At 43.0% G+C, this 144,179-nt stretch overlaps 5 protein-coding genes across 6 annotated transcripts in view; 1 reads left to right on the forward strand and 4 right to left on the reverse strand.

Annotated features, from left to right (window-relative positions):
- Nucleotides 1-10,564: 10,564 nt before the first annotated feature.
- pald1a (phosphatase domain containing paladin 1a) lies at nt 10,565-103,111 on the reverse strand. The gene is given in 22 exon segments (XM_083787918.1): nt 10,565-14,974; nt 30,124-30,279; nt 67,534-67,674; nt 68,824-68,895; nt 69,558-69,698; nt 71,446-71,643; nt 72,072-72,251; nt 74,917-75,033; nt 76,035-76,169; nt 77,215-77,310; nt 78,179-78,283; nt 78,428-78,512; nt 78,514-78,522; nt 78,716-78,767; nt 78,770-78,875; nt 84,071-84,146; nt 87,594-87,754; nt 89,102-89,266; nt 91,473-91,652; nt 93,980-94,082; nt 96,189-96,395; nt 102,995-103,111. Coding segments are annotated over 22 exon segments (2,769 nt in total). The 5' UTR covers nt 103,099-103,111; the 3' UTR covers nt 10,565-14,794.
- A 17,491-nt stretch (nt 103,112-120,602) lies between these two features.
- ndr2 (nodal-related 2) lies at nt 120,603-124,307 on the forward strand (the record flags this gene model as incomplete). Its single annotated transcript, XM_083787472.1, has 3 exons — nt 120,603-120,903; nt 122,940-123,736; nt 124,155-124,307. 3 exons carry the CDS (start codon nt 120,603-120,605, stop codon nt 124,305-124,307), a joined length of 1,251 nt encoding a protein of 416 aa, XP_083643598.1.
- Nucleotides 124,308-127,927: 3,620 nt separating this feature from the next.
- Nucleotides 127,928-133,076, reverse strand: sar1aa (secretion associated, Ras related GTPase 1Aa). The gene is made up of 7 exons (XM_083786872.1): nt 132,998-133,076; nt 132,221-132,283; nt 131,590-131,709; nt 131,196-131,261; nt 131,004-131,107; nt 130,452-130,583; nt 127,928-129,910 (listed from the first exon to the last, which is right to left on the reverse strand). Exons 2-7 carry the CDS (start codon nt 132,276-132,278, stop codon nt 129,794-129,796), a joined length of 597 nt encoding a protein of 198 aa, XP_083642998.1. The 5' UTR covers nt 132,279-132,283; nt 132,998-133,076; the 3' UTR covers nt 127,928-129,793.
- Nucleotides 133,077-134,631: 1,555 nt separating this feature from the next.
- ppa1a (inorganic pyrophosphatase 1a) lies at nt 134,632-140,768 on the reverse strand (the record flags this gene model as incomplete). Its single annotated transcript, XM_083788292.1, has 11 exons — nt 134,632-134,660; nt 134,789-134,828; nt 135,194-135,263; nt 135,879-135,964; nt 136,276-136,403; nt 137,058-137,184; nt 138,449-138,535; nt 139,065-139,184; nt 139,516-139,569; nt 140,353-140,417; nt 140,708-140,768. The coding sequence occupies 11 exons, from the start codon at nt 140,766-140,768 to the stop codon at nt 134,632-134,634; spliced, it is 867 nt and encodes a 288-aa protein (XP_083644418.1).
- A 1,736-nt stretch (nt 140,769-142,504) lies between these two features.
- lrrc20 (leucine rich repeat containing 20) overlaps nt 142,505-144,179 on the reverse strand; it is a 4,856-nt gene continuing 3,181 nt past the window's right edge. The window contains exons 5-6 of one of the 2 annotated variants that reach the window (XR_014570566.1): nt 142,893-143,392; nt 142,505-142,592 (exon numbers count right to left, since the gene is read on the reverse strand). Coding sequence is in view for 1 of the 2 variants with exons in the window: in XM_083787243.1 (XP_083643369.1) it covers nt 143,256-143,392 (137 nt within the window). In the remaining variant the exon portion in view is untranslated. Of the gene's footprint in view, nt 143,393-144,179 lie in introns of both variants that reach the window. The other variant, XM_083787243.1, reaches the window with a different exon arrangement.

Here is a 144,179-nt window from a genome sequence, read left to right on the forward strand (position 1 = left end):
CATGGGATCGGGAGTCGAACCCAGGACTTGCTGCATGCATGCCAATTACCATAGGTGCCTGGATCGCTAGAAGGGCCAGGGCTGAGTGTTACATTGGCTCACATGCCAGTGCCGTCTACATCTTCCTAATCCTGTTGTGATTGGGAGACTGTAGACAGGGGTGCGGCTCCTCAGCTGCAGTCCTTTAGTAATCGGGTGGAGCCCTAATTAAGCTCTGCTCTGCACTTCAGTGTTTGTCAGATCCTCAAGTAACCTGCTGTATTTCTCTTGCTCCAGAACCTGTGCCTTGGACTTTGCCTCATCACTACCAGCCTACGCCTACGTAAAGTTTGCCTATACTTTGTTTGGACTTTTTGCCTGCTTTTGCTTTTTTGTTGTGCTCTGGGCTGGAAATAAATCTTTTGTTTTTTAACTTTGAACGTGCCTCTGTGTTTGAGTCTGCAATTGGGTTCACCTAGACTTTCATACTTAACACCGAGGTAGGCTACTTTATAGTTTATACATAAACTATGGGTCCCCTCCCAGTGGGACGTGCCTTGAGGACCTCCCTAGGGAGACGCTCAAGAGGCATCCTAACCAGATGCCCAAACCACCTATAAGCTGTCTCCTTTCCAAGCGAAGAAGCAGCGACTCTACTCAGAGTCTCTCTCGCGTGACTGAACTTCTCACCCTATCTAGCCATCTAAAGGAGTTAAGCTTTTGGGCTGCTTGGCTGTAGTACTGTAGATCAACTTGTCTGTCGGGCAGAAACGTCATATTTTATGTCCAAAAAACGGTTACTTCAGGATTCTAATTAAAAAATATCAAAAGTAGCAGAGCTACAAGCTTGTTGATCTTCTACTTTTATTTTGCTGCTTCTGTCTGACGTTGTAGTGTGATCAAGTAGGACATTCATTTACAAAAAGAACAAAACACAAAAGGTTAGAATATGGAGATAAAAGTCTCTGCCCGACAGCAACCAAATTAATAAATTAATGTCTAGGGCAATGGTTCTTTAAAGTGGGGTCCAGGGAACCTTGGTTTCCTTGAGGGGGGTTCCAAATGGACTCTTAAAGGTTTATAACTCTGAGAGAGTATAAAAGGACCCTTACAGGTCTATAACTCTGAGGGCTGTATTTTGCGTGACTTAAGTACCAGGTCTTATTACCTATACTTGAGTAAACTAAAGACCTGGAGGCGTGATCAATGCCATTTGGCTATTCTGAGTGGCCAAAGAGCATTGATCACGCCTCCAGGTCTTTAGTTTACTCAAGTTAGGTAATAAGACCTGGTACTTAAGACACGCAAAATACAGCCCTGAGAGCGTATAAATAACTTTGAGCAAAAAGGTATTTGGACCAGTGGTTCTTTAAAAGGTGGGGAACACACTCGCCCCATGCATTTTCGCTCACACTCAGCAGTTCTTGTATTCTTGTATTTGTTTTACTGAGGTGAAGTTAACCCTAAGTCTAAGGTTCGGCATATAGTTTTATTGATCTTAAGTTTAGGAATAACTTAAGGTTAGGTTTACCCATAGTTGAACTGAAGTTACGGTCAGGAATAAGATTAGATAAAGGCATAGATTTACTGAGGTTACTTTTACGAATACTGAGGTCGTCGGATATGACACGGGCGATGCATGTGTATTGGGGGTGCACCTTCTTCTATTCCTTAAAGGTCTTAGTTGGTTCTTAGTGGTTCCATTTGCATTCTCTTCGAGGTATGGGAGTCCTTGAAAATTAAAACATTTGAGAACCAGTCCAAGACTGAGATTATTATTGTCTCCACACACATTTCCTTCAAACAGTTTGTGTGTGTGTGTGTGTGTGTGTGTGTGTGTGTGTGTGTGTGTGTGTGTGTCTGGGCTGAGTGGGCTCAGACTATGAGGACCTCCCCCATTGCCTAGAGATGCTCTCAGTCTCTGAAGGATAATCATCTCCATGCTCCTTAGAACGGACGGTCAGCGGCGCTGCGTTAGAGCAGGTGTGGGTTTTTATGCATTCATCGCCCACGGGCATCACGCAGCAACGGGGAAGACTTGACTGCCATCCAAGGCCCTGCATTAATAAGCAATGGAAACTAACCACAGCATTAAGAGATGAAAACCATTAACTGCCTTGTAAGAAGTTTTTATGCACTTTTTTCCGTCCACGGCGTAAAAGACCCATGAGAGAGAGAGAGAGGGTTTTTCATTTTGTAGTATGTCCAAAAGGCCTGGGTGACATTCCACAATACAGCATAGTATTCAATTAGATGCCTTGTTTTTTCCCCCCTTCTAAAATGAATAGCCGCAGTCACAGGCTGTGGTTTAGGTCTGCACGCACGCACGCACGCACGCACGCACGCACGCACGCACGCACGCACGCACACACACACACACACACACACACACACACACACACACACACACACACACACACACACACACACACACACACACACACACACACACACACACACACACACACACACACACACACACACACACACACACACACACACACACACATTATTTTCTTCTGTTGCATGCTGCCTGCGAGCTCTCTCTCACTTGCCCTGCACAGTGTACACTTATTTAGAGGCATAAGTATGTACAGTACACACTGACTCTGCCCTGTGTTTATTGGTATTAGGCTGCATGTGCTCGCACATAATTATGCAGTGGTGGGAAAAGTACTCACATTTCTGACTTGAGTAAAAGTAGCCTATTATATCAATACTGCAATGTAGAAATACTCTGTTTAGAAGTAAAAGTCTGGAATTCTACATTTTTAGTTGAATTGTGAGTTTGTAGATCGGCTATTTTCAGCAAAGGCATTAGGTGTAGAGGGGGGGGGGGAGAGCACACCATGTGCAGCAGCACCTCAAATATAATCACAAACGGTAAAGAGAGAGCATGGTGTTGTGCTATGAAAATGTGCTCTCAAACCACGCACACACACACACACACGCAGGCACGCATGCGCGCGCGCACACACCCCGAAGGAAGTAATGGAAAAAAGATATCCTGCAGTACTTTGATCATATCATTACATTCCACTCTGCAGTATCTGTTGATATTTCTGTGCAGATAAAGTGCAGCACTTGAGGCCTCAAAGCGAGATGATTGCAATACAGCCTATATCACTTTACCAATTTCAACAACATGAGACTGCATGAGACTGCCAACGAAGAAAAGCCCTCAAGTGGATTTCCAACAAAGAGCAGAAAATATAGGTAGACACAGCAGTTAAGTCCCAGAATGTGTGAGAATGTCTAGTTGCAAAAAAAACTACTTTCTGGCCTTGACAGCCCATACAACCAAACAGAAAAGTCCTACTTGATTGTGTTAAACAACGTTAAACTCACCAACATTACAGCTGTACGGAAAGCTTGAATTATCCTCTTTCTATGTGTTTCATAAAACATGCACCATAGACATGTTATGAGTTACTTATTCTTGTCAAGAAATTCTGTGCAGGTGATTATTTTCAAGTGTCAGTATTTGGAAGCACTCGTTTTCAATATCACAACATCCTGCTGCCTCCTGCATTATGTGCAATTTAGAAACAAGTGGTACACCTGGACCGTTGAGTGATTTTCAACGAGCGCTTCCAAACTCCAATTCTAGATGAGGGGGCGTGTCTCAGTTGAGAACCACTGCTCTCTGCCATGCTCAAGGTTCAAGGTTCAAGGTTCAAGGTTGTCTTTATTTGTCTCCCTTGGGAGAAATTTGTCTTGGAGACAGAGTCACAGCTGCATACAAATAACAGACACGTTCACATACGAAAAGGAAAAACACCATGAAACACCCACATACACAAAACAGAGATATTGCACACATTCCCTTGATAAAGTGCAACTAGTCAAAAAGGTGCTTTTGGCAATCCCTGAATCTCTGAGTCAGTAAAGTGCATTCGGCAATCTCTGATTGAGCATTTTGATTGACAGGGGAACAAAAGAGTGTTTAAATCTATTATACACACACCGTGGAGTTCTATACCTCCTACCGGATGCTGTGAGTCAGAGGTGGGCAACTTTGAAGATTACATGGAGAGGGTCACTATAGGCTCATTACATTATACTGTTGTAGCAAAAATAGCAGATGTACAATGTTCAAAACGTGTCACACTGTGACGTGTTTGGAGCTTGTAGATCTGCTATTTTTTAATTGAAATCCTGAATTATATTTTTGCTATTTTTGAATTGGAATCCTGAAAAGTACTAAATGTTTTATTACATTTCAAATGCCTTTCAAATGCCTTTAATTATAGGTACTAGTCCTTACCCGTTGTGAGATATTTGCCCCGTGAAGGGTACTGCGCCCGGGTGCGTTTGTAATTGACTAATAAATAAATTAATAATCATTAATGTGTCAAATCGAAAATCGTTACGCCCTCCATATTCATATGGTCAATGCCTGTGTGAAAAGTGGGAGTGATTGGTGCAGGCATTAAGGAGTTACGGCACTGTTTCTGACAGACACACACACGGACACACGGACACACACTCAGACATTGTTAGAATTATAGTATGATGATGATGTTTACTATATGTACTGAATACAAATACATTGGAAATAAAAAAAAGACAATAACATTTTAATATTACTCATTAAGCTACTAATTTAGAAGTAAGTAATTAAAGCAGGTCATGTTTGCCATGTTTGGAATTATAACAGCTGAAATCAACAATAAATATATCAGTATTCTGATATTAACCTGCAGGCCACATTAAGTGATGGTGGGGGCCGCATGTGGCCCCCGGGCCGCCAGTTGCCCATGCAATGCATGCATGATGAGAGTTCTTCAGTGCATGCTGTAATATGGGTAGTGCATGCTGTAATATGGGTAGTGCATGCTGTAATATGGGCTGTAGTCATGCCAGCAACAATTTATTGTAACAAGAGTATTTCTATTTTGTGGTACTGCTGCTTTTAAGTAGTGAAATGTGAGTACATCTTCCACTACTGCTGGTTAAGTGGGAGCATACCTCGCCAAATTAACCCATTTTAGGCCTGACGTCGAAATTAAAAAAACGTTCGCTCTGAAAGAATATTATATATTCAAAGATTTGTGCCACATTTTCACGATTGTTCAAAAATAGCAGACCTACGTACAAGCTCATAGCGCGCCATTCCTGCCCATAATGGGTTTTAACAAGCCAGTGACGTGGAGTGATGAAAGAAGTACTCTCAAGTACTATCAATACCCTATTGTAGAAATAGTCACAAGTACAAGTTAAATAATCCAAATTTACATGAGAAAAAGTACAATCAAATTGCCATCAAATTTAAAGTACCAACGGGTAAAAGTACTCATTTCGTAATCGTTTTTCAAATGTTTTACAAAATCTGTTGAAAATAGCAGATCTACAAAGTAACTAGTAAGTAAAGTCAAATACATGTAGTGTAGTAAAAGTACAATATTTGCCTCTGAGATGTAGTGGAGTAGAAGTAAAAGTATTGGAAATTGGAAATACTCAAGTAAAGTAAAAGTACCTAAAAATTGTACTTACTGTAAGTACAATACTTAGTTACTTTCCACCACTGCGAAGCGCTGCGAGCTTGTAGGTCGGCTATTTTCTAAATATATCGAAAATAAATTGGGACTCATTTTGGAATCTTGTGTGTTCCTAGCACTTGCAAGAATATTTTCTGCCACAAACACGTACATATCAATCTGGGGGTTTCCTTGACATGAAAAAAAGTTTGAGAAGCAAAAGCACAGTTTAACCCATTTAGGACTGAGACCAGATTCTACAAAATTTAGGTTTCCTGAAAAACCTATGTTTCTATGTCAGTGTTTCTCAAACTATTTCATGTCATATTTCATATTTGGCCGCCGACCCCCATCTGAAAATATGTTGTTCCAGGGACCCCCAAGAAGCGTTAAAAACGTTCACTCTTTTCACGATTTTTCAATAGCTAAAGTATAACATAATGCTTCATAGCCAAGCCATGATCGAGGCCCATAGGGGCAGGAGCCAACTCCTGTTTCTGCAGCGTGAGGCAGCTTGGTGTACAAGTAGGCTACTGTACACCCCCTGGACATGACGCTAGTATGTCCCAGGGAGTATAGGGACCTATGTCCTCCCCAGGGCAGGGAGGTCATAGGTCCCATTTTTACAGTCTTTGGTATGACCCGGCCGGGGATCGAACCTCATACTCCCAGTCTCGGGGTGGACAAGGCCACTGAGCTGGTTATAGAAGCACTGTTTATAATTGATCAAATCCCTGGTGATGAGGGGTTCAGGTTCTGGAGGCATGCAGGCACACTCCTCCAGCAGCGGGGTCGGTAACACTGCCTTCATCCATACAAGGAGGAATCAAAGAGAAGTACGGGGAGGGGGAAGAGTACCTCTCTCTCATCTCCAGAGGGAAGCTTTTCACATGAAGTTCATTACATCCCCTTGGAGCCGCTTACCTTCCTCAATGCGGCCCTTTGTCCAGCGCGGTAATCTCGGGATCCCTCAGAACTGCTAGCTTGAGTTACACGTTGGAGTGTATCTGAATGAGTCTGGAAGGCATTTCAAAGGCGAGGGGGGTGGAGAGGGGGGGAGGCGGCCTCCATATCATCCAACCATGGGTCTTCATGTCCTGGGCTTATCTTGACCCCAGAGTCAAGTTGGCCACATATTGCAACTGAAGAGCCCCCCCCCCCCCCCAACACACACACACACACACACACACACACACACACACACACACACACACACACACACACACACACACACACACACACACACACACACACACACACACACACACACACACACACACACACACACACACACACACACCCCTCCTGCCACCACCATTCCCCCATCCATATCCCAATGTTGTTTTTACAGATTCCTCTGAGCTGATCAGAGTTAAAGCCTCACTTACCCACACTCAGTAAGTACGTAGCAGATATATGCGTGGTGAGCTTGTAGATCTGCTGTTATTAAGGCATGAGAAATTATTCAGAGACAATTGTCTTGCATGATTATTGATTACACCTGAGTATATATAGGTGTCATCCTCTGGGCCGACCAACCTTCCAGGCACTGGACCCGGGATGGATAAATGACTTTGCCAGACTGGTGGACGGTAACATGTCATCGTTCCTTAAACCAGAAACCGAACCCCAACCTCAGTCTCAACCGGCCACGTAGGTCGCTAACCCTAACCTCAGTCTTAACAGGCCACGTAGGTCGCTAACCCTAACCTCAGTCTTAACCGGCCACGTAGGTCGCTAACCCTAACCTCAGTCTTAACAGGCCACGTAGGTCGCTAACCCTAACCTCAGTTTTGACTCTTAACCGGCCATGCAGGTCGCTAACCCTAACCTCAGTCTTAACCTGCCACATAGGTCGCTAACCCTAACCTCAGTCTTAACCTGCCACGTAGGTCGCTAACCCTAACCTCAGTCTTAACCGGCCACGTAGATATATAACCCTAACCTCACTCTTAACCTGCCACGTAGGTCGCTAACCCTAACCTCAGTCTTAACCGGCCACGGTTACTCCTCCGAGGCGACCGGACATTTTTGACCAAGACAAAAACACGTCAAACTGTCATTTAATAAAAAACTCGAACCACTTGGGGTTCATTTGCAATAATCCAGGATAGACCGCGCGGCGTGATAAAATCCTTTACAACTTCCGCACTCCTCAGATAAGCCCTGCTCTGCACTTACAAGATGGGAAATGATCTGGGATATCAGCCTTTCAAAGAAGCCTTCGGAAGCTTCACTGATGTGCCGGCCAGTACCTTTCAGGAGGCCATAATCCTCTCATAGTCATCCATTATTGTAAGGAGTAGTGACCATGGTCCATCTCTTTTTTCTCTCTCTCTTCTTCATTTAGGCTTTACTTCTCAACATCAAAAGCCATTGCAGATTTGTCTTTTGATCTGCGTAAGCTCTTTATTACTGTATATGGACCGTGTTTCAAGTCATACAATGCTTCATCTATGTTCTGTTTAAAGTATGCCGCCCCGACGTTGATAACCCGGCCGCAGCTTTGGATATTGGCCAGTGGTTGAAGAAGTAGCCAGATATTTTTTCTTTTTACTTTAAGTAAAAGTAGCAATGCCACAATTGTTACAAAGTAGAATGCCCATATTCAATTATTTGAGTAAAAGTATGCATTGTCGAATTTAAAGTACCTGTACTCAAATGTTTAAAAATGTTGTAAGAAAGCAGCCAATCTACAAGCTCACGACGCGTTGCATCGCGAGTCCGTGACACGCTGTGAGCGTGTAGATTTGCTATTTTTGAATAGTAAAACAAAGCATAAAACAGGGCATGCTTTAATATAATCATCCAAGTCTGAAAAGTAGTAGACTATTTGCTTCTGAGAAGCATAAAGTGTATATACTGTATATAAAAAAGGAAATGATGAAAGTACCTGAAAGGGTGAAAGTACCTCAAAATTGTACTTAAGTAGGCTACAGTACTTAAGTAAATATACTTAGTTACCTTCTGCCACTGGATGTTGGCATTGGCAGCAGGCAGAGAGAGAGAGAGAGAGAGCGGGCCGGATGTGTGATTGGATGCTTAGCCATGCGTTTCTGGAGCGATGAAGACGATGCCATAATAACCAGGAAGGAAGGAGGAAGAAGAGGGAGGAAGAGACAATTATTTGGCCGCCTGTTATCAGAGGCAGAAACCCGAGCGGGGCAGTGTGTGCACCTCAACCATGCTGACAATGTGTGTGTGGTCAGAAAGCCCCTTCCTTAGCAGAAATATTAGAAATATGAGCTTACTGTACTTCAGGGGCTATGAAGCCAAGGCCAGAACCTACGTACGCAGATGCTTAGAGCCACTTCTTGAACCCTGCAAGCGGCATCCGTTATTATTACTCTGGAGAAAACGTTCACAGAAAATAGCAGATCTACAAGCTCACAACACATTGCGCTGTGATATGTCGTCAGCTTGTAGTTCGGTTATTTTCTTTCATTGTAATTTTTTTGATGATGAGATATTAGTGTAGATTTTAGTGGGGGGGGAGGCGGTCCAAGTCGGATCGGTTTTATTAAGTCCAAAGCTACCATCAGTGAGTTATAGCCTACATACCAGACAGTGGCCTTGTGGTTAGAGTGTCAAAAAAAGACTGTAAAAATGGGACCCAATGACCTCCCCGCTTTGCACTCTGCCACTCAGCATCAATGGGTTGGATTGGGGGTCAAATCAACTAATGATTCCCGAGCACGGCGCACGCTGCGGCTCACGGCTCCAAGAGTCAAATGCGGAGAACAAATTTCACAGCGGTAACGTGTGTGACTAATTGTACGACTTTGACTTTACCCGTGTCCACACACCAGAGACCACCGGCTATATCTTGCGCGAGCCCCTTATGATTATCCCAAACTTATTTGCATTTTTTGAAAAACATTTTAACATATTTCAAATAGCGATCTACAAGCTCACAACGTGCCGATGTACAGTAGATAGACGGTTATTTGAATTATTTTTCAAGATAGTAAAATATTGCAAATACGTTTAGGGATAAAGGGTAAGGTGCAGGCGCGCACCCAAGATGGGGACACACATCTCTACTGCAATATCTCTCAGTTTATAGGCCCACGACAACCCACCTCATCTCCTAACCTAACTATAACCGCAAGCACGGGAGCAGAGTCCGACATGCGGACGGATGTCGGACTAATGCCCTGTCTGAATTACATGCGGTCCCCATATGGGGAGATATCTCCCAGCTTATTGGCCCATGGGGAGATATCTCCCAGCTTATTGGCCCATGGGGAGATATCTCCCAGCTTGGCCCATGGGGAGATATCTTCCAGCTTATTGGCCCATGGGGAGATATCTCCCAGCTTGGCCCATGGGGAGATATTGCGCTTAATGAGCTACCGGCAGCGCGACTCGTTAACCAGTAAAGGCCCCGATTCCACCTAAATAACATTGGCTCTAGAACTGGGTCCGTTCTAAGATTCTTGGAACCTTGCACAGAACCGGTGGCCAGTTTTTTGTTTCAGTTCCGGACCAACTTTTAGGGTTCTGAACAGATTCATAACCGAAGTCCCTAGTGGAATAGTAAGAGAGTGGCGACACGCTTTGATCTCGCCGCAAAGCGGGTGCCTATGGGCTATAGTTCCAAACATTGGAACTATCCCATTGAGATAGAATGAGCACTTCCACATTCCATTGTTAGAATGGGAGTCAACGCTATAGTGTCAACACTCTCTTACTAGATTACTCTGCCTAAATCTAAACTTAACCTCAGTCTTAACCGGCCAACGTAAGTTCCCTAGCCTTATATCATCAGTTTCACGATGTTTTCGCTTCTGCGGCAGTAATTTAACTTCTGTGTTTCCTAATCGCATTGAATCGTCTTGATAAGTAAACCAGTTTGATAACATTCAAAGCAGGAGGTCTGTGACAGCTTACAAATGGAACTAAATGGACCCTTACAGTACAAGTCTGTGACTCTGACAGCTTACAAATGGATTTTGTATACTGTAAGAGTTAAGGGACATCCTTGAAATTCTACAGCTTGAGAACCACTGTACCAACCTGCTTGACACAATAGCGTATACATTTCTCAATGGAAGAGACCACCTCAAACCACTGCACATATGTGCTTTCATTCACATACAGAATTGGTTAAAACATTTTATTCATCAAAATAAGTTACAGATTGAAGATTAAAATCTATTTGCATGATTTATTCATCCTGAAAACAGTGGGGAAAAGTGGCACAAAGAGGCGTGGAATACAGAAAGGTAATTCCCCAGTAGGCTATATCTGAAATTAAGAATTTATATAAAAAGAAAAGGAAGAAAGAAAGAAAACATTAAGCACTACGATATTAACATGTCCTGATATGGAATCATCGCTGCGTGTCTCTAATGTACATGATGCACTTTTGATTATTTTACATCCTCCAGTCATGTATACTGAAGATTTGTGAAATTGAAAAAAATGGAATAACAAGCATTAGGTTATGTTAGTTCAAAATGAAATGTGTTTCAGCCAAGTCTTAACGGGAGGACAGATATTGTTTCAATATTGGCAACAGAGGAAGTCGAGGCACATTATGTAAAGTCCCGTTTTAACCACTAAAGCCCTATTTTACACTTAGGATGGTGGTGAAGGCCTATGTAATGTAATGCATAAAAGACATCTACACACATCTTAGAGAAAATCCCAAACAAGAACACATTGCTGTCCTTGCAAACTGCGGTACATTTACTGCCTAATATAAGCCCCGTCATACAACCGAACCGAAAACCGAAAATAATAATAGATCTATAAGCTCACAGCACGTAGTAGCTGTGATGATGACGTGGGCTTTCGTGTGGAAGTATACATCAGAAAATTAAAGGCCTACTCAAGTTTCAGGTCATATAAGGTGCCCACCGAAAAGTAAAGGAAAAGTACCACACATAGCTAATCTACAAGCTCACAAAGGGTTGCAGATTTGTTTAGTTTTTTTAAGTGAAAGCGGTAAAATGGGGTAATGTAGGTAATGAAAAGAATGAACCAAGAGCCTTTGACTAAATAACACTGACTGGATGCACTGGAAAACAAGTTGGTTTCAAGCCGGTAAAGAAAGAAAAACAGGTGTGCTTCCTCTGGAAACTGCCCTTGGTTAAGGCAGTGGGTACTCAGCTTTGAAAATAACGTAAATAACTCATAAACCAACTAAGTGGAAAAAGCAGCACTCCAAAATAAAAGATGCAAGAGACTGGCTCAGATGCAATTTCTCACTTTTATTTGAGAACGCCGACGCGTTTCAGCCTTTTTACACCTTTTTAGTCTGCTCTGAAGGTGGTTATACATGAGAAATTGCATCTGAGCCAGTCTTGCATCTTTTATTTTGGGGTGCCGCTTTTTCCACTTAGTTCTTTTTTACCCATTTGCTGACAAAAAGCAACCATTTTGGACATGCAAGGTTTCCACGCGACAATGCGCTTCAGCAGGGAATCCAGAATGCTCGCCTTAGAACAAGCTCGCCCTCGTTTCTTTAGAAATTAGTTTAGGGTTAATTAGTTTTACTGGGGTTAAGTGTAGGAATAGGTTTTGTCACCGTTTACTGAGGTTAAGGTTAGGTTGAACTATTTTAACATAGTTAACTGAGGTTACGCTTAGGAACACCAGGCTGAGCAGTCCTGCCGGAACTATACACCCGGGGTGACTGTGTTTACTGTTTTGAGGCGAGATTTTATAGTATTCAGCAGCACTGAAAAGAAAATAACATCAATGCCGGCTTTCATTGGAGGGCAAAGCCTTCATAACTTATATTGTCCTCAACAACGACTCACACAAGTACAACATTTTCCCCATTCCATAAATGTCGGCAGACAGAACCACACACAGCATAAAGTCACAGGCCGGCGCATTCTTACCACTCTGGAAGTTAAATCATTTTTACGGTGTGTGGACACTGAGGGCCTGTAATTATCCATCATCAATTTCATACCGACGTAATACTTTGTTCCTAGAAGTTACAGTAAAGCTATTTAGCTGGCTCTGCTTTTTCCAAGCCGTACATTTTACAGTCCTGTGCAGACGTATAATTGGGGAGTCCTGTGCTGTGTTGTGCTGTGCTGTGCTGCCGCGGGGGCCTGATGATGTTGTTAAAACCGCCGGATGAATCCACTAGATTCACATAATTCAAGATACAAATTTTTCATATTTACCGTTTATTTTACCACTAGTGGAATGCACTTAAATGAAGCAGGACAATGCAGGCGGAAATGTACAGCATGTGATCATTCCTTCACACAAAAGCCATTGAACAGTGGCTACTCACACGTTTTAATTTCAAAGGCCTCCAGAACTCAGAGTACACGGTGGAACCGTTTCCATGTTCTCAGAGTTTCCGTATTGCAAGGGTCCATTTGGAACCCCCTAAAGTTCCCAGAAGATCCCCGGGACTGCACCTTGAGAACCACTGCCATCGATGATGAATATCACCCCAGTTAGTTATTTTGCTAATTTATTTTATCTCGCTTTTCTATTTTACAAGGCCATTGAAGGGCAGTCTTAAGGACAATTTAGCATAATTTGAACATGAATCCCATTGTTCTGTGGTGAGTTCTTGTACTGTATATAGTGTAGGGAAAAGAAATACAAATCTACAAGCTCGAACTGCACATCTCTGAAAAGCGATCTCGTGCATCTGCCTTGATGACGGCAGACTGCTGGGCGAGCGCTGGCGCTTTGGCATGGGAGGGTGGGCAGATCAACATATGGAAAGAATTATGTACTGGCCAAAGTGGCCATATATGGAGCGTGTCTTTGCGTGTACAGGATTTGATGGGGTCAGATCAACATATGGAATGTCAGAACAGGTCAGCTCCATATATGGAGATCTGAGGGTGGCAGCGGGGACTGTTGAGTGTACAGGGTTTGATGAGTTCAGATATGGAATGAATTCTGTATTGGCCATATATGGAGCGTGTAACAAGGTGTGACTGACGGACTGACTGAAAGGTTTTCAGGTTCAAAATGGGAGTTCCTTCAACATGGCAGCAAAGCTTTTAAGAATGACTCAACAGCAATTGCATGTCAGGGGCACTTTTAGCAAAAAAAAGAAGTAGAAAAGAAAACCTGTTAAATCACACAACTGTGAGCAGCAGTCGTTGGCAGCCACTTTAAGAACAAAAGGACGGGACTTAAGAAAGAAATAACAGGTACAGGGGACACGAAGCGAGCAATTCCAAAATACAGAAAATTGTTGGCTTTGAGTTGACAGAGACGGACCAACTGGTGTTTACAGTTAAAAAACGGTCATAATAATAACATTTTGTCTGCATATCTGGTCATGTGAGAGGTCGTTTCAAGTTGTGGCCTCAAATTGACCTTTCAGAATGAAGAAGAGTGTGAGACAGCTGCATTGAAACTGTTTCTCTGGTAAAGCGGCGACATAAATAGTATTAGTTCACTGACCTTGCACAATGAACATTGTTTTATGCTATTAAAACTTTAAAAAGGCCCCTTGGGCTAAAACCAAAATAAAATAAAATAAAATAAAATAAAATAAAATAAAATAAAATAAAATAAACAGTTAACATCGGGAGTCAGTCCGAAAAAAGGTAAAAAGAAAAAGTAGCATCACAAACAATCTGTGAGATCTGCTGACACACAGTCTGCAGGCACATATACAAAGCGTAATACAATTATTAGTACGTTTGTGTCGTTTTCAAAGAAAACAACCGGCCGGACTACACAACCTCAGTGTTCATTCTATCCACCCGTAACTCAGAGAGCAACCAAGCGGACCCCCGCTTTGCGCACTCTCTCTCCGTTACACAAACCACTTTACTGTAAACCCCAAGCATTCGTATTGTGGGGAAAAGCTCTCCCCAACATATAAGACAATATAAAATACACTAGCATGGAGCCCTGTGGGACTCAACCATAACGGGGGGGTTGTTAAGTGGTTAAACCTCGGGATGGAGGATCTTACTGCGGTTTTGGCAAAGTTCACAGTGATCCTTTCTTTCTTTGTCTCTTTTTTCTCGTCTTTTCTCTCTCTGAAAAAAATTTAGCAATAGTCGGCTAAAAAATGTGTTATAACTGGTCTAAAAATGAGCGTTGTTTTAGCGGTCTAAGCTTAGTTTAGATGTTGATTAGCACTTTTTCAAACGTGTACATATAGACCATCTATATTATATAGATGTTGAAACGACGACGTTTCAACGTCTAATCTAATCCTAGACTGCTAAAAAAAACTTTCATTTTTAAACCATTCATAAACCATGGTTAGACGGCCATTTAGACGTATCTTAGACGTCCAATAGCTTGAAAAATGCTCAGTGGGAGATGAACTCTCCTCCGTCCCGTCGTCTTTTCTCTCTCTCTCTCTCGTCCCGTCCCACCTCTCAGAGGAACTCTCCGCGGAAGGGAAGCGACGAGGCGGCGCTCTGCTGCGGCCAGCGGCAGCGCAGGCGAGCCAGCGGCAGCTCCCTGGGCAGGCGAGCCAGCGGCAGGTCCCTGGGGTTGTCGAACTCGGAGAAAAACAGCTGGTTGAGGATGTCATAAACCCCGGCTCTGGCAGCCACCTAGGAGCCATGCAGCCCAAAGAAAGAAGAAGAGAAAGAATCGCACAGGGAAATGTTAATGGACAAAAAATAAGGCAAACGGTGAACGAACGAACGAACGCATGCACACACACACACGCACGCACCGGTCGCCCCCTGTGGACTGTCGCCCACTGAACCGCAAAAGCCCTGAGTGTTCATACATTAAGACCTGTAACGCATCCGTGTCACCTTAGCTTTTAACCACTTTAACCCGTTATTAAAAAAAAAAATATTGAAAAATAGCAGATATACGAGTTCATCGTGTGCTGCGTGAGCTTGTTAGATCTGCCATTGAAAAACGCGTGCAAATCTTTGATTATATCATCTTTCAAAGCAAACGTTTTTAAACTCAAATCTTTGCTTCCTGCTGGAACTAAATATTTTGAGATTGGTGGTCAGCCGCCAAATACATTATCATTTTGGAGGTCCTCGATATGAATACGTTTGACGAACCACTGATATAAAAACATAGGTTGTATTTTTCCCAGAAAACTGTCAGCATTTAGAAGACATTTGTAGAATCGGGTCTCCTTTAGGAGTTTAAGTGGAGGTGGATTTTACTGGGTGGAAAAACTACATCCTAATGTGTTTTTCTTTCTTTCTTTTTCTCTTCTTAGTAGTCTATTATAATGTCATGGCTGTCGGGCAGAAACCTCATCTCCATTTGAACTTTGAGTTTCCTTTTGTTTGTTTGTTTTTCTTCCGTAAATGAATGCCCTACTTCAGTGGTTTTCAACCAATGGTCCGGGGACCACCACCAGTGGTCCTTGAGGGGGTTCCAGGTGGTCCCCAGCAAAATTATCTTTAACTCTTGAGAGCGTCAAATGAAACCAAATGGATCCGTAAGGGTCTCAAGAGTTAAACTATTGTTAAACATCTGCATTAGCCTACTGTACTTAATTTACAAGAAGTCTAAACAATTAAGAGAATGTAGAATAATTATTATATTGATCAACGTTTAACAAAATATTCTTTACTTTTGGGTCTGCGAGGCTAAATATCATGAAAAAGGTTGAAAACCAGTGCCCTACTTGATCCTTACAGCATCACACAAAAGCATTGTACAAAAATAGCAGATATAGGCATACTGTCAATCACACACACACGCACACACACACACACACACACACACACACACACACACACACACACACACACACAAGTGTCGAGATGCTGCGGCCATGTATTCACTCCATTATCCCCCCCACTCCATCCCCCCAGTGTCTTAGTCATTACTGTATGAGCCAGGGTGAAAAGTTGGCTTATTTGTCTGGAGAATTTGTCTGAGACAGAGAGAGAGAGAGAGGGGGGGGGGGGGGGGGGGGGTGCGGGGGGAGTGAAGTGTTGGTATAGCGTTACTAGGTCAAGCTGACTCATGGCCATAGCCATGTCCGAAGGAGAGAAGAAAAAGAAAAGAGTGATGGGAAACGCCATGGAGGACTAAAGACATGTTGGCTAATATAAAGGCAGGACAATACAGTCATCTCTACATCCCACCACCACAAAAACACTGAATAAACACCACGTTAAAGCTGCCACAGCTTGTCCAGTTTACTCGGCCGGCTGTTTTTGTCAAAAAAACCCTCCCACCCTCCCATTAACTCTGAGAACGTATACAAATGGACCCATAAAGGTTCCATGTGTACGCTGTCAGACCTGTTAAGGGTCCATTTGGTTCCATTTGTACGCTCTCATAGTTACAGACCTGTAAGGGCACATGTGGTTACCCATTTGGTTCCATTTGTACGCTCTCAGAGTTACAGACCTGTAAGGTCCACTTGGAAGCCGCCTCTCACACAAGGAACCCTGGGGGGTTCTTGGACCACCCTCTTAAATCAATCTGATCTCTGCCTAAAATTGGACGTAAAAAAAAACTCCACCACAGAACAGGTAGATCCAGGAGGAAGTAGCAGACATTCAGACGAGAAGTGGAAAGAACCGAGATATGTTTTATGTTTTACTTCAGGGGGTAAACCAGGATATAGGCCTATATACAACAGTTAATCAAAGACAGTAATATGAATGTAATTGATTATATCGTCTCTCTTGGGTAGAAATCTCATACGTTTTTCAAAATAATTGTGGCACTCCATCTTTAAGTATACCTAGTTTTCACCTTTGCTTCACCCACCTGAACTTAAAGGGACACTTCACCCTTTTTGCAAAAAAATATATGTTAATGACGTTTAGAAGCTTTAGATCACTTTCCTGGGGGTATTTATGTGTGCAATATGTGGTTTTAGTTATTTTAGATTGTAGCAGTGAGCCTGTTGTCTCTGATGTCATGGACACTGGTCTCACTACCTTCCTGGACTACAATTCCCATAATTCTTTGGTGCACTGCTCCTCCTTGCGGATAGGGGGAGAGCTGTCTTACTGAGACAACATGTAGTCCAGGAAGGAAGTGAGCCCAGTGTCCATGACATCAGAGACAACAGGCTCACTGCTACAATCTAAAATATCTAAAACCACATATTACATACATAAAGCCCCCCAGGAAAGTGTTCTAAAGCTTCTAAACGTCATTAACATATATTTTTTTGCAAAAAGGGTGAAGTGTCCCTTTAAGCCTCGACCACAGCTGTCTGATAATGGAGGAGGGGTTAGGGTTATGATGACACAAAAGTGGTGTATTTTCTATTGGGCCTTTTGACTCAAAGGCTTTCAGCTTTCAGGAAGAAACCAAACATACACAGGGAAGACATATTTGAATATGATAACCACTGTCCACACCTGGGGGTCTATTAGAGTAATGTTAACTCCATAGAAACAGAGTACGAAAGTACAAAAATGAGTACCGGTACCTCATCTTTAAACATTTTATGGAAATGTGTAACAGCAGCACTGCTCTGGGGGTTATTCTGAGAATGTTGCTATTGGGTTTTGTCATGTGAAACATGCTGAGGAAGAACTTAATGGAACAATGGCAGGAATAATAGTATAAAAATATGTCTTATTTATACTGTCTCTAAGCGCTGATTATAGCTTCTTTGGCCAACACTGGCCGGGCGCAAAACCACCAGAAACAAAAACCACAGACCGGAGAATCGGAGCGGCAGACGCGGTATTGCAGTCGCTGTATTGCACTGTTGTGACAAAAAGAGAGCCGAGCCAGAAGGCAAAGCTCTCTGTCTACCGAGCAACTTTTGTTCCTACTCTCACCTATGGTCATGAAATGTGGGGTCATGACCGAAAGAATAAGGTTGTGGATACAAGCGACCGAAATGAGTTTTCTCAGACGGGTGGCTAGCATTTTTTGAGATATAGGGTGAGAAGTTCAGTCACGCAATGAGAGACTCGGAGTAGAGTCGCTGCTTCCTCGCTCGGAAAGGAGCCAGCTCAGGTGGTTTGGGCATCTGGTAAGGATGCCTCTCGTCTCCCAGTGGGACGGTATGGGCTATAGCCCATGTTCAAAAATGATGAAAAACGAGGTTACACAAAAACGATGGGCTATAACCCATGTTTATTTATTTTTCATTTTTTTCAAATCCTCAAAAATGATGAAAAACGGCGTGCTATAGTATGCCGTACGCGGCGTACGGTATGGGCTATAGCCCATGTTCAAAAATGATGAAAAACGAGGTTAATTTTTTTTTCAAAAATTCAAAAAACGATGGGCTATAACCCATGTTTTTTTTTGTTTTTTTTTTCTTTTTTAAATCCTCAATCCCCACTGGGAGGAGACCCCCAGGCAGACGAGATGAGATGAGAGCCTCCCCCTGGCCAGCCGGGACGCCTGATGGAGGGGAAAGGAACTGGTTGGAATAACGTGCTCCTTCCACGCGCTACGTCCAACCAGGGAAACTCCCCCCTGTCAGGTGTAAAGGAGCAACTTGGACACTCAAGCATGAAGGAAGCATGAGTTAAGTCCGTTGCTCTCCCTAGGTTGGCGGAGGGTGTGTAGAGCCCAGGATCACATCACAGGATGATTGACACAGGGGTGAAAAATGGGTTTCAAAATCGTGGGACAAAAAATATAAATTAAAAAAAAAAAGAGATGAGAGGATGAGAAGGAGGGATTATATCTCCAAAATGGCTTTGGATTGCCTCGGGATCCTCCAGAATGAAGTTACTAATGTTGCTTTGGAGAGGGAAGTCTGGAGTGTGCCAGTGTGGTCAATGCAAGTACACACTCCCTGACCATGCAACATGTCATGTTTACAATAGAGATCGTGTATCCCTAAAATACATATTGTTGGTAGGGGTGCAACAGTTAATCAAAGTAATATGAATTTAATTGATTATATCGTCTCTCTTGGGTAGAAATCTCATGTTATTCAGGATTCAAAAAAATAATAGCAAAAGTAGCAGATCGACCTAGTGTTTCGACCTTTCGCTGTAGTATGTTTTAGAAGGGAATTAATTTAAAAAATAAGGTTTCTGCATGCCCGACAGCAACGAGATAATATTATAATTATTAACCTTTTGGGCATGTCGTTAATCTTGTTATACTGTAGGTGAAAAGTAAAATAAATAAAAAATAAACTTAACCATAACGCTCAAGTGGTTAATTAATTGGGAAAAAAAGAAGTTCAATACGAAAATCTGCACTTCTCGTTCATTCAGAGGATTCAGAAAATAACACTAAAGATGACTGTACGGTACATTTCTGTCCAATGTGCAAATGTTTTTTTTGTTTTATCTGTGTAAAATCTTCCATACAGCATAGCGCCAACCTAGCTGTTGTAGGAGGTGTTTGCTGGGAAAAGCGCGTGTGTGTGTGGGTGTGTGCAAACTGTGCATGCGTGCGTGCGTGTGTGTGTGTGTGTGTGTGTGTGTGTGGGCGCAGCGGAAGCATTAGTCAGTACATCGGACTCCCCGGGGAATATCTGGTTTTGTGGCGTTTAAGTAGAGCACTTAACCTGAATCATCTCTTCCATCACCCGGCTGGATCACACGTATTAGGAGGACGCGTGGGAAAACGCTTAAGTTACGATTATAGTAGTGGTGGAAGAGGTACTATACTCAAATGATAATTCTTTTTTTAAAGAAAAAATATACAGTATATATTTTCTTTACTTCTACCAGGATTTGGACCTGGTTTCCGGCGTGCTCATCATAATAAATGTAGCCTAATCTTGATCAAATGGGGGGGTCATATGAACGTGGTCACGAAAAGTTTGAAAAATATAGGCCTCATAGGACAGTGCAAGGAGGGTTGTGTGTGTGTGTGTGTGTGTGTGTGTGTGTGTGTGTGTGTGGGGCAGGGGGTCCCTGCAACGAGAGGGGGCTGGTGGTTCCCATGCACAGTCAGGCTGCTATCTCACATACCATCCAGCTCCCGTACATAAAGCACACAGGCAGCGCTGCAGCGGGACGGACGCGACGGGACAGGGAGGCCTCTGTTGGCCCACATCAAAACAGCTGGAGTGACTGATAGGGTACCTCTCCTCCAGGCATCCCTGGTATGCACTGTACACAAGTCTGGCCATTGTATCGTCCGCCGCGTTCCGTGTTTTTTTTTCTCTCTTTAAACTCGCAAAACGTTGCATTTCCAAAATTCACGTACGTTTACCTCCCTCCCTCTGATGTTTGTCCCACACCCCGACTCTGATCTCCCACCCCCCCCCCCCCCCCCAAACGAGGCAATGTAGGCTAATGACTGGCAGGGACAATATTTGTTTGGGTGTATGCACGAGTCAGTACGACTTACAATATGTGCTCTGTCGCCGCTAAAATGACATTTTTTTGGCTTTTTGTTTTTTTTGGTGAACACGTGCAACGGCATTGCGCGGGGGCCAATTAGACGTAGGCGTTTTCAGCGCATTCGTGGCGGCGTTTGCTAAAAGCAGCGGCGCCGTGCTGTGCGTTGCACAAGAGCACTTTGTGCGCAAGAAAAGGCAAATCTACGATCTAAGGCAGTGGTTGCCCAAACTTTGTAGCTCGAGACCAAAAAGAGACTTTTTATGTCCAACGTATTGTAATAGGCAATGTACAAGGTCGCAGCGTGATGCTACATGATGCGTTGGGAGCTTGTACTGCAGATCGGCCATTTTGGATCCGGGGCATAGGAATTATACACACAGGGTGCCATTTTGAAGATCCGTTTTACAATGGGGTAATACATAAATTGCCCTCGCTCTGCGCACAATGGTATTATGAAAGGCATATTGGCCCGTGTTGAACGCACACACATATAGCATACAGCGTTCCTGAATATTTTAGCATTGTGGGAGTGTCCATATGTTAATTAATTTCGCTTTGCGCAATTTGCTATTAAGCCCCTTGACCTAAAAACACTCAGCGCATAACGATTAGACGTGGGTCTGACCACCTCATAAACGCAAAAAGCACTGTTTGATTTTACACTTGAGCGGCTCTGGGAGGCTGCTGGAGTGTTGCCATGTCTGTTTATTATAAGCGGCTTCTTTTTCTGTAAAGTTGCTTGTAAATATTGGTAGTTGTAGCCTACTAGTTGTGGTTGCTTTTCTTGTTTCTAAAGTGGTTATTTGGGCTTTCCTCCTAATGTTGTTTAAACCAGTGATCCTCACACAGCACATTCCCATGTCAAGGATCCCCAGATGAATGCATTTGCCCAACTAAGGACGGCTAATCCAAAAATGTAATACATTTTTTCCAAGATTACTTTTGAAAATAGCAGATCTATACCAGCTCACAATGCATCACATTCATTCATTAAAACTATTAACTCTGACTGCAGGGGGATATATATAATGATCATTATAACAATGTGCAAGAACATATTTAAAAAGAAGGAAGAACTTTATATTTGTGGACAATCAAAATATGTTTTTTTATTTTAATGTGGTGTCATTAAAATTAATCTGGATATGGCAGACTCACCATCTAGAAAATAAAAACATGGCACTTCATTTAAAATAGGTAACAGACCCCTGTTATATGAGCTTATTTTTATAGACCTATTTACTTGTTTCTATGAGACATGGCAACAGCCTCTTTTTGCGTCTTTTTTTTGTAAAATGTTGAGATTAGAAACGGCCATAATTCTTTCATTTCTCAACCTTAAAAATAAATAAAAACATCTCCATAATCCGTGGGAAGTTTGCTTTCATGCTGTATCACAACCGATTCAAGTCTTCTTCAATAAAATGCTAAGAGCAAAGACCATATACCATCGGGGCCACAGGCACAGCATTAAGCAGCAGCATTCAACTCATTCCTTCATCATGACTTGAATGAAATAAAATATAATAAACGTTATTTTACTGGTGTTTTTCAATAGAAACAAATTATTTTGAGGCATAAAGGTGACAGCATGCAGTGCAATAGGAATAATTAACCCAAATGTGACAAAGTCATGTCATGTCTTCTATGGTGCCAGCCTGAAGAAATGTAATACCACGATCCCCAAAGTGAGCATTCCGTATGTGACATCAGCTGACTGGTAAAGAGAATAGTACGGACATGTTGATTGGGTACGTCTCAAACACTCCTTAAACACACCCATGACTAATTCAAGGCCGTTTTGCGCAATCCATGGGGTGTCGAAAGCGCTTCTTAACATGCCCAAAATTGCAATATGACATACCACACGCCCCCAGCTCATAAAACTGTAATATGATTAGTAATATTATTTGAACTGCTTAATGGAGCCCACATTGTTCATTTGTATAATAGCACAGTTCAACAACAAGGCTAAATGTTAAGCATTGAAACGCATCATTAAAGGATATTTGAATTTAGGAAAAAAGGAAGGGAAAATAAGTACACCTATACTGTATCTCAGGACACAGAGCAAATATGAAGGCATTTGAATACAGTAAAGCAAAATCATCAGAAATGAAACAGAAAAATAAAGAGTAAAAATATCGTGAAGCAGAATACATGTAAGGCAGCGGCAAACGGTTATTATTATTTTATTTTTTTAAGCTGTGTTTTGGAAAAACTGAAAGTTGTAGCAGACTTTCAGTTTGCACCAGATATGTGGTGCAGAAAAACTGAACGTTGCTTCTTCTCTCCAAGTTTAGTTCCGACAGAAAGCAGACTTTTCCCAGTCGCCCCGAGAGGTCTGGATGGTTCATGATATCGGACAAAGATCGGAAACGCGTTTTGGCCTTAAATTCAACCACTCAACCGACGTGGTAGTATTTTGAAATCTAATCTTCGACATACAGTAAGCAGTGAAAAGAAAAACTGAAGTGGCGTGCTCCACCTTTTTGGTTATCATTCAGGACTTGAGCACAAAAAGCAATGAGCTGACGTCGACAGACAGACAGATGGGCAGGCGGGCGGGCGGACAGGCAGGCAGGCAGGCAGACACAGTAGCACAGTAGCCGTGTGCTTTCCCCTCTAATGCACTACTAATGGAGATGATGACCCGCCTTGAGCCCTGCCCCTAATGATCGAGCCACGCTCACTCAGTGGTGTGTGTGTGTGTGTGTGTGTGCGCGCGTGCATAATGATTATGACTGGCCTGGGGGTGGGGGTGGGCTGTATGCTAGAGATCTACTGCAACGCGTCCAATACATGGATCTCTACACCAGAGTTTACATAGTACGTGGTGCATGCATAAACTTTCTTTAATGATTATATCTGGTTTCAGTATTCATTCATGACATATTTTCTCTATATTATTAAGTTTATTTTTGCAGTCAGTTTGTATTGGTGGTGGGGAGGGGGGCATTTCCGGGGGTCTCCAGCCTGAAGGGTTGAGAACCCCTGCTCTAGAGAGGAGGAGGGCAGTACAATCCATACAGCAGTGGTCAGAAACTAAACTAAGTACTGTACTGTCTGTACATTTACTCAAATATACAAGTTTCAGCTTCAGTCCGTTTTTCAGTTCTCAATCTATGGGACCAACGGTAAAGCACGTAAAGGGCCACAACATTTTATAACTGTCCACTCGGTATCGGTAGAAAACATTTGTTCACTGCATCTGATGACACACTAGCAGGCTACACACTAGTAGGCTACACACTAGTAGGCTACACACTAGTAGGCTACACACTAGTAGGCTACACACTAGTAGGCTACACACTAGTAGGCTACACACTAGTAGGCTACACACTAGTAGGCTACACACTAGTAGGCTACACACTAGTAGGCTACACACTAGTAGGCTACACACTAGTAGGCTACACACTAGTAGGCTACACACTACACTAGTAGGCTGCACTGGGGCTAAAGCTCCCTCTGCACTGTTAACTCTGAGTCTGTGTGCGTGTGTGCATGCGGAGGAGGAGGCGCATTTGTGTGTGTGTGCGCAGTGTGTGTGTGTTTGTGTGCGCAGTGTGTGTGTGTTTGTGCACACGCTCGCACGATGCAATGACTGAACAAAGCGTGGGGATAGTTAGTTAGGCAGACAAAGTAACAGAATCAAACCACTTGGCAAAGTGTTCCAACTAACAGCTATGTGTGTCTGTCCGTCCCTGCATGTATGCCCGTCCGTCTGAGTACGGACAGGTGCAATACCCCTGGGCGCCGATACTGTTGTACGGCTTGGCCGGCCATGTGCACGCACGCACGAACAAACGCACAAACGAACACACGCACAAATTAATCAGTTGAAAAATGACTTCCCCAGACTTGGAAATGTCAGCCAGCCTGGAAGCAAATAGGTGACAAGGGATGTGTCAATTTCAATTAAAAGTTTCTGCCAAAGGCCAGAACTAAAGGCATCATCATGGGAATACATACACTAAGAAGGGCAAAACACTGATTAGAACAGCACTCGCTCCTTCAGGTGTCCAGACTGACATTTCTTTCTTTTTTCTTGGTGGCAGCAACTGGAACATAATTGTGTTCACACAAACAACTTGCTAAGGCCACGCAACGGCATAATAGCATTCCAGCTTTTATGGAGATATTTAATATTATCCCATTTAGACCTGAGGCCGATTCTAAAAGAAATAGCTTCTAAATCCTAACAGTTTTCTATCAGTTTCTATGTCAGTGGTGCTCAACCTTTTTCATGTTAAGGACTCCTAGCATTATCTGTATTTGGCCGCGGATCCCCATCTCAAAATATGTTGTTCCAGGGAGCCCCCAGAAGCAAATATTTGAGTTAAAAACTTTCGCTCTGAAAGAATATATAGTCAAGATTTGCGCCATATTTTCACAATTTTTCAATAGCTAAAGTATAACATAATGTTCGTCATATCACATCACACCGCCAACGACGAGACTCCGGGGGAACTTTCTAGACTTTCTAGACTTCAACGCGTGTGAAGATTAAGAATGTGTCAAAGGTCATGTCTCACCGAGACACAGAACATCTGACACAAATTGTGACCGTGATGGTCACCATTCATTCAACATAAAAACAATTCAGCGCTCACGCAGGAAACAGGGTTCAAATCCGGGGCGAGAGAAGGAAAGCTACATAGTGCGGCTTCAAGTGGTTACAATACAGTAAACTGCGTTGTCAAGCATTGCAATTCACATTCACGGAATTCAGGACAAAAAGAAAACTGCAATAACCCGTGTTACTTTCACTGAAGTGAAGCCTGTCAAGGAAAAATAAAACAATAAATACGTTTAGCACATCGTCAAGTAGTTGTGCATGGATCAAATATCATAGGGATCAGAACCCAGAGCTATAATTATCACTTTCTAACATCTACTGGAGTGCTGCATAGCTTCACGATGCGGTCTCATGTCTGTACTTCAGTGGTAGAAAGTAACTAAGTGCATTTACTTGCACTCAAGTACAATACTGTACAATTCTGAGGTCTCTTACTATTTTACTATGTTTTTTTTTTTACATTTCTGGATACTTCATAAGTTCATGCTTCTATACTGTACTATATCTCACAGGTAAGTATTGTACTTTTTACTCCACTACTTTAAGTATTTGACAGCTTCTTTAGATATTACTTTTTTTGTATTTTGATGCTGGTACTTTTGTTTTTTAGTCGAGTAACATTTTGAATGCAGGACTTTGTACTTTTTTTTCCTATAGTTGGATATTGCTTCGCGGCCAAATACGTATAATCTTGAGGGTCCTTGACATGAACAAGTTTGACCACTGATACCTGAATATAATAATAATAATAATAATAATCAGAAAACTGATTTAGAAGGCATTTGTAGAATTGGCCTCAGGTCTGACTTAACCCATTTAGGCCTGTCGACATTTAAAAAAAAAACAGATGTTTCTATATCAGTGGTGCTCAATATTTCATGTCAAGGACCACACAATTTATTATGTAATTGGCCGCCGACCCCCATCTGAAAATATGTTGTTCCAGGGACCCTCGAGAAGCAATGAATTGAGTTAAAAACTTAAACTCTAAAAGAATATATATTAAAAAATCTGAGGCACATTTTCACGATTTTTCAAAAATAGCAGACCTACAAGCTCATAGCGTGGCACCGAGTGCCGCGCTATGAGCTTGTAGGTCTGCTATTTTTCAATAGCTAAGGTATAACATAATGCCCAGAATGGATTAATGGGTTAGGTCAGTGGTTCTCAACCAGTGGTCCCGGGGACCACCAGTGGTCCTTGAGGGGGTTCCAGTTTCCCAGCTAAATGATGGAGAGTTGGTAACCAAGTGGACCCTCATAGATCTTTAACTGTAAAATGAAATCAAATGAACCCTTAACGTAAAATATTCTGTATTACAAATTTGTCATTTGCCTGCTATCTCTCCGAATGGTACCAACATCAATACAGCATGGAATTGTGGACAAAATCGTATCCAACGATAACAAAATATTCTTTAGTTCCGGGTCTGAGAGGCTAAATCTCATCAAAATGGTGGTCCGTGGCTCAAATACCGAATAAATAGTGGGCCTTGTTGATATGAAAAGGGTTGAAAAACACTGGGTTAAGAAATGGCAATAGGTCCTCCACCAGTCTGTTATTTTCTCATGGCATAACTGGTCCATTAGAGTCACTCTGATGCACCACATATTTCCCTCTATTCATAACAGGAAGAATATGCCCCGATTGACCGCATGCACATATTTCTGTGACAATTGTTTTCATACCGATTGTTCCAGTCTATTTTGGAATTCCCTTGTTTTTACACTCAGTTTATTCCACCTCAATAAGGACAAAGAGTCAGATATTCATTCATAGATTTCCAAAAAACATTCCAGCCTCTCCTCGTCCACGGTCATGTTTTGGTCAGTAAAATCGCTGCGCGGTTTCATGTTTTTAAATTATTAGTCCATTAAGACCTGGAACGCATCTGTGTCGCCTTAGCGTTTAACCACTTTAACCATTATTTTAAACTTTAGCCGTTGAAAAATAGATATACAGACATAGCAGACACCTCTTATCTCCATGTTTTAACTTTTGGTGTATTTCCATCCATCCATCTTCAACCGTTTATCTGTAGTCGGGTTGCGGGGGGAACAGCTCCCCCAGAGAGCTCCAGAATTCCCTCTCCAGAGCAACATTAGTAACTTCCTCCTGGGGGATCCCGAGATGTTCCAAGTGAGACGATGTGATTCCTCCAACTGCGCCTTGGTCTGCCCCGGGGTCTCCTCCCAGTGGGACGTGCCTCAAGGACCTCCCTAGGGAGACGCTCGAGAGGCATCCTAACCAGATGCCCGAACCACCTAAAGCTGGCTCCTTTCCAAGCGAAGAATCAGCGACTCTACTCCGAGTCGCTACTACTACTGCTACTTTAGGCGTATTTCTTTTTCATTTTTTTGTAAATCAATGCCCTACTTGATCATACTACAGCGTCACACAAAAGCACCAAAAGTAGCAGATCCACAAGCTCGTATAGCTACTTTTGCTATTTTTTTATTTTAATCCCGAAAAGTAACAGTTTTGGACATATGAGGTTTCCACCCGGACAGAGACGATATACATTTCCGATGGATTAATTTGACTACTTTATTTGCGCCAACTAGCTGAATTCAGCTCGCACGAAACACATGCCAATGTGTTTGCCAATGAGCTTAGCGTTAATGAGAACACCGACAATGAGCTCTTCCTTAAACGCAGGTCTGGTGGTGCGGTGCAGGGGGTGGGGGGGAGGGGGGGCGGGGCGGCAACTCATTTCTCTGGAATGCACATAAAATTTCAATCCAAGTTGCACATAAGTTTGATGTAAAAATAAATAAAATAAATAGCAACATTTGTGGATCAAGGTCGCAGCTCGTTGTGACCTTGTAGTAGCTCAGCGTTTTTTTGCATTGTTTTGTAAAAAAAAAAAAAAATTCTCCCGCGTGACACCATCATACGCATGTACTGTATAGTATCTAGACCAAGTGGTTAACACATTTTGGGCGGGGACCCCTTTTGGTGTTAGCATTACGTTATGCTTTCTATTGAAAAATAGCAGATTATTCATGTCCTCACTGTATTGCATTACTGCTTGTTTTTTAATGTCGTTGCCTTGCTTTTCTTTTATTCTCCATTGTTCTGTAAAGCACTTTGAGCTGCATTTCATGTCATGAAAGGTGCTATACAAATAAAGTTTTATTATTATTATTATTATCTACAAGCTCATCTACGAGCTTGTAGGTCTGCTATTTTCGAAAAATCGAAGAACGACTGACATAGAAACATAGCTTTTTCAGAAAACTGTCAGGATGTAGAAGACATTTTTAGAATCTGATCTCAGGTCAGAATGGGTTAAACGCAGAAGAGGATGGGGGGGGGGGGGCATAGGCTGACGGGCAACTCATTTGTTTGGAATGCACGTAAATTCCACACTTTTACTGTAGCTGCATGGCCACAGCTGGCCGAACGATTAATGCAGCAACAAAAACACACGAGGCCTGGCCGTTATGAAACTCCATGTGTGAAGAGCCGGCCGTACAATAGAGAGCAGAATAAGCTTGTAAATTCCACAGGGGGAAAATACACATGGTGACGGTTCAACAGCGCTGCATGCACGGGAGAGAGAGAGAGAGAGAGAGAGAGAGAGAGAGAGAGAGAGAGCGCGCACTGGTGGAAAAATGTTCTCACATTTTGTTCAAAAAATAATATGCAATACTGCAATATAGTTTATAAATCATAACATACATGTCCAAACTGTTTTTTTTATATATATATAATATATATATATATATATATATATATATAAACAGTTTGATTTTTTTTTGATTAAAAAAAAATAATAATAACAGACCGCAGACCTACAAGCTCGTAGCGCGCCACCGAGATCTGCTATTTTTCAATAGCTAAATTACAACATAATGTTTAAAACACCAAAAGGGGTTCCCGGACGAAAATGGGTTAACAAATAATTATAAATAAGTAAACTAACTGAAACCACATTATTTCCCCTAGAAGATTGAACAATAATATTGTTATTGTTCTCCCCGTGAATCTCTTTTATAAATAAGAACCAGAAATGATGAGTCAATGAAAGATCATTAAATGTTTGCACGTTTGTGAAGCCTTGTTTATTCACCGTGCTCATGGACATGACGATGAATGCAGCCAAACAATTATGGTTTCCTTATGAAGAAAATAACTAACTACACTGCGTAACTAATAATTGTGCAGACGTACTTATCACACTGTTATGTGATGCTTGTATATATGCAATTCAGAGATATTGTCACATTTTCTTTCAACTTATTTGTTGGATGATGTGTGGATTTGGTAAAGTTATTATAAGTCAATAATAGTCTGGAAAACACAATAGTTTGTCTACATTCCTTCTTATTTCCATACTTGATGACTAAATGTAACAATTCCATACTTTTCTAAATGGAACCCTGATTGTCCATGTAGTTGACGTGTATGTAGCAGAGTGGCTCACAACCTCAGCCTGATGGCCTAAAAGTCTAATATCTCCCCCGAGTCATACGTATAATATATTATATATCCCGTTCTTTGGTCTAGTGGTTAAGATGTTGGCTTTGTTGGTACGATTCCCGGGCGTTACAATGGTGCCCTGACCCGGAACGGGTAACCCCGTGGGAGGAGGTCAAAAGGGTAGAGTGGCTCTCTCAGTGTTGTTTTTGACAGTACATTTTTATTTTAGTTTTAGTCATAGTCTTTTGATGTGTTGTTAACCCATTCTGTACGGGAACCCCTTTTGGTGTTTTAACTAAACATTATGTTATACTTTAGCTATTGAAAAATATCAGATCTACAAGCTCATAGCGCGCCACCGAGTGGCGCGCTACGAGCTTGTAGGTCTGCTATTTTTGAAAAATCGTAAAAAATGCGGCACAAATCTTTCAATATATATAATATATATTCTTTCAGAAGACTTTTCAGGCCTAAATACCTGTTCCATCCACAGGGTGAAGGAGCGCTGCCAGGAGTCCTTCTTCTCCAGGTGCAGGTAGCTGTTGAAGAGGATCAGGTACATGTAGCGCTCCACGTACTGCAGGCTCCGCAGCAGGAGATCACGGCCCTCCTTCTCCGTCTTGCTGTTCTTCATCTGTGAGGGAGAGAGAGAGGATGACAGAGAGTCACCTAAAGCAGTGCTTTTCAACCCTTTTCCACGTCAATGTCCGTTATCTATTCGGCTATTATTTATTCTATAATAAGAGTGCAGTTGGTTACCGACTCGCCATCATTTAGCTGTGGACCGTCCACCTCATAGCAGCCACTGGGTCGGCAGTGGCTCAGGGGTAGAGCGGCCGTATGGCAACCGCCAGGTTCCCAGTTCGATCCCTGGCTCCCCCAGAGTTAGTGTCAAAGTGTCATTGAGCAAGCTTTAGACTCTGAAACCCTAATTGCCTCCCTTGCATGGTTTCCACCGTCATGTGTGTATGAATGGGTGAATGTATCTACGGTACATATGCACAATCTATATGCTTTGGATAAAAGCGCTATATAAATGCATCATTTACTAGGCATGTAACGATATATCGTATATCGATATATATTGATATTAATCCTGACGATTGTCATTGTGAATCCCGACGATATTAATCGATTCATGGTGTGTGTGATATGAAATGTGAGCTTTATTCATATTCCATCATATTCAAGTGCTTTTGGAGAGAAATGAGACCATGCAGTCACTTTCAGCAGTAGAAGCCTGCAGAGGGGAGCTGTGTGTCTGTGACTATGCCCAGATGATGGTCGTTGATGCTCAGTAATACATCAAGGAAGGCAATTATGTTTCTGCACTGTCAAATAGGTCTATGCAGTTAAATATAAATTGTGAAAAAAGCTCGGGGGGGGGGGGGGGAAGATAAATCATAAAAAAAGATTTTTCAGTCATTTCTTTGGAAAATAGAATTGTGTTTAATATATCATGAAACATCGTATTGTGAACCTCATATCGTGATACGTATCTTATCGTTAGTTGAGTGTATCGTTACATGCCTATACCATTTACCATTTATGAGCTCGCAGATCTGCTATCGTGATTTGTTTTTGCAAAAAAATGAATATATTCTAAAGCCAACAATGTTAAATGAATACTGGCAATTGGATGTGTCGACTTTTCCCCAGGATTGTCATTGTGGTACAACAACGCACAAACAAAGGGCCAAAAGCAGGCAGCATGAAGTCTTCCTAGCTGTTAAAAGGTCAGGTAGCTTGACTCTAAAAAGAGGAGAGGCATCACAAATCCCATCTCTGTAATTACCTTCTTTTCTCCAATTACCTCCTGCATGCAGAATGTGTACTTACTGTATGAAGAATGCTGGTCTCGGCTCGACAATTATTATTATTTAGCGTCTTTCTTTGATGCAGGACTAATAATGAAACCTTTACATCACAACATTCTTGAGGTTTGTGTGCGTTCCCTCTTTGCTAAATTAAATTCATCGCGACCCACACAATGTTCAAGGAACAAAGCTGAGAGAATAAATGGCCTACACAGCCACAACCACAACTAAAGGGCGTCATGTTTCTGTCCATGCAATAACAACATTTAACCATTACTACTGACATGTGCCGTAAAAAACGGATCTTTAAAAAAAAAAAAGTATTTAAAAACCAATGTTCACCGTCTGTGTTGTGGAATATCTGCTATTCAGAAATCTTGAAAATGTGTGCAAATGCTTTGAATATATATATTTAGTTTTTCTAAAGTGAACATTTTAATCCATTTTGGGCAGGAACCCCTTTTTGTGTTAGCATTATATTATGCTTTAGCTATTGAAAAAGATGTTTTGAAAAATCGAAGAACCACCGACATAGAAACATAGCTTTTTCAGAAAACTGTCAGGATGTAGAAGACATTTTTAGAATCTGATCTCAGGTGAAAATGGGTTAACTCAAATCTTTGACTTTTGGGGGCCCTGATGGCACAACATATCCTTCAGATGGGGAGTCCGTCGCGTCCCGTCGGGGGTCCTGCACATGAAGAGGTTTGAGAGCATCAGGGGGGGGTCCATTGACATCATCATCATCATCATCCCAGCGCGGCACTTTATTAGAACCACAGGGAGAACTTAATTAACGGTGCAAGACCAGAAAAAAAATATAAAGGCTGCTAAAGGCTTTTACGCTGACTAGGCCGTTTCGGCATGGTCTGGTCTGGTCTGGTCGGTCGGTGACTCAAAGTCGTGGAACGGGGGGGGCTGGGGGTTAGTTTCTTTGTGGGGGGGCCTCGATTTCTTTGGGGCCTTGAGGTCAGTCTGGCACCGAGTCAGAAGGAGTGTCGTCAGTGGCATGGTCTGCCATGCAGCTGTGAGGCTGTCGACAGGGAGGGGTTGTCGGGGTTAGGGGAGGTGAAGAGGAAGACGGGGGTAATATGGTCATGGGGCTCAGTGTGCCATCATCAGCGGCCAAGCGCATCCGTGGGCAGATTGCCGTCTGCCTCCATGGGGAGTGTTTTAGAGCACTGGTTCTCAAACCCTCTTCATGTCAGGTCATGTCGTGCCAGGGACCTCCAGAAGCAAAGATTTTCACGCTTGAAGAGACACATTTTCTGAAGTCCTGGGTTCCCCACAGAGCGGTGGTGGACAGACCTTTTCAAAGGTTATCTAATCCAGTGGTTCTCAAGGTGGGGGGGGGGGGGGTCGGTGGCTGAGCTATGGGGGTCCATGTGGCCTAATCCATGACAAACTGGTGGTCCTTGAAATTAAAGACAAGTTGTGAGAACCACTGCTCTATTAAACGTATGACATTTACTGTCTGAATTTACTGTGGCGGTGGTGGATGTCTGGATGATGAGGATGATGAGAAGCTCTGGACGTAAAGGCTGTGTGCTGTGGATACCGTGGTGTCCTGATGACTCACTCAGCCCTTTCTCCACAAGGTCAGACCACTGTCTGCCCGTCTGCCTGTCTGTCTGTCTGTCTGCCTGCCTGCCTGTCTGTCCGTCTGCCTGCCTGTCTGCCTGCCTGCTGTGAGGAATCCCCCAAGAAGCCAGCCAATATTGAAAAAAGTAGAACTATAGGGGTCTTCGAAATTCGAAGGTTGAGAGGAGCACTGTATTATTAAAGGCAATTTCTTGGAGCTGGGAGGGAGTATAGTGAAGCGTCTAGCTGAGCATGCACGCCTCTCTCTCCCCGAGTAGGTGGGCTGGCAGCTGGAGCCATTTGAAATGTGCAACAGAGCACCATAATATGATCATTCCAGAGCTGAATGACGCAACAGACAGAGAGAGAGAGAGAGAGAGAGAGAGAGAGGGAGAGAGAGCAAGAGAGACAGAGAGGGAGAGGGGGAGAAGGAAAGAGAAGGACAGTGGTGTAACGTAAATAAGTACATTTACTAAGTACTGTACTTAAGTACACCTTTGAGGATGTTTTACTTTACTGTAGCGCAATTTTCAGTACTTAATTTGTACTCGATTACATCTCAGACTAAGAAAATGCTGCACAATGGCTGACAACACCAACGTCTCCGCTCCAGTAGAGCCTGTACTGCCTCCATTGCATGGTCTTGATAAGTAACCTACTGGTTGATATGAGTTGATAACATATATGCTAGCCTGAGATAGGAGGAGGCCTCTCTACAGACCAACGTCGCATTGCACAAAGATTGTGCATTGCATTCACCCATTCACACACACACATTCATAGACCAATGGCGGCAAAAACCCAGCAATTCGTCTTGCGGTTACCATCCGGCCACTCTACCCCTGAACTACCCCGACCCTCCATTGATTAACCCTTGTCTGCCACCTGGTGGCCGCAGAAGGTAGTTAATGGACGGCATGGAGACCAACATTGTAAGGTTAGCAGTAGCTCACGCTGTTTATCTATCGCCAGAAACATTAACATGTCGGGAGCGATGCGACACAAAATCACAAATCACATCCGAGAACCTCGGACGGATGATCAAAACCATGGAGAGCGCTCGTAGTTTCAGAGATAATAGCAACGGAAGATCCTACTTTGAATAGAGGTCTATGCAAGCTCCCTATCCAATGTTGAAGCTGCCACCACCTACTGGCGAAAAATTTAACTGCAACCCGTTCATGGAGGTGGACGGACGTTCAGTGACGCCATGTGTGTAACGTGCGTCATCCCGGACCTCGTCCGCTCTATAGCTATATATCATAACTCTATGCTGGGACCCCATCAAGGACCCCTGCATGGCAGCCCAGTGCACGTGACGGGGGCCAACCTTGATCCCCCTCTGCACCCTGTTCTCCCAGGGGGCTTTATCTGGGTTCTATTGCACATACCCCTCTCCCAATTCTTTGCATGAAAAAAAACTGCAGTGCCAAACCTGGCAGCCATCTGTGCACAGGCAACGGCTAGACTCCCAACTCCCAGCGCGCGCGCACACGCACACGCACACGCACACACACACACACACACACACACACACACACACACACACACACACACACACACACACACACACACACACACACGTTGAACAAGTAGTCTACTCAGATTTGTTTACTTATTGGTTAAAGTAATATCAACACCCACAGTGTAGAAGTGCAGTTACAGGTATAAGGCCTGTATAGTTACTTGAGTAAAAGGATGAAAGTATAAAGTATTGAGATCAGAATAAGAATATGTATTCGTAGGTAAAGTACTCGTCACGCAGAATGTCCCATTTTATAAAACGTGTCAATTCTTTGAAAATCTGCAGATGTGCAGCACACACGTTTGCATCGCGTCATGCGCTTGCAGATCGGCTTATCTTATTTCGAATATAGCCGAAGTATAAAATAGGGCCATAATTGGTTAATGGATGTGTAATAATAACCTAAACGCAAATAGTAACTAAAGCGGTGAAATAATCATAGTGGAGAAAAAAAGTTCTATATTTACATAGTGGAGTAGAAGCCGTGTAGAGCATTGAAAAATGGAAATAGGTACATCAAAACTGTATTTTAAGGTGAAGTTGGTGACTAAATAAATGTACTTTTCCGGCGGTGCAGACGCACGCCTTCAGAGGGCTGATCTGACGTCAAGAGTGCAGGTTTCACACCTCCCACTAAACAACAACACATGACGGGCTCAATCACAACAGGAACGAACGCCCGTTAAAACTAATGATTCCTCTTGATGTCGTCTCCAACACCCAGAGCCCCATTTATCCACAAACACACATTTTTAAGTGAAGCGTAACCCAAGACCCGAGGAGGATTTGACAAATGTCTTCTAAATCCTAAACATTTTCTGAAGATGTTTCTATGTCAGTGGCGCTCACACTTTTTCATGTCAAGCACCCCCAGAATTATATGTAATTGGCCCCCGGACCCCAATCTCAAGACATGTTGTTCCAGGGACCCCCCCCAGAAGCAAAGATTTTAGTTAAAAGTGTTCACTGGGAAAGAATTCAAAGATTTGCGACACACACGCAATTATTCAAAAATTAGCAGATCTACAAGGCAGTGGTTCTCTCACTCTCGTTTACGTGCCAATAAGGATCCCCAAATTGATACTGTATGTATTTGGTGTAATTTTTCCAAACAAAATAAATAATACAAATCACTGCTCAATCACACTCGTGTGAAGTTAGGGGTGCCTTTTGAACAAATTAACAGGCAAAAGTGGTCTAAACAAACATTAAACTCGATAGAGACTAGTGCCACGTGAAGTCAATTTAGAATTGTATGTACAGTCGGGTGCTATTGGTCTTGTCCCTTTTCATTTAGCTCATTCTACAGTGTATACTTAGTTTCATACAGATTCTACTGTTAAGACGGATGTCAGGTTCTTACAGTAGTAGCTTAGGCCAGTGGTTCCCAAACCTTTTCGTGTCAAGGACCCCCAAATCAACATTTATTAGGCTACGGGCCCCCCATTTGAAAACATTATGCCAGTGACCCCCATAAGGGAGGATTTTTACAGCTCTATAGCAGTGATTCCGAAACATTAATTTCATGGACCCCCAGTTTCACACGCATTATGCTACAGAGTACAGACCCCCGATTTAATGGCATATCTAGCTCTGGTACCCCAATTTATATTGTAAAACCATTGTTAATTTAACTCTGAGAGTGTACAAATGGAACCAAATGGACCTGTTAGGGTCCATTTGGTTCCATTTGTACACTCTCTGAGTTACAGACCCATAAAGGTCCATTTGGTTTTTATCTCTAATTGAGCTAGGTACCCCCTGGAACTTAGGCTACTTATGATCCTTGATGACTATTTCTATGTATTTGTTGTACTACAATACCATGTGTTGTTTTGCTTACTGTAAGTCGCTCTAGTTAAATGGCTAAATTGTCATGTTTCACTTGTTTCACAAAAAAACTTTTGGTAATTTTATCGTCTGCTCAGGCTAATAGTCTAGTAGCCAGAATGTGAACCCGGACATGTTGAGTACACCAACGTTTTATGTTAGAAATATATTTAGTATGGGTCCCCAGCATGTAGAAACTTCCGGATGCTTGCATTATGTTGAGTCATTTTCATAATTGGCATAAAACGGCCATAGCCGTAATCACAAATGTGATGATGTCAGTAGCTATGGCCGTTTATATTTGGAATGAAACCCCCCTAGTTTGACATTTTAACATGCTACATAAAGCATGATGAAATTTCTTCTACAGGTTGTTAATGGTATGGTCACATATTATGCCAATTATGAAAATTGCTCAACATAATTATGCAAGTTATCATCCGGCAGTTTCTACATGCTGGGGAGTCTGGGGACCCATACTCAACATTTCTAACATGGTGTACTCAACATGTCCGGGTTCACAATGGTGCTCTATGGGCTGGCAACTATAGACTATAATGTGAACACCCCGGGCAGTTTTTAACTATAGACTATAATGTGAACACCCCGGGCAGTTTTTAACTATATACTATAATGTGAACACCCCGGGCAGTTTTTAACTATAGACTATAATGTGAACACCCCGGGCAGTTTTTAAGTTGCTTGATTCAGTAAGTAGATATTTGATGTTCATTTATGCTGCCACGCCCCCTTCCTACACAAACCCATTATAACCTCAAACTCCATTGTAACCATGATAGATTCATCGAAAACACCCAACCTTTTTTCTGTTGACTGATATTGTCCTTCTAATACTTGAGGGGGCTGTTTTTCCATTTACTGAACCTCCTCCTCGCTCACCACTTCAAAACGAATTATTAAAAATGAAGGAAAACAGTAAATGAAAAACCACTGCCCCCTCACGTATTAGAAGGACAAGTCAGGGATGTTCACATAAGACTGAGTAGACGATAAAATTACCAAAGGTTTTGTTGTTGTGTCCAGAAACCATTTCATTAAAACTAGGGGCAATGCATGTCCAGAAACCATGCAAGTCCTTCCATTGGCTATGCGGTACAAACGTTACGTGAACCAGTTGCAGGGTGTCTCCAGCAAAATTAGCTAATGCAGCAAACATAATGATAATTTTAAACCACTTCATCCATTTATATGTTGGCTATTCAAAAATAGCAGATCTACAATCTCAAACGTTTTCAGATGTGAGAAGAAGAACCACTACTGCTATTATAGACGGCTTGCCTCCAAGAGATGTTTTCCAAGCGAAAATTGAGAAGAAGAAGAAAAAAAAAGATCCATTTCAATTGACTTCATCCTCCGATGTGCTCGACAAGAGGCAAAGAAACCACAGTCTCTGGAGCATGCTATCAAACCCATCTGTGCTTTATGTAACCATTTGAAAAATGGCCTCTGCAACAACAACTGAGGAAACAAAATCTAAACAGCTCGCTTATTCTATTAATAAAAAACAGAATATGCACCAGGTAGATGCCTACATGCGTGTGTGTGGTGTGTGTGTGTGTGTGTGTGTATGTGTGTGCGTGCGTGAAGTGCGTGTGTTTGGAGGAGCCTCACGTGCACTCGTAGAAAGTTCCCTCTGAAAAAAACAATGTTGAGGAGGATGTGGAGAATTCTTTCCATTCCATGAGATTGTGTGTGTGTGTGTGTGTGTGTGTGTGTGTGTGTGTGTGTGTGTGTGTGTGTGTGTGTGTGTGTGTGTGTGTGTGTGTGTGTGTGTGTGAGTGAGTGAGTGAGTGAGTGAGTGAGTGAGAGAGAGAGAGAGAAAGAGAGAGAGGGAGAGAGAGAGAGAGAGAGAGAGAGAGAGAGAGAGAGAGAGGGAGATGGGTTTGGGCGCTCTAGGTATGAGAGGATTGCATAATTCTGCGTCTGTGTCTGCTCCCTATCCAGTGGTTCTGTGTCTGCTCCCTATCCAGTGGTTCTGTGTCTGCTCCCTATCCAGTGGTTCTGTGTCTGCTCCCTATCCAGTGGTTCTGCGTCTGTGTCTGCTCCCTATCCAGTGGTTCTGTGTCTGCTCCCTATCCAGTGGTTCTGTGTCTGCTCCCTATCCAGTGGTTCTGCGTCTGTGTCTGCTCCCTATCCAGTGGTTCTGTGTCTGCTCCCTATCCAGTGGTTCTGTGTCTGCTCCCTATCCAGTGGTTCTGTGTCTGCTCCCTATCCAGTGGTTCTCAAACCATTTCATGTCAAACTCAAGGACCCCCAAAACCCCCATTTGGCCACGGTGGACCCTCCCTCTTCAACAATCTGAAAAAAGCTTTTGCACCAGGGACCCCCAGAAGAGAAGATTAATGTAAAAATATATGAAATTTGCCGATCGGCTATTTTCAGCGAAAGCTTTCCTCACAATAACAGAAATCGGAAAGTACACAAGCACAGAGCCCTGAGCGACTCCACTCAGCCATATAAAGGGTAACCCATTTGTTGCTTTTCAAAATATTACAAAGAGAAAACGCGCTTCACAGGTTAATGGTAAAAAGTTTCATATAGTTTCATATGGTTTTCGCTGAGATATGAACGGACAGTTGCAGGCATGTTTGTGAATATCAGTAGCTGACAGGAGGTGTTCACTTGAAGCCAGTGTTGTTTTTGGCAGCACATTTTAGTTTTAGTTTAGTTTAGTTAATTTAGTTTTTGTTATAGTCATGAATAGTTTTCATTTAGCTTTAGTCATAAGTCTCTTGAATAGTTTTCGTTGAGTTTAGGCTGTCTATATAACTCAGTCTGACCAGAGGCAGGGATAGACCAAAAGAAATTGTGCACAATTCCATGCTGTGTTGATGTGGCACCATTGGGAGAGATAACGTTTCTCAAAATAACAATTCTTCTACTGTACATTCTTTAATTGTGTAGACTTCTTATGAATACAATAATTCAAGTCTTGAGAGCGTAAAATGAAACCATTTATCATTTAGCTGGGGACCACGTGGAACCCCCTCAAGGACCACCGTTTTGTTTTGTTTGGAAATGAATGCCCTACTTGATCACACCTACAGCGTCACACAAACACATCAAAAGTACTACTTTTGCTTAGTCTGGTTCTCAGTGCATAGACCACGCCCACTCCACTGAGTGAACTGAAAACTTTGAATGTGAATCCAGAAAAAAAAGGTTAAAAAACGGTTTTGGAGTGGACCTGAGGTTTTATTTATATATATATATATATTATATATATATACACACACACACACACACACACACGTCAGTGTTGATTTTGACAGCAAATTTTGATTTTAGTCATAGTCTTTTGAATAGTTTTCATTTCGTTTGAGTCACATTTTAGTCACCTGAAATGTTTTAGTGTTAGTCTAGTTTTAGTCGATTAAATATCATGAGATTTTAGTCGACTAAATCCAGTTGATTTAATTGACTAAAATGTATTTTGTCGGTGCCTGCCCTTGATGCCGTCGTAATGACTGATTTCACACTTGCTGAAAAGAGCCGATCTACAAGCTCACAACATGAGCTTGTAGCATGCATGTAAAATGACTTATACTGGATCTCTTGTCCACTAGTCCCTTCCTAACATTTTAGTCTAGTTTTTATTTGTTGATGAAAGTGTCAATACATTTAGTCTTAGTTTTAGTCATCATGGCTGAGTTTTCATTTAGTTTCCATTTAGCTTTCGTCAGCGAAAAAAGGTAGTCGACGAAAAATGTTTTGTCATAGTATTAGTCGACGAAATCACACGTCGCATATACAGAATGGAAAGAAGGGGAGAAGAGATGGCGAAGGAGCACGCCCTTTATCGCTTCACAAACACAGGAGAGCCGGGGGGGAGGGGGGAGTGGGATTATACATTTTCAATACACTATACTTATTATAGATGAATAGAATCTCCAAGTGTTGACATTTTGCTTATCTGACCGAGTGACGCATGCACAAAGCCTGCCTGTGTGCTGCAACAACACACTGTGTTTATGCATGGTTCGTACTGCATTAAATCCTTACAGGATTAAAGAAATGCTCTCGAGCGAAAGAAAGGCTAAAAGGTGCCGGAATTACTTTGTGTCTCGTAAATGGATACAGTCAAAGTCTTTATCCCATCCGTCTGGCGCTGTGTGGGGGGGTGTTAGGCAACAGCTGCGGAGAATGATTCATACAAATTGTTCTGTTTTAAAGGGATATTTCACGTTCGAAAAGATAAACATTAAATATATTGATGTTTTCAAAAACAGCAGATCTACACTTTGTGCCACGCTATGTAGCTTGCAGATCTGCTATTTGGAAAGATTGAAAATGTGTACAAATCTTTGAATATATAATTTATATATTTTTAAGCGAACCTTTTGAACTCAAATCTTTGCTTCTGGGGAGGTCCCTGTACTGGAACAAAAGGTTTTTGAGATGGGGGTCGGTGGCCAAACACATAATTGTGAGGGTCTTGACATTAAAAAGTTTGAGAACCAACGACATACTATAGAAACATGTTTGTATATACAGTATGTTTACTGTATATTGTAATCCAAAAAACACTCCCTCTGCCAACCTGAGGAGAGCAACGGACCGACATCATGCTTCCTTCAGTACACTCTCGAGATGAGCGAAGCGGTTTAGAGACTTGACTTGTATATCGTCTCTGTCGGGTGGAAACCTCATATGTCCAAAACTTTTCAGGATTCAAATTCAAAAGCAGCAAAAGTAGCAGATCTACAAGCTCGAAATGTGTCCCTTTGCGCCGCATTTCTGGGGGTCAGTGCCCAAGCAGGGGAGCTCTCGGCCGGGCAGAGAATCCAGGAGGAGGCCCCTAGTCCCTGCCTGGCTGTCAGTGTCTGTGCCTGGGGGCCTTCATACAGAAGTCCTTGACCAGAAAGGGGCGCTCTCCACCAGGCAGGGGGCCCAGGGGGAGGCCCCTGGTCCCTGCCTGGCTGTCAGTGTCTGTGCCTGGGGGCCTTCATACAGAGGTCCTTGGCGCTCTCCACCAGGCAGGGGACCCAGGGAGAGGCCCCTGGTCCCTGCCTGGCTGTCAGTGTCTGTGCCTGGGGGCCTTCATACAGAGGTCCTTGACCAGAAAGGGGCGCTCTCCACCAGGCAGGGGGCCCAGGGGGAGGCCCCTGGTCCCTGCCTGGCTGTCAGTGTCTGTGCCTGGGGGCCTTCATACAGAGGTCCTTGGCGCTCTCCACCAGGCAGGGGACCCAGGGAGAGGCCCCTGGTCCCTGCCTGGCTGTCAGTGTCTGTGCCTGGGGGCCTTCATACAGAGGTCCTTGACCAGAAAGGGGCGCTCTCCACCAGGCAGGGGACCCAGGGGGAGGCCCCTGGTCCATGCCTGGCTGTTCCAGCTCGAATGTCTTTGCCTGGGACCTTTACATCTGCAGGGCGCAGCTCCCCCCCCCCAAAATATAGCTAGAGTATCCATCCATCCATCCATCCGTCCGTCCGTCCGTCCGTCCGTCCGTCCGTCCATCCATCATGGAATGGTTATCTGAAGGGCTAGTGGTTCAGCACAGAGCTCCAGACTTCCCTATCCCAGACTTCCCTATCCCAGGCTACATCAGCCACTTGAATCCTGGGGGGATCCCGAGGCGTTCCTGGAAGGCCAGCCAGCGTGGAGATATAATCCCCCCCATCTGGTCCCTAGCGGTCTGCCCCGGGGGCCTCACCCCACCCCCATGCATGTGGGAGGTGCCCAGAAGACCTCCCCTGGGCCTATAGGGAGACGCACAGGAAGAATCCGTGCTAGATGCCCCGAAACAACCGTAACTGGCTCTTTCCCACGTATAGGTCGAGTACAGGTCAATACAACAGAACCAGTGGTTCCAGGGGGTCCCCAGTTAGTGATGGAGTTATAACCAAATTGACCCTTATAGATCTTGAACTCTTGAGAGCGTAACCAAAACCAAACCGAATGGATTCGTACGGGTCCATTTGGTTTCATTTTACGCTCCCAAGAGTTAAATTTTTGTTAAACATCTGCGTTACTTAATTTACAAGAAGTCTACACAATCAGAATGTAAAAGAAGTGTTTGCCTGTTGTCTCTCCTATGGTACCACATCAATACAGCATGGAATTGTGGACAAAATCTTATCCAACGACTCTATCCAACTAAATAGTCTTTAGTTTTGTGTCTGAGAGGTTCAATCTCAAAAGATGGTGGTCCCTATAGTTCAAAAATGCAGAATAAATAATGGTCCTGGATATGAAAAGGGTTGAAAACCTCTGATTTAGGCAATGCAACCCCAGTTAGGATCAGATGGAATAAAACAAGTCAGCAGACAAGATCTATGTTCTATGCCTTGTATCTCCATCATATTTCAACTATTGTTTTTAGTTTTTTCTTTGTCAAAAATGAATGCCCTACTTCGTAGTGCCGAAGTGAAAATAGACGATCTACGAGCTCTGTTTTCGTTACCTTTTTGAAAGGATTTGAATGTGAGAGTGCTCACTTGTGTCTGTGGGTTTTTATAAAAATGCAGAACCAACAAGAAATTATTGTTCCTGAAGAAATGTTGGTTCGCCGCAAGCCCAAAAATAGTAGAATAAAGAGTACAAATGCAGTCAAGGTCCCAGCAGTGCACTCATTGACTTTGTATGCATTAGACCGGAGCCCGGCTGTAGAGCACCGAGTCGGTAACGGTGGAAGTTGGAGATCCATGTCCCATCCGGCTATGCAACACCCGCTGTACCCGTGTCAGAGTACATGCACCCATCTGTCTGTGTCCCTTTTAAATGTTTCTTTTAGATATGTTATGGAGGGACAGACAGTAGGCTGACAGGAAATGGGGAGAGAGATGGGGGGGGGGGGGAAGACATGCAGTGAAGGCCGTCGGGATCGGGAGTCGAACCCGCGGCACACTGCCAGACTGGATCACCAGCCAAGGTGCCTGGACCGCTGAGCCATGGCCCAGGCGTCTGTGTCCCTTTTATGCCCATATATGGGCATTTCTGGATCTGTCTCTCTGTGTCCCTTTATTCCTATATGGAGTTCTGTGTCAGGCACGCCCAAATATGAAGTGTCAGAACAGGCCAGAGAGACATACAGAAACACGATGCATTCATAGATATAGATGTCTGATGGTTGTTATGCGAGTATATATATATTATTATTATATATTAAATCTATAAACTCACACTATTAAGGCAACCGGCCGGTTCCACGCGCTGCACAAGGTGCCCTTTTGAGCACCTGCCCCTCTAAATGTCTGTGCATGCCACTGCTTAGTATCAATTGATGGCTGAAATGGCTGAAATGGCTGAAATGTATATTGGGTTGAAGTTTGTGAAATGTAGCATGTTTGGAACTGGAGTTATGGCAGTTTGAAGGCCAGCCAATAGGAACCTACCAATAGGAAACATACTTCATAGAGCCATTGCTGTAAGTAAACAGAATAGCTTCACTTCATGCCTTAAATATGTGTGTGTTTTTTTCCCTCCCTCTTCTAGTCTTATTAAATTCCTGAAGAAAGATTAACAAGAAGTTGCCCACTTGAATTAGTGAGCGTTAAATCTATTTGGCTGTAAAATTGCTAATCTAATTTAAACCTATTTGAATTTTATTAGGTGTGATTAAGGACCTGTACTCTTCGTTATAGTTCATCCAAACCAAACCTCTGCTTTCCATTGAGGGCAGTTCGTTACGATGGTGGAAAGTTACTAAAGGCCTGTTCATACTCCACTTTTAGGTGATAAGGTGACCACCGTTTCGGTGGTTAGTGAAAACAGAGCGATGTGTTGGGGTGAGTCGCTGGCTTGGAAACTTTATTTATTACTTTACAGATTTTGATTATTGTTACAAAAGATACATAAACTACTTCAGCGCTATGTAATCAAGCATCTCGTTTGGAATATAAACGCTTCTAGAGAGGCATAAGATGTGACATCAAAACCTCCGGCGCTGTCCGCTACCACCACCATATACAGCGGTCGATTTTGCTTGAAAAACCTACCGTTTCCCTTCCCCAAACATCAGGAAGTGAAAATCGGCTATAGCTAAAGTGAGCATTAAATAATTCAACGTCTTCAGAAGCCTTAATATTGTAACAATTAGCGACGATTTAGTATTGAGCCCTGAACATCGTCCCGTTGTTCAATCCGTCTCAATCTGAGCCTCATTCCGATAAAAACGGCTCTAAAGATCGCCGTTCCCATAGCATAATATTGTTATTGCTACAGGCAAAATGCAGCGAGCTGAGTGTTGCCTAGAGACGCGGAGCGCTGCTTTATGGTAAAGTTTTGAGAGACGATTATGAATTATTAAAAAGCCAAAAAACACATTAAAACCATTATGGGCGGGAATCCCTTTTTGTAACTATACCATATTATTCCAAACCCACCTGTTTAGCCTGGCATATGGCTGACATTTGTTGTCTTCTGCTGCAAGCTGTGCCTTAGTTTTGTTTTGTTTTTAACTGTGTTTTGTATTAAGTGTTTTTAATCCTGTGCGGCGACCTTGATTGCTCTGAAAGGCGCCTTATAATAAAATGTATTATTATTATTATTACCTTTCAAGACGCGAACCCATTTTGGTACAGTGTATACGTGAGTATATATAGCAACATAATTATTTTTCAAATTTTTGGATAAATATTTTTCAGAAAACTTAGATCAGGATTCAGAAGGCGTTTTTAGAACCGTCCCAAATGGGAGTTCAACAAAAACATGTAAAAAGCGTTCCTGGCGGTGGATGAGTTTAAGTAAATGTACTTAGTTACTTTCCACCACTGGTACTTTTAACAGCTGAATAGAGGGAGCCAAACATTGGGAAGGGGGGTGCGTGGCGCGACCCCTTTCCCTTCCCCTTTCCCTCTGAACTAATAAAGCTCAGGGCTGGACCGACAGAGACGTGCGCACTGTGAAGAGGTCTGTCTGCTCTGACATATGGTGCCAATTACTGGAGGTTGTGGAGGTAAAAAGGCCAATCCAAGTAGCTCCGTATTGGCCCTTCCCACCCAGCCAGCCTCAGCAACAACAAGCAGCCATTCATTCATTCATTCATCGGACGACGTACGCAGCAGCAAAATATAAATATATACCTCCCACCTGTGGCGGAGAAAAGTACTCAAAAACGTTATACTTAAGTAGAAGTAGCAATACTGCAATGCAGAACTACTACCGATACAAGTAGAATTCGTTCCGAAAAATGTGCTTGACTGCATGAAAGTACAATATTTGCCTCTGAGATCTAGTGGAGTAGAAGTACAAGAAATTGGAAATACTCAAGTTAAGTACAATTACCTCAAAAGGTAAATGTACTCAGTTACTTTCCACCATTGCTCCCCCCCCTGCTTGCGCAGAGAGGCAAGCCAGACCTAGCTCCTGTACTCCGTTGTGTGGAGAGGAGTCTGGTGGTGATGGCTTCAGAAGTGAAGAGGAGATATTGATACGAGACCGATACTGGGATCGCTTACTTGGGCTGATACCGCCCTCGGCCCCGATACTTTGACCAGTACAAAAACATTCAATTGACACTAGTTAGAACTAAATGTTTTAGTGCTAATAAGAAAAAGAAATAACATTTTGGAATTTGATATTTTCAAAACTCGTTTCAGGCTATTAGTATTGTGGCAATTGAACATAGTATCATTACAAGTACATGGCATGACAATGAAATTAAATTGGGAAAAAAGGGGGTAAAATAAGTGGTTACTCAACAAAAATATGGGTCTGATTTTTATTTCTCCAGCCAGTTGAATCATTACTTTCACGTGAAACTACTAACAGAACTAATACTGTAAAGGCCTATTCATACTCCAGTTATATGTGATAAGTCGACCACCGAAAACTACAACATGACGTCACCCCTTAGAGTATATATGAATAGAGACGGTACCCGGAGGAAATCCTGAGGTGAAATGGACATAGTGGCCGAATTTGGTATTGCAGTGCTGGGCCAATTCTGGTCCGTTGACTATCATTGCACACGTTCATGATGACACGTGAACGCTGTTTCATACATGAACGCGTGCAATGATAGTCAACGGCACAGCGCATTCACGATTTGGCCCAATTCTTCCCAGAATGCACTCTGTTCCTAAATGGAAGGAGGAGTGAAAATCGCCTCATGCGCTTTTGAGCAACTTAATGCAAGCGGATGAGAGGAGAAATCCGGTGCCGTCTCTATTCATATATACTCTAAGGCTCACCCAAACACATTTTTACTCAGCAGCGTTTCGGTGGTCACCTTATCACCTCAAACTAGGAGTATGAATAAGTCTTAAAGGGATAGTTCAGATTTTTTGAACTTAAGTTGTATGTATGAAATACTTGCCATTAATATAGTGGTTGCAACTGTATTAATTGATTGCCAGAGTCCCGTGGTGGGAGTTCTGCTCTGGTTTTGGTGAAATATCAAGTAGTTCCGGTCATTTTGTGGGGGGTACTGGGGGCCACGCAGTAAAAGTAAATTAATCCACAAAACTAACGTAATTTGTATTGTTGACCTATTTCTAAAATATTAGTGCAACTTTCGTTCTTTTTTTACCCCTCTATCACACAGAACTATGTTTTTTGTGTCCATATCACTACGCCCAAAAAATAGTTCCATGTGATGGAGGGATCAAAGTTGAACGAAAGTCGCGCTAATATTTTAGAAATAGGTCGTGGATTAATTTACTTTTACTGCGTGGCCCCCAGTGCCCCCCACAAAATGACCAGAACTACTTCATATTCACTAAAACCAGAGCAGAACTCGCACCACGGGACTCGGGCAATCAATTAATACAGTTGCAACCACTATATTAATGGCAAGTATTTCATACAACTTAAGTTAAAAAAATCTGAACTATCCCTTTAAGTCTGTCAAAAAGATAAGTCAACAGAAAAGCCTGAAATATTGCTGTTGTCGGGGCGGAAACCTCCCATCTCTATATTATTATTCTAACTTTTTGTGTGTTTTTAATTTTTTCCCGTAAATCAATGTCCTACTTTGGCCATGTCTCGCGACCCCCCCCCCCCCCCCCCCCATAGTACATGCGTACACATAGTACGCATGTACTATGTGTACTATATAATCTCATTTCCATTTTCCAGCCATTCAAAAATAAATAAATAATTTGGGGACGCCCCCAAAATAATTTGGCGACCCCCCTAGGGGTCGTGACCCACGGGTTGAGAACCCCTTTCCTACTTGATCACACTGCAGCGTCACATAAAAAGCGTCAAAAGTAGCAGATCCACAAGCTCGAAACACATCTGCGACTTTTGTCGTTTTTGAATTTGAATCCTGCATTAACAGTTTTGAACATATGAGGTTTCCACCCGACAAAGACGATAATATAGGCCTACTTTGTGGATGGGCGTCCGTCAAGGGGTCTATACCTGAGACCCCCTCGCCTTTCAAATCGCTTTTATTTGCCGAAAATAGCCGGTCTGGAGTTGTGATGTGTTGTGGACCTGTAGATCGCGCCCACCTGATTTCACAGAGATCTTATAACATTTGAGACTTGCGACATATATTATGAGCTTTATTTGTGTTTGTTATTCTGAGGGTTAGTCAAAGCTTAAAGACCAAATTAAATGGCTTTTCGCGACCGCAACGTGACGCATTTCCTATTGAAACAGAGGCTGGGTGTGTCTCGGCCAATGAACCGAATACACACACATATACTGTATATACACAGTGTATGTGTGTGTGTGTGTGTGTATATATGTGTGTGTGTGTGTGTGTGTGTGTGTGTGTGTGTGTGTGTTTGTGGCTGCACAACAGTGACCTGGTGGTGTGTTAGGCTGTACAACAGTGACACTATGTCCATCTCTCTTCCTAGCGAAAATGCATGAAACGTTGAAAAGGCAGGTTACACGCTCTGCTGCACACAGTGAGTGCCATGCTTTTGAATGTCCCAATGTCAATGTCCCAATTTATCTAATTACTGGAAGAATGTAGCGGTCGTAGCGTTTTGTGTGAGAAGAAAAGGTCCCTTCACCTGAGAGATGACTCAATTATTACTAATAATACACTAGGTGACGGTGTACATTTGGAACCTACAGAAGCAGGAGCCGTCGTGTCAGGAGCCAAATGGAACCGTTTCCCCGGGAGGCCAAACTAGTGAAAATAGCATATCTGCGAAGCCAGTTAACCTTTTCCCTGCAAATAAATGTAGTCTGTGTTATTTGTCGGGAAGCGACGCTGCCAAAATACGTAGCTACGTTTATTCAGTTGTATAAATGTGTTTGATTCGATCTAGTGCAAAGACATTAGCTTCGGGTGGCTATCTGTTGTTGGCTTAAACCATGGACTGTGCCATCTTCATTAGTGCACGCGCACGCACACTTTCAGTCGATTTAGTCTCCAAATCTCCCTCCCAGGCGGCATTTCTGGTCAAAACAGCACTTATTGCACGGAGCCTAGCGGTTGCCGTAATGGCACCGGCCAGTGCTTCTCATCGTTCAGGCAAACAATAACATCACCATTAAGCCATTAAGCCGATGCAATGAATTGCATTTTTATAATAATGAATTGCATTTTTATAATAATGAATTGCATTTTTATAGCGCTTTTCCAAGTGCTCAAAGCGCTTTACAATGGTTCATTCATTCATACATTGGGAGGTGAAGCGGCGAACAGTCCTCACTTCCCACATTCACATACAAATGGTGGCAAGCTCACACCAACCGACTCATTGGAGGCAATGTAGGGTTCAGTGTCTTGCCCAAGGACACTTCCACATGTGGACAGTAGGAGCCGGGATTCGAACCGCCGACCCAGGGATCATTGGACGACCTGCTCTACCTCCTGAGCCACAGCTACCCGGTCACTGTGTTTTGGATCTTCAAAATAAGGGTTGAATGGCGCGATATCCTGGCATGTTATTAATTAATCCTGGCGGGGAAACGGTTGTCATCGACACTGGGCTCACTTCTTTCCTGGACTACAATTCCCATAATGCTTTGGTGCACTGCTCCTCCTTGTGGATAGGGGGAGGGCTGTCTTACTGAGACAACATGTACACAACATGTACATGTACACAAGTAACGCTCAAGGAAATTACATTGACGCTTTACAAATCAGTTTACATTCTCCGTGAATGAAACAAGTATCCGGGGGAAATACATCTGAAGGATGTTCCAGCCCCCCACCAATACCATCTCTGCCTCAGGTTGTGACCAGGCTTTTCTCTTCGCAGATGACTGAGTAAGGCTGGGACCGAGGCTACCATGTGGTCGATTGCATAAGCTCTAGGCCGGCCAGACAACCAAAGAGAAGCAGCAGTAGCTCATCCTTAATGATCCTATTGTTCTCACTCCGCATAAAAATGTCAGAAACGGAATAAAGCAGCTTCCATCCAGCACCTAGCTGGCTCACACACACGCACGTGCAAACGCACACGGGGGCGAGTCAGATCCATCTCCAGAGATGTCTGCAAATGAGACAGAGATGCAATAATACAGTGGTGGTTCTCAAGGAGGGTCCTCAAGAGTCACAGTACAGATCAGTAAGGGTCCATTTGGTTCCATTTGTACACCCTCAAGAGTTACAGTGCAGACCAGTAAGGGTCCACTTGGTTCCATCTGTACACTCTCCAGCCATCTATCCAGCCAGCCCGCCGGTAGCTGCAGTAATCAAAGTTATATATCATCTGGCCTCAAGCTGCATGCCTGATCTTTATGGATCACAGTGGTGCCCAGCGCAGCCTTTTTAAAAGGAACACAGGGGCCAATGCAGCAGCACCAGCCAGCCAGCCAGCCAGGCAGGAGAGAGAGGAGATGGAGACGCCTTCCTCTACGTTAATGGCTTTTACAGATTCCAAACCCTCTGTCTCTCTTTTTCCAGTCACTGTAGTGTGCTGATGAAATCATGAAAAGTCAGGAGGTGGGGGGGCTGGGGAGACCAGCTGTGTCAATCCAGGCGCGCGCGCACACACACACACACACACACACACACACACACACACACACACACACACACACACACACACACACACAGATCCGCTGTCAACTAATATTTCTATCATGTCATTGCTGAAGAATGAATGGGGGGGGTGGGTGCAGCCTGCGGTTGAGACTCAGATTGCACATGCTTTGTCAGTGATACGAAATGAAACCCAATCTCTTACATAATGTGATGCAGAGTCCCCCCCACGGACCCCTGCGAGGATCCACTATAGCACATTTACGGTAAGAGTCTAAAAAAAGACCTGTGAGCGCCCCCTAGAGGCCGCATTTCCCCCAACACGCTCTCTATTATTTCAGTCAGATAACTCACGAATAGACTGAACACATATTTATTATAGAATGAGAATACAAGTGTGCATATACACGTAATACTTTATCTTGGCGTTCGCCTCTGCTACATTTTCTCCCTGCTCGGCACAATTATACAGCCATCATTAAACATTAAAGGTATATTCATACCTTTAACCATATAAGGAGTTCCTCCCTGTCCCCAGTTAACCCCTGGGGGTCAAAAAACCTTAGGTTTCGTTTTTGGCTCTCTATCCTGATTGGATGAAAGGCTTTGCCACCTAGCCAAAAACGAAACCTAAGGTTTTTTGAGTGAAATCACTGAATATACCTTTAAGAGGAGGGAGATGGATACAAAATAACAACCCACCGGTGGTACTGGGGTGGCGGTGGGAGCAAACAGCACATAACAACAACCAGGAACGCATAATAAATAAATGTCAAAATGATTAGACTTGTTTTGGGGCTTTTATGCCGTTATAATAGACAGACAGCAGACTAGAAGTGGGGAGAGAGGGAGATGGGGAGTGACACCCCGCAACGGTCGTCGGGATTCGATCCCACAACACACCGTCAGGCAGCCTGTAGATGCCCGGACTGATACGCCAGCGGCCCTGGGCCCAAAAAGGCATTTCTGTTCAGTTCTGTTAGTAGTTACATAGTAGCTACATAGAACGCTGTGGCAAAAGAGTAACACTCAAAACAAAGGAGATTGTTTTCTTCTTTTTTAGTTTTTGTTTGTTTCTTATAGCAAAGACCACAGCTAAGCCGTGGGGCTAGCAGGGAGTCAGGGACATGCTTAAGTCCCAGCATCCATATTGCGTGTTGGAAAGCTTTCATGGGGGAAAATAGCAGGTCGGCAAAGCTCACAACTGTCGACTTGCTATTTTCCTCAAGAAAGCTTTCACCCAAAGCAGAAAATACACTAGTGTAGAGCCCTGTGGGACTCTGCTCAACCATATGGGGTTTAAACACTCAAGCATGGCCTTTTTTTAATTTTATATGTTGCTCTTTCTGGTCTCCGGGGCTCTGGGGAAATGATAGGTTTAGAGCGTGCGTGCGTCTGTGTGTGTATGTGTGTGTGTGTGTGTGTGTGTGTGTGTGCGCGTGCATGCGTGTGTGTGTGTGAGGGGGGGAGGCAGGAAAATGGCATGTGCGCAGTGAGGTCCAAAGTAGCATCCAGGGGCCATGGCTGGGGTGGGACGGCAAGGGAGGTCAAGCCCAGGGGCCAGGTGAGGGTCAGGCCCAGGGGCCAGGTGAGGGTCAGGCCCAGGGGCCAGGTGAGGGTCAGGCCCAGGGGCCAGGTGAGGGTCAGGCCCAGGGGCCAGGTGAGGGTCAAGCCCAGGGGCCAGGTGAGGGTCAGGCCCAGGGGCCAGGTGAGGGTCAAGCCCAGGGGCCAGGTGAGGGTCAGGCCCAGGGGCCAGGTGAGGGTCAGGCCCAGGGGCCAGGTGAGGGTCAGGCCCAGGGGCCAGGTGAGGGTCAGGCCCAGGGGCCAGGCGAGGGTCAGGCCCAGGGGCCAGGTGAGGGTCAGGCCCAGGGGCCAGGTGAGGGTCAGGCCCAGGGGCCAGGCGAGGGTCAGGCCCAGGGGCCAGGTGAGGGTCAGGCCGAGGGGCCAGGTGAGGGTCAAGCCCAGGGGCCAGGTGAGGGTCAGGCCCAGGGGCCAGGCGAGGGCAGCTCAGCTATTCGGGAGGCAAACGGGGTGATAGTCAGTGGTTTTCAACCAGTGGTCCTTGAGGGGGTTCCAGGTGGTCCCCAGCTAAATGATGGAGAGTTGGTAACCAAATGGACCATCATTAGATTAGATTATTAGATCTTTAACTCTTGTGTGTAAAATGAAATGGACCCGTCAATTTGGTTTCATTTTACACGCGCCCCTCACTTCACACGGGTCAGATTTTTTTTTTACTTGAGTAAAAGTATCAATACTGCAATGTAAGGAATACTTTGGTACAAGTGAAAGTCCTGAATTCAAAATGAGTAAAAGTACAAAAGCGTTGATTTATTTTACTGGTTGTTCTGCATTTAAGTTCCTTTGTAATTTATCCTGATTCATAATGTTGTGTTGATGTATTGTTCTGACTGAATTTGTGAATTGTAACCTCGGCTACATTGAAAATGGGGGCTTGCCCTCAACTGTATTTCCGAGTATAAATAAAGGTGATGATGACTCTTTATGCAGAATGTATATGAAATCTTTTGAAAATAGCAGCTCACAATCGTGAGAAATGTATATAGAGCTGATGTGGGTAACGAATGTTTCGTAATAATATTACAAACCTACAAAGTAACTACAGTTTTCCAATCATTGTAGTGGAGTACACGTATAATATGTTCCATCGATGTAGTGGAGTAAATGTACCACACACACACACGCACGCGCATGCACGCACACGCACACACGCACACACACACGCACACACGCACACACACACACACACACACACACACACACACACACACACACACACACACACACACACACACACACACACACACACACACACACACACACATTCCATTCAGAGCTGTGCAACGGAGCTTGGTGTCTTTGGCCTATGTTGAGTTGATCCTGATGTACCGTTTTATAACTGAAAGGCATCTCGTCCTACCTAGCCCTTATATTGACCTACCACCCACCTCACTGAACGAGAACGGATAATCCTTTACACAGGGTGCTTCTCACAGTTTTACGTGTCAAGGACTGCCAAATTCAATATGGATTTTCCAAGTTCTAAATAGCAGATCTTGAAGATCTGCTATTTTTTTGAAAAATCTTTAAAAACTTGTGCAAATCTTTGAATATGTATATTCTTTCACAGCATTTTTTTTTTAACTCAGAACTTTGCTTCTGGGGGAGAGGGGTCCCTGTAACAGCATATTTTCAGATGGGGGTCGGCGGCCAATTACTATATAATTGTTGGAGTCCCTCCCCGACATGAAATAGTTAGAGAACCGCTGACATAGAAACATAGGTTTTTCAGAAAATGGTCATGATTTTGTAGAATCTGGTCTCTCGTCTAAGTGGGTTATATATATATATATATATATATATATCCTGGTGTATTACACACAGACACTGAATGGGATAACCCATTCAGTGTCTGTGTGGAATACACCAGGATATATATATATATATAACCCATTCAGTGTCTATGTAGAATACACCAGGATATATATATATATATATATATATATATATATATATATATAACCCATTCAGTGTCTGTGTGGAATACACCAGGATATATATATATATATATATAAATATATATATATATATATATATATATATATATATATATATCCTGGTGTATTCCACACACACACTGCGCTGGCTCAAGGCTCAGTGGAGCACAGTGGGCCACAAACACCTCCCTGTCTGGGACTGTTTGGAAACGGGGTGGGAGGGGCTTAACGTTAACAGTGGCGTCCGTCCAACTAAGCTCACCTGGCCGAGTGGCCGTGCACCTGCTTAAGATGTGATTTTCTTTTTTTAACCCATTTAGACCTGATTCGATCGATTCTACAGAATGTCTTCAAAAATCATGACAGTTTTCTGGAAAACCTATGTTTCTATGTCAGTGGTGCTCAAACTATTTCATGTCAAGGATCCCAAAAATGTATATGCATTTGGCCTCTGACCCCCATCTCAAAATATTTTGTTCCAGGGACCCCCCAGAAGCAAAGATTTGAGTTAAAAATGTTCGCTCTGAAAGATATATATAATATTCCAAATTTGCGCCACATTTTCACGATTTTTCAAAAATAGCAGATCTACAAGCTCGTAGCGTGGCACTATGAGCTTGTAGATCAGCTACTTTTCAACAGCTCAAGTATAACATAATGCTTTAAAACACCAAAAGGGATTCCCGCCCAGAATGGGTTAAGGAACCTGGCAATGCGATCCGGGTCCAAAATAAAGTCGTTTCGTCGACGGCACGACCGCCGCAAATATTACAGTTGGCAGGAGCATGTGAGAGGCTGGGAATTAGAAATGAAAACATCTAACCCCCTCCTCCTCCTCATAACCCACCCACCCACCAGCCTTCCCTCCAGCGCTCTGTGCCGCGTGTCTATATAGAACTGAGAGGGCCTCTTTCACGGGGCTATAGCAGAGAGGAGGGCTAACCTCCAGCGCTTACAGTCCAGAAGAACCTGCAGCCTCTTTTGGTTCAGCCGGGTTCATTTTTACGCCAGTGTTTCCCTTGGCGCCGTCCCGCAAGAACTCTGCGTTGTAATTGGCCCACTTATGTCAAGGAGGCATACTAAAAGAGAGGAGGACTGTAAACACGGAGGGGCCTTGAAGAACAGGAGCAGAGCAATGATCCTGAGAAGGACACAGAACCAAGATATGATGACTAAAACTAAGACTAAATATCATCATACTATAATTCAGCCAAAGTCTGTGTGTGTGTCTGTGTGTGTGTGTGTGTGTCTGTCGGTGTGTGTGTCAGAAACATCGCCGTAGCTCCTCACTGCCTGCACTTTTCACACAGGCATTGACCATAATAATATGGAGGTCTTAACGGAGCCCTTTTTTCGATTTGACACATTAATGATTAATAATGAATTTATTAGTGAATTAAAAATGCGAAAACGCACCCAGGGCGCAGTACCCCCCGTGGCCAAAACTCCTCTCCCCGGAAATCACGTGTCACCAGTGTCACAAGTGAATTGCATTTTGGGACGGTCACTGATTAATACTGGGACACAGTTTTCCGCGCAACATCTGTTTCGACACCACACTGTCCGCTCCCTCCTCACCACCTCCTTCGCCTGCCGTACACATGAGCTACATGCACGCAGCTATACTTGTCTCCACGTATATTTGTTACATCTGTGTGTATACAAATATATTATACAAGTTAAAATGAAGAGCAATTAATTATATTTATGGGGGGCTCCACAGGCATCTTCACCTTTCAAATGTCTCCACGTATATTTGTTACATCTGTGTGTATACAAATATATTATACAAGTTAAAATGAAGAGCAATTAAATATATTTATGGGGGGAAATTGTCCATACAACGGGTAAGGACTAGTATTGACAATTTCGACAACAAATAAAAATCACACCCGTGTGAAGTAAGTGGTGCAACTCCGTGTGGGGGTCCCTGGGGGGGGGGTTCCAGACCCACAGGCACGCACCCAGGGTTTCCGGCGAGCCACCCCGCGTCCGAATACCCTCACCAATACCCTCTACACCCGAAATCACCATATATACGTATACCATATATATGTTTGTGTGTGTGTTAGGTTGCGCACAGGTGGTAAAAAACAACCATGCTGTTTTCGTGCTCATACCCAGCCACCCAGACACCCAGCCACCCACCCACAGTCACTTAGGAAGTGGTTGCACCACTTAAAAACTAGACTAAAAATGTTAGGAAGGGACTATAGTAGACAAGAGATCCAGTAGAAGTCATTTTACACTTGGTTGCATGCTGAAAATAGCCGATCTACAAGCTCACAACGCGTCGCACCGCGGCACGTTGTGAGCTTGTACTATAGATCGGCTATTTTCAGGAAGTGTAAAATCAGCCATTACGACGGCATCAAGGCCCGCCAAAATGCATTTTAGTAGAATAAATCAACTGTATTATATGTGTTATGATACTAAATGAAAGCTATTCAAGAGACTATGACTAATCAACAGCCTCCCATTATACCATCGCTGTTGGGCAGAAGAAACCGTTCATCTCTGCGGTTCATAGTTTTTTTTAATGCTTTTCCATAAACAAAATGTGTTAGTTTTATGCATCATCATTATGCCAGTGCAATGCCAAAATAGCCTTCTCCACATGCACATTGTGAGCTTGTAGAGCTGCATCATGACATTTCTGCTATTTTTGAAAGAATGTTTTTAATATTTCCATCCATAATGACATGCCAAACAAGTGTGTGTGTGTGGGGTTTTATGAATATTTAATAAATGGAAAGTATTAACAGGAGATTGTGACTAAATTAATTGAAGTTGTGAGCGCACACTTTGTTCTCTTTTTGTGATGTGATGGCCCGGTTACAATCACTGCGCTGCTTTCCTACAACCTTAAAAACAATATACACGGAGAGCAGACACACGATATTCACGTTGAAACTTCAACAACGTGGAACAACAACAACAGAACCTGCCCAGCACGGAAAACACACGGTCAGTGGGCAAAGATAAATCGATGTCTGTTCGATGTCTGTTCGTTCTAAATCATACATGGTCAACTGGCGGCCCGGGGGCCCCAGAGTGTGGAGATAGAAACAGAGCCACGAGATAGAAAACCCATTGGACTAAACCAAATAATAAAACAGCAAAAGGAAAACTACCTGACTGGTAAACTAGAATGCTATCTGGCCCTAAACAGAGAATACGCAGTGGCAGAATACCCGAGCACCGTGACCGACCCAAAACAAAGAAGAATCTTAACTAGGTACAGACTCAGTGAGCACAGTCTTGCGATCGAGAAAGGCCGTCATAGGCAGACCTGTATCCCGAGAGAAGACAGACTATGCAGCCACTGCACACTAAATGAAGTGGAAACCGAGCTACACTTCCTAACCATCTCCCCATTGTACCAAGACATCAGAGACTCATACTTCCCACAGATTACAAACACACACGGAGATTTTGAAAACATGACCAATGACAAAAAACTCCCATATCTGCTGGGCGAAGTACAACAATGTGCAAACACAGCAGCAAGATTCGTGAGTTGCTGTGATAGGAGAAGGATATCAAACGGAACACAACCACCCTAAAGACTAATCATTGTGTATATTCCTGACCTATACCTGCATCCAGTGATCTTGGTACATAGAAATTGATCTATTGAAGATTCTGACTTTCAAATGTACATATTCTTTGTTTTGTTTGCTGTATTGTTGTATTGTGCTTTGGCAATGTAAAAGTATGTTTTCTCATGCCAATAAAGCCCTTTGAATTGAAATTGAATTGTGTGGGTGTGTGAGTGTGGAACTATAGTGACCCTCTGGAGTGAGTGTGGAACTATAGTGTTTCTCTGGAGTGAGTGTGGAACTATAGAGGCCGTCTGGAGTGAGTGTGGAACTATAGTGGACCTCTGGAGTGAGTGTGGAACTATAGTGGCCATCTGGAGTGAGTGTTGAACTATAGTGTTCCTCTGGAGTGAGTGTGGAACTATAGAGGCCGTCTGGAGTGAGTGTGGAACTATAGTGGACCTCTGGAGTGAGTGTGGAACTATAGTGGCCATCTGGAGTGAGTGTTGAACTATAGTGGCCCTCTGGAGTGAGTGTTGAACTATAGTGGCCCTCTGGAGTGAGTGTTGAACTATAGTGGCCCTCTGGAGTGAGTGTGGAACTATAGTGGCCTTCTGGAGTGAGTGTGGAACTATAGTGGCCCTCTGGAGTGAGTGTGGAACTATAGCGGCGCTCTCCATCTTCAAAGTTGCCCACCCCTGTTCTAAATGTACGCTGTGTCTGTGTGCCTCACTCGGACCGCACTGCAACACAGACGTGTGGCGTTAAGACATGAGACCCGCCACGGTTCTATAGTACAGTACAAGGGCTTCCTCCTGGCAGCGGCCACATACAGTATACTTATTACTGGCCCTATTCAGCATGTCCGTCTCTCTCATGTCTTCCATTCTTTACCCACACGGTACATTGTTAGTTTTTTCTTCGGTTCAATGAAAATAAAGCAAAGGTCTGCCAGTATGTTGTGGTCGTCTCATCCTCGGGCCTCTCTCGTCTAAACCCTCCCGACCCTGGCCTTTGGCTCGCCATCCATTCCTCCCCCTGGTGCCGTGCATGTTCCAAGGACGTACCCCCCCCCCCCCCCACCCCCCCGCTTGTATCTCAGTGGTTCTCAACCTGTGGGTCGGGACCCCCAGGGCAGGGTCCCCCACATGATTTTTAGGGGGTCCCCTGTAGACAGTGAAGTGAGAATTTAAGGACTTTTAATACCTTTTTTAATACCTGACAAAAAGAATGCTGCATCAAAACTATACTATAAAAACTGGTCAAATTTGGCCTGGGCCGTGGCTCAGCGGTCCAGGCACCTTGGCTGGTAATCCAGTCTGGCAGTGTGCCGTGGGTTCGACTCCCGATCCCGACGGCCTTTACTGCATGTCACCCCCCCCCAATCTCTCTCCCCATTTTCTGTCAGCCTACTGTCTGTCCCTCCATAAATAAATTAAAATAAAGGCAAAAGGTCAAATTTACAGTTACATAAGAGGCAAACGTTGTGAAAATCTACCTGCTCATTTTCACAATTTTCATCTGTGATTTTCACAATTTTCATCTGTGAAACCGAGTCAAACTAAATGCAATTCTTCAACTACTACAATTCAAAGTGCTTGTCAGGGTGGGGGGGGTCCCTATTTATAATTTTAGGGGCTCAGCCTGAAAAGGTTGAGGACCACTGCTTTATAACCAAAATCGACCTATCGTTGGTTATACCAACTCTCTCCGTTATTTAGCTGCATGGGGGGACCACCCGGAAACCCCTCAAGGACCAGTTTGTGCTCCCCGGGACCACTGGTTGAGAACCACTGCTCGAAAACGACTTCAAATCAAGGACCCCCAGTTTGGCATGCATTAGGGCCACAGACCATCCATAACTCAGGGCGTACACATGGAACTAAATGTACCCCATTTAACTGGTGTGGGGGGGGGGGGGCTCCCGGAACACCCCGGACCCCAGTTTGAGACCCTGCTCGCTGCCTTACTCCCCCCTCTCAGTAAAAACCTTGCTCACTGCATTCTCCGCTTTCTGAAAATATTTTTCCACTGCCCCGTCCAAACCGTGAGGGCCTTTCTCGCGGACACGCATACACACGGCATGATTCACCTTCGTGCACGCCAGCCAGCAGCACAGTCGCTTCGCTTTGTGTGTGTGTGTGCGTGTGCGTGTGTGCACGTGTGTGTGTGTGTGTGTGTGTGTGTGTGTGTGTGTGTCCAGAGGGAAAAATACGTACATGTGTCGTGACAGTAAATATTCTGAGCCAGTACGAGGGTATAACGAAAGATATTAATGTTATTATTATTTAAATTATTTAAATTATTTGGGTCACATTCAAAACAGACAGGAGCTGTAATAATGACATTGTCGATACAGATAATGTTTCGGCGGTCCCGTTAATGTTTTTAAGATATTTTTTTTGTTCCTCTGGGGGTTCCCGGTGCAACAACTGGGATTTGAACCAACGAGAAGGGGGGGGGGGGGGGGGGGGTTTCTGAGGTGGGGAGAAGCAAACAGCGACCAGGGAGGAGGGAGGGGGTTTATGCAGAGGTGGTTTCAGAAAGTGCGGTCACCACCACCAGGGGTCTTCCCCCCTGCCCCCCCCCCGAGCAAAATAAGGAAAAGTTTATAATCCCTTTAAACCTTCTTCGGCTACTCCAAAATGGCTGATCTACACACTCTACAGCGGTGCTTTTCAACCATTTTCATATCAAGGCCCATTATTTATCCCGGCAATTGAGCCACGGACCACCGTTTGCTGAGATTTAGCCTCTCAGACGCAAAACTAAATTATATTATGTTATTGTTGGACTTGGACAAAGCTTGTCCACAATTCCATATTGATGTTGGTACCATTATAGGAGAGATAACAAGCAAATGTTGACCAAGATAGCAATCATTCTACATTCTCTAATTGTGTAGACTTCTTGAAATGGACCCTTCCGGGTCCATATGGTTTCATTTTACACTCTCCAGAGTTAAAGATCTATACTGTAAGGGTCCATTAGGTTACCATCATTTAGCTGGGGACCACCTGGAAAATTGTGTAGACATCTTTAAAATTAAGTAATGCAGATGTTTAACATAATTTAACCCATACGGGTCCATTTGGTTTCATTTTACACTCTCAAAGAGTTAAAGGACCACTTCACCACTTTTCAACCTATCTTCATATAATAGGTCCTCACTAATAATCATGATAAAATGGCACGATTCTTTTCTACTCAGTCTGTGTCTCATAGGAGGGTTGTGGGCAGTTTAGAAACCGTCTTCCAGTGACATCATCATTAGGCAGATTATTTTTTAAACAAGATTATTTTACAAAAATGTTTAGATTTTCATTATCGTGAGAACGATGGCTTCCATTTTCGCATTGCAACTTTTCAGGACTAGAAAGCCTGTAGTTTTTATTAGCTTGTATTCCCCATTGATGATGTCACTGGAAGACGGTTTTTGAACTGCCCACAGCCCTCCTATGAGACACAGACAGAGTAGGGAAAAAAATTGCCATTTCTTCAAGATTATTAGTGAGGACCTATTATATGAAGATAGGTTGAAAAGTGCTGAAGTGGTCCTTTAAAGATCTATAAGGGTCCATCATTTAGCTGGGACCAATGGTCGAAATCCAACCAATGCTCTACAACTCTATGTCAAAAGTAGCAAAACAGCCAATCTACCCACCCCAAAAAACTGTCCCCTCTGGGAACGTACCCTGGTTCAGGTCCCAGTGTAAATACATTTTTCTCTCTATCAAAGAAACATTTTCCAACCATCGTCCGTCGGGGAGGAGGAGGGGGGTAGTGGAGGGGGTGGATGGGGGGGTAACGGGGCTACATGAGGGGAAGAGTGGGAGTGAGGGGTCACACACAACTTTCTCCTCTCCCTTTTTTTATTGGCTCAATACGGACACAGACACTTTCACTTTCCAAATTTACAAAAAAAAGGTCGCTTCTAGCACTAGATTGGGTGATCCTTTTCCCATTAAACGCCATTAGAAGGTTGTTGTACTGTATGTATACGTTTCACTTTCACTTTAAGAACACAAATCCGCAACTTGCAATATTTACAAGCAACCTTACAGGAAAACCAAGCCCAACGTCGCTTAAAATAAGCGGACATGGCAGAGAGAGAGAGAGAGAGAGAGAGAGAGAGAGAGAGAGAGAGAGAGAGAGAGAGACAGAGAGAGAGACAGAGAGAGACAGAGAGAGACAGAGACAGAGACAGAGACAGAGAGACAGAGACAGAGACAGAGACAGAGACAGAGACAGAGACAGAGACAGAGACAGAGACAGAGACAGAGACAGAGACAGAGACAGAGACAGAGACAGAGACAGAGACAGAGAGAGAGAGAGAGAGAGAGACAAGAGAGAGAGCTCCAGGCATCCCCTTGGCAAAGACAAAAATCAAATGCTTACTTTTGGCAGATGACCTGCTGCTGCCGTCTCCAACCAAGGAAGGACCACAGCAGCAACTTGATCTCCTACACAAATTCTCCCAGACGCCAAAACCATCAATTCTTCCTAAATATAATCCCATTAGAAAAAAAAAAAAAAAAAAATACCTACCTCGGCCTAAACATCAGCAGCAGCGGGAACTTCAACCAAGTTGTAAAGGACCTGAGAGACAAGGCAAGAAGGGCCTTCTATGCCATCAAAAGAAACGTCAATAGACTTCTCTCATGCCAATAAAGCCCTTCGAATTGAATTGAATTGAATTGAATTGAATTTAAAGGTATATTCAGTGATTTCACTTAATTCAAATATCACTTATTTTTTTGTTTTGTTGTGATAATCCTCTCTACTATAGAGTGTGCTGGCCATATAAGGAGTTCCTCCCTGTCGCAAGTTAACCCCTGGGGGTCAAAAAACCTTAGGTTTCGTTTTTGGCTCTCTATCCTGATTGGATGAAAGGCTTAGGTCCCAGCCAAAAACTAAACCTAAGGTTTTTTGAGTGAAATCACTGAATATACCTTTAATTGAATTGAGTTGAGAGAGCGAGAGAGAGAGAAATAAGTAGATCGCTATGTCTGTATTGATACTGGTCATAGTGTGCTACAAAAATGTGATGAACTGGAGTTAGCCATCACATTGTCGTCTCTGGTCGGGGTGGAAACCCAAAAAAGTCCAAAAACAGTTTATTCAAATTCAAAAAGTGACAGATCTACAAGTTTGAAACGCGTCGCCTGTGGATCTGCTATACTTTTGTCGCTTTTGTGTGACGCTGTAGTATGATCAAGTAGGCCACTGGTTCTCAAAGTGGGGTCCGGGGACCCCCAGGGGTCCTTGAGGGAGTTCCAGAGGGTCCCGAACTAAATAATAAGATAGTTAGGAACCGACTCCATTTGTACACTCTCAGAGTCTCAGAGTTAAAGTAACGATTGATTTTAAAATGGGGTCCCGGAGATAGACATGCCATTAAATGGGACTCCGTAGCCCAATGCATGTCAAACTGGGGGTCCTCCTTGAAATAAAAATGGTTTAGAAAATGAGAATCACTGCTAGAGCCGTGAAAACCTGTTGTTATTGGGCTGTCCCTGCCTGGCACATCACTTAAAATGGTGTTCATTTGGGGGTTGACATGAAAAAGTTTGAGAACCACTGAAGTTGAGCATTCATTTTCTGGGGGAAAAAAAGTTGGATTAATATGGAGATGAGAGGTTTCTAGCCCGACAGTGACGATATGAACTACGCAGCTTTATCTCTCGCTTTGGGAAGCTAGGAAGAAGCCAGCCTTGGCCAATGCCATCTAGGGTCTTATCAGGCCTTATGTAACAGCACATAACTGTAGTGTAGCCATTGGCAGCCAGCATGTCGTGGATGCTGGAGCGTTTCTTCAACCCATCTCATGGTCCCATAATCATGGAGCTGCTTAGTATGAAGACCGAGACCACCAGTAAGACAGTAAAGTATGGCAAGGCTGCGTTGGATGGGTATTAATACCCCGCTAAAGCTATAGCTATGTCAACATAGGTTCTCCATACAACTCTTAAGGATTTAGATTAGAACAGGACGGGAATCCCTTTTGGTGTTTTAAGCATTATGTAATACTTTAGCTATTGAAAAATAGCTTGTAGAGCTTGTAGATCTGCTATTTTAGAAAAATCATGGCTCAAATCTTTGAATATATATTCTTTCATAGCGAACGTTTTTAACTAAAAACTTTGCTTCTGGGGGGGTCCCTGGAACAACATATTTTCAGATGCGGCCAAATACAGAAAATTCTGGGGGTCCTTGACATGAAAAAGGTTGAGCACCACTGAGATAGAAACATAGGTTTTTCAGAAAGCCTTTTTTTTTTTTTTTATGTGGCTAAATGGTGCGTCCACACATGCCGATACAGAGATACAAAGCTACACAGCATAATATTTGTAGTTTTAGTTTAGTTTAGTTTAGTAGCTTTGTCACCGAAGTTGATGCCAACTCAACCTTTTTGTACAGCTTTGTAGCTTTTGTAGCAGCTACTAACGTCTGCTGTATCTTTTTTATCTTCATGACGCTGGCTTCCATTGAAAAAAGAACGGTAGCCGGCCGGCGTCTTTGTAGCTGCCAGTGTGAATGCAGCTTAAGGGGGAGAGCCGGAGAGAGGAGAGAGAGAGGCGAGAGGAAATAAGGCAGAAAGACAGAGCTGCTCTCAGGACAATGAGCTCCATTGATATTGTGGAGACGGGGCTGCGTACCTCCAGCCCGTGTCGTGTAAGGCTAGGCTGCGCACGCACGCACGCACGCACGCACGCACACTGGTCTGTCGTTACAAATGGCTAAAACAGAGCAAAAGGTATCGTGGCAGTTAGGTGTTCCCAAACAATTACAATTTAGGCATTTAGCAGACATTTTCCAGAGCGACTTACAGTAAGCAAGAACAACACATGGTAATACATCAGGATCAGAAGTAAGCCAACAGTAGAATATCCGTACAATTATTAGTACTATACACTATAGAATGCTCTGTCTACATAATATGCTATGTAATCAATCAAAATTACATAATTTTAGCCTTTGCGTACGCCTGTACGGTCACCGAGGGCAAGTGCTATGTCAAGTGCTGAGGGCTCAGATGTGACTATTCAGACTATGGCGGAAGATTGGGAGTGAGTCTGCAGTTCTGATTGCAATGGGAAGTTCATTCCATAGTTTTGGAGCCAGAAGGGAACAGAGCCTGGGACATGTGGAGCGTTCAATGTCGAGACCTGATTTTTTTGTAATTATGGATTGCGAGTAAAAATCGTGTGGAACCCTCTCATCGGGGGTTTGAAAAGGTTTTGTAATACGCATCTATCCATCCATCTATAACCGCTTATCCGTAGTTGGGTCACAGGGCATTAGTAACTTCCTCCTGGGGGATCCAGAGGTGCTCCAAGGCCAGTGAGTCGATGTGATTCCTCGAACTGCGCCTTGCTCTGCCCCGGGGTCTCCTCCCAGTGGGACGTGCCTCGAGGACCTCCCTAGGGAGACGCCGAGAGGCATCCTAACCAGATGCCCGAACCACCTAGGCTGGCTCCTTTCCAAGCGAAGAAGCAGCTTGGAGTCTTTCTCGCGTGACTGAACTTCTCACCCCATCCCTAAGGGAGATGCCAGCCACACGTCAAAGAAAACTCATTTCGACCGCTTGTATTCGTGACCTTATTCTTTCGGGTCACGTTTTGTAATAATAATAATTAAAAACAAAATGTAGGAAACGAAAAAATTATAATCTACTGTAGGGAGTAGGGACCCATTAAAATAGGGGCCTGCGACCCACAAATGGGTGCCGACCCAGTGCTTGGGAACCCAGTGCACTCTAGCGGTGCAGTGATGTCAGACGTGGGTTCTCTCTATCAGGACCCAGATGGGGAAATATGTGGCTTTTCTTCCAATTCTGTCATAACCATTACAAAGGAAGCCGTCTGAATCAAGCCCCCTAATACTATACACCATTCACTGTTCAGTGTACCATGAGTGCCAGTGTGTTTACAAGACTCCACTGGAAAAGTGAATTCTCAAAATCCCACAAGCAATCAATGTTGTTCCATCCTCTATCTCAGTGGTGGAAAGTAACTACGGTATTTGTACTTTACTTGAGTATATTTCCAATTTCTAATACTTTTCCACACAAAATCTCAGAGGCAAATGATATTGTACTTTAACTCCACTACATTTATTTGAAAACTAGTTGCTAGTTGCTTTGATCATTATTACAAACAACATAGATTAAACACAGTCCTATATACATTTTGGTCATTCATTTGGAAATACCCGCAATAATTGCATCAGGACGCATTGTGAGCTTGTAGATCGTCTATTTTCAAAAGATTGTAATGCATTTGAAAACTTAAATGAGACATTTCTGCATAGTGAGTACTTTCTTACTTTTGGTACTTTAAGTACATTTTTATGCCAAACGTTTGCACTTTTACCCCAAGTGCATCTTGAATTTCCCACTTTGACTTGTAACGGAGTAGTTCTACATTTCAGTAGATACTTTTACTGAAGTAAAACAATTGGGTACTTTTTCCACCACTGCTCCGCTGTTTTCCATTTCAAAATATTCACTGCCCACTTGAATGGGATTTATAATAATAATACTAATAAATACATCATAATAATTGTGTTGCACCTTTAGCGTTCTTTTGCCAAAAGCAACTTGCAGCAATCGTTTAGATCAGTGCCTTAATTATAGTTTGATTAATTTAGATCAGTACCTTAATTATAGTTTGATTCACGTGTCCCCAAAGTCTCAGCACTGTCTGCAAAATACAGAAGCAAGTTATTGCTGCTCTCTATGGGGCGCATGTGGAACTGTAGCCAAGGCAGGCCTGCATTGCAAAGTAAACTACTATGCATCTCTATGTCACTTGCAATGGGTCTGGTCCACAAGATTCGATACACCACCAAGATACCCATGTACCTGTCTAAATACTTCCTTAATGTAAACGAAGTCCACACCCACAACACCAGAGGGAGTGCAACAAACCATGTACAACCCAGATTCGGCACAAACAAGGGACTAAATTCTTTTCGCTCCTATGCCACCAAAATGTGGAACGCCCTACCAACAGTCATTAAGACATGTGAATCCCTTGACTCCTTCAAAACCGCTCTCAAAGGGCACCTACGGACGGCTGCAATTCGAAACTGGCCTCTGTAAAATCTGAATCCCCCCCACCCCCCCACCCCATTTTCCCTCACTGTATATTGTATATTTTCCCTTTTTTGCTTCCCATATGATGAATTCCTGTTCTGTTCTTTACCTACAGAGAAATGTCTATTTGTATGTCTCTAAATGTTTGTATGTCCTTAAATGTTTTGATGAATTGAACAATGTGGACCCTGTTGTAAACAAGTGTAATGCTTAATTGGGTCGTCCACTCACAGTTGACAGTCTTTGTATTGAGTTTGTGCTTAAAATGTACTGTAAATTCTACAAACTGTTAATAAAGATTTCAATCAATCAATCAAAACTGGGTTTTCAACGCGCACGCACGCACACACACACACAATGACTTGGGTCAATTAGGGGTGAGGAGTCTTGCTCAGGGACACATGGACACATTACTGGCCTGGACTCAAACCTGCGACAACCAGGCCAGGGCCTCTAGCTGCCACGTAGGGCAGGCTCACTAACCACTCAGCCGTGGTATAATCTCTCAAGACAGAATCTGTCAGCACCACACATGTAGCGTTCCTGTTTCTACACAAGAAAAAGGATGTGGTGGTTTTCCCCAGAGGCAAAAACAAAGGGGGAAAAATTACCCCCCATGTTTCCTTTATCGAATGTTAAAGTCCTACTCTTTGTCACATATATTGCTGTATGGAAGATTTGTTCTCCGCATTTGACCCCATCTCTCGCAGCGCTCAGGGATCATTTGTAGTTGATCTAACCAGCCCAAATCCAACTCTGGACTCAGTAATAATGGGTCCCATTCTTTCACAGTCTTTGGTATGACCCGGCCGGGGATCGAACCCCGACCTCCCAGTCTCAGGGAGGACACTCTAACCACAAGGCCACTCTGCTGGTCATGAATGTGTTCCCACTTCCCAGATGTGGTTGTTGTTGTCCTACCCGTCTGTATGTGCAGATGATGACCTCTCTCAGGTGGTAGTGCATGGTGGGTAATGTAGTTTCTACCTGTCTGTATGTGCAGATGATGATCTCTCTCAGGTGGTAGTGCATGGTGGGTAATGTAGTTCCTACCTGTCTGTATGTGCAGATGATGATCTCTCTCAGGTGGTAGTGCATGGTGGGTAATGTAGTTCCTACCTGTCTGTATGTGCAGATGATGATCTCTCTCAGGTGGTAGTGCATTGGCGTCATGGTCTCGCTCACGGCGTCCAGAGCCATGTCCACCTCCCTCTTCATCCGGTGGCCGTCGGGAAGCAGGCGCACCAGCCGCATCACCACCTGCACGCACGCAGTGGTGTAAAAGTTACTTAGTACATTTACTTTAAGTACTGCGAGTACATGGAGCGGCAGTGTCTCAGGGGTAGAGTGACCGGATGGCAACCGAAAGGTTCCCAGTTTCGCTTCGAACCCGGGCTCCCCAAGAGTTAGTGTCGAAGTGTCCTTGAGCAAGACTCTGAACCCCTAATTGCTCCCGATGTGCAGGTTGGTGCCTTGCAATGCATGGTTTCCTCCGGAATCGGTGTGCGAATGTGATTGTGTGTGTGTATGTGAATGGGTAAATGTAATGCACAATCTCTGTAAAGCGCCTTGGATAAATGTGCTATATAAATGCATTCAACATTTACTGTACTTAACCCATGAAGACCTGAGACCAGATTCTACAAAAGACTTCTAAATCCTCAGTTTTCTGGAAAAAACGTATCAGTGGTGTGGTGCTGTTAAAATATTCTGTCCCAGGGACCCCCCCACAGAGACAACCCCACAGAGACACCCCCCCCCCCTCTGGGACCCCCCAGAAGCAATGATTTGAGTTAAAAATGCTTGCTGTGAAAGAATTATTATATTCAAAGACGCATTTTCACGATTTCTCAAAAATAGCTAATCTACAAGCTCATAGCATAGCACTCTGTGCCACGCTATGAGCTTGTAGATCTGCTATTTTTCAATAGCTAAAGTTTAAAATAATGGTTAAAATGGTTAAAAGCAAAGGTGACAGTCACACAGATGCGTCCCAGCTCCCAGGTAGTACAAATTTTAAGTATTATAATTTTTTACTTTACTGGAGTATCCAGTTTCCAGTATTTTTCCTTTAGTATACTCCACTACAATCATTTGAAAACTTTAGTTACCGGTACTAGTTACCTATATACATTTCAGGTATTAGCTCACAAGCTTCCACTGAGATGTAGTGGAGTAGAAGTAAAACTAGACAAAGTGCTCCTCGGAGCACAGGTCTCCATTAGGTTTCAGGAACTTTCACTTCCGGTTTTGGTTGTATCTGTCTCCTAGCAACCTATTCATATGTTGGCGAAGAGCGCCATCTATTGTAAACCACTGAAAAGACCATATGGAGAAATATTCCGCGCTTGGCAGTCAATGGTTGGCTTTGATGAAATGTGTTAACAGCCATAAAGTTGGCATAATTACCTCAAATTCTCCCTTTGTGTACTTGGCATCTGGAACGCTCACTATCTCATCGTCCCCAAACTCAGGAAAACCCTGCATGGAGAGAGAAAACATCCCTTCACAAACACTTCCTGGACATTTAAACCATTAACATTCCCTGCACAACAGCACCATCTAGTGGTGGCTCAGACCGCCAAGGTTTTAGCATACTTTCCTTTTCATCAGAAGCACTGGAAATAGTCCCACACTTTTATTGATCTCTGAAAACATGGATGTTTTGTATGAAAACCTCAATCTGAGCTCAATTCCAATACAAAGCGTTTTTGGATAGGCGATAACCGCGGCCTACAAAATGTCTTCTAAATCTTTTTCTGAAAAAGTAGTTCTCAAACTTTTTCATGTCAAGGACCCAGAGAATGATCTGACCCCCAGAAGCAAACATGAGTTAAAAACGTTTGTTGTGAAAGAATATGTACAGTATATTCAAAGATATGCGCCCGCAGTTTTCAGATCTACAAGCTCGTAGCTGGCACTCGGTGCCGCAACTATGCGCTTGTAGATCTGCGAAGCTCCAGCTTCTGAACAGTTAAAGTATAACATAATGCTTTAAAACACCAAAAGGGGTTCCCGTCCTGAATACCGGTAGGTTACAAACTGAGGACAGCAGTGACCATCCATGTGGATATAATACGTACGTTAAAGTGCCACAGCGTGAGGACAGCAGTGACCATGTGGACATACTGTACAGTACGTACGTTAAAGTGCCACAGCGTGAGGACAGCAGTGACCATGGCGGTGGTGGTGCGGCCCTTGCCATTGGAGCAGTTGAAGACGAAGGCGGAGCGCGGGTCTTCGGCCAACGCTCCCTTCATGGCGTCCATCAGCTTGTCAAAGTCCTGAGGCACGTGGGGAGGGGGGTGGGGGGAAAAAAAGCTGTGTTGATTTTGTCTGCATTTTTATTTATTTAGCTTTAGTCGTAAACTAAAGTCTAGTTTTAGTCGACAAAATATACGATTTTAGTCGGCTAAATCTACAGTCGATTTTGTCGACAAAAATTTATTTTTGGGGCGGGACTTTGTGGCGTCGTAAAGGCAGGTTTTACACTTTGTTGCATGCTGAAAGTAGCCGATCTACAAGCTCACAAACATAAAATCCTCTCTCCTCTCTTCTCTTCTCCCTCCCTAACATTTTAGTCTAGTTTTTAATTTGTTGACGAAATCAACACAGGAAAAAAAGACAAACGCATCTCCTCACATATAACTACAACACACCCAAAGGCTTAGGGCGATATAGCTTCAAATCAATATACTAATAACAATACACTTTATTTATAGACTCATAGAGCAGCTTTCATGACAAAGAATGCAGCGCAAAGTGCTTTACAGAACAAATAGAGGGTATACATCGATCATCGTACCCGGAAGTTATGCGCAACCGCCTATTGTGTCAAAAAACTACTTTCTGGCTTTGACAGCCCATACATCCAAACAGAAAAGTCCTATCTGATTGCGTTAAATTACAATAAACGCCGCTAAACTCACTTTTCCACTCGATTTGCCACTCACTTTATGCATGCGCATACCCTCTATAAAGAACAAGAAAAGCTAAAAAACATAACATCAAATTCAAGGCAAAGTCAATTCTAGCGAAGACAAAATCCTATTTAAAACTTTTGCTGTGATTACGATTACCGGTAACAATTATTATGGCCCGAGCACTGCACAGTAGTACAAAGCCCTGTTGAAATGTTTATTTTTATAGTATTTTATAGTTAAAAGAGCAGCGTATATAAGCTTGCGAGTTGCGACGTATTGTGAGTGTTAGAAAGGATTTCGAGAATGCCGTTATGTCTGTGAATTTGTGGTCGTCGCCCGAGGGCCACGCCCTAGGATCAGTGTTCATTTTGAGAGAAAATTCTTATTTTGTTTTTCATCTGAAAAGTTTCAGTTTTAGTGTTGACTAAATCCAATGATAGTTCAGCTATAGTTCAAGACTTTGCTTGTTATTGTGAGAATGCTTGGTAATTGTAATTGACACTATATGCCACTAGAGGGCGCCCAACCATCGACAGTTTTAAATCCTCCCTAAAAACTCACCTTTTCTCCATTGCCTTCAGCTCCTAGTCATGTCCTTTTTGTAATTAGTAGGCTCTTTTGTTGTTTCATGTTCTTTAAAATGTTGTTATATTGTATTTTTAGCAATATAAGTATTGCTAAACGTTTATTTTAATTTTGTATTTTATGATGTAATGTTTATATGGAAAGCACTTTGGGTCAACTTCTGTTGTTTTTAAACGTGCTATATAAATAAAGGTGACTTGACTTGACTTGACTAGTCAGGCATTTTATTGACCTCAAAAGGTGCATGAATCAGTGCAAGTCGGAGACAATACAAACATAAATGATACTGGCCAAAGTAAACGTTCCAAGAATAAGAAACAAAAAAAACACTTGCTGGCTAAACTTTTAAGAAAACAATAAAACAGGAATTAACTTGATGCTGTTACAGGCTATATGCCTGCCTCCTTTATTGAGGGCCTGGCTCGCAGCTCTCCCCTGTTGTAGTCTCCTTGTGTGTGTGTGTGTGTGTGTGTGTGTGTGTGTGTGTGTGTGTGTGTGTGTGTGTGTGTGCGTGCGTGCGTACCTCCTCTGTGGGCCCACTGCAGTCGGGCAGAGGGATGCGTCTGTACTGCAGACCCTGGTAGATCGCCCCCTGCTGGGCGAACACCTCCTGCACGCTCACGCAGCTCTTAAACATCCTCATCTGCTTCTCCTGCTCCAGAGTGACCTCCAGCCACTTCCCACAGCCCAGTACCTCCTCCTTAAGGGACAGCTCCAGCTTCTAAAACAGGACGAGAAGAGGGCCGGAGCATTACAGAGTGACCTTCTAAACAGGACGAGAAGAGAAGAGGCAGGAGCGTTACAGAGTGACCTTCTAAACAGGACGAGAAGAGAAGAGGCAGGAGCGTTACAGAGTGACCTTCAGCTTCTAAAACAGGACGAGAAGAGAAGAGGCAGGAGCGTTACAGAGTGACCTCCAGCCACTTCCCACAGCCCACCGTCTCCTCCTTAAGGGACAGCTCCAGCTTCTGAACAGGCCGAGCAGAGGCAGGAACGTTACCACAATTTAGGCATTTAGCAGACGCTCTTAATCCACAGCGATTAACAGTAAGCAAGGACAACACATGGTGTGTCTACATGAAATACTACGTTACATAAGTTGTAACGTCAGGGATGTGTCTCTCCAGACACCAGGGTTTAAATGTTTACCTCTATGACCACGGGGTCGGAGGTGGGCACAGGGATGTGTCTCTCCAGACTCCAGGGTTCTCTGGGGGTGAACACCTGGCCGTTGGCCTCCAGTACCAGCTCGTCCTGGAGGTTGACCCACAACACGTGGCCGTGGTTCCGCTTCTCGTCCGTCAGGTGAGCCAGCACTGCAGCCGTCGCCTGCAAAACACCCCACAAATATAACGTCAAGGTGGGGCCAACACTACAGCCGTCGCCTGGAAAAACCAAAAAATTACATTTAGCACAGTAAGACCTGTAACGCATCTGTCACCTTAGCTTTTAACCACTTTAACCATTATTTTAAACTTTACCTGTTGAAAAATAGCAGATCTACAAGCTCATAGCGCTGCACTCGTGGTGTCGTGCTATGACCTTGGAAGATCAGGAAAGGGTGTGCAAATCTTTGCATAAATATTATTTCGCAGCGAACGTTTTTAACTCAAATATTTGATTCTGGGGTCCTGGAAACAACATATTTTCAGATGGGGTTCGGTGGCAAATTATGTATAATTGGCATGAAATAGTTTGAGAACCACTGACATAGAAACATAGGTTTTTCTGAAATTAGTAGAATCTGGTCTTAGGTTTTAATCACTGTGCCTGTCATGGACAACCCTGAACGCCAATTGCGTGTTTTCAGTGATTCTGTCCAAGCTGTATGGTAGGGTATGTTAATACAACACAAAACGTATACAATTGGTGTGGTTGTATTTTGCCTCCCTGCACTTCTATTGAGACATTAAGGTCATGTCTCACCTCAAGCCCTTGGATGCAGTTTATCATTCTGCTTTGCGATTTATATCTGGTAAACCTTACAGAACTCATCACTGCATCCTATATGACAGAGTGCTTTGGCCCTCCTTGTCCGACAGGCAAAATAAACATTGGTATCTGTTTATCTTTAAACCGTTGTATATTAAAGCTCTGCTGGATTGGAACCCTGTAACATATAGGACACGCTCCAGTCACTGGCTCACACTAAAGGTCCCAAATGTAAACACAGAGGTGGGGAAAACAGCCTTTTGTTTTTAGTGCCCCAACCATGTGGAATGACCTACAGCTTAAATTAAAGATCTGTTCTCTCAAAACATACGGTCAATTTGAATTTTTGATTTCTGTCTGCAACTGTTTTTAAACATAGCCTACGTGCTACGTCACGCGGTGAGGAAATGTTACTGTTCTGTTCTGTTTTTGTTTATTGCTTTGAAATGTTGTATTATTTGTATCTCGACGACACTGCAGATGAGGATGAGCTCAATGTCTTTCGAGAATAAATAAAGGTTTGAATGAATGAATGAATGAATGAATGAGACACAGGATCTGATGCGGATTTTGACCTTAATCGGGATGTGATCACTGAACCGATCTTCATTCTTGCACATGATGCAAGTAGACCAAGTAAATCCATGTTGTGTTGATGTTTGTGTCTGTGCATTTTGTGAAGTCATAACCTCAGACGCACCTCCCTGCCACATTTAGGCAAGTCCGACGTCATCATTATGACATCAGGGAACACAGCTGAGCCACGCCCGCTATTTGACTTGTTTTGCTAAAAGGTGTTCATGTAATTACTCAATGGGAGGGAGGGAAAATATTGTTCTCCGTTTGAGTGTCAAGTCTCTCATCAGGCCAAAGGTATGCACATCTGATGGCTGTGGGGAAGGAATGGCTGTTTACACCGAGGTGTATACATGTCAAGAACTCGGGACGTGCTTATAATTGCCAAGTATAAACAGAATGACTAACATTCCTGAGGCTCATACTTCCTGTTGACAAATCTCATTTAGATATAAACTCACCTTCAGTGAGGAATGGATGTTTAAACGCAAAACTATACACACAGGCCTACTGTGCATCTACAAAAGACACCACTATTGCCGCCTTCACGCCACCATCCGAATGATCCTCGGTTGCTAGGCGACACACACTACAGGCAGGAACTGGCAGCGGTGAAAACAATTTCCGCCTGCCCTCAAGTTAGCTGATCCAGAAAAGGGGATTTATCTTAGATTTTTGGGGGGTAAAAAATAGACTTCACCTCTGCCTCCCACATGTAGCTTCGTTTATATCCTGGACACATTGGGCTCTATTTTCATGCCTAAACTTCTTTGCCTTTTTTTTTTTTACCATTTTGAAAAACATTTTTGAACCGACGATCTACATTGACACGTTGTGAGCTTGTAGATTGGCTATTTTAACCATTAACAGCCTGAGCGGCAAGGACGGAGATTATTGATATCAAAACCAATCGCAACGCTCCACAGGCTGGGATCGTCTGTTGCGCAACATTCAATGTTATTTTCCGGTGGGACGTCTTCGATGTTCCCCCCCCATTTTAGCCTGAAAATCTAAAAACGTGAATAACTCTTGATCTAAATCAGTCTGTCCAATTCTAAGAAAAGATGATGTGTTAGACAGCCCATCTCGGTCCCGTCGCTAGTCGCGTTAGAATTAATCATACCTCCCGTTGTTGTCGATCGCATCGAGAGTGTTTTGGCTACATCAAGCTACTTCAGCCACATCCGGGATAGCATCCGGTCCGTCGCTAAATGTGCTCTGCTGCTGAAAATCGCTGGGCGCTATGATTTAATGGATTAAATAACGCCGGGCGTTCAGGGTGTTAAAAAATGTCTTTCAAACTAGTAAAAAAGGCAAAGAAGTTTAGGCATAAGGGGTTTAGCACTGATGAAAATAGAGCCCATTGTGCCTAGTGGCTCTTGACCTGAGGCCGATTGCACAAATGCCCTCTAAATCAGTAACGTGAACCCGTATCCATATTGACGCGCTGACAGGACAAACAGGATCATTTGATTGACAGAATTACCTCGGACGTGGGCTGGGCCAGTCCATAAATGGGCATCTTGGGCACTCTCCTGAAGTTGGCAACCTTCATGTCCTTCACTGTGCTCAGTACGTCTGGGGCCAAGTACTCGTCAGCCACCTGCAGACACAGAGACAGAGCCTTGACCATTGATTTTATGGAAGATGCTTCAGAACATATTGCTAGTTTTACCACTTACAATCTTGTAGATCGGCTATTTTCGCTGCGCAACATGCTTCCATTGAAGACATGCTGACTTCCATAGAATCCAAATGAGTGAAATGAGTGGTGGAGACAGAGAGCTTTAAATCCAGTCCGCGCAGACAGAGAGCTGACACATGACGGCCGGTGTAGATTCACACACGCTGTGCATTCAGCGTGGCAGCTTAAATGCTCTTCACTTGACAGAAAAAACATGTAATCAAAAGCTTCTTAGGACCAAAACATTACCTCATCAAGAGCGGAAAAGGAAAACCAGTGCGTGAGTTATGAGTGTGAGTGTGAGTGTGTGTGTGTGTGTGTGTGTGTGTGTGTGTGTGTGTGTGTGTGTACACGCACATGCGTGTGCACACGCATAAGTTTACAATTAGAAAAAGTTGTAGTTGGAGTTAGGTTTAGGAGTTCGAAGCAGGTGTGTAGGTGATAATAAGGCAGTATACTGTACTGTAGGTAGAAGATTATAGATTGTGGTGATAATAAGGCAGTATGCTGTAGGTAGAAGATAATAGATTGCCACTTGCTGGTTCAAGATAATGTATTAAATAGGTGAGCAGCGTTGCGGTTGCTCAGGCTTCATCCTCAGGATTAGATATATAAATTAGGTTTAGGGATTAGAAATAGATGTGTCGTGCACCGTCTTGATGTTGATGTCCTCACAAATATAGTAATACAAACATGTGCGTGTGTGCGTGCGTCTTTTCTGTTTTTTTAGATTTACTTTAGACTGATGTTAGTTAGTTACTTGGTTTACCTATGATCTTAGATTACTATTTCTATGCACTTGATGTATTACATTATGTTTACCTTGCTTTACTGTAAATCGCTCTGGATTAAGAGCGTCTGCTAAATGCCTAAATTGTAATTGTAAATATTATGGTGCGTGTGTGCGTGCGTGGTCTCACCAGCACGCGGGCTCCCTTGGTGACCAGGTCGGCCGGGGCAGACAGCTCGGACAGGTCCATGCGGGCCAGGAGACGGTACAGCCACGCATGGCTGCACATCCACTGGCTGAAGTTGCAGGCGAAGGCCAGCGGATACTGAAACACGACGACGCAACACACTGTTCATTTACACTGCAGTGGTCGCACGCTAACAAACTGACAGCTTTTACACTGTACACAACCACATGCATAATCATTAGTAGAATATGCATGCTAGATAATTTGTTTCCCAGGGGTCCTTTGGGGGGTCCCCAGCAAAAGTAGTTAATGTAGCATCTCAATCAATCATGTTTACCACAATGGAAACAAGCGAAGGCTTTTTTTGTGTCTAAGTCAATTTGGCGTTTTTTTTAATTATGTCATTTTTTTTTTAATTTTCTTAAACTGCCAATAAAGTATTCTATCTATCTATCTATCAATCAAAACCTATTCAGATGGGGGTCCCTAGTACAAATCCTATTCAGATGGGAGTCCCTGGCACGAAACCTATTCAGATGGGAGTCCCTGGCACAAATCCTATTCAGATGGGAGTCCCTGGCACAAAACCTATTCAGATGGGAGTCCCTGGCACAAAACCTATTCAGATGGGGGTCCCTGGCACAATACCTTTTCAAATACATAAGTTTCAAATGGTCATATCTTCTTCATTTCCCCCCCAATTTCAATGAGCAATACATCATATGAAAGGTTACAGTGTGCAGTTTCAGACCATGGCGCCCTTGTATATCAAACCACTGTCCCCGGTCACATATATTTAAAAAAAAAAGGTTTGAAAACTACTGTAGTAGAGCAGTAGTTCACAAACATTTTCAAAAACTTTGAAAATGTTGTTGAAATGAAAACCTTCATGTCAGGGACATGCAAATATCCCCGACATGAAAAGGAAATTGTTTCATGTCGTGTTGTGACCACACTACTGCGTACTCTCATCTGGAATTGAAAGTGTGCCAGGGACCTACATACAGTAAGAGAAGATTTACGTTGAGAATCTCAAAATGTCTCACTGTTTTCTGAAACATTTTTGAAAATGTTTCATAGCTATAGGCAGACCTACCAAGTCACTGGGAACCCACTTTGAGACCCACTTGTACTGGAGAACAAGAAATAATGATGATTAAAAAGTAATACTAAACATTTGAACCTGTTCATGAAGATATGCATTGAACACGATCAAGTAGAAGTATCGCTCCAAGCTCTGCATGGTTCTGTGTAGAAAGTAGTCTTTTGTGCTGCTTCCCTGAGAACAAACAATCACAATCACAGCCCAATCACAAACTCTGTACAATCAGGGTACTGCGAACTCTGTCGAACGTCAACATGCTATACATGATATGCCTTGGCATAAAACATCCTTACAAGATGTGAAATAAATCACATTCCCAGTGTACACAAATTGTCTTTCTATTGTAAAACTGTTAAGATTTTAGCTGCCACACACAGCCCATTGATGGTCTTCTGAAGAAGACTATGGGCTATATCTTGCGCCAGCCCTTAACCCTTATCCCTAAACTTATTTGCCTTTTTTTTTTTTTTACAATTTAAAAAAACCTTTTAAAATAGTTCAAGCTGATCTACAAGCTCACAACATGTAGATCGGCTATAGTTGAACTATTTTTAAATGATTTTCAAAATAGTAAAAAAAAATGGCCAATAAGTTTAGGGATAAGGGATAAGGGTGGCACAAGATGGAGCCCTGTGTCGAAGCATTAATGGATAAAGCCTTGCCTGGGCTGAGTCTGCACACTGAGCTTCTGCAAAGTCACAGTGTGCAGACTTCCAGTTTTTAATCCTGCCTTGATGCACTGTTGGTCCCGTCGGTCCTGCACCTGACGTCCAGCGGATGTGCCAGTTTCATAAGAATGGTACAATTCAACCGTCAAATATTAGCTTAGAGCTGTTCGCAGCTTGGGTCAGCTTGAAAATGGACTTTCTCTACTGCATCGTCAGCACACCACAACCACACCAGCCTTATTCAGCAGTATCTTTTCAGATGTTACCTTCCAGGTGGAGTAAAGTACTACTGTGGCATCGCGACAGACATTTTTTTTCCGTTCGTTTCAACTGTGAGAGCGTTTGTTTCCCCCCCAGCGTAGAACATCACTGACCTGTATTTGATAGTCCTCTCCAATGCCTTCCAGCTTGCTTTTGTTTTCGTATATGGCTTCTTTGATGTTGTGCATTTCGGAACACAGAGCGATAGCCTGGTCAACCTACCGGCCAGGGTGGGGAAGAAGACGAGAGACGATGGATGACTAGTCGGCACATACATACTTAATAATGGAACATAGAGTAGATTTAATTTGTTATGGAGCCAGGATGTCAGGTCAGGTGTGACACTGTAGTTCATACAGTACCTCCTCTGTGAGCTGCTGTCCATTGGTCAGCTTGTTGATCAGAGAATGAATGACCTGGAACAGTGGCTTGGGCTCTGGGCCCAGTCTCCTCCACCCTGCAAAGAACACACAAGACAAACCGCGTCAACTTCTACAGTGATTTGTCAACAAAGTATATAGAGCATAGAACTGTTCACACATACACTAAGAAACTAAGAAAGACAACAGTGAATGATTTATAGAATTATATTCTAAGTGGCTATTGACATGCAAAGGTTTGGCAACAACGGCGGGATAGTGCGTTCGTACTGTGGCTGTGGCTGGGAGGCGCCCGTCAGCCGGTTCATGACCAGCGTGCCAGGATCATGGCCAGGTTGGTTCGGCCCACGCCCATCTGGCAGCTGAAGAGCCAGGCGGGCAGGGCTCTGGAGGACGCGCTCCGACGACTCAGAGACAGGTGGGGACTCTCCTGGAAGACATGGAAGTGAAGTGATGCTTAACACATTCTGACCTGAGATCAGATTTTAAAATGTCTTCTACATCCTGACAGTTTTCTGAGAGAAGCTATGTTTCTATGTCAGTCGTTCTTCGATTTTTCAAAATAGCAGACCTACAAGCTCGTAGATCTGCTTTTTTCAATAGCTAAAGCATAACATAATGCTAACACCAAAAGGGGTTCCCGCCCAGAATGGATTAAAATAGAGAGAGAGAGAGAGAGAGAGAGAGAGAGAGAGAGAGAGAGAGAGAGAGAGAGAGAGAGATGAGAGAGAGAGAGAGAGAGAGAGAGAGAGAGAGAGAGAGAGAGAGAGAGATGAGAGAGAGAGAGAGAGAAGAGAGAGAGAGAGAGAGAGAGAGAGAGAGAGAGAGAGAGAGAGGAGAGAAAGAGAGAAAGAGAGAGAGATGAGAGAGAGCGGGGCAGCAGAGTGATAAATAAGACAAACATACACACGCTGCTGTTGTTACATCAACACATGTGGTAATGGCTGTGTGATTAACCATGTAATTAGGTAATTATACCTACTGTACAACATGGTCAAGTGTTACTATGTCAGCTGTTGCCGCTCTTAAGGTATAACTCTCCACCAAACAGACTACAACAGATTACTACAGACTGGCAGTCGGTCAAAAGCCGGCCAAGCATGCTCTCGACGCTTCCCTACCCGACCCGACAGTGTACCCACCTCCCTTCGACAGCAGATTGATGTGAAAAGGTTTGAGAACACTGGCTTACACAATGCCAACGATCATCTATTTAATGTAAAGCAGGGACATTGGACAATGGCTTCCGAAGAGCTTTGAGGAAGAGTTTTAATGAATAACAGACCATCATGGATGTCTGATTCTATGACCTTAATATAAACCAATATAACGTTTCTCTTCTTGTTTTCAATCACTTCAAAAATCTCGTTTCAACCACTCGAAACAGGATGTGAGGGAATGTCCAGGAAGCTATCAGGACTTGTGCAAGCATCCCTGAGCCATAGTTTGCTGACTGGTGGATGAGTATTCAATATTCCAACATTGCAAGTGCGCAACTAACTAAGTACAGATCTTCAGACTGCTGATCCACACGCTTCTTTCTAAAAGACACAAACCACTTTCCAACCACAGGGACCTGGATGGCCTGCTGCTGTTATTACAATATAGGGAAGTAGAGCAAAAACAAAGCAGTGGTGGAAGAAGTAATCAGAGTAATCAGAGAAAAACCTAAATTCTGTAAAAGGCTTGATTTCATAAGTGGAATTAAGGGAAATGTACAAAAATGTTAGCGTTAAAATATACATGCAGTACCAATTAAATGAAAAATTGATTGTCGAGATGTTGTGGGCGCTTGTAGATAGGCCGTTTTAAAATTGTAGTAGTGGTTAACGTATGTTTCTATATACAATAAAAATCTGCAAAAGTAACTAAAAGTGTTGAAATAATTGGAGTAATAAATATAATATTTTACAGTAAGTATAAAGCACAGAAACATTGACATAATGTACTCAAGTAAGTAAAGAATGTTTACGTACAGTACTCGAGTACATATCGTCTCCGTCGGGTGGAAACCTGATACCCGACGTGTCCAAAACGGTTACTAAATTCAATCAGTAGCAGATCTACAAGCTCAAAAGGCGTCGATTTGCGCAGAGTTTCGAGCTTGTGGATCTGCTACTCTTTTTTCTTTTTTTTTTTTTTCTTTTAAGATATTTTTTTTGCGGCTTACGCCTTTTATGATTTTGAAGGGACAGACAGTAGGCTGACAGGAAACGGGAGAGAGATGGGGGGATGACATGCAGTAAAGGCCGTGTCGGGTCCGGGAGTCGAACCCGCGGCACACTGCGACTGGATTACCAGTCCGGTGCCCAGACCGTTACGCTACGGCCTGGGCCGGATCTGCTACTCTTGATGGCACTACAGCGACAGAAGCATCATGTACTGTAGGGCGTTACCGTTAATTAACGTTACCGTTAATTTACGGAAAAGCACAAAAAGTTAGAATGTGGAGATAAGGAGTTTTCTTGCCCGACAGCAAAGGTATACTTAAGTCAGTTTCCACCACTGGCCTACTAGGGAAGTCAGAAGAGAGAAAAAAACTAAAAACTAAAGAGAGATGTTCCGTTTGGTAGTGAGTGAAGAAGCAGATAGAAACCAGGCTCAACTCTGACAGCCCTGGCTGTTCCCAAAGTCAATGCTGTCGGGCAGAAACCTCTTATTTCCATAATTCTAACCTTTTGTCTTTTTTACGTAAATCAAACGCCCTAGTAGTACTTGATCACAATGCGGCGTTGCGCAAAAGCATCAAAAGTAGCAGATCCGCAACCTCGAAACGTGGCTTGTAGATCTGACTGCTACTTTTGATTCTTTTGAATTTGAATCCTGAAAAAGTAGTGTGGGTCATGACCGAAAGAATAAGGTCGCAAAAACAAGCGGCCAAAATTAGTTTTCTTCGACGGGTGGCTGGCATCTCCCTTAGAGATAGGATGAGAATCACACGAGAGAGACTCGGAGTAGAGTCGCTGCTTCTTTGCCTGGAAAGGAGCCAGCTTAGGTGGTTCGGGCATCTGGTTAGGATGCCTCTCGGGCGTCTCCCTAGGGAGGTCCTTGAGGCGCGTCCCACTGGGAGGAGACCCCGGGGCAGACCAAGGCGCAGTTGGAGGAAACACATCGACTCACTGGCCTTGGAACGTCTCGGGATCCCCCAGGAGGAAGTCACTAATGTTGCTCTGGAGAGGGAAGTCTGGAGCTCTCTGGGGGAGCTGTTGCCCCCGAGACCCGACTACGGATAAGCGGTTGAAGATGGATGGATGGATCCTGAAAATCCTCTTAAATGTGAGGTTTCCACTACGACTGTATGTCACATAGTTGACATAAACTGACCATGGACAGGAGATCTGCCCATTGTCATAACTGTTATGGTTATTGGTGATGGATAGCGGTCATGGCGCACATACATGTACACACAGACACACACGGAAAGTATCCAAGTACAAGTCCTTGAGAACCACTGACATATCACACGATTTAGAAGACATTTTTAGTTTGTACTTTTTTTTTTGGAAACATTAATTTACAGATTCATACAAAACAAACAGTACCACTATAACCACTTATATGTTATAGTTCCGGATGGACATTCTGCATAATGAGTACTTGTACTTTTGCCTTTGGACCACAAGTTCATGAGTTCGATCCCGGGCATCGCCAACTCAGCGAATGAGTAGCACGGCTTGGGTGAGGCAAGTCGTGCGGGAAGTACTGGGAGCTGATGGTAGGTGTGGCGCTCCACCTCAGCAATCCATCTCCCAGGGGTCTAGCGCATTGTAACAGGGATAGACTCCATCTCCCAGGGGTCTATAGTGCATTGTTACGGGGACAGACTCCATCTCCCAGGGGTCTAGTGCATTGTTAGGAGGACAGACTCCATCTCCCAGGGGTCTAGTGCATTGTTACGGGGACAGACTCCATCTCACAGGGGTCTAGTGCATTGTTATGAGGACAGACTCCATCTCCCAGGGGTCTAGTGCATTGTTACGGGGACAGACTCCATCTCCCAGGGGTCTAGTGCATTGTTATGAGGACAGACTCCATCTCCCAGGGGTCTAGTGCATTGTAACGGGGATAGACTCCATCTCCCAGGGGTCTAGTGCATTGTTAGGAGGACAGACTCCATCTCCCAGGGGTCTAGTGCATTGTTACGGGGACAGACTCCATCTCACAGGGGTCTAGTGCATTGTTATGAGGACAGACTCCATCTCCCAGGGGTCTAGTGCATTGTTATGAGGACAGACTCCATCTCCCAGGGGTCTAAAGCATTGTAACGGGGATAGACTCCATCTCCCAGGGGTCTAGAGCATTGTAACAAGGACACATTCCCGTGCGTTACCGGCTAATACTGACAATAAGCCACTCCCAACCTACTTCTTCTTGACTTTTCGTGCTTTTGTGTGAGGCTGTAGCATGATCAAGTAGTGCGTTAATTTACGAACAAAAAAGAAAAAAAACGCCCAAAAAGTAAAAATACGGAGATAGGAGGTTTCCTGCCCCGACGGCTAACGCTATGCGAGTATCAACTTCCACCACTGCACTCTGCACACATGGGACAGAGTCAAAACGACAGGTATCGGAGGGCCAAAAAAGGCATTTTGGTCCTCCAATAGCCTCTGTGAGACAGACCAGATGTTTGGCGATAGTTCCATGCACTCGTTTCTTTTATAGTTCCATCCATTAATGTCTTTTATAGTTCACTCATCAAACACACATCAAAACAAAGCCCCCAGTGAAACAGTAATCCCCAGCAGAACACGAGAAGCAGTGATCAGCTTTGGTTTTGATTGGCGGGGTTCCGACCACGACCAGCACAGTGAAGGTCAGGGTTTTTATATACCCCAGCAGTGGTTCTCAAAGTGGGGTCCAGGGACCCGTGGGGTCTGGTCCTGCTAAATGATTGATAGTTAGGAACGAAATATGGAACCTTGGAGGTCTGCAACTCCAATTCCTTGTCCCAGATGGTCATTTCTGGTCAAAACGAGCTTTATTCGACGCTGTAATCGTCGCGGTCAGCCTTTCTGACCGTCGAGCGGTAGATCCGGATATGGTCCGACACCACACACAGTGGAAGTAACAAAAGTAGCATCCAGTCGCAGGTTTTCGATCTTCAAAATAAGGGTAAAACGGGGAGAAATCCTGGCTTGAATTACAGTGAATTAATTAATTCATCCTGAATTAATGAACTATCAATAATTTAGCTGGGGACCCCCGGGCACCCCCCCAGACCCTAAATACCCCAGTGGTATATTTATGTACACTAAAGGTCTCCAACATAACGCTGCGGGAACGTACCCAACAGCCCCCTGCGTCCCAACTGGCAGCACATCGTCGGCAGCACTGGTACTCCCTTCCCGCAGTGCCCCCCCGCACCCGATGGATTGATGCCGTCACCAGGCAAGGACTTACACCAACTGGGCTCGTCGCTGACTGAAGCCGAGCCCCTAGCACTGGACCTAGCACTGGACGTAGCACTGGACCGACCCAAATGGAGAAGATTGGTGAACCTGATTGGCTCTACGCATGGCGACGCCCCCCACCAGCCGCCGATCAAGAGACCTGATGATGATGATGATGATGATGATGATGATGATGATGATGATGATGATGATGATGATGATGAAGAAGGCTTACCCTAAGTATGCTCACGAAGGCATCAAAGTCCTCCTCCATAGGCGCTCCCTCCATGGGCAGAGGTAACCTGTAGTACCTGCAAGAAGAAAACAGCACATTATTATACTGTTCTGTGTCTGGTGTCGAGTCAACAGCGCCCTCTATGGGCAGAGGTAACCTGTGGTACCTGCAAGGAGAAGTCAACACATTTGTTACGTTCTGTGTGTGGTGTTGTGTCAACAGCGTCTCTAATGTAGGTCACAACACCTCGGATCGGGGCTGACCTCAATGAAGTAACCTAGTAAAACCGGGAAAGCATCCGTGTCGATTTTATCCACTTTAAACACCCTTGCCTTGTCGCAATGACCCGCGGCACCACGGGTTATCATAATTACCCTTTGATGATAGCCAAATCACTTTATTATATCAAAATCCACACATACCTCTACTGCACCCAGGTTGCTAGGCAGCTAGCTATGTCCCTCCAGACAGTGCGAAATGCGCGTGCACCCAATTGGAATCCACTCATAATTTCTTTCCTGCCTGTTTTCTCTGAAAAATACTCCAAAATCTGTCTTTTTGACAAATCCGTCTGGCGTTCAGATCAAAAAATCCAAAAAGACACATACTTTTGGGGAATCCTTGACGTGAAGACGTTTTGAGCACCACTGATATAACATGTCTTTCAGAAAACTGTTTAGAAGACATTAAGTAGAATGGGCCTCAGCAGGTCTTGGTGGGTTAAAAAGCTGCCTTCACACGAGTCTCACGTGTTGTTGTGTGTTCACTAATCTCACAAACATCTCAAGACAGAAACACTACTTCTTCTTCCCATTCCAACCAGCGCTGAAACGAAAAACCTTTCATCTTATAATGACATGCGGCAAAATAGGGGACGCCAGGATGAAATTTGATCTCTCAATCTCTGTCTCTGTTGTTGGCAGAATCTGTCAGCACCACTTCCCTGAAGGGTGCCAGTGGCTCAGGAGGTAGAGTGGCCTCTTGGGAACCGGAAGGTCCCCAGTTCAATACCGGGCTCTCCCAGAGGTACTGTCAAAGTGTCCTTGAGCAAAACTCTGAACCCCTAGTTGCTCCCAATGAGCAGGTTGGTGCATGGTGTCACACGCCATCGGTGTATGAGATAATGTGTGTGTACATGGGTGAATGTAATGCAGAATAACATTCACCCATGCTATATTGCTATATAAATGCACCATTTACCTGAAGTAGACCTTTCCGGGTCAAAACTTTGGTACTCAATACATTATCCTGCATCGTGGATAATGTGTGGTGTGCACCCTTCTCCTGATGGTGCACCACCACTGCCTTAGAACATGTAGCGCTGTTGTTAGTAGAAGTAAACACAGAAGCACCAGAGAGGAAGTAGACCATGAAAGGCGAAGAGCCAAACAGAGTTCCTGTTTCTACACAAAAAAAAGACGGTGATGCCCCCAAAGGCACCTTTATTTGTTACCGAATGGGTTACCAGATTGGGATGAAAGTTGTTGAAACACGTCGACATATCGGTCTGACCAATAGACATGATGTATCTGTAGCATTTGGGAAGCATATTTTTCTGCCTCTTTATTGATAGATTGATAGTAGACTGACAGGAAATGGGGAGAGAGATGGGGGGGGAAGACATGCGGCAAAGGCCGTCGGGCTGGCTCAGCAGAATAGGTGCCCATACGGTTGAGCAAACCACCCGGGCCGGGAAGCACTTTTTAAGGCAGCCACTAACTAACTACACAGACAGTACACACAGACACAGTGCCTGGATCTTCAAAGAGCTGCTGCGTTGGGGCTTTAGTGCTCCTCCACTTGGGGAACCGTATATTCTCTTGGCCTAGAAATGTCTCCAGACAACTCAATAAAACAACCCACTGACTCCCCCGGCCCCTGATCTGATTGCAGACGGCATGCCAAGAGATTCTCTTCTCTCGCACAGCTCCGAACAGCAGTGCAACTCAACTCGCACAAACACTCCCTTGCTCTCCCCAACACTCTCAGAGAACCTCTCACAATGCCTCGCATTTAAAAAATACTACGCTATACCAAGGGACAATAAAGGCAAACAAAATGTAGATATATGCCTGTGACAATTACTACACAATCCCCAAATTGCAACTATTTCAGATAATCGCAATTATTTTTTGCATAATTGTCAGAATAATCAGAATGATTGAAAGATGTTCATACAAGACGGGGTTCGATCCCCGGCCAGGTCAGACCAAAGACTGTAAAAAATGTGACCCAATCCCTCCCTACTTGGCACTCAAGGGTTATTCGCTATTTAGAATGGAGGGTTGGATTGGGGGGTTGGAGCAACAAATGACAAATGATTCCCAAGCGCGGCCAGGCTGCAGCTCACCACTCCAAGAGGCGGGTCAAATGTGGAGAAAACATTACGCATATTTTATCATTTTTATCCAACGATTTTGCAACCCATTTTATCACCCAGTGTCAATTATCTAATGTAATCCTGGGCGCTACACTTCCTCTGCCAAACTGGGGAGGCAGCGGACTGATCTCATGCTTCGTTCTATGCATGAGGAGTCTAAAGCTGCTTCTTTTCACCTGACAGGGGAAAGTTTCCCCGGGATGGACGTAGCGCGTGGAAGGAACACGTTATTGTGACCAGTTCCTTTCCCCTCCATCAGGCGACCCGGGGAGGTAGTTTAGAGACCAGGATTACAGTACTGCATGTTTTTTTGTGAGGGTACCTACCCTAGGGGACACGGGGAAAACATGCAAACTCCACACATAAAGGCCCTTTTGCCAACCCCGCCTCGGGTATACAACAAAATATATCAACGAAAACCTGAACCCATGTGAACAATATGAATTAAATAACAATTAAATAGGCGCGCACACACGCTGCTGTTTTAGGTGCATCTCCTCCCTCCTGGGGGGGGGGGGGGGGGTACCGGTATGCGCTCATGCAAAACACTGTTTAAATGGCTTATATGACTTGCAACATTATTTTTAATTGCGCGATTTTAATTGCTTGCCCACTTGGAAATATCCTACCAATTTCATATGACATGCCTTTTTTTCACATGTATTATTAGTTTTATACATTTTAGGAGTGAAAACATATGTTTAGATGCCTGTGACAGCCTCTCAGCTGGTCAAACAATGCTGCTCCGCTGTTCTACGACTTTTTGTCCTACTCAAGTTCAATTTCAAGCTTTGCCGGAAATGGTAAATGTCGAAAATGTCGGTAATTTCGGCGTGCACCCATATTTTGGCGTACGCACGGTTGATAAATGAGGGCCATAGTGTCTCCAGCGGGAATTGAACCCAGGACCTTCTAGCTGTGAGGCGACAGCACTACCGACTGTGCCACCGTGCCCCTAGTAGGACTTTAACCTTTCAATTTATATACGCATGGACAGTCAGTGCCTCAGACTTCGGTGTGCTGGCTATTACTTTCTTACTGTGAATCCTCGTGAGCCGTGTGCACCCGGCAAACTGCACTATATATACACAGGGACACAAACAGACGGGTACAATGGGAATGGGTACCGTGTACAGCCCTTACCTGTAGAGTGGCGAGGTGAACATGGGCCTCTTGTAGACCTCCTCGGTCACGCGGATGTCTTCCTCGCACGTGATGCTGATCTTCTGCGGCTCGTCCTTGAAGTACTCGATGTCGTTGTAGACGTAGAACGTGTTCTCGTTGAGCTTGGCGAAGTCATGGAGCTGTGTGTGTGTGTGTGTGTGCGTGCGTGCGTGCGTGCGTGCGTGCGTGCGTGCGTGCGTGCGTGCGTGCGTGCGTGTGAGTGAGAGAGAGAGGATATACGAAAATTGTTTAAAAAAAGAAAAAGATCATTGTGATACCCAACTACAGGGATTAGATTAGATTAGATGTCCTTATTTATCTCGTAGGTAAAATCACTGTGCTCAGGTCAATGCATACGTACATTCAAGACAACCTGCGTGAATGGGCTCCTGGTTGTATTGGGAAATAAGATGAATCTAGACATGAACTAGCAACTTCATACTGTACCTGTATCTACAAGACCTTATGTACAGCACAGACTGATCCCTGATTTATCTGATGATAAACTTTACATTACTTTTTGCACTCAAAGGGCCACAATGGAGATAAGAGATTAAGTGTTGAGCTTTGGTTTACAAATATATGTTCATGTATATGCATTTCTGTATCGATAAAATCAATCAATGTACATTATGTACTGTTACATAAATAAACTACTACATGTCTTAACTGTGACTGCTTGCACATTATATTTATTTGTATATCCCTGCTAATGCTATGACAGGTGCAGGTGGCCAGGACAGTACTTCTAAATCTATTTATGTTGTTGTTGTTGGTGGTGATTGAATGCAAATGTCAGTATTTCCACCTATTGTATGTAAGCCGTCTTTGACCAGGACAGTCACAGCATTGAGGTTGGACACCTGTTTCTGCAAGTGAGACCTGGAGCGGCCAGGTCTGTGAACAGTGGTTGTTGCTGACCTTTTGTGTGACACTGTAGTATGTATTTATGGGAAAGAAATGGAGATAAGAGGTTTCTAGCCCGACGACAGTGAGAAAGTGTGGTGTTGCTCAGTGTTTGCTGACAAAAAAACTATGAAAAGGCGGTTGACAGTTGACTACCTTTTTTCTCTGACGAAAACTAAATAAAAACTAAGCTATGAGTATGATGACTAAAACTAAGACTAAATACATTGACAAATTTTGTCAACAAATGAAAACTAGACTAAAAGATGTTAGGGAGATCCAGTAGAATTGGTAGCCCTTGCTTGCGCTCCGGTGTAGCGCACTGAAAATAGCAGATCTACAAGCTCAGAACGCGCAAACCAAGTGTAAAATCAGGCCTACGACGCCCATCACGGCCCCACCAACATCATTTTTGCAGACAAAATAAACTGTGCAATTAGTCGACTAAAATCTTAGGATATTTAGTCGACTAAAAACGTAATGAAATTCTAGTCAAAAGCTTGCTGTGCAAATGAACAGTGGTTGCTTGCTGACTGACCTCCTTGCGGACAGTGAGCTCCAGTCTCTCCCCCATGGCTTACCTCCTTGCGGACGGTGAGCTCCAGTCTCTCCCCCATGGCCTCCGGCTCCATGCCGTGCAGGTTTTCGTGGAGGTTCTCCTTCCTCCTGGGCGTGTACGGCACAAAGTCGCCCTCCTTGCGCAGGAACACCACCGGCTCCTCCCTGACGCAGAAGAACATCACCTCCTGCAGACACACACGTGCACACATAGACATCAAAGGGGGCTTCACGTGCACACATAGACATCAAAGGGGGCTTCATGTGCACACATAGACATCAAAGGGGGCTTCAGCCTCTGCGCTTTTACCCATCTGTTAAAAAAATAAATAAACTGCCCTCTCCAGTAAATGCAACATTTACTATGGTGAAAGAAATGCAAATGCCCCCCTTTCCATAATACCCGAAGGCAGCATTCAGGAGATTTTCCGAACTATCCTGTATTGAACGCAGCATTTTGCGTTAAAATAATTTGTCCTGTGTAGAAAATTTTAATACGGGGGCTGGGGATTAAAAGGTGGAGTTAATCAGTGGTTCTCAAACTCTTTTTTTGTCAAGCACGCCCAAAATGAGCCAAGTTCGTCGGGACCGAGAGTCGATTAGCAGCCTAGGTGCCGGGACGGCTACACCATCCGCCACCGGGTCCAGGTTTAACTTATATTGTGATCAGGCAGAGGCAAGAAAGCAACCAGGTGCTTGACGGAGACCTGCAGGTAGATACAAAATATAAAAATAGTAAAAAAGGTGTTCCTGAATCAATCGGGATAAGACATCTATTGAAAAAAGGCGGAGATCCGGGTACACAAAGTAGTTAACCCATTTTGGGCGGGAACCCCTTTTGGTGTTTTAAACATTATGTTATAATTTAGCTACTGAAAAATAGCAGATCTACTACGAGCTTGTATAGGTCTGGTATTTTTGAAAAATCGAAGAATGACTGACATAGAAACATAGCTTTTTCAGAAAACTGTCAGGATGTAGAAGACATTTTTAGAATCTGATCTCAAGTCAAAATGGGTTAAAAAGGAGAAGAATCTTTATTATTGATTCGACGGTTTCGACCTATACCGGTCTTCATCAGGGCCGATTATATTGTGATATATTGTTTTTATTTTACCCAGATCAAATCAAATCCTTGCACCATTAAATATTTCAATATGGGAGATGGAGATTAAATAATAGCTTCTGATGTGGAAGGCTTAATCCCTCGACCATTTCTGCTGCTTACAAGAGCAACTGGAAATGTTCTGTTGTCATGTGACGTGTGGTGCATCATGGGTAAGGAATGTAGAATGAGCAGCAGCTATATAATTTTCCCAATTACATTTTGATTACGGGTCAGTTTCCATTTTCTTGCGAGGCAGATGGATATTTATATTTTCCGTCCATCCGTCCGTCCGCATGACAAGAGTTTGTGTTTTGCTCAGTTCTACATTTCAATGTTGCCAATGTCGCTTATTATAAGCGACTTTGGGCTTGTTTTTCTGTAAAAGCTACTCGGAAATATTGGTAGTTCTGGGTTGCAGTTTGTGCCCCCCCCAATCCCAGGCTTGTTTTCAGAGACCCGGTTACTTGCTTCTCTCGCACACCCTCCACACCCTAGCAACACTGTCTGCATTTCACCCACACCGAGTCAAATATCTGACAAGTCAAGTCGACTTGTCAGATATTTACTGACAACACAGCAGGAAAGAGGCTGAAGCACAACACGCACGCACACGCACACGCACACGCACACACACACACACACACACACACACACACACACACACACACACACACACACACACCATCAGAGCACAGCTGTTCTTTTGTCAAGAAGGCCCAAATCAATTCTTATCAATTTGAAAAATGTATGCAGCTAAACGCTAAAAGCTTGCAATCTTGGAAGTTGGAACCTATGCGATATATTTTTAAATATACATTTGGAAACATTTTGCCCAAAATACGGGTACCCATTCAAAGTGGAAACCTCACACGTTCAAAAATATATCAAGATTTAGAAGAAAATATAGAAAATATGTTGTTCCAGAGAGACCCCCCCCCCCCCCCCCCCCGTTGAAAACGTTTGCTCTATGTGACGGGTGGTCTGTGTAGTTTGTGAAAAATTGAAAATAAAAACTAAATATATATATTTTTTAAACGTTTGCTCTGAAAGAATATATATTCAAAGATTTGCACTCGGTGCCACACTATGAGCTCGTAGATCTGCTATTTTTCAACAGCTAAAGTTTAAAATAATGGTTAAAGTGGTTAAAAGCTAAGGCGACACAGATGAGGGGGAAGAAGAAGAACCAAACATGGGTCAGTACTCAGTATTAGTGTCCTACCTCGTGGCCTTGTGCCTGGAGTAGTGTCCTACCTCGTGGCCTTGTGCCTGGAGTAGTGTCCTACCTCGTGGCCTTGTGCCTGGAGCCTCTGAAGGACCTGCTTGAAGCCTCCCTGGCTGGGCTGCCCCATGCCGTACAGCGGGTAGGACCCTTTGGCCTGGCGGAAGTTGGGCGCCCCGTAGCTGCCCGTGGTGTTCAGGACGTCGGCCTTGTTGTACACGTCTTGGACCATGAACAACTCCCCCTGCAGCGACAAAAACACGGTGGGAACAACTCTCATTTGGCTGTCCTTTATCCACCTTATTTTTCATTCATTCATTCAATCCTTTACAGGTATTTATTCTCTAAAGCAGGGGTTCTCAACGTTTTTGGCTAGGGACCCCCGAAAATGCATACATTGGAAGTGTGTGTAAGCCAAACGATCGTTGGCTGCCCTCTTCCCACATTGGAGGACCTACACAGATCCCGCTGTCTCAAAAAAAAAAAACACACAGAACATTCTAAAGGACACTTCCCACCCCGGCCACTCACTGTTTGAACTGTTGATGTCAGGTAGACAGTACAGAGTGCTCAAGTCAGGGACCAGCAGACTCAGTAACAGTTTCTGTCCCACAGCGGTATAGCCACACTACATGCTGCTAGGAAATGATCCGTTGCACGTTGCAATACTAACAGTTTGCAAAAAGTACAGTGGTACGATTATACAATGATGATGATTCTAAAAAGGATAACACAAAAAGCCCTGAGGGCTTGTCTTTCCAATTCATCAATAAATCAATATTGAATGTGCCCATTCTCCCCCACTCCTTTTTCTTCCTTCTCTATTTCTGAAAGACAACTAATTTCACCCATGGCTTTACACCTATGTGGTGTGTGACAATCAATTAGATTCTTGAAACAATGGATTCATGTAAGTATTGGGCAGCTATAATAGGCCTCCCTACGTACATACAGTACAGAAGTGTATTGCCCACTTTAAGCCGGGCATTCAAGAGCAGATTGCAGAAGACGACACTGGAACTGAATACACTGGCTGAATATAATGTGTATTTGTGTGCGAGCTGAAACCGCGGGCCAACAATGACAAAAACAGTGCCTGGCTCAATGGCACCAGCAGGGGTGACGGGGCAGATCAAAGCTTCCGACAGAAAGGTGGCGAAGAAGCCCCGCCATTCAATGGCCGCGCCACATCGTAAAAACAACACGCATGACAATGTTCCTGAGCGGCCAAGCCATTTGGACACGCTGTTGTGAAAGAAAGGGCAGAGCGGAATAAAGGATAGCTAAGATGATTCCACATAATGTTTAGCCTTAAAAAGGATCCCTGGCTAATTAGCCTTATAACTTAACACATTATAATTGCCCTCTATAACAAAAAATCAGGGGAGCTCTTGTCATCATACATCAATTTAGGTTAGGGGACATTTGACATTGCTACAAAAAGAAACAAAAGGTCGTCCCTTATTGGACAAGCGCTCCCACCAACATGTGATTGGTTAGCCGATTTGCTCGTTTACATATGACGTAAGTTTTCCCTTCAATGTCAATGGCGTTTAATGTTTTGATGTTTAATTTACGTCATATTTAGCGGAATTATCAGCTCTTATCATCATACATCATAATGCATCATCTCATACTGACCAATCAGAATGCCTGTTGCCTGTGATTGTTTGGCTGATTTGCTCGTTTACATATGGCGTACATTTTCAATTCAATGTCATTGGGCGTTTAATGTTTTGATGTTTAATTTACATCATATTTAGCGGAATTCTGACGTCAATTCTCCGTTCATTGTCAATGGCAAATATTGAGACGGGCGGGGACAACATTTTGCGGACATTTGACCGGAATTCCCCTTTCAATGTCAACGGCAAATCCTGAGACGTGTGGGGACAAAAGCTGTTTATGGAAGGGGCTAGCGGCCCTTAAAAATCAGACCCGTCTGAACCGAGTGGTGCTGTGTGTGCTTTGTCACCTGTTGGTACCCTAAACAGACAGACATAGGGACACACAATGCTGTTCCTTTTTTTTTTTAACTCAGCTTCCCATGATGCACCTGTGCACAGTGTGAAGCAGTGCAGTCAACAGTGACACTTTTTCACCTGTTGGTACCCTAAACAGACAGACATACATACATAGGGACCCTAAACAGACAGACAGACTTAGGGCCGATTCATACTCCTATTTTAGAGCCGAATAAAAGTCGGTTCGGCTCTGTAGAGCCTACAATGTGACGTCATTTGAGGTTCAGGGGGGCGGGTACGGTCCTAAAGTCGGCTCTTCGGTGCTACTGAAAATATATGACGAGCCGAAATCATCTCGGCACTACAGTGCCGAAACAGCGGTAGAATAGGAGTATGAATCGGCCCATATGGACACACATGGCTGCACCACTCAAAAACACGTGTGTACCAAGTGTAAAATCAGCCAATTCTACGCCATCAATGCCTGCCAAAATATATATTCGTCGACAAAATCAACTGTCGATTTAGCGCGACTCAAATCATATGATATTTAGTCAACTAAAACTAAAAACATTTCAGATGACTAAAGTATGGCATTTTGTCCTACCTGTACCAAGTAGTGCTCCGGCATGCTGTCAGATATCCGGCCAACTTTGTAGTTGGTCTTGAGGACGTCATCATGGATCTGAAATTCCTGTCTGCAGTTATACCTGCAAAGCACACAACAACAACACATCACACTGAGCCTGGCTTCATTCAACACATTCTTTCCATCGTACTTCTTTCCAAGACGCACAAAAATACATCATTCTTGGTTCTCCCCGGGACAAGACGCACAAAAATATATCATTCTTAATTTCTTGGGACTCGCCGGGACCCAGCCGTACAAAACAACATCATGAATTACGTCGCTGTCGGGCAGAAACCTCTATCTCCATATTCAAATATTTCCGAATTTGGGGACCCCCCAAAATAATCATATTTGAACTGAAGACCCCCCCACCCTGACAAGCACTTGGAATGTAGGAGTTGAGGCATTACATTTAGATTTTGTAAATTTCATTTCTTAGGTATTAGGTATTAAAAGTACTTAACCCATTCTGAACGGGCACCCATTTTGGTGTCAGCATCATGTTATGCTTTAGCTATTGAAAAATAGCAGATCTACAAGCTCATATCGCGCCACCGAGTGGCGCGATACGAGCTTGTAGGTCTGCTATTTTTGAAAAATCGAAGAGCGACAGACATTTTCTGAATCTGATCTCAGGTCAGAATTGGTTCATCAGACCAGTATGTGTGTCCGGCGGAAACCTCGTATGAATCTGATCTTCAGGTCAGAATGGGTTAAATTGTAACTTTACTGTCATCTGGGGGGCGGAGGAAAGAATAATGGTCCCGACCCTCACAAGGCATCACGTTCATCAGCAATTTTTGCTCATTGTTAATGGACTCTTTTTTTTTTACATTTTCTAAAATAATCCTACAAATGTTTTGTAGGAAACTATATTTGGGGAAACACTGTGTCCATTCCAGCACGGTGAGCAAGCTTCACTAAAAACTATTTCCAATTCATGATTATAATGATGTCATGCGGCAAAATCTGCAGATCTACAAGCTCAAAATGTGTTCGGCTTGGCCAACATATCCTACACTTGTTTACTACCTCGGTTCGGTATCAGCATGCAGCTGATTTGTAACCACTTTCCAATCTTATGATAGTTAGTCAACAAAAACTAGACTAAAACAAAAACAGATGACTAAAATATGAATGTTATTCAAAAGACTATGACTAACCTAAAAATCTAAATTTGCTGTCAAAATGAAAACGTGCTGCGTGGAGCCTGACACGCGATGTGACACCCGATGTCGACATGCCCTGACATGTCCTCACCAGAGACAGAGAGAGAGAGAGAGAGAGACTCCCAGATTGAAAGTGGTCGTCTGATCTCTCTGATCTAATCAATTATCAGATCCTATTTGCCAGGAACTGATCCTCCATCTCCTGAATCCTGGTTTGACAAATGAGATGATAACGGGGGCAAACAGCTCAGTGAGGTGGGTGGGTGGGTGGGTGTCATCACCGTCGCAGTGATCAAAGAGGATTATAACACCCAATTGTGAGAACGTGGATTCGGGGGCGTGGCGGGGGTGGGGGTTGGGGGGACTTACTAGGCCTGTCACAATTATTACGTGATCGTCTCATCGTAAGGACTTGGGATGATCTCAATTATTTTGTCGTGATCGTCATAATCGTTTCCATGTTTAAAAAAAAAAAAAAAAAACTGAAATAGCAGATCTACAAGCTCACAATGTGTCACTTTGTGATTTTAGTGTGTCACTATGGTGTATTTGAGGGCCTTTTGAGTCAAAGGCTTTCAGCTTTCAGGAAGAAACAAAAATACATAGGGAAGACATATTTAAATATTATAACCTTGCCTGGGGTCTATTAGAGAGTAATGTTAACTCCATTGACACATTAAAAACAGGCACTCCATATTTAAGTATCAAAATAATGAATGTCAGTATTTTTTTTTGCATATTTCAGTTATTTGTCATATCTGCCTGTGCATTTTTTGCTTACCAGGAAAACAGAAATGTATTCTTTATTCATATGTTCCGATGTCCAACACTCCCCAAAAAAACACAATTAAATCGTTGATCGCAATTATGTGTGTGTGACAATGAATCATCAACTTAAACGTGTAATGGTGACAGCCCTGGGGAACAATTTGATGTTCACAAGCAAAACCCCGGCGCTAAACTAATGAAATGTGCTATACAAAAAGAATATGATTAAGATGTTTGATTGGACTCACGTGATGACCACGGGCGCCACCTTGTTGGTGATGATGGACTTGGCCTTGTGGTTGTTGTGGATGCTGATCGTCTGGAAGGAGGAGCTGAGGGACTGCCGGCTGTCCGCCATCCCGTTGCCATGGACACTGTCATTGGGCGCCGGTGCCGGGGAGACCACGGGGATCTGCGGCGCAGCACTGGCAGTCGTACCCATGCTCCACAAGCTGCTGTAGGGAGAACCAAACAAACCAACGACGTGGATTAGTATTATTATTATTATATTATATTACGTTTCTTTTTTGCTCCCATTCAGATTCCGATCATTTGAGTTTGAGTACCTGCCGATACCCATCCGATATATTTGTTTTATAGAACACTTATGCCGTATCACAATAGTACAAAATCCCAAATCACAGACAATATCCAGTCTAATATCATGATATGGATATAATATTGACACTAGGGATGCCCCGATCACTTCAGTCTGTGATCGGGGGCTGAAGTGGTATGTGTATGTTTTGTAATAATAATTCAAATCTATAAAGTAACTAAAGTTTTCAAGTAATTGTGGTGGAGTAAAAGTACAATATTTTCCTCTGAGATGTAGTGGAGTAGAATTAAAAGTACAGAAAATTAGAAATACTCGAGTAAAGTAAAAAGAAATACCTCAAAATTGTACTTACCGGCGGTAAGTACAGTACTCTAGTAAAAGTACTTGTTACTTTACTTTACACCACTGATTATTGTTAGCTAAATAAGATCTCTCCGGCTGGGAATGTTTGCATGACCAACAACAACAACAAGTCCTAATGTGTGATAGATTTGTGAAACAGTGTGAATGGAGACCGCCACGACACTAGCACTGCATCCTTTAACAATTAACCCATTAATAAAAGCTATATTTACATAGCACCTTTCAAAATCGTGTTACAAAGTGCTTTACACATGACATAAAGGAACACAAACAACAGAACAAGACGCAACAGGAAACATTGCAATGGTCAGCAAAATACAATTAAAAAAAGATTAATAAGAGTTAGCGCTGAAGGCTAATCTATAAAATGCATTTTCAGCAGGGATTTAAAAGAGGAGACCGATTCAGCATTCCAAAGTTTTAACTTTGAGCTATAGTGCTGAAAGACAGATCTCTGTTGGTCTTTTAACCGATGTAGACCTGAGGACGATTTTACAATTGCCTTCTAAATCCTGACAGTTTTCTGAAAAACCTGTTTCTATGTCAGTCGTTCTCAAACAATTTCATGTCAAGGACACCCAAAAATATATGCAAGTGGCCGCCGACCCCCATCTGAAAATATGTTTTTTTCCAGGGACCTCCCAAAAGCAAATATTTGAGTTAAAAATGTTCACTCTGAAATAATATATATTCAAAGATTTGCGCCACATTTTCATGATTTTTCAAAAATAGCAGACCTACGTACAAGCTCGTAGCGCGGCACTCGGAATGGGTTAAATTACAGACTCAGGATGTAGAAGTTCTTTGCTTGATGCTCTCAGACTGCGATTTGGGACATAGGGGGAGACCCCACCTAGCATTGTATGTGGTGAGCACAGGATTTCAAAAATATATATCAATAAGACCTAAGGGCGATTCTACAAATGCCTTCTATCTAAACCGGTATAGTTCTCAAACGTGTCCGTGCCATGGAACCCCGGAAGAGAAGATTTGCGTTCAAGAATTTTCAAAAATGTTCAAAAATAGCAGAAAAAAAGCTTGATGTGAGCTATTTTTTTAATATAGCTAGAGCTAAAATCTAAAATGACACAGATGCTTTTCCAGGTTTAATGGGTTAATAACAATTAACAACATATATCAATGATGATGTTTTAGTAATATGCTCCCTGCTGTTCCTACATACCGACAACCAGGTGATGAAATCACAGACTGTAACCTTTGCTTCTATTAAATATCCGAAACTGTTGGGGTTTTATGAACATAATTTGCTCGTTTGACCACTTCAAACGCTTTCATCTTAATATAATAACCAAAAATAGCTGAGCACAGGAAGCAAACACACTTTAACACGCGCACTTCTATTAAATTAGCTTCTATTAAATGCAAAAAACGTTCTATTAAGTTATGTTGTTATATAATGCTACGTGAAACAAAGACTGCCCGGTTAATCCGGTCGCCAACCTTAGCACATGATCGCCAAGTGCCAACCTTAATCCGGTCGCCAACCTTAGCACATGTTCGCCAACCTTAATCCGGTCGTATTCCACATGTCGGACCAATGACTGGTCGGAAAAGCGTACCGACTCCGAAAACCTGCAACACTCCAATTTAGAAGGGTAGGTGCAAGGCTCAAGGAATGCCAGCACACATTGAATGTCCTTTTTCACATGTTTATTCACAGTATTTACAGTAGCCTACTTTTTGAGTACATGTACTTAGTTACTTCACACCACTAGGTGTATGCCAGGTCCCTCCCTCCCTTCCTCAGTAAACAAGAGTCTTTGCACTGTGCTATTCCTTAATCACAGATTTATTGGCGACAGACGTGTGCACACACACACACACACACACACACACACACACACACACACACACACACACACACACACACACACACACACACACACACACACACACACACACACACACACCCCTGTGATCTGAATGAGGTGAAGAATTAAATTACATTACATTACATTGTATTAATTTGTCTTTTGTATCATGATCCAAGAGAAATATTGTCCATAACCCTGATCTAAACCTGATAGATTATGAGAATGTCTCATGTGGAATGGGTCAAGAAACTGTCCATACACGTAAATAAAGTATTATTCATTAATTCATTCATTTGCTTTCAGGTTGCCTGACCAGGCCAATTGCTCGTTGCAGAGGAGACGCAACTGTCTATAAACACAACACCAGATATCTGTCTAAACACCTGAATGTGGCAAGAGTGTTCGGTCTTCTGGTCTGTGGAATGTAAAATAATAACAGCACTGTTTACCTATAACGTGTTCTTTTCACTGCTATTTTTGAAAAATCTTGACAATGTGGCACAAATCTTTGAATATATATTCTGTCACAGTGAACGTTTTTAACTCAAATCCTTGCTACGGGGGTAGGGGTCCCTGGAACTACATCTTTTCAGATGGGGATCATGCACTGACATAGAATGTTAGAAACATGGATTTTTCAGATCGTGTGGTCCAAATTCTTTAGCCCGTGACCCAAAAGAGAAATTAGACGTTTGCCTAGTGAACTAGTGAAAATAGCAGATCTACAAGCTCACAACTTGTAGATTGGCTATTTTCACTACTTCTTAAACATTTGCTTTCTAATTTATGGAATTTCTTAGATTTCTCTTAGATTTCTTCATTAAATTACTGAAAAGAATCATTGCATTTGTTTTGAATTCATTATTTTGTTTTTGAAATAATAATAATTAAAAACAAAAACGTAGGAAACAAAACAATATAGGGACCCCAAAGATTAGGTCCCCCTGACCCAGTGTCTGGGAAACAGTGCTCTATGATCAAAGCTGCACACACTGTAGTGATGTCCAGCAGTGGATGCTGCCCACTCACTGTGAAGCTAGCTACAGGATGAAAGAGAGGAGAGGAGAGGAGAGGAGAGGAGAGGAGAGGAGAGGAGAGGAGAGGAGAGGAGAGGAGAGGAGAGGAGAGGAGAGGAGAGGAGAGGAGAGGAGAGGAGAGGAGAGAGGAGAGGTCCCACTCACTGTGAAGCTAGATACAGGATGAAAGAGAGGAGAGGTCCCACTCACTGTGAACTTTGTGAAGCTAGCTACAGGATGAAAGAGAGGAGAGGTCCCATTCATCTGCATTCGACCAACACTGCCCGCTCTCATCCAGGCCAGCTCGCTCATGTCCACCGGCTCCCTGGCTATCTGAAACTCTCAGATCTGAACGAACACCTCTAAGGGCAGCCGAAAGAAAGTGGCACAAGACAAAGCTACCAGATGACCTTTCCCACTTTCACTCACTCCTCTCTGCCTTCGCCCTCTCACTAACCACTGCTAAAACCTCTTTCTACCACACCAAAATCCAATCCTGTACTTCTAACCCAAGGAAGCTCTTCTCCACTTTCTCCTCCCTCCTTAAAACCCCCTCCCCCACTCAACTTTCATCCCTCACTGCTGATGTTTTTGTCAACTACTTTGAGAAGAAGGTTGATGATATCAGCAGCTCCTTTCCTCCCCTCCCACATAAAGTGGCATCTGACTCAACCAACACTAACCCCAACATACCATGCATGTCCTCATTCTCTCCTCTTTCTCCAGACGAGGTTCTACAACTAGTGACATCCACTAGACCTACCACCTGTCCTCTAGACCCTGTCCCGTCTCCAACCATCCAGACCATCGAACCTGATCTGCTCCCCTTCATCCCCTCCATCATCAACACCTCAGTAACCTCAGGCTGCGTCCCATCTGCCCTCAAGTCAGCCAGAGTAACACCACTCCTCAAGAAACCAACCCTTTACCCCTCAGATGTCAAGAACTACAGACCAATATCACTCCTTTCATTTCTTTCTAAAAGCATTGAACGTGTTGTCTCCAACCAGCTCTCTCTCCATCTCTCACAAACAACCTGCTGGATCCCAACCAGTCCGGATTTAAGAAGGCCCACTCCACAGAAACTGCCCTGCTGGCAGTCACAGAAGCACTACATGCTGCCCAGGCTGCTTCCCACTCTGCAGTCCTGATTCTCCTAGACCTATCGGCAGCATTTGACACAGTGAACCACCAGCTGCTCCTAGACACCCTAGCGGATCTAGCCATCGGTGGGACGGCACTAAAGTGGTTCTCCTCCTACCTCACCGACCGGACATACCAGGTTTCCTGGAAAGGTCTGTTATCATCCCACCAAACCCTCCAAACTGAGGTCCCACAGGGATCTGTACTTGGTCCCCTCCTTTTCTCACTGTACACTAAATCCCTTGGCACTATCATCTCTGCTCACAATATATCCTATCACTGCTACGCCGATGACACACAACTGTTTCTATCCTTCCCCCCTCTGCCACTCAGGTGGAAGAGCGCATCACTGCATGTCTGGCTGACATCTCACAGTGGATGTCCTCCAACCACCTCAAGCTGAACCCAGACAAGACTGAGCTTCTCTTCTTCCCAGCTAAGTCCTGTCTATTTCCGTAGACAACGCCCTGGTAACGTCTGTCCCAACAGCTAGGAATCTTGGTGTTGTCCTGGATAGTCAGCTCTCGTTCAAAACTCACATCACAGCTGTCACTCGATCCTGTAGGTTCACACTCTATAACATACGACGAATTAGACCGTTCCTCACCCAGGAAACAGCCCAGCTCCTAATCCAGACAACAGTCTTGTCAAAACTCAACTATTGTAACTCCCTCCTTACTGGCCTACCAGCATGTGCACTTAAATCTCTCCAACTGATCCAAAATGCCGCAGCTCGCTTCGTCTCCCCCCTGCTCCGCTCCCTCCACTGGCTCCCGGTCGGTATATAGATATTCCACTGTTACGTTCTTAGCTTATGCATGTTTCATGATAAATGCTTTTTTGTGATGTATTCCCATGCTTTTTGTTCTTAATGTAAGTCGCTCTGGACTAAGAGCGTCTGCTAAATGCCTAAATTGTAAATTGTAATTCACTGTGAAGCTAGCTACAGGATGAAGGAGAGGAGAGGAGAGGAGAGGAGAGGAGAGGAGAGGAGAGGAGAGGAGAGGAGAGGAGAGGCCAGTGAGTCACTCCACATCTCCTCTCTTGTTGTGTCTGGCAGTGAGTGGGACGCAGGTCAGCATGCCGGCATTTAACAAGAGAGAGAGAGAAGAGAGCTTCAGAATTCAATATTTACTTGGGTAAAATACAAAAGTATTGGTATCAAAAAGTACTTAAAGGAGCAGAAGTACTCATTATGCAGAATGTCCCGTTTCACAAGTTTAAAAATGTGTAAATAATCTAGATCTACAGATCTACAATACAACGTATTGTGAGCTTGCACTGTATTTAGTAACTAAAGTATTCAAATAATTGTAGTGGAGTAAAAGTACAATATTTGCCTCTGAAATGTAGTGGAGTTGACGTAAAAGTACTGAAAATTGGAAACACTCCAGTAAAGTAAAAGTACCTCAAACGTAGTACTTCCTACCTACGTAAGTACAGTACTTGAGTATATATACACTTGGTTACTTTACACCACTGAATCTGCATTTTCTAATCTACACCACTGCAAAACTGCCTTTAACGAAATAAAGGCCAAGTACCTAAACAATTGTAATCAAGTAAAATGCACATTACTTTCCAGATTCCATCACTGGTGTCATACATAAAAGTGACATTGCTGTCAGGAGATATCAAAGACATAAATAACAGGTACAGTTAAGGTCCCTGCACACACAGTGCACACTGCTGCGTTTTTCTGATTTTTAGCAGTGTTTTTGCAGAAGAGAAAAGCAACTCAATCAATTTGCAGCGGCAAACAGAAAAGGTCTTTAGTTGTGTTATTAAAAGGAACAAGAGTGGCAGCGGTGATTTAGGCAAAGAGAGAGAGAGTCAGAGAGAGAACACACTCCCTACAAGTCCACATTTCAAGAAAAGCAAGCAAAACGTTATGTTTGTTCTTCTCTGTGCCTGCAGTCCGCCCCAATTCTATTTAAGTCCGGACCGCATTGCCAAAGGCATTTCTGTTCCCTGGTGGTTTTCGCGACTAGAACAAAAAAAAAGAAAGAGAAAGGAGAGAAAAAAAAGACAAGACCGCAACAACAACTGACGGCCAGTGAAGTGCAGGACTATGAGGAGGAGAGATCTTTGACGGCCAGTGGAGTGAAGCACTATAAGGAGAGATCGAGAGATCTTACGTCTTGGACGGTGAGCGCTCGGCCGCATGCTGCCCCGACGAGCCTTTCTTCCTGTGCCGTTTGTTCCCCTCCATGGTCCGAATGGAAGTGTGTGAACTTGGCATCACCTCCCGTCCCGAAGAGAAAATCTCTTTAGTTCCCCCTCCTCCGAATCTCTCTCTCTCTCTCTCTCTTCTCCACCCCCGCTCTCTCTGTGGGAAACACCCCTTGTGCAGCAGCAGAGTGTGAGAGTGCCCCCGTCGGACAAACCCGTCGGCCCGGTGCAGGTCAAGCACTCTCACACAGACCACAAGCGACGGCGGGTGCCCCAAGTGGACCCTTTACGGGTCTCTGTAACTGCGGGGGAGTGTACTAAATGGAACCAAGCAATGGCTACTGTAAAAGTCCTCAAGTGTTATTCTCTTGGTTCCATTTGTACACTCTCAAGAGTTACAGACACATAAGGGTCTATTTGGGAGGGTCCCTGGCCTGGACCCGAACAGTGTCCTATCTTAATACAGGCCAGGGGGAGTAATATGTCTTAGGACCTCGTGTCTCGAAGGAGGACCAGAGGGGAAAACAGAGGTACATCTGGTAGCCAGATGGCTTCTTTTTTTTTTTAAGCTGGGCTTTCTTTCACGAGGAAAAGGCCACGCACTACGACAACAGTCTTGTAGTGTAAAAAGCACCAAAGAAACCGACTTCTGAAACCAAAGCAGTGCGTCATGTTGCTCTGCAGTCACATAAAACTAAGAGGTCCTTTATGAATGCAGATGAAATATCCCATTCATGGATGACAGTGTGATCAAATCACATCACATCACATGGGCATCATGGCAAAATAGGCATACAAGAATAGGCATACAAATGGCCGATCTACAATTACGAGCCGATCTGCACGTTACTTGTACGGCAGCTATTTTTCAACGAAGACATTAGGGTTTACAAAGTCTTATTGTGAAGTTATACATACTGTATCTTAGGGGGAAAGATTACAAATTTACGAGATCAGCTGGGGAATCGGAGAGGCAGGGACAGTATTGCAGTCGCTGTACCGCAGTGTTGTGACGAAAAGAGAGCTGAGCCAGAAGGCAAGCATGTCCTTTAGAGATAGGGTGAGAAGTTCAGTCACGCAAGAGAGACTCGGAGTAGAGTCGCTGCTTCTTCACCTGGAAAGGAGCCAGCTTAGGTGGTTCGGGCATCTAGTTAGGATGCCTCTCGAGCGTCCCCCTAGGGAGGTCCTCGATGCACGTCCCACTGGGAGGAGACCCCCAGGCAACTCACTGGCCTTGGAACACCTCAGGATCCCACAGGAGGAAGTTACTAATGTTGCTCTGGAGAGGGAAGTCTGGAGCTCTCCGATGGAGCTGTTGACCCCGCGACCCGACTACGGATAAGTGGTTGAGGATGGATGGACGTACTGTAATATGACATAAATGTGTAAGATGGAAAACGTTATTTACAGGGGTGACCTGAGACAGACAAAGTTTGAGAACCGCTGCTGTAAGTAAGGGACCATTTGGAACCCTCTCAAGGACTCCCGAGGGTCCCTGGACCCCACTTTGAGAACTTTGTAAACTTTCCACTTTGTAAACAAAGTGGAAATGCAAATGTGGAACTGAAGACTGAAGAGAGGGAGGAATTATACAAAGTATAACATGACATTTGATGACATCACAAATACGACCAAATCAGTTGACCTGTTCCTGAGAGCAATTTCCACAAAAGCCCAATATACGAGAAACCCTGATTGATAGAAAATACACAGGGGAGCTAAAAAAAACACAAAGAAAATTAGTTGAATTTTATGTTATAGGTACGTTAAGGAAACTCTCAAGGAGTAAGGTTTCAGTTGATGGTTTGATCTGTTGCTAAGTAACAGCTGTAGATGACTTCCACTTTATACTATAGTTAGGATTGACTTTACAGTATTCAAATCATGACGTCGTCATCATAAATACTTGTTAGCCTGAAGCTTGCAGTTAATATTATTAGTTACACACATTACTATGCGATGACGAGGCAGCAGAACTCCATCAAGTCCTGCTTTTATGTGCAGTTTTACAATTGTGCATCTTCATCATCTTCCAGATTATTTATAGTTTGTTGACAATAGCCAACAAGCTGTTTCAGATTTGTATTAAAGGGATAGTCTCGTGAGATGCTGCATTTCATTGTCAAAGGGGACCCATAAAACATGAAGATACAGAGAAACATACAGTACAGAGATACAGATACAGTACATACATATATACACAGACAGCTTGCTCACCCTCTTGCACCCCACCCTACCGACCACCACATCATCAACTGTTAAACAACAGAGGAAAGACGGGCACAGTGCAAAGGCTTTCTGCTCTAACATAACAGCTGACCAGAAGTCAACCGTTGTTAGTTCCTCCAGAGTGCACGATTTCATTTGCTGTTGCCAAATTGAAACTCGCTATAAAAACAACCGCAACGACGGATTCACATTTAATCCTCACTCCCTAGTCCCTCATAATGACTTCCTACTATCGCCTTGCTTTGAAAGATGTCCAAACATGTACTGCTGCCAACTGAACCGACAGTTCCAGCCAGCAGGCCAGCAGGAAGCATGCCAGGTTTAGGGGTCACGATCGAAGCACGATAAATGATAAGACCACTCAAGTCAAACTGGATGTACTGATCGTTCAGGTGCGACGGACGGAGACTCCGTTGTGCCTGAACAATCAAAAAGGTAATCTTACCTTTCCACACGCCGCCTCCGTTCGCGAGACCAAGAAGGAGCAAGAGAATATATATATATAATAAATCTCCCTCTACTACATGGTCCCACAGTCAGGCCTCTCTCTCCGCTCGCTAGTACCCAGGTCCATTCCAGCACGGGCAATGCAGGGGCTGGACGGTCTGTCTGCCCCGGGCCGGGATGGGGAGCAGGCAGTCGGACGGGCGGAGGCCTGAAGTATAGAAATAGCCCTCAAAGTCATAAACATCCTCCTGGAGAGCCAATCAAAGGCAAGTCATCAGAGAGGGCCTGTTTATCCTACATGTCAAGCCGGGGAGGCAGATACTGCGCCACTCATGTGGCCAATAAAACACTGGGACTAACTGGGACTTCCTCTGGTTAAAGAACACAGGCAGGGATGTCAATTAAAACTATGCGACCGACTCAACGCGCCGCATTAATAAAAGAACATGTTGGAGTCATCTTCCCAAACCTTATATATAGCATCGCTCAACGTCAGCAAAATGCTAAACATACTAGCTACTACTATACCACCCTGGATGTGAACCGCTTAGTGCATGGGTCTTCAACAGGGGGTCTTCAGCGTAAAACCGTAAATACAGACAAATCTTAACTTAACCACTTGAACCCTATATCATCCCTAGTCTGAGGACAACTTAAGCCACCACAATTTCAGGTCGGCAGCCGTTGTAGGCTTTGTCCTCCACCAGTTTTTCTGTCAAAGCGGAGCAGCATTGACCGACCAGCTGACAGGCTGTCACAGGCATCTAAACATATGTATTAACTCCTAAAATGTATATAAAACTAATAAATATTATACGTGTGAAAAATATATATTTGTAAAGGCATGTCAAATGAAATTGGTAGGATATTGTACAAGCAATTAAAAACAATGTTGCAAGTAAGATGCTTATTGCTTAAGCCATCTAACTTGCTGCCTGTGCTGGGATATGTTCATAACATGGAGAGGCATTGGAGACTGCTGCAGATGGAGAGTGAAGTCTCCCAACGTGGTAATCTACAGTAGACCACGTCTTTCTCCACTTTCTGGAGTTATGTGCAATCTCCTCGTCTCGTCCTCGTTTAAGGATAAGCCAGCACAAGTGGGGACTGCATCGGACATTGGGACTCGGGAGATAGGTAACCCAACCAGCCCAGCACCACCAGAAACACACACGTTAATGTTTAGGCTACACATGAATATACTCGACAGCCACTGCAGCGCAGTGTTGTTTTAGTCAACAAATAAATACTAGACTAAAATGTTAGGAAGGGACTAATGGACAAGAGATCCAGTATAAATCATTTTACAATTAGTTGCATGCTGAAAATAGACGATCTACAAGTTGCAGCTATAGGACTTGGAGATGCAGCTAGGACTTGAATCTTGTAGATCTGCGATTTTCAGCAAGCATCACGACGGCATCAAGGCCCGCCAAAATACATTTTGTTCAACTAAATAAACTGTAGATTTAGTCTTAGTCGACTAAGACTAGATTAACACTAAAACATTCCAGGTGACTAAATCAAAATGTGCTGCCAAAAACAACACTGCTGCAGCGAGCTAGGAGGAGATGCAGCTAGGATGTGAGTGTCAAGAGTGTGGTTGGTTATTCAACAACATACCTGTAGGTATAGTCTATGCCAATGTATTATTTAATTCAGGTTTTCGTTCACTAATATATGTTGTTGTATATTAAATGAATAAAGACTTTAATAATTTAATATACAACTAACAACACACAGTGACTATTGGTCTTGCAAGTTGTGTGTGTGTGTGTGTGTGGGGGGGGGGGGGGGGGGGGAAGAGTGGTGGAAACTTTTTTATTGGCTTTCCATCATATAACTCTATGCTTTCCATACGTTGTTTGGTCGTATTCCAGTTGTTCATGTCGCAAAAACGAGGCAGAGGCTTGATTTTATATGTGCGTGCCAGATCGATTTCAGCAGTCACATTAACAACGCTAAGAGCGAAATTACGCAAGGATCAGCTTTTTAGGATCACTTACGATCACGCTGAGGTGCAGGTGTACGCCAAAACCCACGCTCGAATTTAAGGCAGGATTTACACATTGATAATGATAAATGAGGGCCTATAAAGCCATCTATGAAACCTGGGGCAAAGTTCAATCTGCAACACAATTCATACAATCTCTTCGGTTGGGGGCCCTGCTGCTTCATCTCTCTCTCAGCTAAGGGGGGGTCCTTGGCCTGAAGAAACGATGGAAGACCTGGATACGGCTTAGTAGCTCGACTCAGGCCATCTGCATAAAGATAATGCAGAACGCAGACCACCGATCGCAGCTATGGCCAAGTTCAGAGTCAGACCAAACCAAAGCACAGCTTTTTTTAAACATTATGTTCAGCCAGGATGTATGCCAACAAAACACAGATCACTCTAGTCACAATAAGACCAAAACGGCACAGGGAAATCCTCAGCACTAATTGAACACTGGGAGTGTTCTTTTAAAAATGGCCCCTGTAGGGGTTTATTTGGGTGCTCTTTTTTTTCTTCCACAAACTGAAAACACTGAAGATTTTCCTGTGTGGAATGGATCCCCCCCCCTCCACCCCTCCGCACCCTGTTCGATTTGCCAGCACTGCTTCCATTCAGGGTACACCCCCCCCTCCCCCCCCCCCCCCTCTCCCTATTTAAATTCAGTCAGCGTCCCAACTTTGCTGTAGCAACTTGTCCAGACAAAAGGCTCTAAATGCAGACAGGAAGGCGTGAGCGGGCAGCTGCAGGATGCATCTGTTGGTGGCCCACTTCGAAACGAGAGGAAGGATGCCGATATATACTATGCTCCTCAACGCATCATGGGGCTCAGAGATGGGGTTCATACAGGGCCGGGGGGAGGGGGGCCGGGGGGGATATAACCTGGATACGATCCCACTTCAATATTAATTAAATCGAAGAAAAAAAAAGACCGAGATCCAGATTCAGACACCTATGCAATCTCATTTCTAAAGAATCGTGCAACACTGGCTGGCTGTCCAATTCATTTAGTTACCGGTACTCTTATGCTTTTAAGACACAGTAGTTGGCTCCAGGTGCCACATTTTGAATGTAGTAATGTTCAGCAACTACAGACTAAAGACTAAAGACTATATCTTCAGGGGAAAAAAATATGAATCGTAAGAGAATCGTGATCTCAATTCTTGTGGAAGAAAATCGAGATTCACATTTGAGGGAGAATCGTGCAGCACTGATATCACGGTTGTTTCAAACTTTTGCCTCGATTGTGTTATTTTCTGTGAAAATAAGAGATCTGGCAGATCTACAAGCTCACAACGTGTTGCATAGCGACACATAGGGATGCGTTGTGAGCTGGTAGATCTGCTATTTTCTCTATTTTTGCACACAACCGTTGCATGACGACGAACTAGAATACAGAGTTATGTGGTTAATCAGATTACGTAGTGATTAACCACCACATAGCTCATCTACAAGATCGTAGATCTGCCATAATTTTGAAAACGTTTTGAAAAAGTCTTTCAAAAAAATCTAGTCTAGAACAGCATCATGCAAAGGAAAAGTTACATAAGGGCCGACATAATCGGCCAAATATCAGGTGTTTATCCGTAACGATCCTTTATCCACAGAGCACACGCATGGCAGGTTTCCATGGAGGCCTATGGTTCAGTCTGATAATGCCAGCCTGTCTCGCTCACGGTCATGCCAGTACTTCTCCAAGGGAACACGACAGGGCACTCAAGGAGGAGATATTATATACTAGTATCTGGTGCTCTCACATTCATGTCAAGTAAAGCTAAACTCTTCCCAGATCAACAGACACATTAACATTGGTTTAATAAGTTCTTTCAATACCGTTGCTTTGAGTTGGGCCATCACTGAGCACGATCGGGGGGCTTTGATAAAGACCATTTTTATCCACTTAAGCCCTTTGCTATGACACTGTCGACTCTGTCGAGCAGAGAAAATGGCTCACGATAGCTTTTAGATTTGCTATTTTTGCTATCTTTGAGACTTTTCAGACATTTTGGATACTCTGTGCTGCCCAGCGTTGTTGAATGGGACCACGCGCACAAGTGCACACACACACACACACACACACACACACACACACGCACACACACACACACACACACACGAAGGATAAGCACACCTTGACAGGAAATGCTTCGTTGTGAAACTTGTTTGAAACTTCCTCTGTGCAGCTGTGCGTGTCTGTCAGCGAAGGGGACACAGGGTTAAAGAGACGTTCCGTAACGCCACAGGACACTGCCAGTTCCTGAACTGAATATCACAGTGTTGATCACATGGAAATGAGCTCAGTACACTTCCTCCAAAGAAATCTTTGTTTTGTTTAGGGTTTTTTTCTATTTTACTTTGGAGCCGCTGGCTGCATAGTGCCGCGTTCATTGTGCAATTGTGTCGGCTTGTGTTTTTGATGTTGCGTTTGAGTTTTTCCAAAAATGAAAACATCCAACAAGCCAACAATGGTCAATAAAGACACTATATATCATACTGCCAGAGAGGACAGATGGAAAAATAATGAACCTCAATCTCCGAAAGGTTCCATGCCCAATTCTATGATGTGTCTTCTTCTTACTCTTGACATGTTTTTATAACCAACTGAAGTGCTTTTGAATGCGAAAGAATAGCTATTTGAAAATACCCGATCTACAAGCTGTCATGCTCACACCACAACATCCCAATGCGACGTGTTGTGAGCCTGTAGATCGGCTATTTTCTAATAGCCAATGCGTACAGTGCAGCAGTAGTTTGCAACCAGTCCTTGGGAGGAGTTCCAGGAGGTCCCCAGCAAACAATTGTTACCGTGGATATTAGAAATAGCATGATGTACGAGCAGCACAGCACATTTGGTAAAAAGTCTCAAAAATGACATTTTCAGGCGGGGGTCCATGGCCAAAAAAGTGATTTTTGTATGCTATTTCGCTAATTTCTCTTTTTTTTTTTTTTTTTTTTTTTAGTCTTAGTTTTAGTCATTGTAGCTTATAGTTTTTATTTCGTCTTCGTGGGTGAACAAAAGTAGCTGACGAACGTTTTTTCCTCATAGTTTTAGTCAATCATCAGTGAACCGGCGGGGTGCGTTCCTCCTTGCCTCCGTGAAGGCTCGTCGACAGACGGCAAAATCTATTTTTAAAACGCCGTGCCTGTAATTTATTTCATTTCAAGATGGCAATTTAATCCCCTATGATTTCAAGGCTGAAGTCGTGTGGCTTTCATTTTTCTCCAGCCCAGTGTCTGACCGCAGCACCAGCTAGCTGTCAGTGCCATGAGGCCATCTGACAGACTCGTCTCTAACCCATTCTGACCCGAGATCAGATTCTAAAAATGTCTTCTACATTCCTGACCGTTTCCATTCTGACCTGAGATCAGATTCTAAAAATGTCTTCTACATCCTGACCGTTTTCATTCTGACCTGAGATCAGATTCTAAAAATGTCTTCTATGTCAGTCGCTCTTTGATTTTTCAAAAATAGCAGACCTACAAGCTCATAGCGCGCCACTATGAGCTTGTAGATCTGCTATTTTTCAATAGCTAAAACATAACATAATGCTATAAACACCAAAACGGGTTCCCGCCCAAAATGGGCTATACATGTCATTCTGCAGCTTTGATTGGCCAGGCCGATGCCGTGTGATCCGGGCGGCAACTATCAATTATTGTCTGAGCGATTATTCCGTCGATGACGCCGTCGATTACTAATGTTTGATTTAATTCATTTGTTTTTACTTTTTCTTTTCTTTTTTACAATCAATGAAATTGATTCGTAAATTAACTGTTGCACTCTTGAGCTCATGTTGATTTAAATTAGTTTATATTAGATTTTTTAGACAATCAATGAAATTGATTAGTTCAATTCACTGTTGCGCCCGCCTTGAGCTCATGTTGATTTCTATAGCATTTTACTTTAGTTGTGTCATGTGTCATTCAGAGTGAGTGATATGGGACGTCAACATGTTTACAGCAAAAAGTCAACAAACTCACAAAAAACATAAGCGTGTGATCTCCCATTTGGAGAACTTTGCATTTTCAGTTGCAATTTGGGAATACTTAGATTATCCGGCTCCATGTTGGCCACACAGCACAGTTACAAAGACAGGAATGCCAAGCCATGTTAAATGTAAACTATTTACTGTAGCTATACAGAGCTCAGAAACTCTCAGACACATCCACCCACACATCCATATTAGAAGAACACGTCCAAAGTATGTGCTTTAATGTTGAGATGTCTCTACGTCTTTAGACTATGCTGCTGCTGCTGCACAAAGATATGTTGTGGTTTGAATATATTTTGCGGTCTAACGCAATGTTTACGCTCCGTCGGGCAGCCAGTGATACCACCACAGACATCTTGCTGCTCATCCTGATAGGTGCCAGCATTTAAAATAACAAGACAATTTATAACATGATGTGTGCTCATTCTGCTCAATATCCCTCAGAGCTTGATATCCTTCAAAGGGGATACGGATTGCACGTTAAGCAGCAAAGAAGTGCCCAAATCCTAAAAAAGTACTCACTGCGACAGTCGGTACCTGACTCTCAGCTGTTCTGCTGCACACCATCCAAGAAGAGCTCCAGTCTCTGATGAACACACACACACACAGAGGGGGGAAAGAACCCAAAGAAAATATGGTGGGTTGAAAAGAATCAGAGCACGGCAGCTCTCCAGCACAGTGGCAGCGGCTAGCGGTCTTCAGTCAGACATCCTTCCAGCTTCTCCCTAATCTGTGAGGCTGTGTCTGTCTGTCTGTCTGTCTGCCTGCCTGTCTGCCTGTCCTCGCCGGCGTCTCCGCTACGGCAGGCTAGCGGTCTCGCATCATTAACGCGTCCTTATAAAGCGTGGAATGAATTACTCAATGAAAAGTGCCCTTCAGCGAGGAACGGCACACAGGCTGGCAGTGAAACCCAGCAGGGGAGACGGAGACAGAGAGAGAGAGGGAGAGAGAGAGAGAGAGAGAGAGAGAGAGAGAGAGAGAGAGAGAGAGAGAGACGGAAGCAGAGCAGACTAGCAGAGCAGAAAATCAGGCACAGATCGGAGATGGCGTGGTCCGCATGTGTATTATTATTATTATTATTATTATTATACTACTTGTGAGGGCGCAGATGTCCTTTGGGGTTTTAGGGTTAAAAATGGCAAAGAAATGTAAAAATGGCATTCCGAAATACAAGTGTGCGCAGCAGCGCATGCATGCTTGTTTCAGTTTCACTGTCAAAAGTGTGGTTTTGTGTGTGTGTGTGTGTGTGTGTGTGTGTGTGTGTGTGTGTGTGTGTGTGTGTGTGTGTGTGTGTGTGGAAGAGGATGTGGACCCGGTGAGTCTTACTCACACACACACACACACACACACACAAATATTCCACAGTCTGCCAAGTGCCAACCGTCTCAAAACACTGTGGGCTAATTTAAGCTTATTGGAGAAAAAGCCAAAGCAGCCCACATTACATACAGTACTACATAACACCACGCAGAGATAAAAAACCAACGCTTCTCAAACATTTCCATGCCAAGGACCCCAGATTGTTATTTATTTGGCCGTGGACCCAGACATTTTTTCAAAAAAATGCAAAACACTCACTCACGTAGTGCTGCACTATTAATCGAAAAAAGGTTCAGACACCTGTGCAATCGTCATTTCTAAATTTGTATTTGAATGTAATGTTCAGCAACTACAGAAAATATCGTCATGGGAAAAAAATGACAATCGTATGTGAGAATCGTGATCTCAATTCTTGTGGAGGAAAATCGAGATTCACATTTGAGCAAGAATCGTGCAGCACTAATGCTCACAGCGCATTACAACACGGTGTGAGCTTATAGATCAGCTATTTCTATGCTACCGTATATTAACACAATCCATGCTAGCCCTCTAGGGGAAAAAGTGGTGCCCGTGCCTGAAACATGCGTGAAAAGCCATAGAAGAATTAAGGGCCCCCTGACGCCTGCTTTCGAACCAGACCGCTAAAGAACAAGGAGGCGCAGGGGGTGCAGTACTAAGTTCCGACCAGTCATTGGTCCGACAACGACAATCTACCTCAAGCCCTAACCTAACCATAACTAGCTTAGCTTAGCTTGTTTTAATGTTTTATAGGGTCCTAAACCTCCTAGTTTGTCTCATTTTCAGCAGAAAAAGGACAAATAAGCGTGCGCACGTGCACATCGGATCCATAATTATGTAGGCTGTCTAACATGAGAGTAAAATATATATATATATATATATATTTTAAAATATTATTTTGAATAAAATTAAATGAAATTAAAGAAAGACGAGTTCCCTCGTTCTGGCAGAGGCGGGGCGGGTTGTGGAGAGAAAAACGAGGTCAAAGATTGCAAAGATTGTGAACCCCGGTCACCACTTTGAGCACCGCTGATCTAAACAACATCAGAACCCGTGAACCCCGGTCACCACTTTGAGCACCGCTGATCTAAACAACATCAGAACCCGTGAACCCCGGTCACCACTTTGAGCACCGCTGATCTAAACAACATCAGAGCACTTGAGGAGACGAGACAATCAGCTGCAATGGCAAGACAACTGCGTGCGGGTGACATTGATGCGTAAGCCTAATTCACTATGATGTCCTAATTACTTCATTCATTAGCAGTTAACACGTGCCACGTCAGAGGACAAACAGACTTACAGCTGGGCAAATACTTCAGACTTAAGTCATATAGAGGCCTGAGTGCATGCTCCACCTCTCTGTTCACAGGCCCGACTCATCTATAAGCCAACAGATCTATAAGCCAACATATCCTGTTTTGACTTAGTATAGTAGAGCAGAAGAACGCGCCGCATAAACATACATTGTGGAATTTCACAATGTATGTTAACCACATTAACCACTTAAGGGATAGTTCACTACCCCAAAAACTAACTTTTTTCCCAGCGATTACTCACCCGGGCCCCATGCAGGGAGACTTGAATTCATGGATATATATCTTTTTGTTTTTGTCCCAGTGGTTCCCTATTGGAGACACAAAGAGTCTCTCCTTTGTGTCTCCATAGCTAACCGCTGCTTAACCCATTCTGTGCGGGAACCCCTTTTGGTGTTAGCATTATGTTAAGCTCGTAGCTTGTAGGTCTGCTATTTTTGAAAAATCGACTGACATAGAAACATAGCTTTTTCAGAAAACTGTCAGGATTTAGAAGACATTTTTAGAATCTGATCTCAGGTCAAAGTGGGTTAAAGCAAACAATAAAAAGTCCATACACTTGGCTGGCACATGACGTCACGGGATGAATAAGACAAACATAAAAAGTCGCACCATTCAGGTGCATGCCACATATACTGTACATAAGTGTACAGTAGGCTCTGGCCTGACTGCATGTCTTTTCCCGTCTCTCCCTTGCTCTTTCCCGTCTGTCTTCACATGAAACTATCAATAAAAGGCAGAAAAGCCAAAAAGTCCATAGACGTGGCTGCCACATGACCATAGTCACGTGACGTCACAATGAAAAGTCAGGCAGAAAGTGACGCTGAAAATGAATAATACATCGAGTACTCTTTCGTGAATGGATGGAATTGGCAACCGACCTGGAAATACATGTTTATTAACCCCTTTTGGTGTTAGCACTATGTTATGCTTTAGCTATTGAAAAATAGCAGATCTACAAGCTCATAGCGCGCCACCGAGTGGTGCGCTACGAGCTTGTAGGTCTGCTATTTTTGAAAAATCAAAGAGCGACTGACATAGAAGACATTTTTTTTAATCTGATCTCAGGTCAGAATGAAAACTGTCAGGATGTAGAAGACATTTTTAGAATGTGATCTCAGTTCAGAATGGATTAAAGACAAGAGCTATATGATGCCGGCCAGGAGACCCCTGTTACTGAACAAACACTATAGCAATGATTACTATCATTCACAATATAGAGACTTAACTTTTAAACAAAACAAAAGAAGTTAACCAACCAAACGTCCCTTCACATACCCTACATTCTGTCAATCAACAATATCCAGCAAAATGAGGAGAAGGAAACATCCGTGCTGTGCCACAGGCTCATGGCAGCATAAGTAGGCCTGTCACAATTATTACATAATCGCCTAATCACAATTATTAAGATAATCGCAATTATTTTTCGATAATCATCATCAATCGTTTCCATTGGTTGAGAAATGTCTATAATTTTCTAACATTTTACAAAAATAGCAGATCTACAAGCTCACAACACATGACATTATTAGCTTGGATATCAACTATTTACGCTAATTTCTACATTAACAGAAAATATTGTGTCAGTGATTTCTGATTTCATTGTATATTTGTCATATCTGAAGTTTGTGATTAAATTGCCTAAAAGGCGAACAGAAATACAAATTGTAATTGTAACGCTCCAATATTCAATCGCGATTATTTGTGTGACAACAATTAAGTCGTCAATTTAAAATGTGTAATCGTGGCATTATCTTTACTCTTTCTGTTAAAATTTTAAACGTATGTTTACTCAACAATCTGTCTTCTTTGTAATGTGCTGGCAGTTTGCACTGATATGATTAAGAACATAAAATCTACATCTCAGCCACACCTGTTCCTTCCTTCCTTCATGCAAACACAAACAGCACACACAGTCAGACCAAGATTCTGATGAAGTTCTTGCAACACCATGAATGTGAAATGTGCACGTTATCACTGGAGCATACACGCCTCAGAACATGAATGAACTGATGAAGCAACCACATGAACCAACATTCAGAAGTAGGAAGTGGTTTTCTCTGTGGTAATCTATTCCAGTGGTTCTTGAACATTTTCATGTCAAGGACCTGCAGAACCCCATTTGAAAAAGGCCCAGGATGTATCAATATTTGTCAACATTTTTGAAAATAGCATATCTACAAGCTCTTGTAGATTTAATAGAGCTTTAAGTGTTGTTCCTGGCTTTGCTGGGGATAACCTGGAACCCCCTCAAGGACCCCTGGGAGTCCCCAGAACTCAAATTTGAGAATCAGTGTACCATTGATTCTGGCCAGAAATTAAACCCAACTACGTGAATCTCAAATGGGAATTTGTTATTTCCCACTCCTTCCCACTCCTGTCTTCATTGCTCCTAATATTTTGGATGGGTAATATAGGACCACAATGGAAACAAGTCCCCAGGACTTATTTGTGTTATCCTATAAATGTCTGACTGGACCTCGAGCGGTTTACATTTCTGACTAACAAAGTAAAGTATTCAATCAAGAAATCAAAAACTTAAGTATTAACCACTTCTACTTAATTGACTGCGGTCCCCTAGGGTCAATCTACTGGTTTTGTAGATGCGTGTGTGCGAGCGAGAGGGGGGGGGGGTGTTCACACTTCACAGCTGCTGCATCAGTGACGGAGGTAGGACGGATATTTTCTCTCTAACCCAGACATTTCAAGGCTCTCAGATAAGAATGAATGAACCGCATTCATCAGTAAAAGTGTGGGATTAAAGCAGCAATTCTAAAGCTTCTTCATTTCAAGGACCCGTTTGATTATGCAATAATGATAATAATAATAATAGGCCTCGGACCTCCATTTGATTTGCTTTGATTAGCAGAGTCATCGAGGTTGAGAAACATCGACATACCAACTTACTTGGGGTCACAACAATCTGAATTTGAATTCAATCCAGTTCTAAAGTGATAATGTAAGGAAGAACGTGACACCTTGTGGTAAGAATGACCCATTGCAGCCCATAAAGGCTATAAAGAGTAGTGGAAGTAGTTGAATGAACAGGTATCAGACAGTCAAAAGGGAGACATCGAAGAGGAAGGATGGATGGGTAAGGAACATATGGAATGTCAGAACAGTATCAGACATATATCCTTATATGGAGATCTTAAGGGTTTGAGGTCAGATGTATAGTTGCCAATATTGATGACATATCAACCTGTCGCAATGACATATCATAATTTGTGACAGGATCTCCATCCCTGATGATGTCACATGATGTCATGTGAAATGGGCACCATATGGGGGGACTGACTGACTGACTGACTGATGATGTATTTATGTTGAACCACATGATGTCACACAAAGACGTCACGTGACGTCATTTGTCGTCGACTTGACCTGAAGGTTTGTAGTACGGAACAAAAGTCGTCATAAAACATCATAGCTCAGGGGATGAATTGAATCTTGGTCACAAGATCAGGTCACACAATTCAAGTGGAGATCCTAGCTTTGTCTATAGGTGAGACACGATCTAACATGAAATGTTTGAGAAACACAGCTGTAATGGATTCATCTTCTTGACAAAACACACCCTATTATTACCCATATTATCAATATAGATGGAGGATAAGCAGGCTGGACTAAAGAGCTGTTATGGTAAAGTGGGTGCAACAATCACTGTTCAGCAAGCTATCAGGGCACAGGGCTTGATTAATTTGTGAATGTCCAATGATTGATCTCTCTTAATGTGTTGAGAAGACTCAGTTTTGATCTATAAAGATGTAAGGAAAAGTGATGTGGAAAATGAAGGATCTTAAAACAGAACAGGCCCTCACGAACCCTCACAAAAGAGACAACATCAAAGGGAATCATGTGTTTGTGGTTGGTTACTACCCTGGGTCTTGTGATGCTGTAAGCCGGCGGTGATATTTTTTCGCTTCTTATTTTTCTTCAAGAAACCCTACACTTTGATAGTGCGTTAAAGCGTTAAAGATAACCCTTTTAATTTAAATCTCTGGAACTCTCTCTGTGTACTGTTAATTCAACATAGAGCAGAATGTGCAAATGGGTCCATTTGTCCATTTTGTGCACTCTTGAGAATTACAGACACACACACACACATCCATTTGGACCAGCTGGTGGTCCCCGGACTGGATGTTGACTGTTGAGAACCATGTTGTTATTTATTATTTATGTTATTTGATGTTTCATGACTGTGGGTGACGACTGACTGGCTGACTTTTGGAGGACTGGTCCCTGATGTAAACAAGTCTTTAGTGCTTTTTCTGGTTTTATCCTCTTAGCAGTTTTTGTATTGACCTGTACTTTCATTGAACTGTACCCATTCTACAAACTGCAAATAAAATGTTCAATCAATCAATGTCCAACACAAGAGGCATTCGTCTTTACTAAAGCCTTTTCGTTTTCCGACTGTTAATTTGCATTTGCTAAAAAACAACAACAACACACGTGTCTTGACTCTTGATGCGTGCCATAGGTTATTATAAAAGGAAATTATCAAAAGCATTTCCATCTCATCATGCCATGTGAGAGACAGAGACTGGGGCTCCCGTCCACCACGACCCACAAGGAAATCTACAGGCCGACAACAGCAGCAGCAGCAGTGACATCTTTGAACATGCAGTTTCCTCACCCAGTAAAAACCTCAAGAAGAAAGGAGGCAATGATGGGGGTGCCCCACTGCCAAGCACATGCACAGACAAGCGCGCGCACACACAAAATACACATCATGAAAACAACCGTTTTAGCCGTTTAAAGCCTCGTAACACGCACCACGTCACTCGTGTCGACGAAAAATGATCACAAGTCGCTCAAAAATGTGTCGTCAATCAACTAAAACTTTATTTTCCCTTCCACCACCATCCACCGATACGTGGTGTGCGACTGCGATGCGAAGCACACACACACACGCACGCACACGGGAAACAACTTCACAGTTACAATACTCACCATTTCAGCACTCGGGGGGCGTAGAAACGTGGCTTGTTCTAACGAGAAAAACACGACTTATGTGTCACTGTGTGTCCTGGTGCAAGATATTTTTAGATGCACTGCCGTGGCAAAGCACAGTCCACTGGCTTTTCTATTATGTCCTTTTTTTCTCCAGAAACAGTAGAAGGAAAGGATTTCCACTATCTGTAAGGAACGGGCGGAGCATGCGCACTTGGCTCCGTACAGAAGAAGCCCTGTTTGCTTCTCTCATCCCCCAATCTATCTATTCTATAACAACCATTATTATTATTATAAATAAACCCTTGTGGGGAAAAATACCCTTTTATAACTTTAGTGAAGTATCAATACTGCAATTTAAAATACTCAAAATGTACTTGTATACCAAAAGTAGAAATTAGGCCACTCTTTACCTATACAGAATGTCCCATTTCACAAGTTTTCAACTGTACAGTACAGTAGCCTATACAATGTATACATTTATTTTGAAACTATCAGATCTACAAGCTCACAATGCGTCTGGCTGCACGTTGTGAGCTTGTAGATCGGCTATTTTCAAATGGCTGAAGTATGTTTTGTAACAATAATAATAATCTACAGCTACAAAGTAACTATAGTAGGCTAAATAACGTTTTCAAATAATTGTAGTGGATTAAAGGCTATAGCCAGCTGCAATATTGTCTTCAGAGATGTAGTGGAGTATAAGTAGGCTAGGCCTATTGAAAATTGGAAATAGCCTACTCCACTAAAGTTAAAAAACACAATGATGTACTAGAAATAATAATAATAATAATCTGATCTACCATGAACTTGTAGATCTGCTACATTTTAATTTATTTTTGAGAATGTGGGGTGAAATATTATATACAGAAATCTGGGTCCATGGCACAATGTCTTGGGGTTGGGGTTCTGGCCAAATAAATGAGCCTAGATATACAGTAGCCTATGTCCTTATTGACATGAAAATGTTGCCTGACATAATTTTATTATTGTTGTTATGCGTGCAACTCTTTCTTTGGGAAAGGCTAACAATCGAGGCCGAAGAATTAAGAGCAATTGAGGCTAAAAGAAGTTGCCCTCATGTGCATGCCATGATGCGGGCATCTCATTAGCAACTGAATGGATGATGACCTGTCATGTCACAAGTCTTGAGGACTCACGTCAATTTCCTTTAATGTTCTCAGCTACTTGTTAATATGCAAGGGGTGGGCGGGGGGGGGGGGGGGGGTATATATATAAGACCACCTAATCTCTCCCGACTGGAATTTGTCATTAAACGTGGCTTCCTTGAAACTATAACATCATGCGGTCATTCGGAGTCCTGGGTGTAGTGCTGCACGCATCCTCTCTGCTCATCCTGCTCATGGCCCAAGGGGTCCAGCACAGGACAGCGTCACGGGAGGGGCTTCACAATGCTGCCCGGGCGCTGCACCACCACCACCCCTTCGCTATGATGGACCGTACTTCTACTGGATACCACCTGCCGTCCTACATGATGGACCTCTACAGGAATTTCAAGTCTAATGTATCTCGACCTAGTATGGATTATTTGGAGCAAACCGTCACAAAGCAAGCAGACACTGTCAAAAGTGTAATGGCCAAAAGTAAGTATATACTTGTATAGCCGTATAGTCTAAAGTCTCAATGTTTTGGTTCAGTTATCTGATATTTCGAGTTGAATGGTTGAACCCAATGGTGCTGGATTGTGTGGCCTATATTGTGTATAGCCTATTATTATTATTAGATAACATATCAATATGATGGGTACAAAACATTGGGAGCCACGTAGCCATAGGCTACTATCCAACATGCAGAACATGTGTAGGCTGTTTTCAAATGCGTATGAATAATATGCCTAGACCGATTTTACTTTATATTCCTGGGGTTATGTGCATCCGGCACAGACAGACACAAAGCCCATAACATTTAAAGGGATATATTGGGCTAAATGTTAGATGTTTTTTGTAAGCCTGATCAGACCTGGCTGGCAGCATGTGCTGTCAGATCAGCGTTCCACAGTCCAGACGACCTCAGCGGCCTCCAATCCACATCCATTTGGGCACCAAGGTGGGGATCAGCGTGTGAAAAGACTGGTTTACTAATTCTCTAATTCTCAAAGCAAACCAGCTTCTTCTTTAAACGGGCGATGTTGATTAGATATCGTGGCCAGACATCCCCTATACAAATCTCTTGTTAACGCAAATAAACAACTTCCCTTTACTTCTTTTCACACGTCCCTTGATTAGATTAGAGCCCGACCCCTCGGCAAGCAAGGGGATTTAAACATTGATGCGCTGTGCCACTGGGGGACCGAATCCAATTTCACATCACTTCTAGGTGTTAGAGTTCTTACCTATTTGTTTGAGCGAGGATATGCAGAAGCCTCCAGAAGGCTCAAGGACGTGTTAAACGATTGGTTTTCGACAGTGTTTGACATGAGTAGATTAGTTCATGCTTTGCAAGAGGGGTCGTGCAGGCCAGGCCACGCACCCCCGTCGTCGCGAATGGGCCATCCCTTGCACCTTTGATCAACAGAGAGAACGAATAGCCCCCAATATACACCGAACAATGCCGTAGAAAAACGTATTTATAACATCCTTTAATCTTTTTTCATTAATTAAGTAGCCCACCACACCCGTTTCTTTGAATGAGTATTAGGCTACCACTGATTTACATCTGGCCTGGTGTCTTAATATGTAAAGCAGTTGCTATATGCTGCAAAGTGTGATTGGAATTTTATTTGAATCCGTATAATCTTAATCAGGCGGTCAGTTTCGATAAAGCACAGCCTTTTATGAGTTATTGTTAACCGAATAATTCATTGTTTATCAAGCCTAATTCGACTATAGACTTTACAAGATGTGTGATAAGATAAGATAAATGACTTATTGATCAGCAACAATGAGGTTCAGAGTCAGAGATAAGGATCAAATGGGATAAGATAAGAGTCTGGCCATATATAGTCTATACATCCAATTAATGGATAGGTATACAGACTGTTGATAGTGGATTTAATTGTCGGCTGAATACATGTACAGTCTGTTCTAAAGCATGCAGTGGCTGTGGTTGCAACCTTTCAGGCTGTGACCTGTTTGTGTAAGAGGCTAGCGCCCCTCAAAAAAGTTGAGGCATTCAAATCAAATTAGTTTTACTAAAATTATGAAAATAGCAGATCTACAGCGCCTTGCAACCAAAATAAATACCCCTTTCTTCTATTTGACAATTTAGCCAATATTTGACATTTGTCATTATAATATAGTTTGATGATTACTTTTGATCAATGGTCTTTTATTTTTAATTTTTTCCCCAATTAGTTTTTTGTAAGATATTAAAAAGGTCCATAAATTGTCACTTGCCATCTGGGGACCCCCCCCCCCCCCGACACACCCCCCCCCCCCCACACACACACACACACACACACACCCTGACAAGCACTTGGAATTGTAGGAGTTGAGACATTACATATTATATTGTGAAAACAGCTGCTCTACAAGCTCACAACAACTCGCAATTAGTCCTTAAATTGACACTTCACTGTCATCTGGTGGCCCCCCCAAAACCCCCCTGGGGGGTCCAGACCCACAGGTTGAGAACCACTGTATCTAAAGCAAACGTTTCTTTCTCTCCATTTCCATTATAGGTCTGACACGGAGACACGGACGCTGGATCGCGACCTTCGACCTCCACGCGCTGCTGGCCGACGAGCAGATCCAGGCGGCGGAGCTCAGGATCAGGCTCCCGCGGACGGCGGGCGACGCCGCCAACCTCTCCGTGGAGATCTACCACCAGCACGAGCGCCCGTGCCGCGCGCGCTGGGCCTGCCAGGAGGAGCGCCAGCTGGTCGGACTGCTCCCCGCCTCTTCCATGATGACCTCGTCGCACAACTGGAGAGTGTTCAACACCACGGGCCCTCTGGCGAGCTGGATGGAAGGGAAACGGGCGTCCAGGAGCCGCAACAAGCGGGTGTTGAGAAAGAGGAAGACGGGCGTGAAGAAGAGGGGTCTGGCGATGCCGCCCGATCCGTCAACGGCTCATCTGCTGAGCGCCATGAGAGAGCCGAGCATGAGCGAGAGGGCTTTGCTGGTCGTCTTCTCGCACACGGGGTCGAGCGAGAGCTCAAAGGCCAAGGCCAGCCTCCTGCACACGGCGGAACAATCCAAGTTCTTGTCCCCGACTGAAGTTAAAAAAGCCAGGCGTCCAAAAAGGCACAGAAGCAAAAGGGGGCAGAAAGAGCACACGATCCGAGGGCCGCAGGTGTCCAAGCGAGGGAACGAAGAGTCTCTCTGCCGCAGAGTTGATTTGCAAGTAGACTTTAATCACATCGGCTGGGGATCGTGGATCATCTTCCCCAAAAGATACAACGCCTACCGCTGTGAGGGGACTTGTCCTAGTCCTCTCGGAGAGGACCTGAATCCCACAAATCATGCTTATATGCAGGTGAGCATGTGCACAAAATGTTTACGCCTGAAATTCCCCCACAGGGAGCATTAACTATACTACTTTAACTACAAGCACCCTAGCATCCCTGGGGCATGACTTTGTATCCTTTGGAGATTACGTTATCTTCAAGTCTTTATGAATGAAATATTTTTTATGATAATCTACATGACTGATTGATGTTTCTGTATTTAATGCTTCCAAGGAAGCCCAGCCCATATGGACTTCACACTTTTACTTTCATTTTACATAGACGATGACAATGAACCGACATGACAGTTCACAAACAATGATCAAATGAATAACCAACTAAAAACACCCAAGCTTTCATTACATGGCAGATTACAAATTATACAACACAAAATAGCTACATTTTGCCAAACATAACCCCCTGTATGTGATCTCCTCCCTCTTCTAGAGTCTTCTGAAACACTACCACCCGGACAGAGTGTCATCGCCCTGCTGTGCCCCGACCAAAATGAGCCCCTTAAGCATGCTGTACTTTGAGAACGGAGAGATGCTCCTTCGACACCACGAAGACATGATTGTGGATGAGTGTGGCTGCCAGTGACGGCGACACCACTCCCACCAGCGACTGGAATTTGGTGCTCAGTGACATTACGCCCGATTCATATTTTGTCGCACGACCGTGTCGTGTCGTTGTGCTGTCGCCACGTGGATTTTGTGTCGGCAACTTGAGAGAACAACCGAACGAAAAGGGAACACTTAAAACAGAAAAAAAGCTCTTTAATAATTGTCACCGTCTAAGATTATAGGGGTTGTATCAACTTGTATGTACAGAAATTAGTTAATTTCTTATGTGAATTATATGGTGTGTATAGCGACTCGCGAGGGTATTCTATTTTATACTTGTTATGACATAAATTGAAAACCATCAGCCTCCTTTTAATATTGTTCATTTGTCACAGTTAATTGTGGTAATTAAACTCCTTATGCCTTGAATACATTTAGCCATTTAATTTATGTAAACTAGTTACAATGAAATGGTGATATTGCTCATTAAATGAGCACCGTTTCTCGTGTATACTATAAACATTATATATCTACTTGTGTAAATGTAAATTGATTATATTGTAAATAATAAAATGTGTGGATATTTATGTACATTTGACAGAATCTGTCTTTTATTGAATCGTCCGTTTATTAATCAGTGGTTCTCAATGTGGGGTCCACCAGGGTCCCATGCTAAAAAGGCAGTTTAATGTCCTATTAGCCCAATGTGAGAGTGTATAAGAATGACTATTCAAGTTTCACTCTCTCCACTCCCACCTATAGTCTATGCCACTGTTAAGATTAAGAATCACGTCTATAAATGAACGAGAACAGGAAAAACTATATAATGTGTTGTCATTACCACTCTGTACATACTGGTAGTTAATAAAATAGATTATTCTTAACCCTCTAACACCCAGCGTTGCTTTTTAGCAACAATTTTATTTTATTTAATTACTAAATTATTATAATTTTTTTCTGTTCTTTTTTCACCTAAATGTCATCAGTGATGTTCATTGCAATGTCATTTCAATGACATTGGTCATGATATTTGCATATAAATACCCCCCACAGAGGCTGAAATTCACACAAATTAAAAATGTCTGGACTCTGTGTGATTTTGAACATTTTTTAACCTAAGACTTTTGACCTTTACCCTAATAAAAGTAGGTAAAATAATTGTAATATATGTTTTTTTGTTATCATTAGAATGTCTAGAACATGTTTTATTCATTATTGTGAAAGATATCCCCCAAATGTAAATTATGATTTTTTTATATTATTATATAATTATTATATAATTATTATAAATTTTCCATCAAACTTTATTTTTTTATTTTTTTTAACATATGTTTTAGTGTCAGTCCTAGTAGTACAAAGTAGTAGTAAGGTTGAAATCTATTTTTTGCAAGTAGAAATTAATGCGGGTGTTAGAGGGTTAAACCTGCAGTGACAAATAGAATTCACATCAACCTGTCAACATTGCTGAAATCTTGGCATACTAATTATTAAAGAACCATGAGGTTGCAACTCAAGCCGGACTATTCTGATCTGAGGATTACATTTTTAGTCAGTTACCCAGTGAGTCACAGCAGAATCACTGATGTTCTCTCAATTTCAAAATGGAGAATTGTAAATGCTATAATACAAATAAATATTAAGTAAAGTTTATACAATGTTTTTTTGTTTATCTATTTGTATGAATTTTAGTGAATACATGAATTTTCCTGCACAATTCCACAGCACAAGGCTGGAGTGAATGACCTGAAAGCCCAGTGTTTAATTCTAGTGTTAGCCTTTGGGGGGCGCTGTCCTCATTTGTTCTCATGTACCATGCCCAGGATTGACCTGGGAAGCTCACTGCCACTATACCCCTGACCACTGCTGTCCAATTTTGCCTCAAGAATATAGTTACTGCACCCCAACCCGATACTGGGAGAGCAGTGGTTCTCAAACATTTCAAGGACTCCTAAATTGATCACAAGCTGAAAGAGGAATGTCATACAAATGTGTGATTAACGATTTAATTGTGTTTTTTGGCATTGAACATTGAAAACATATTATGAATACAAATTACATTTCTTTCTTCTTTTACATTCTTAGGCTTTGTAAACAGAGAATGCACAGGGCAGATATAACAAATAAGTTAAATACACACAGAGATGACTTTCAATGAACAGTACCAATGACCAAAAATAAATAATGCATTATGTCTTAAAACAGGCCATATATATTTCATAATTTTATATTTCCATTTTTTTGTGAAAAATAGCTAAAATAGCCAGTGAGCTTGTAGCTATTTACACTATTTTCCAACAACAGATTATAAAGAATCTGGTGATTATGCAAAAATAATTGGGATTATCTCGAACCATTGCAATCAGGCCTAATGTACATATGCAGATACTCCATTTTCATAAATGCATACATTTATCCGAGTCACAGAAAATGGTATGTAACTCCAACATAAAAAGTTGAATACTCAAGTATCCTGAATAATATTTCTCAGTTTGTATGTGATCCAATTCGGTGTTTACAAGTGCACTCTCATGTCCGTACACGTACAGACAGTCAAAAAGTACATTAACTAGCAGCATTTCAAGCTTAGGAGATGGCGTGAATTTTGCTCACAATAACTTACAGCTCTTTGATCGCAACTTCAAAACAATCAAAACAGATAATTAATGCAGATCTTGGACAAAGTGCTACTACCATGCGATGAAATATCTCTGACCAACGGAAATCCAAACTGGTGAAAAAGGTAACAAACGTATCAAGTGTCAAAACAATATCTTCTATAATTTCGCTAAATGCTGTGTAAGATCATTCCTGGTACAATATACTATATATAGACTATGGTCTGTATTGTTTTCAGGTTATTGCTTACTTATATGACTACTATCTTCATATCTGATTTTCTAATATATTCCCAGTATCAATAGTATATCGAAGATAACCCTTCTTCCAGGTGGAGATCTTTGGTACACAAAACTGGCAAATAAAAATGGTCCTTCTATGTACCAAAATGAAATCGCTGCTGTTGGGAAGAAACCTACTAACTCCAAAAAGATTAATTTTTCAGGAAATTAAAAATGTATTTTTCAGGAAATGAAGAAAACATAATATATATTTAAAACAAAGCAATACTGCCTCATGAAAGTTGATAGTGACTTTATAAATAGTCAATTACTTGCATGTTCAATATTTGTGTAACCAACACAGATGTAAAGGGTGTCCAATAGCACTGATTTATGCAAAAAAAAAAAAAGACAGCAACGATATTATCCACTTTATAAGTCCCCGTCCCCCCCTTTACTCCCCCTTATTTTTTCTTCATTATCCATTTGTGACTCCAGCACCTTACTTAAGTTTTTTCAGCAGATGAGCGGTGTTCTTTTTTTTTACATTTAAGTCCCCGCCCCCCAATTAATAACCTTCAAAAGATCACAATCACAAAGCATTGTGAGCTTGTGGATCTTAAGTCAGTCTAATGCAACTTCAACATTTGTCAACCCAAGGACCCCCTAGCTGAGAGTACTACATACTTGTGTAGCAGATACTGTAAGCTTCATACACTTGTTTGACAGCACAATCATGAATGTGTATTTTAAGACATTTAACCACTTAAACCTTCAATAGTAAACTTGACCTTTCACTTTGTACATGGTCCGTCCGTCCCCCCCCCCCCCCCCCCCATGTACCCCAAACCTATTTCGCCTTGCAGCACAATTTTTGGTTAATGTTCTCCCCAGAATAGGGATGCTGAGGTTCAAGTGGTTCATGTAAAACAAAAAACATCACACAAATATTTGGTGCCCCCTCTGACCTGCCCTGTAGTAACACTGATGGCCCTGTAGGGGGTCACGGACCCCCTATTGAAGACCCCGGAGTAATGTCTATTCAACACTGTATATAACAGTAATATATTTTGCACTTCTCCTGAAAGATTTGCTAACGCACACTTCTCTTCACCTAGCTTTTTAAAGTCATGAGCAGAGATTGCACATACCTTTGGCTGGGGGTATTGCGTAGACAACTGGATAAGGGAACCTGCTGTGGTAACAAAACAATGGACCCATTGTTTGCATTTAATTTTCACCTGCGGAATTTGGTCAAATTAATCAACTTCTACTCTCGGCAATGGTAAGCTGGTGGTACCAAAGCCATTGTACTTTCCATCATAACTAATCATCCTTCATTTTAAATGTGGCACAATCTCACACGCTGTTGGGCAGAAACCTTGTACAGTATGTCCATATTTCATTTTTTTTAAAGTAAATAAATGACCTACTTTGTTAAACAGTGTCACACAAAAGTAGTAAAAATAGTCAAAAGCTAGTTGTAGATCTCCTGTTAAAAAATATTTAAGTGAAAGTGATTAAGTCCGTCTGTGGGCTTTATAAATATTTAACCAATGTATTATCTAATTTACTGTAGTCCCTTCGCTGCTACCGTATGCAGCTGGGACTTTGATTTTGAAGACCACCAAAATTCACCTCAATATGAACCAGAAGCAAAATCGGCTAAAGCTAATTTAGCTGCCGTCTTAAGTTAGTTAATATTGTAACGGCGAGGTAGCGAGTCTGACGATTTAGTAATGAGCCGTTAACGTCCCAGTTTTGATTTTTCGATTTGTTTTGAAATCATTTCATTGACGGACCACAGCCTAGGTGCTACCTAGCGACGGGTATGCTGCTAGACAGTAGCTATCACCGATCTCCTTCTGAATGAAAGAAAAGGAGAATTAGTTTCAGACATACAAGGTTTTCCACCCGACAGCGACCATCCACATTTGTTGCATAACGTACCACTTGCACTGTAATAAGTATTGTGTAACCTGTCAAATGCATCTCGATTAAAAACGTGCGCGGAAATCACACTCAAATTGAATAGCAGTTACATTAAATATCTTACACGTAGGGATAGTTCACCATGAACCACTTTTAAAAGTTTGCATAGAAACCTTTAAAAACCTGACTAAATATACAGAACACAACAAAAACGCTCTCTCGATTAGTAATGTGGATCCCGCTGACGTCGACCGAGGCCTTCAGTTTCCACGTGGGAAAGTAAGCAGGGATGACCGTTTCCACTACAATCCCACAAAAGAGAGAAAAAAAGAAAGAAAGAAAAGAAAATCTGTGTCGCTCTGCTAAAAACGGGGTAAAGTACCTGCCCATCATCATTGCAGAGACAAGGTGTTTGATTCCTCCGCTCCGTGGTGCATCTGGCTTGGGGGCGTCCGTCCGTCCGTCCTTACGAAGGGAAAGCCAGGCAGGGACAGTGTTCTCTGTCGTTGCACTAGTGAGCGACTCCTACAGGTTGGTCGCTGTTCAGTGGGGAGCTAAACTGGAAAGAAGAGTGTACTGTATCCGTCCCCATCCTCCCGGTGAAAAGAAGCGGAGTAGCGTGCACAGCACAAGGGGGACGTTTGGAATTGACCGAACGAGAACAACCAAACTGGGAGAAAAAGGGGAAATGAAAAAATAATGATCTATCAATCTGTGCCCACATTTCTTCAGGCGAGAGCCGTCTTCCCAGGTGTCAGTCGATGTACTGCGACAGCCATCGGAAGCCTTCCCCGTAACCCTGTCTCTTCAACACGCTACACATGAACACTTCCAGTGGCCGGCTGTTCAGGTCCTTCGCCGACACGTTGCCCTACGGACAGACAGACACGCATAATGAGAAACAAAGCAACGCAAGGCTTTTTTCCACTAGAAGAACTAAGTGAACTGTGTAGTACATTGATTACAATCTCACGACTGAAAATCATTTGTATGGCCAAGTCCATTGTTGATCCAGCATCGATTTGTGAAACAGTGTGAAAGGTGCCCCCAGCTCACACTAGCCCTAAACAATTAACACAATATGTAAAATGATGCCGTTTTAGTAATATTGTTCCTGCTGTTCACATAAATCACAGCCTTTAACCTGTGCTTTTATGAAATATCAGAGACCATTAGGGTTTTCTGGAAAATGCTTCTAAACATATTTCTAATTTGACCACTTAAAATGCTCTAATCTTCTAACTGCAAATCAGATATCTAATATCTGCAAGCTCTCAAGAGAAGACATGCTGACTTCCGTGGAATCCAAATGATTGAAATCAGCACTGGATTTCAATCCAGTGCTGGAGACCGAAATTACGTCCCGTTTTAGGTGCACCACTCTTCCTGTATCCCTCCAACGGTAGGTGTACCTTTCCAGTGACCTGACCATCGAGAGCGAATGCTCCTCTCAGCCCGCCTTCACTGATGGCCTCTGGCCGGTCGATTTTGTTCCCCAACACCAACACTGGCACGTCGACAATGGTATCGTCTGCTAGTAGAGCCTACAAACCAGGGAAGAAAGAAAGACTGCAGCTTAGTAGAATGTTGGGATGCAACTTTCGATTAGTCTATCATTTAGTTTTTCGATAAATTGAACAATCGAGAACCTATTTTGTAAAATGTTTTTTTTATACATCAATGAATCTACTGGGAAGAATTGTAACACAGTAGATTTTTTTTTTAATTGACTAAATCGCTAAATCTGGTTAACCACTTTTACAAGCACAAAAGTGTCCACCGTTTCCACTATTGTTTTTCAAAAGAAGAAAGAACTGTGCCCCCCAAATCGATTATTTTTAAATTAAATTACCACCCCTAGTAGAACCTTCCATTCCAGAGGAAATTTTGTGAAATTGGCACAATACTCAGTGAGGCCCGAGGGAGGTGTACGTATGTTTGGGCGAGTTCAGTTGAAACCTTACATCAAGTTCAACCTTGGACTCAGAGAGTCTGTCATGATCGGCGCAGTCTACGAGAAAGACGACTGCATTCACGGCTGGCAGGTAGTTCTTCCAAACTCGTCTTGCTGTACACATAGGGAAGAAATACGTTAATGATGGTGTGTCGTGACTCGTGACAGACAGCTAAATAAACTGACAGCAAAAAGGTCTCACCTTGTACATGGCCCCCCAAATCAAAGGTTGTGAAGGTCATCCCAGCAATTGTCAGCTCTTCAGAAGCTTAAAACAAGAAAAAAAGGATAACTTAGTGAGTGAATAGACATTACTTAAAATATATTCCTTTAATGCCAAACATAATGTATTGCATCTGTAGTGATCAATACTAATTGATACAATAACAAAATTGAACCCTACAGTGAACATTCACATTCCAAAATGTAAAAATAAATAAAGAAATGAATGTATGCTTCAGGCCGGAATGGTCGGATAGAGTACATACTGTACATGATTTGAACATGCATGGTACATAATTATCAGACCTTTGTAGAAATATAGGCCTTAGATCAGGTCTTACTTGGATGTAGTGTGAGTATGTATGTGGTCTTACTTGGATGTAGTGTGGGTACATGCTGTCCCAGCCTGTCGTCTTTCAACATGTGTAAGAGTGTGGTTTTGCCGGCGTTGTCCAGGCCCAGGAAAACCAGCTTCCCAGACTTTTTGTATAGACCTGAATGAGTGATTTCACAAAACATGTTCTTACAAACTAAAGCACGGTTTAGAAGCAGCGGGACGATTCTTCAACTTTTTCAAGTCAAGGAGGACCCCCCCCCCCCCCAAATTAACATGCATTTGGCCATCATCAACCTCAATTTGAAAATGGTTTGTGCCAGGGAGCAGGGACCCCCATACAAAGACTAGTGTTATTAGTTAATAAAGCCTAGGCAGCATCAACCATCAGCGCTTCCAAACTCGAACACAAAAATTGTCACCTGCACAGAATTTATTGACAGAAAGTAGCTCATAATGTCTATGGTAGATTTTTATGAAACAAAAACTTTGCAGATATAAAGAGGGTAATTCAATCTTTTCGTTCTGCTGCAATCTTGGTGAGTTTAACGTTGTTTAATACAATCGGATAGGATTTTCTGTTTGGATGTATGGGCTGTTAATGGTTGGTGTTGCAACTCTAGAGTCATCATATTAAGAAATTGGATGCCATGCCAGGCAACAATGCTTACCTAAGAACTGTAAAACACCACTAAAACCCCTGTAGATCCAGTCAAATAAGAATGACATTTTGCCTGGAAGAGAAACAGATGGATGAGAAAGGTTAAGAGGTCATGTGATGTCAGATACAAATAATGTAAAATGGCTGAACATGATCCAATCAAGTGTTTATTAGTATAGTGACATAATTAATTAAGATAACTTGAATTGAAAGTGTTGGCTGATTGCCAAACACACAGCATAACTCCAAGTGGTTCTGAAGGACCCCCACAAATTATAATGCCCCCTTGGGCCCCTCTGTCTGACAATAATGTGTGCCAGCCTGCCAGGGACCCCCACCCACCATATAAGATTTGTGTTGACATTTCGAATACACAGTAGGCTTACTAGGCTATATTGGTTTAAAGTGGCTAAACTGATTTCGACGCTATAACTCATTTGGCTGGGGGGGACCCCTTGCAAGTTGCAACCCCCTCGAGGTCCGTCTCCGTCCCAGGACCTCAGGGTGGGTGGGGGTCCACTCCCCGGACCACGCAGTTAGCAGTAGACGTGAAATCGCATTAACGGTACATGAGAGTTTACCATTAATCTGACGTTAAACTGACTAGTAGCAAACTAGCAACGTAGCATTATTAGCATGCTAGGTAAAGCCACTTTGTAGCTCCACAAACCGTGTCTGCAAAGCAAGCGAGTGACTGACGGGACGCGGCCCTTTTATTCCGTGTCTGCAGTCCACGGCTTTTTATTGTAATAATCAATAGGGTTTTGGCTGTCAAATCCTCACTTACCTAAATGGCAGCAGTGGACGACCCGCTAGCAAGCTAACTCTGGTATCCTTGGAAACGGACGGACACAGTCAGTCCTTATGACTGTCCCTCAGTAGATACCGTACGTGTGGCAGGTGCAGTAGCGGCCCCTTGTGGATGGGAATGGCATGACCATTGACCAACTGTTGTACAGAGTATACTGTATATGTCAGTGCCAGTGGTTCTCAAACGTTTACATGTCAAAGAAAGAGCCTCCATAACTGTGACATGGAAGCATTTGTATTTTGCATACTGTCAATTTAGAAGAACCCCCCAAGGTCCCTGAGAGTCCACACTTTGAGAACCACTGCTGTAATTGACATCATGCCATTCATTGTAATTTGGGCAGTGGATGGAATGTACTGTCAATTTACTAAGCAGGCCTACTGTACACAGATTTGAGGTAATTGAGTGTTTCCTTTTTTCCAATACTTTATACTCGCACTGTCTCCAGAACTCAGATATTTCCCTTTTTTTACTCCACTATTTGAAAACTTTATACACGTTACTTTGTAGATTTAGATTATTAGGCTAATATAAAACGTACAATAACCAATTAAGTACCTTTTGTAAACTTAATCTATACAAAAGTAGCAAATCTACAAGCTCACAATGCTTCACATTAGATTACAAGCTTGGGAGCTTTGTGAGCTTGTAGATCGTCATGTCTATAGACTATTTTAGAAAATGTTTAGTTTAAAAAAATGCAGTACTTTTACTGGCTTTAGAAGATCAATGCACATGTTGTGTTTGTCACATCATGACTGCTTCTTTGAATGTTCACAAATCTCAACTGTGGCTTTTCCATCTTTCTTCTATCTCAGTTTAATTTGGAGAAGAAATAAACATGCAGTGAAAAGAACTGTGCAGTAGTAAACTGGTACATTTCCTTTCTGTAGCATACCATTCATACATACATTAAATGGATCATTTATTTCCAGTGACAAAGTTTATTGATCAAAAATCACATCATAAATCGTAATCAAAGTATTATGGAAGACACCACACAATCACAATCAGAACAGTTTCTTCCTATATTAAATCAATAATTTCCAGTGACACAAAGTTTATTGATCAAAAATCACATCATAAATCGTAATCAAAGACACCACACAATCACAATCAGAACAGTTTTGACAACAATAAATAACCATAAGAGCAGTGATTCTTTAAATGTTTTACTATGCATTAGGCCCACGTCCGTCCATGGTTCCATTTGTACGCTCTATGAGTTACCAGTTACTTCGCTAGCGACCTCCTGGAACCGAACCGCACTAAGGACCCCTGGGGGTCCCCGTATCCCACTTTGAGAAAGTAAATAAATCAAGTAAACCACTTTCACCCTGGTGTTCCCATTTCAGGTTTGTTATTATAGATGAAGATCTTCCAATAGTTTTCAAAGGTTTCCAACATTTCTACAAATTAGCAAAAACAGTCTACAAGCTACACAAGCTTGTAGATCGGCTATATTTGAAAGCCTTTGAATAGGCATTGTGTTTGTGTGTTTAAATGCTGCAGACCAAGGCAGTCAACAATACATGTCTGAATCGGTTGTATTCAATTCAGTTGAGCAAGATAGCAGTTCCATCTTAGAATTTGTCCAGGGTGTCGTTTAGCTACTTCTCGTAGTAAAACCACTTGTCCACTGTGAAAAGGAAAATAGAAGGAATACACAAATAATAATATGTCAAACATTAGCTGAATAACACAAATTAACAATAATAAATAACATGCATATAATGACAGCAGAAATGTTATGTAGCAGCAGCCTACCTGAACATGGAATGGGATCTTCAGCTCCAAAACCGCATGCCTGTTATTAAAGCATTCACAAATTGTAGTCAGAAGCTGTGGTACATCCGGTCATTGAGTCAGTTATTTCATGTTGCGTTACCAAATTTCACTTCGAAGTATAAACTTTACCCAGGCTACACATCCTGGAATTATGTAGATGAATGCTCATGTCATGAAACACAGTATATTGACATGTTTTCAGTCTAGCTGATATGAGTATGACAAATAAATAGTTAAGTGACATGAACTCACTTGAATGTTTGTAGGTCTTTAATACATTTTTATGATCATGTTTTATTGTATTGGAGCTTCCGAGCGTACGTTTTTCACATGTATGTACCTAAACAGTGCATCTAAGTGACAATAAAGTGAATCTGAACTCACAGCATCAACGACAGCCTCCGCAGCCTTCTCAGAGCAGCAGAAAGGGCTATCTGGCACACTGGTATTCATGCTGATACAAGACAAAACCAAGACAACCACATCAGCCAAGAGATGTCTTTTCATTTTTCTCATAAATATTATTGCCCTATTTTATACTCTGCATAAAAGTGTATATATAAATAAATATCCGATCCACAAGCTCACAATGCTTTGCATCGCGGTGCGTGTTAATTGAGCTTGTAGGTCTGCTATTATACTTTTATGACATGCCCAAAACAAGGATTAGATGCCAGGACAGGTTGAATGTGGTTACGTGTGTCTGTGGGCTGTGATAAATATTTAACCAATGAAAAGAATACCAAAAGCGTGTGACTCAATAATAACTACATTGGATCCATTCATAAGGCTGGGAACGAGGCTAGGATCCATTGGATCCATTGGTTACAAGAGTAACTGTTTTGGACATACAGTAGGAAATATCCGATCCATGTTTTTGTGTGGACAAAGATTTCTTGCATTCATCAGATTCAGGGTTTTACAGGAAGAATGCTACTGTGTTAAATTGTTCAATAATGGAAGGTGTGTTTAATATTTAGAGGAAATTATCACAAAAATTACCAAATAGTGATATTGTACTAATGTCTGCAAAATGAGGGCATAATTGTCCATATTATGTATTGCTCACCAATTTATTCCCCCTGCATCGGTCTTCTTAGACATCAGTGCTTTCCAAAACTCATGGGTGGTCTTCACAGTTCTGATGGCAAAATCCTGCAATATACAATTTATATTTACAATATTACAACAACCAAGTACAAGAATAGTGTGAATACTTAATACTGTTATTCAGGGATAAATTGGAATTATGTCGAAGGAGGTCCATTCTATGAACGGCTTCTAAATCCTGATCTAAGGTTTTGAAAAACGTCAGATTTTAATAATAATAAAATAAATATATATACGGTATATATATTTTGCTATATATACTGTATATATATAGCAACAGAAACAGGCTTCCCAAATCAATAGGTATAACAACAAATAGTACTAAGTACTATGAATTTAAAGTTGAAATGGTTTACCCTGTCCTTGAACTCTCCATTGAAAGCAAACTGGTTTTGGGGTTTTCCATCAGGGACTTTGTATCTTTTAAACCAATCAAATGTTGCCTCAAGGTAGCCTGGCTTGAGTCTTCTTACGTCATCAATATCTGTGCAAACCAACAAGAGCAGATCCATTATGTCCTCACAATGAGTTGTGGCCCAATTTCTGCAATTAACAATGATCCCAATTAGGGGTGCAACACTTACTCGAACTAATCAATTCAATCGATTATGACAAATAATCTAATCAATAATAGAATACAATTATTAGTAATGATTCCCTATTCCCTATTACATTTTTTTTTTTGGCTTTCGCCTTAATTTTATATTTTTATGGAGGGACAGACAGTAGGCTGAAATGGGGAGAGAGATGGGGGGGGTTGACATGCAGTAAAGGCCGTCGGGATCGGGAGTCGAACCCGCAGCACACTGTCAGACTGGATTACCAGCCAAGGTGCCTGGACCGCTGAGCCACAGCCCAGCCTATTGTCTCATTATTCACGCCATTATAGGCAGAAAGTTACAAATGAAAATAGCCGCTCTACACACTTACAATCACGTGTCACATCACATTGTGCACTTGTAGAACAACTAGTGTCATTATTTCTGAGCTACACTGATATGTACAGTATAAAATGACGCTCAAGTGGTTAATCAAGTTGATATAGATTTTCTTTTAAACGCACTTCTCGATTATTTCATTAATTGATACGGCAATGTATAGTTGCAGCCCTATTATTCCCAATCAGACATGCTTGTACCGTTGAAGTCAGGGGCCTCAGGATCATCCATATTGATCACGATGACCTTCCAGTCCGTTTCACCTTCATCAATCAAAGCCAGGGTTCCCAGAACCTTGACCTTGATCACCTCACCTCGAGAGCACACCTGAAAATGGGGAGAGACAAGACATTATTATTTAAAGATTTCGTTTTTGCACGTTATACTTTTCATTTTCAGATAGGTCAGTGTAGAAGAGAGACAGAAAACCAAGGGCCGAGAGAGAGAGAGAGAGAGAGAGAGAGAGAGAGAGAGAGAGAGAGAGACAGAAAACCAAGGGCCGAGAGAGAGAGAGAGAGAGAGACAGAAAACCAAGGGCCGAGAGAGAGAGAGAGAGACAGAGAGAGAGACAGAAAACCAAGGGCCGAGAGAGAGAGAGAGACAGAGAGAGAGAGAGAGAGAGAGAGAGAGAGAGAGGAAAGACATTCAAGACAAGACAGATTATTTGTCAGATTCTAACCTGCGTCCTCGAGTTCACTATAGGAGCATACTTCTCGTTAAGTGAGTGTGGTTAAATATTTAACCATTGAAAAGTCTGTTTGTGACTAAATAACTACATTGGATCCATTAGAACACTGTTTCCCAAACACTGGGTCGGTACCCATTTGTGGGACGCGGACCCATTTTTAAGGGACGCGACTCGCGAGTAAACACATCCCGGCATTTTTTCCTCCTAGATATTGTTTCTAATTATTATTATTTCTAAGAATTTTCAAAAATGTGCCAAATATAAATAAAACACAGTTCTTTCACTAAGCTCACCACGTGTCACGATGTGACGAGTAGTGAGAGCTTGTCATTTTCACTAGTTTGGGTCTGGGCCGGGAGACATCAAATGCCTCTTTTGGGTCCCAAGCTAAAAAGATTGAGAACCACTGCGAAGAAGACAGGTCTTTATTTATTTATTTTACATTTCCTGAAGAGTAACAGTTTTGGACTGACAACTGGCTGAGACGCCTGCAGACACCTCAAGGAGAAACATCTATCTATAAATGCACCCATTCGTCCTACCGACTTTTTGACACACGTGTTCCACACCACCACAGGGAGTACCCGGCCTTGAGTCAGTGGGATACACTGTTGTCCAGAACCAGCACAAAAGCCTCTGCAAAGGCTCTGGACAGGGCCCAAATTAGCCAATAAATTTCACCCCTGATCACCCATAGATTCTGACATCTCCAAATTTGGGCATGCCTGACAAAGAACTCTACATATGGGCATTAAAGGGACAGAGACATAATAACTGGCTGGGACGTGCATTTCCAACTTGCATCATTCCAAGTAGGCCAGTGCCCAACAACGGGCACCGCTCTATAGCAGAAGAGTGGAGCACTGTGCTGAGTGATAAATGGCCGTTCAGAGTCCCCAGTACCTTGTTTCCTATGTCACATATGTCAATGGGGTCATTGTCACCGCAGCAGCCTGTGTCCCCATCCTCGTGTCCAGGGTCTTCCCATGTCTGTCTGTGCAGAGCGTGTGGTTAATGAAGACTGTGACTGGCGGGCGACATGTGGTTAATGAAGACTGTGACTGGCGGGCGACATGTGGTTAATGAAGACTGTGACTGGCGGGCGACATGTGGTTAATGAAGACTGTGACTGACAACATGTGCACACTTGAACCAATGGTGGACAGTAAGATAAAGAACATTTCGTTGTCGGGGCAGAAACCTCTTATCTCCAATATTCTATTATTTTTTCGTAAATAACATGATATACAGTACTAGTATGATTCTGAAAAGGCTTTTCTGCATAATGGATACATTTACCTATATACCTAAGTATATTTTGCTGCCAACACCTTTATACTTTGAGAAAGATTTGGACTGCATGACTCTTGTAACAAAGAATGTTTTTACACTGTGGCAATGCTACTTTTACTTAAGAAAGATTTGGACTGCATGACTACAAAGAATGTTTTTACACTGTGGCAATGCTACTTTTACTTAAAGATCAGTAGTTACTTGGACATGGTAGAAGTGAACTTGCCTGTGGTATCGCTCCATAATTCCAGATATATCCTTTGTGAGGAAACACGTTGGCCACGTAACGAAGACTCCCTTTCTTTACATCTTGCTTCAGCGGATTCATCGGGTCTGTGGTGGCAATCTGAGACACAATTATCATGGTATCAAGAAAGACGGCCCTGTGATTGCAGGGCCAGGCAGGTGCACATTCATAAATATGGTATGAATGAGCAAATGAATGATCATTATATTTTCACACATTGTATTACAAAAGGTACAGTATAGTATGTATTGTACTGTACAGTATATGCAAGATGAAGTTGAGAAATGTGTTGCAGTAATGAGTAATCCCATGTGGCAACTAACAAAAGCACTGTTCTATTCTATCTATTCTATCTGTAATCTCTTGTATAAAGACTCAAGTCTCCCACACACAGACACCGCACACACGCCAATCTATTGTGCACATTTACCTCCATTTTGGCATTTGTCCACCGTGGAACCTCAACAACTGCATGAAAGATATTCTAGAAAGAAGGATCATAAGACAAAAGCTTCGCTATATTACTGCATGGTATCAACTCTCTCTATTCTCTTATGTTACACAATTCATCACATCTTCCGTCAGTGAATAAGGCCATACTTTCACAGTGCTACGCAGCATACTTTAAAAACTATTCCGTATGACACAGATAAACTATCTCAGTGGTTCTCTACCAGTGGTCCGGGGACCACCAGTGGTCCATGAGGGGGATCCAGGTGGTCCCCACAGATGGAAAGTTGGTAACTGAATGGACCCTTATAGATCTTTAACTCTAAATAAAATAAAATGAATCCAAATGGATTTGGTTTCATTTTACTGTACTGATAATTTGTTGACACTGTAAGTGCATTCCATGATGTCCTAATGACACTGTGATTGTGTGTTTTCTACTTCCATTACAGGCGATTCTAGATCTTAACAGAGGAATGTTGTTGCAAGGTGAATTTCCCAGCATTATAAAAAGCCATCCTGGGGCACCATGTAGAGAGTTTTCTGTTTCCCCTGTCCTGATGCTATCAGAGCCCTAGCAAGGACAAGAATAAAATACGTGACTAAAAACCTGCCTTGGATCTGTAAAAATGCTCATATTTCTAAACACAATATATGAACACACACAGTAATATGTGACTCGTTGGCGATGTTGTATATAGTTAACAGTCTGTGGTTTTTTGCTGTTTGTACTTGTATGAGTGAATCTGAGAGTGAGTCAGAGAAGTAAAAGTCCATACAAAGCATAGATTTAGCATTTGATTGAAGAGGTCATTACCTCAGATTCATTTGCGTAGATGGGTATGTCGTGGAAAGGAGAGACGTATTTGCCCTCAGAGTTTTCTGTCAGTGGGAGAAATATTATCCTTAATTTAGTACATCTTAAGTGAATAAGTCAACAATATGATGCAATGCAGCAGTCATAGCATTGCATCCTACACCTACAGGCAACATCAAGAATGTCAAAACTCTCAACATGAACTGTAGGCCTATGATGACAATATTAGATATCACTATAAATGTAACTAAGGACTATGACAATTACTCAGGCACAGTAGACACATTTTCAGGAATGTAACAAACACCCAGCACAAACTTTAGAGATGCAATGTCAATTTACAGAATCCACTTACTGAAGAATACTCTGTAATCCAGGGTGTTTGGTCTGCCCCTCTCTTCGATGGTGAAGCTCATATCTGGTGTGGATGTCTTCAAGTGTGTGGACTGGTTCAGAAAGGAGAAATCTGCTGTCAGTGAGTGTGCGTGTGTGTATGTGTAGTGGGCATGCTCATGTCTGAAGCCAGGGGGGGTTACACATGTCTAATAGCCTTGATCTGTTTGTGTATGACAACAGGGGAGGTAAACCAGGGTGACAGGACCAGGCGACAGAGCAGTCCTCCTGGTTGTCATATATAATATGGTCATGGGATGGAGCAGTTATTTAGTATGTACAGTAGGTAACATCATCTACAGCATATGACCTACTGTTTATAAAACAGGACTGTGTGAGACTACCAAGATGGTTCAGACCAGTCAGTAATCACCAGCCTCATCTAATCCCTCTCTCTGCTATATTCCACTCACTGAACCTTCTGTTCAAATGGTTGCCTCTTTGCAGGATAGGCACTATTATTTGTTTCCATTTCATCCATGTCAGATATACTGTATAGGTCTATTTAGGACGGGATGCAAAAATCCCAAAAATGTGGTGCAAAATTTGCAAATGCTTTCACACGGAATGTTTTTAACTTTGCTTCTGGGCCTGTAATAACATTTTCAGATGGGGGTCACCGGCCAACTACATATAACTTTTGGGGTCCTTGACATGAAATGGTTTGAGAACCACTGATATAAAGATATCATTAAACTGTCATTAGAAGACATTTTGTAGAATCTGGTCTGTCCTACATGGGTTAATAATGGAGACGCCTTTCATTCAAACGTGCATACAGAAACAGATGGAGCTGACCTGGGTGTAAGCACTAAACCAATTAAAACACAGGATTAGGTTGTGTGCCCATGTCATGACTTCTTGCCTCTCCAGTTAAACCGTAAACATTTGATAATGTACTTATAGTTCCCATGTTTAGAACGGTTGTGTACAAAAATATCCTGTGGTTTGACTAAAATAGCAAGCCCAAAGAGAAAGCAACTACCATCACTAACAGCTTCTTTTTTTGTTGCTAATATCGTTACACTTTGTTTAAGATATTAAATTAATATAATTAACAAATATAATTGTTTAAAGATTAATTAATAGCATATTAGTAGGCTACCAGCCTACTTTTCTTTTAACTTTTTGACAGGAAAAACATTTTTCACCTCTCCTCTCCTTTACTCTACGCAAATCCGTGATCACAATGGAGATATAATACTAAAATAGATTTTAAAAGCAAAAATAAATAGTTAGTCAAAAGTCAAATCCCAATAAACAAAAACATGTAATGGGCGATTACATCAGTAAGTCCCCATTTGAATCATTCATTGCCCCAACCTACCTGTGGGATTCCCATTCCTCACAGCTGTTTCTCATCATGGACACCCAGGTCTGCTGCTGCTCTGTTCCCAATCTAATGCAGGATGATGGCCGGCCAGTGCATTACAAACGTCGTCTAAACCAATACAGCTGGACTTTTAGGGTCTTTGACTTCGAGGCAAAACAGTCCTCAGTTCGAATACGATTACGATTGTCGCAACCTGAAAAGGTTGATAACCACTATCTTATTGTATCATTAGGTTGACAATTTACTATTTAGGCATTTAGCAAAAGTAAGTTCTTATCCAGAGTGACTTCACTAAGTGCGAGATCAGAGAGAATGGCCTAAAAACTATCTAGGGCTTCAAAGAAACTAGGATACACTGTAAACGTATTTAAAATTAATTAACATACGAGTGTTCTACCTTCTGTATTAAAAAAAATGCACAGTCTGTATCATTGCCAGTAGTTTATATTTGTCATACTATCAAAAGTCATAAATAAAAGGCATGCCAAACGGGCCAGGTTCATTTAAAAATGGCCTCGACCTGTTTCGATATAAAAAATGTTTTAAAAGTGACATGGTATCTTCTTCTTTAACACCGTGAACATGTGTTATCGTTTACATTGTGATGCCGATAAATAGCTACTTAAAGTACTGTATACTACATTAGTTTCATTGATCTGAGCCGGAACACAACATAAACATGATCTGACAATGGGCCACGGATCAGAAAAGGTTGGAGAACCAAAAGAAAATATCTATTCCTGCCAGTTCAGACAATCAAGAGCAAAGGAAAGGTACTATGTTTACCCAGGGTAACTGGACTAAGCTCAAGAACTTGTTTACAGCCAGGCCCTGCTCATAGAACATTTCATGGTAGAGGTTCAATGCCTTGTCCAAGGGCACTTCAGCGGTGGTAATTTTAACGTCCCGGTCCAGGGATACGAACTAGCGACCTTCCGATATCAAGACCGCTCCGCAAACCGTTCGGCCACCGCTGCCAACAATGGGTACGAGAACGCTAATGTGTTCTTCACACGCCCTCTGGATTCCTGGTTCTTGGACAGCAGTGGGATGTTTGGAGGCACAGCATATATGTATATATTATTTAGCTGTGAGGCAGAACATATTTCTTAAGGAAGGCACACTGCACGCAATCACGTCCTTGGGGTTTTTGTAAAAACAAATGTCCAGCATCGTTTTAGGCATCGTTTGAGAACAAGATGTCAAATGTGTGAGGGGACTGCATAGCAGTCAGCGTTTCTTGGTCCAAAGGATTTGACTTCACGTTGATCCATTTCAGTGCTGGCATGGCAAGCAACTTCTCCATTGGGATTTCTGTGGATCAGAAACAGACGTTATTTGTCACATCACAGGTTTACAGCTAGGTGTAAAGAAGTGGGTGACATTCTTTTTTTCATGTGCACTCCATCATTTTGTAGTGACTGAGAGGCGAGCAGAAGGGAAAGATATACGAACGAAGTCGGGCAAATAAAATAAAGTTCTATGTAGATATTTATATAGAAGACAATGTGATAGCAAGTACTGTACATACATGATGTTTAGAACATGTTATATGCAGATGTGTATATGCAGGTGTGTATCATGGGGAGATTAAAAATAAATAACCGGTGCGGCAGTGGCTCAGTCGCCGGTAGTAGAGTGGCCGGATGGGAACCGTGAGGTTCCCGGTTTGATCCCGGGCTCCCCCAGTGTTAATGTCGAAGTGTCCTTGAGCAAGACTCTGAGCAAGTCCCCTGATTGCTCCCGATGAGCAGGTTGGTGCCTTGCATGGTTTCCTCCGCAATCTATGTATGGTGTATGAATGTGTGTGTGAATCAGGGGGCAGTCGGACAGATATTTTGTGAAGCCACTAAGGAAATCGGGACATCCTGAAAGTTCATATAATGGCCTGTTGTGGCGCTGTCATTGGGCCCAAAAAAACCCATAGCCCCATAGAGGTCCATGTATTTGGGCCCAACTTCACCTAGACCGTATTACCTTAATAAACATGGTCATGAATACTTTCTGCTTCCAGTCACTAGTTTAAAGTCACATTTCTCATGTCATAATGTTCTTTTTGGAAAATGATGGTCCCATTTATTAAAAAAATTACCATAAAGTT

This window comes from Protomyctophum parallelum (genome assembly GCF_964188405.1).
Source record: "Protomyctophum parallelum genome assembly, chromosome: 17".
In the NCBI taxonomy this organism is placed as follows: Eukaryota; Metazoa; Chordata; class Actinopteri; order Myctophiformes; family Myctophidae; genus Protomyctophum; species Protomyctophum parallelum.

Excerpts from the sequence above, each read along its gene's own strand:
- sar1aa (XM_083786872.1), bottom strand. The coding sequence starts at position 132,278 with ATGTCATTCTTATTTGACTGGATCTACAGGGGTTTTAGTGGTGTTTTA. Across the intron at positions 131,262-131,589 it reads TGTACCCACACTACATCCAA|CTTCTGAAGAGCTGACAATT; the intron begins GTAAGACCACAT and ends TCTTGTTTTAAG. Across the intron at positions 130,584-131,003 it reads AGTCCAAGGTTGAACTTGAT|GCTCTACTAGCAGACGATAC; the intron begins GTAAGGTTTCAA and ends CCTGGTTTGTAG.